The sequence below is a fragment of the Onychostoma macrolepis genome, chromosome 08 (assembly GCF_012432095.1).
Source record: "Onychostoma macrolepis isolate SWU-2019 chromosome 08, ASM1243209v1, whole genome shotgun sequence".
Taxonomy (NCBI): Eukaryota; Metazoa; Chordata; class Actinopteri; order Cypriniformes; family Cyprinidae; genus Onychostoma; species Onychostoma macrolepis.
The window spans coordinates 18,176,806-18,288,893 of NC_081162.1; the positions used below are offsets into that span (position 1 = coordinate 18,176,806).

Below are 112,088 nucleotides of genomic sequence, written 5' to 3' on the forward strand. Positions count from 1 at the left end.
TATATAAGTTTTGGAAACCTTTTCATGAAGAGCAATATTTTCTTGTAGATTATTTAGGAACAATGCATGCGCATTATCCACCACTAGAAAACAACATTTGTTACTCTATAAAACACAACTGTCTCTCATCTGAACTGTAACTTCAACATTCCTTTCCCTTAACAGGATGGATGGTAATGTTAGAATTCACAGGCATGTACACGATCGTGACACCGGAGATAGACAGTCAGGAATATATCCTCACGCTGGTGTTGACGAAAGCTTTGATGATTTCGATCCCTTGAATGAGCCAAGTGAAATGACTGAGATATGAGCCCCAGACATGGCAGTTTTGATACCCAAATCATTTCAGATTCTATACGGTGTACACTGTCACAGAAACATAGTGAAACTTTCTTATCCTAAACTCACAAGGTTATGTCAATAGTAATATATTATGTTCTTCAGTGGCTCAGGCTTTATTTTCTCAGGTGGTCAAATAAGTCAATGCCACTTGGGTCCGAGGGACATCTTGTGACTTCCCCCTCCCTCCTGTCTATCTCTCTGGTTGGCCTCTCAGTGTGTTTTGGCCTATATATTCAGCCATGAAAACAGCACCAAAGATTACGCAAAGTTCAGAGTGAGGCTCCGGAGGAAAGAAGCACATGATGAAATGCCAAGTTATGTTGAAAACAAGCCACGTGATAGAGGAGGGGCAGAGGGTACTCTGGGTTAACAGAGTGGGGCCTTCGCAAAAGGGTCCAAATGGTATTCTAACTCTCCATTGGGTAGGAATGCATAACATAGTCAATAACAGCAGCACACACATGTACATCTCAAAGAGGGTGGGATCTGATTGGTGAGGTTCTGTGGGTGTGTTAGAAAGAGTAATGTCTGGTTGTTCTGTATGAAAGAACTAATCTGCATTTGAATGTATAGTGCAAGAACACATATGACATTTTTGTTGGGGAGGAAAAGTGAGGAAAGTAAGAAAGAGAGGTGTTTGTATGATGACAGTGGAGTGTGAAAGTGAGAGTGTGTGTGTGTTTGGAGAGGGAGAGAAAGACAGACGAGTGTGTGTGTGCTTGGACCGATCTCTTTGGGAATTCTGTAGTCCTCTTCTGTTACATCAAGGGTGTGTAGATTTTCCGAGGAGTCAGCTAGTACATACACACGATGAATATTCACACTTCTGCTGTAGCACCTAAACGTTTCCTGGAATCAAAATCAATGTGGCAGGAAAGCATGAACAACTTATGAGATGACAGACATCAGAAACTGACAGCAGAATACACCTGAATGTGATTAAATCCACACTACCTGCTTAACCTGAGAGTGTGGATTACATGGTATTACAGTCTGGGTGAACCAAAACAAGGCATACATAATTAGCCAAGGTTTGGCTAATTAAAGAAATTAATACATGAAACTAATAAAGTTGAAAAGTTTAGTAACAAAAACGTCATAGTGGAGGAAAGCATGCATTTCCTCTTTCCTCTTGAATGAAGAATTTTGTCCAGCCCTAAAATATTTTTCTGATTAAGCAATGTGTCCCGGGCCCCTATTGCGCAAGTGTACTTTTTTCAGTTTCTCCTAGAAATCTCCTAGAAATTGGAAATCCTCCATGCACCAAACAACAAACCCAGAAGTGGAACAGATGGAAAAAAATATTTGCATGCCTGAGAGAGTCAGAATAGCTTGAGTTTACAAAATAACAAAACAGTGACGTAAAAAAAAAAAACTTAAAATTAGGATCACACTTTTTAGATAAAGCAGCCAATTCATTATATTTAAATAGGCTACATATAGCTTATAGATAGGCCCATGTACGCCATATATCTAGATATGTACTAAATGTCCTTAGATATGTATACATATTTTGTAGGCTACACTTATCTAAGGATGTTTCTATCATAAAACTCGTTTGTTCGTCCCCCCCCCCCGCATGGCTACATGGGTTTGAGCAAAGATTTATTTTAGTTTTAACGTCCCAGTATTATAGTAGTCCAGTATTCGAATCCCAAGATAGACAACCTTATGCAACATTCACCCGCATTGAATCAGCTCGAAGGTGCCAATGCTTGATCACAGCGCGCGCGCTCGCGTGTGTTTTCATCTCGTTCTGCACGTATCCTCCACTCGAGAAGCATGAGGTCAAAGCCCCGCCCACTGACGCGCAGTTTCCGCTCTCATTCCAGTTCTGGTACATTCCGAAAGAACAAAACCGTATCGTTATTGCGGTTCTTGCAGATCCAGATCATTACACGTAACACACGGCCAGGCGTTTTGTTTTGCTGCTGAAAACGAAAGAAAACGCCTGCTATGGCGCGGATCTGTTGATTAGTGCCGCAGGAATGTAACTGGGCAGCAAGCAGTGTTGTGATTAATCTGATGCAACTCACTACTTAACCATGACATTTGTAACCCTTTCCAACGACCGACTATATTTAGAGATTAATATATTTATTGTGTGTATGCATACATGTGCACATTTGCTAAAGTAGCTAAGTTATTTAGTTTGTATTACGTGTTGGTTACATGGATTGTGTTTAAACCTTTTTTATTTTCATGTAGCAATGCTCTGTAAATTGAATCACTCTTTTAAATCGGTTCTTTGAATCAGTCAATCACACTCGCAAATTGATTCCTTTATGGACATTAATTAATGTAACCTATGGTACATACTGTATACGGCCGTCGATTATGATTATTTTTAATATTTCATTAAAAAAATAAGTAGCTTAAACGCTGGAAGCTTGTAGCTTGTAATATAAATAGCCTACTTTCTCTGAACAATAGCTTTCAGTTTTGCAGCAGCTTCAATTTGAGTAGATTACATTTGTGCATCAAAACACTTAAAGTGCATATCAACTTTGTAAAACCCTTTTCGGCAACAAAGCTTTTTGAATTGGCTTGAATCTGTAAGATCTTAACTTGGCTTTGGAAATGGGCTTTAACGAGCATATAACATGACCTTGTTGCAGCGTTCAACGTCGGTGTTGCATGACGCTAAAACACGCCCTCTCATTATAATGCAGAGACTACTGGAAAAATCCGGAATTGCGGACTGATTGAAGATTGCGACATAGAGAGGTGATGTTGAAGTCAAGGGTGCAGCTCGATTAACAGTTAACGACTTCATCATCCAGATAAACTGGGGCTGAAGGATTATTTCCTCTAAACGTGTAACTCAGCACTTATTCAGTATGTCGGCTGGTAGACAACAGAGCAGAGATCACTATAAACTCATTACACATTAGCTGATTAGTCGCAATTTTTAAACCTTTAATTAATTTTTAATACGCTAAAGAAAGAACACTTATAAAAGAGCCTTGTCCAAAAACGAAAACCCATTGCATAATCAAATTGTGGACCTAGTTTAATAAAATTAGTGATAGGAGCTCAAGGTAATGCAACATTTCATCATCCAGCTCTGTGTTATGATATGCTTTTATCGCCACCTAGTGGACAGAGACTAGAATCAGTAGGCTTAAAGAGCACAATTATTGAGATGGTCCTCCCTGCAGAACACAAGATCCAGGGGGCGAGGTTGGATCCAGATCCAACTACTCCCAACTTACATACCCGTCTCCACCCCCTGCTCCCTAAACCCACCCATCTCCACCCCTAAACCTACCCGTCTCCACCCCCTAGATGTGGATCCAACCCTGCCCCCTGGATCTTTGCTCTGCAGTGAGGGGCTACTGCAATTATTTCTGTCAGCCCTTTCACTGTAATCTAATTTAATTGCGAAGATTATGAGAAGGCTGAGACAAAACCAGAAAAGACAGTAAGCTAGAGCAACAGGATTGTTTTTCATTTACGACACAGATAAGCAAAAAAATCCACATGACATACCAGGTTGTGAAAGAAAATAGCAGGGATGATGTACTGAATGATGTCTCAAATGTTTATAGAAGTCAGACATTAAGTCCTACCGCGTCATCGAGTTTTTAGTTAAAATTAGTGATGATGAGAACATGACCAGTAACCAAGAACAGAACCAGTGACATACAGACAAGAGGAAGTGGTTTTAATATCTCAACGACATACATAAATAGTCAAATATAATCTGTATGTTAAAGATTATAACAGTTCGACAGAACAAAAGGAATGTCTCAGGACAAATTTGGAAAAACAAAAATAATCGATAATACTGATTTCTATTAAAAATACTCTCCATATGCCTACACATGAGAATATAGAGAGATGTACATGTCTCTCCCTAAATAGAATATTACAGTACTTTAAAAGCGTATAAAAATAAAGTCTTTGAAAGTTTGGTTTCTGTTTCATCTGCTTTAAAATTGTAAATTTGCATGGTTCTGATCTGTCTGGAATGGAAAGGTCCGCTCTCTTTTTCAGTGGCACATCCGTGCTGTCATCTCTTTCTGTTAAGAGAAATAAACACTGTGTCAGTGCGACACACCATCACAAAACCACAAACTTCAGCCATCATCACGGATGTTCAGTCAGCTACCACAAGCTTTGTTTCAAATAAAAAACAACCTGCCTCTTAAATTATAATCGTTTCTTATCATTCATGCAATTAAACATGTTGTTTTAAAATGTGAAATACACGAAGATCATATACTTTACAGATGGAAACACACTATGCAAACAGCCACGAGCTCCTGATGTCAGTAACAGGATCTGCGGGTGACACCTGATCCCACGGCACCAATTCAACTGTGACTACTGAGATAATGAACTGCTGCGTCTATAGACGAAGGCTTTTTCTGCATTAGGAGCTCAGACGCTCATTAACTGCCTGTGAGAAAATGATAGAGGCTGGAAAATCAAAACCGCTGACTCATCCTTTCCTAGTGTGGCCCTACCAATTAGCAAAGCCATTATAAAATGGGCTTGTTAGATACTAATCAAGACATGACGCATTAGTGCTTGTTTCTGTATCAGTCGCTCTTTGTTTCTCGCTTTCTGCTCTCATTAAGTTACGGACAATCACTCTGACATGTTTTAAAACCACGCACACATACAGAGACACATGCACATATAATATAATATAATAATATTTGTCTATTGCTATCTTTTAGAAATATGCTTACCAGAGGTTCCAGCTCTTTGTGGTCTATGAGGCTGAATTCAGTAACAAAGTTATAGAAATGTTTGTAACAGGTGTTCACGTGGGCCTCTGCTCCCATCTGGCTCACACGGTCAAAGTGGTGGATGTAGACATGGACAAAGACTCGGAACAAACGAGACAAGATTTTCTTTGCTACCTGCATGAAGGTCTTAGGGAATGGCGTACCTAAAAAGAAACACATGAACATGAATAACATACATGTTTCAATGTGAAAACAATCAAAAGAATGAGAACTAAAACACAAAATCTTTTTTTTATTTTTGTATGGTAGCATACAAAATTATATACGCTTACATTTAAATGTTTGGAGTCATTAAGAATTTTTTTGAAGAAATTAATACTTATTTAATTAAATTAATACTTATTTTCAGCAAGGGCAGAGTAGAATTGTTTAAAAGTGAGAGTATTGACATTCATAATGTTACAAAAGATTTCTTTTTTTTAAAATAAATTCTGTTCTTTTGAAATTTCTATTCATCAAAGAATCCTATCACGAAATCTATCACGATTTCCACAAAAATAATAAATATTTCTTGAGCACCGAATCCGCGTATTAGAATGATCAAACTGGAAGATATTTATAAATATATTTATATAGAACAATTATTTTAAATTGTCATAATATTTCACATCTTACGACCATAAACTTTTGAACGGTAGTCTAGGTTGAAGTGCAAGTGAGTTTATGAGGGTTAATAATTTTTTCATTGTGACTTCACATCCTTATCAGGTCCTAACATATGAAACTACACAAACAAGGTATTTGTAGATAAAAGACAGAACTGAGACGACATGTTAAGCCTGCTGATATCATCAGAGGAAACAAGTGCCTCATATCTCTGGATGGGAGGAAACTCTTTATAGATCTCCTTTCTCATCCGCACGTCCATCTGGGACACGTGCTACGATGGATTATAAATCGCAGAATCGTATTTCAACAAGCGCCGTTTATTAATAGAGTCCTGCGATCTGACCTGTTTGCAGACAACCATGTCCTTATACATGGCAGATTCTCTGACTGTCTCGTTGCATTCTAAGAATCTGTTGCATTAGCAGACTTGGCTAGGTCTATTTATATCCCACTGTAAATTGTATGACCCAATTTGAAAGGCACCACAGATGTCAGATGGCAGGTTGAGGATAATGAGACAAAGCCTGGGAAGTCAAACATTACACTTGACCATCCCAGGTTTTCTGCATATTTGACTATCTATACCTTGAATTGGAGTTCATTTATCATCTTAAATGCTCCTGCCAATGGTCAACAAGTTACTTTTTATATGGTGACCTACATGATGGCCATTTTGAGACATCCATGCTATACTAGAAGTGTCTTTAAATGTCTGCATAGCTCATTCTGATGACCTACAGAGGTTTAGGTTTGGAGGACTAAAAGAGAATAAATACATCAGTGTCAAAACGTCCACCATTAAGCCATTAATGACTTTTTCATTTCATACTGTGTGTTCACTAAAAATTATTTGAATCAGTTATAACTATAAGTTAGTTATGAGAAAAAATCTTGAATAATACTTTAATATTTTGCTATCTGAGCAATATAATTAATCTATTTTAAGTGTGACTTTGGTGATCAAATACATTTTCAGCTATTAATTAATTAATTAATTAATTCACTCACTCCTTATTATACTCTTAAAAAAATAAAGTTCCAAAAGGAGGGGTTTGTATTGATGCAATTGAAGAAGCATTTTCTAAAAACATTTATTAAAAGAATTATTCTTCACTAGTGTGAAGAATATTTCAATAACCTGAAGAACGATCTTACGCAATGGGTTCTGTGGATGTTAAAGGTTCTTCAATGAACCATTGATGCCAATAAAGAGCCTTTATTTTGAAGAGTATAAGCAAACTAACTCAAACCTTATCCCTTATCTACAGTGAAGTAAACAGTAAGTTATGGATATTCTTGCATTTAAAGAATTTGGCCTTTAAACTTGATTAACAACTAAAAACATATCCATCAAATCAAGAAAATGTTGGTGTAAATCCAAATGTTTTGTTTGGATCATTAGGTCCTTACCAACATTAGTGGGGAAGATCTGCTCATTGTTGATCTGGACCTCAATCCAGTCCATTAGCAGGCTCATGTATTTGGGTGCCGAGAGAGCAGTGGGCTTCTTGTACTTTTGCTCATCCTGCCAGCGGTACTCGTACTTCGGCCCACCGGACATAACGGGCAGGTCTGGTCTGTGCAGGAGTCGCTGATGGTGCCGTAGATGAGGTTGATGCGGTTAAAGAAGTCCACCACGTGAACGGCCACCCAGTCATTGAGGTCTTCGCCGTGCGGCAGCTGCACGGCCTGCTTCAGGTCCAGACCGGCGTTTAGGGACGCCTGTGCTTTCTTGTGCAACTCAAAGCGCTGCGTTCCAGGCTCAAACTTGCGCTTGGGCCGGAATGTTCTGTCCTTGTTGAAGACTTGTTTTAGGGCCATGGACATGGTTGCTGGGGGACGGGATGGTTGTGTAATGTGTCTAAAATGAGCCTTTTGATAGCCTGAAATGAGAAATTAAAGGACAGATAAACAAGGACAATATTGTGTGGAGGCCTTTCAGTATCACCGATTGAGGAAGGACGGATGCTGAATGAGAAAAAGGGAGAGAAAATAAAACTAGGTCAAACCTTGTCTCCTCCAGGTTTCCCAGACCTTTTGGAAGAGGATTTCATTTTATAAGATGAGGACATATTATTTACAATACAACAATATTATTTAGTGCTTAGCAAGATGAAAACATTAACTAAAGAGGACTTTATTCTCTAATATGTCTAGGTTCAGAGATGGGACCCCTGGTAGACAAAACATTAAAAGAGTGCTTGAGATTTTCTGATTTTCTTCTGGTTGTGACACTGAAATAACTTCATACTTTTCGACCAACATTTCATTCTTGCACATGCATTTTCTCAAACTCAAGGATTAATTCCAATCTGCTTCGCTTCAACATAAGCGGTAAAATGGTACATGTACTGAGAAGCAGAAAACTGATTTTCTCAGTTTAAACAGCTGAACAAACAATATATCATATATGTTAAAAACTGGTCACTGAACAGGTAGTATACAGAGGTATTATATTTAGAATATTAGGGGAATTACTGAGTAATTTCCTGTTGGGCACCATGGGTGGCATTTACTGGCCAGAGCAGGGGGATTCCACCAACTTCTATAATATTTACAGAATATTTATTAATAACAGAGAACACATCTATTCCAAAAGTAGGCCTATGCATTTAAAATTTAAACTTTTAAATAATTGATTTACCCATTTTTAAGTTAAATATACGTTATACATGTACATACAATGAATAGCTATTTAAATGATTTTTTTAAAATATTGTAAACATGCAAATACGTACATGTTTGTAAATGAATGGATGCCAGTAGCATACATCAAAAGCGAAACAACATGTTGCGCGAGACGCTCGTCTGTCTACACGGTAATTCCGTATGACGATGTCGTTTTTAACGGCGTGATCAGGACTGATAATCACACAGATTTAACTTTCAAGGAAACATATAGGTGCGATAACAAAATAACCTTTGTAAAATCGCGAACTGAATACCCAGAACGTACAAAATAACGATGTTGTTACGCAAATGTGTTCGTAGCGTACAGTGAAGTTGAAGCAAACTTACCGAGCGAGCGCCTTTCTTGTTCCGCTTTGATGTGAACCGCCTTTTTACGCCGCCCTCTATTTTGTTCGTTATTCAAGAACGTTCTTGGTTATTGTAATTACATTGTATTTGCAATTGTTATAGAGTTAAAAGGAACGTGGCCTTCCTACTGTAACAATTATTAAGTCCACACTTTCTAAGGAAACCACAAGCCCCTCCCTGCTGAGCAAAGTACACTTCCTCTATCGAAACATCAGTGGAGCCTCTCCGGTCTGCCACTGAACATGAAGGAAGTGTATTGGATACACTATGGTGACAAACTAACATCAAAACATTGAATTCATCGGAGATATTTATTGCAAAAAAAAAAAACGCAGTCTTTTAAATTCACATTAAACTGAAGTATTAGCTGGCAGACTTAATATTTCTTCACTTGAGTTTATTTTAGAAAGTTTATTTTACATACCTTAAAATCATACCATAAATACTACTACCACTACTAATTATTATTAAATAAATACTTAAAATAAAATAAATAAACACTGTCGTTGGCCAGAAAAAGATGCACAGGTTATGGTGTAAGTTGTAAGGAATGTCATCAAGCAGCTGAATTATAAATCAATAATAAATATAATAAATAGCACAAATATAATTGGTAATTAAAATCAAATCGTTTTGGCTGATAAATATAGTAATTAATAATAAATTTGACATTTAAAACAATTGTGACAACCTGCCCTAGAGTATAACATTTATAAAAATAAACCTGTTCTAAAAACATTTACCTTACATACTGTAGTTTCCTCTTGAGTGTGGCTTTATCTGTGGTCTCCTCTATATATTTGTATAATTTTTTACAAATGTCAATTATTTTTTTATGTTCAAGTGGAAAGGTTATGCGATAGTCAGCTCCAGTGCATGTTTAACATGAATTGTTTTACTGTATGTGCAGTTTATTGCAAGTTTAAAAAACTCAAGTTTCACAAAATGAATACATGCCAAATGTTCAAGAACATATATTGTCAGAAGGAATACTGAAAATTGCAGAAAACTTACAATCAAATTATTCAACAGAGAACAAGACCATGAAGTTTGAGTAAGTATTTCTTTTCATCTCGTTAATGGATGACAGAGAAATGTCAATAACTGAAATATTTGCAGGAAGAAAAGCATTTCCTGGCACATTTAAATAGTAAATAGGCACTGAATAGTATTATGAGCACTGATAATAGCAGGCCAATAATTTAAAAAAAGGTGACTTGCATTACTCAGTAAATAGTTTGATAGACAAAATATTAAAGTTACTTAATTTTGAAACTGTTCTTCACATGTTTTCATTCTGTCCTGGCTCAAAACACACAGGTCAAAGGGACCCACTGGGAAAAAAAAATCTGTACAAAAACGGAAAAGGTTCTGGTAATTTTCTGGCAGCACATTAACCATTAAGTTTGCAGACATTTCCTTTAACCAAAAACACACCACAATGCAATGCTAAATTCAAATTGCATAATAGATTTGCACTTCTGATCAATTAGGGGGGGTTCCATTCTCTGTTTTCATGTATTCTGGAATCTTTTTGCAAATGGAGTAATTGAAAGTTCTCATCTTCTCCTCCACTTTGACAAAGCCTGGCCGTTCTTCATGCCTGAAGAAGACGAGAGTCAGATGTCAATCAGAGGTTCACACACAAGCAAACAGTCAAGTATTACAATGTTAATGCATTAGATTATATTTACTTGTATGTCCAGCACTCCTTCATCAGTTCATACATGATCTCAGGACATCCAACAGGGCAATCCATACGATTCCCACTATCAATAAAACTCATGACCTCTGGGCCTTTCATTTTCTGCATAAGGAAAAGTAAATAGATGAAAAGTCACATGTGCAACTCATTGAAGTTGGTTTTAAGGACCGTGACAGTGTAAATATTTACCTTATAAGGCTTTCCTCCATAGGAGAAGGCCTCCCACATCGTAATGCCAAAGCTCCAAACGTCACTTTTGCTGGAGAACTTATGAAATTGAATGCACTCTGGTGCGTACCACTTCAGAGGCCATTTACCTCCTGTACGGGCCTACACACATACAAAACCACACTCTGAACAAATATTCGCTTTTTACCTTTTTATTACACCATCAATCAGTAGCATCTGGCTATTTAGTTATATCTCTGTATTGGGCCACTGATGGTCATGTGATTAGTCATGTGATTAACAAGGAACTAATCCAATTTTAAGTATATCTGACAGTGCAACATACTGTAGAAGATTTAATTAAATGTATAGAGAGAATTTAATTTCTCCAAGACTACAATGTGTCCCATTGAAGTACAAAGATGCACAATGTACTAAATGATATTAATTATAATTAAAGTGTAATTCCAAGTGTACACCTGAGAGCAGCCCACCTTGTAATAGTTGTCATCTGCACCTAGTGCCTTGGAGAGGCCAAAGTCGCTGATCTTGGCATATTGCTGGTTGACTAATAGTACATTACGGGCTGCAAGGTCTCTGTGCACAAAGTTCCTTCCTTCTAAATACTTCATCCCCATTGAGACTTGATGCATCAACATCACAATGTTTTCCATAGTGACCTGGTCCCTGAAAGGAGAAAAAAGAAAAAGTGTAATTTGATGTTATATTGATCAACTTGGGAATATTCTGATTTAGTCAGAACAATGTTTTTAATAACGACTCTATAATTCTAATAATGAATATAGAGATTTCAACCTTTAACACAAGTTGGAACAGAAATCACTATTAAATCACTGCAATCACAGCTAATGTTACTAAAATATATTTTATAACCATATATACCTTAGACTGCATAGCATATGTGACCCTGGACCACAAAACCAGTCTTAAGTCGCTGGGGTATATTTGTAGCAATAGCCAAAAATACATTGTATGGGTCAAAATGATCAATTTTTATTTTATGCCAAAAATCATCAGGATATTAAGTAAAGATCATGTTCCATGAAGATATTTTGTAAATTTCTTACCATAAATATATCAACACTTAATTTTTGATTAGTAATATGCATTGCTAAGAACTTAATTTGGACAATTTTAAAGGCGGTTTTCTCAATATTTTGATGTTTTTGCACCCTCAGATTCCAGATATTCATATAGTTGTATCTCGGCCAAATATTGTCCGATCCTAACAAACCATACATCAATGGAAAGCTTATTTATTCCGAAAAATTGACACTTAAGACTGGTTTTGTGGTTCAGGGTCACATATAGGTTCTAATGTAAAATATAGACTATATGTAGAAAAGAAATTCATATATTATTTGACTATATACAAAAGTTATAAATATTTTTATTCTGATTTACTCACTTCTTGCCAGAGAGAAACTTGTTGAGTGGGCCAGCGGGGGCCATTTCCATCACCAACATGAGCGCTTCAGCCTCACAGAGTCCAATCATACGCACAATGAACGGATCACTCAGCTGATGCATAATATGGGCCTCTCGCATCATTTCATCCTTTACTGATTTTTCATTCTCATTCTTCAACACTTTAATCGCCACATCAATCTGTTTGCTACACAACAGAAGGAAACATGTGCTTATTAAGTAAACTTAAAATCTTACAACACAAATTCTTCCACTCTTTGTAGTCACCTTTCCATTTTGAATACACCTTTCTTGACACAACCGAAGTTGCCTGAACCAAGCTCCACCTCGTCGACCATGAGCTTGTCTCTCTTGATGAACAGGGTCTTCTTCTTGCATTCATTTGGATCATCATAAGGACTGGTGAATGCATCATGGTCCATAGGCAACGATGGACGTGGAGACTCAGCTCCTGAAGGCTTGGGCACTGGGGAGCATCACAGCAGATGTTACATACATGAAGTTAGTAGTGTGCTAATTAACTTTTAAAAGTGCTAACTACTGCTAATATTGAAAACATTATTTGTTATAACTAACAAGTAAACATAAATATCCTTTTGGTAGCTGTAGTGCCTTTGCAGAAACACGTTTGCAACATATATGTTTTAAGCACACAGTGGTTAAAAATTCACATTTGAGCTACGATTGTGGAAAATTCTCTTAACGTGATGTTAACCACCGACCTTATTTTATTCATAAATTGAAAACCCATATAAATTCCAGCAGAAACACATGGTTAATGCAAATTCTCTTCTTCAAGACCACAAACTGCACAGCTCTACAGAAAAGTCAAGCAATTTATTTTTGTTGTTCTTTGTGCAAAAATATGTGGTCTGATTCCAGAGAGTTTAGCAGTAATAGCCAAAACTTTATGCATTTATCACTAAGACAGCTCAGAGACTCCGAGAGTTGGACTGTTTTTGTTTTAAACATATTTCAAGTAGACATAAATTTCTAGGGCATATTTGTTGATTTTATCACTGCTGTTAGACGGTTTCAATTTTCAAATGTTGTACCGATACAAACGTACCCATAGGGGGCGGTGTGTATCCATTGCCTCTCGGCCTCCTCTGAAACACACAAACAGAGACCCCTAACGATTAAACAAACGCACAATATTATTAGATGTCATAAAAAAATTGATGTTCTTTCAGACAGACTTACCGGTCCATTCGTAAGAACTAAAAGTGAAGAAGAGAAAAGAGAAGAAAAATATGATCTTAGCCATTTTTACTCACAAATAGCTAGTTATTTCAATGAAATCGTACCATGTCAAGCCCCAAGATTGAATGTTCAGAAATTTGTAGTGTGTATACAGAAATTTGTAGTTTTTACATTAAATGTTTTTAACATTAAAGTTTATACCTGATACTGCATTGCTTTGGTTGACACACGGTTCTCTCAGTACAGTAACGAGACCATCAGGCTTCATCTTTAAATACTCCACCAGCTGCCCTCCATAGGAATATAATTATGACAAAAAAACATCAACGACAACTACAATAATAAAAATCACACAACGACTTTGTAAAATCTTTATATATCTAGATACATTTTGACATGGTCGTAAATTATTATTGTATTCGTCTATCTATTGGATGTTTTTGCTTGCTTTGCAGATCAGTATGACTTTTATTCATTCACAGGATATGAATTCTTGATACCAACAATTCAGCTTTCACTGGTTAAAATGCTTATTCTTGATATCAAGAATATAATTTTTTACTAGTTGAAATTTAATTCCTGATATCAAGAATTCGATTTCTGCGCGTGCTGACGTCATTGTTGATATCAAAAATTAATATTTTTATTAGTGGAAATGTAATTGCTGATATCAAAAAATTGCCATTGTTACTAGTGGAAATCCAATTCCTGATATCAAGAATTAGCATTTTAACTATAGTGAAAATTGAATTGTTGATCAAGAATTCATATCCTGTGAACGAATCAAAGTCAAAACAGCTTGCCATAGATCAGATCTTAAGCTATTATACTAAAACAAAGTTTCAATATTTTAAAACAACTTAATATGCACGTTTTTTTCTTGTGCAATACTTTAAATTATTATTTAATTTAATAATTATGTGGTGCCAAACACCACAGACAGCATGTACAAATAAAAAAAATAATTATGTAACTTTTTGCACAAAACTATATATACTCTTTTTGGAACTAAATATAATAAATTAAAATACATAAATGTTAAAGCTCATTTTGTAAAAGCAATTACATTCTAGCGGCGTTGTGTGAAGGCTATTTTTACCCCTCAGTCTTTTTTTACTCCTTAATAAAGTGGAATATGAGATGACTGACTCTTTGATGGGTGAAGCATACCTGCCACACAGTGTCAAATTTAGTTCCCTCTGGCATTGCGTATTTCCCCGATTTGTCGTGCAATATCTGATAATGGTATACTGTTTTTCCGTATGTCACTGACAGCGCGAACGTGCCAAAATCTTCTCTCTCTCGGACTCTGGAAAACAAAACAAATTACAAGATCACAGGTCAGCTATTTGTTTACCGGGTCCGGTGATGTGCCATCTGAGTTATAGGAGTAACATGAATATGTCATCTCGACCAATCCTGCTGTGTGTCTTTCTGAATTTCCTATTTTGCAGAGAAAGCTTTTTGAGGTAATGTAGATGAGCGAATACAGCATCTACAGCCAAAATAATTTTGTAATCATCCGCTTTTCCTTCATTTTACTCATTACATCACCAAAATACCCAACTCTGTCTCTGCTACAAACAATATTGTTCATCAGATTTGCCTCTAAAAGCAGCCCATGTGTCATCATGACATTTCTACGCTGGCCGAGAGAGCTCAACGCACTGCAAATAGAAAAACCACCTGCAAATTAAGAAAAGAACTTCATCGATTTGACAACACACGCGCTGCCAATGCTCGCAACACAACCAAATAAAGAAACGCACTGCAAATAGAAAAAAACAACTGCAAATTAAGAAAACGACTTTGTCACTTTGATAACACACGCGCTGCAAATGCTCACAACACAACCAAACAAAGAAACACACTGCAAATTCTCACAACACAACAAACAAAGAAACGCGCTGCAAATAAAATTCTTTATTTGGTAAAAATCTATATTTAGTTGTGAGCATTTGCAGTGCGTTTCTTTATTTGTGACCCTGGACCACAAAACCAGTCTTAAGTGTCAGTTTTTGGAAATTGAGATATATACATCAACTGAAAGCTGAATAAATAAGCTTTCCATTGATGTATGTTAGTTTGTTAGGATCGGACAATATTTGGCCGAGATACAACTATTTGAATATCTGGAATCTGAGGGTGCAAAAAAATCTAAATATTGAGAAAACTGCCTTTAAAGTTGTCCAAATGAAGTTCTTAGCAATGCATATTACTAATCAAAAATGAAGTTTTGATATATTTACGCTAAGAAATTTACAAAATATCTTTATGGAACATGATCTTTACTTAATATCCTAATGATTTTTGGCATAAAAGAAAAATCGATAATTTTGACCCATACAATGTATTTTTGGATATTGCTACAAATATACCCCAGCGACTTAAGGAAGGTTTTGTGGTCCAGGGTCACATTTGTTTGTGTTGTGAGTATTTGCAGCACCTGCTGTCAAACTGATGAAGATGTTTTCTTGATTTGCTGGTGCTTTTTCTATTTGCATGTGTTTTCTGAAGTTGCAGCGCGTTGAGCTGTCTCGGCCACCGTACATTTCCACCCTAACGCTGCAGGAAAACTTCAGACTGACTCGAGCTCTTCACTTACAGGAACTTTCCATCAGGCTGAGATCCTGAGTACAGTCGTCTCTCACCCTCCTGGCGAGGGATCTTGCCGTGGAACCAGGGCATTTTCTCATGCGCTGTGGTGGCAATCAGTTTCTCTAGCTGTGGGGCCTGGCTAATGATGGCTTGTTCCATGGCTTCCCCCTAAAACAGATAACATAATATTTCATTTTTTTGATCTCTTATTAAAAATGGTCAAAAATGTCCTCAATGTTGGAGACTGACAATAAAAATGCATATTTTGTAAAGAAAAAATGGTGCAAACGCATTTAAATAAGAGGTACAGACCATAATGGTGTGATCTGCAAAAGACTTTAATGTGTACGCAAGACTATTTTTTCTAATGTCTCAATGCAAACATAACTTTAAGGGATCCATTGTACAGTTAACTATAAAAATGAAAAGCATGAATTCTAAAGAATAATTGACATAATAATTGTTGAAAAATTGTGCAAATGTAAGAATGTATGTTAGTACACTTTTCATTTTAAAGTTAGAAGAACTTAAATGTTGCCACTTAAAATATGATTAATTGGACAGCCCACCTAAAAAAAATAAGATTCTGTCATCATGTACTCACCAAAACCTGAATGACTTACTTTCCTCTGTGGAACATTAAATAAGATTTTCAGATTTTATTTTTGTTTTTTTGTCTAAGTCAGTGTTAACCAAAACTATTTCACATCTTTCCTGCTTCGTCTGTTTGTAACGACATGAGTAAATGATGGCAGAATTTTCATTTTTGGTTTAACTATCCCTTTAATGCAAGTATAACCCTATATAATTTATGCAGATCAGAACATTTTTCAGGTTTACATCACTATAAAATGATTTTGTGCTGTGTTGAACTACTTTCTCAAGTCCCCAATTATATATTTTGCTTAAAGCATACAAAACGGCAGTTACTAGGTTGGAAAAAGGTGATATGGAACCGTAAATCCTAGAACTATTTCATAGCCACACTGTTATTGAATATTAATCCAAACCTTGCTTGTTAACCAATCAGAATCAAATCTGTTTTGAACCTCTTACCTCCAGGTGCCAAGTCTGCCGCACATATTCCCTGAGCATATTTTCCCTCAGGCTGTCAAAGACGCCCGTCTTGATTTGCGTCTCAGCCGATCGCAGGCAGGGTTTTCTCAAGGTGCACATGAGCCCATCGGGGTCTTTGCTGTAGTACTCACAGAGCTCAGCAGGTCCGCAGTGAGGCTTCCCACCTGCGATGCAGTATGTGCCGTTGAGCTGTTTTTCAATGGAGTAATGGTAGAACTCCAGGTTCCAGACCAGGGACAGGACGTAGCCGCCCAAGCTGCGGAGGCACTGGCGCAAGAGGAAGATGCCGTCTCCCATGCCGGCCAGCTTCAGGTGCTCCTCGGCCTCCGAGCGACTGATGCTGCCATAGAAGAACGGGAGGTCCGCGGCAGGGTCGGACATGATGGAGGCGACGAGGGGTCGAAGACTAGATCAGAAGCTGTGGAAAATGATGTTTGAGAGAGAAAGAGAGAAAACCAGAGAGAGCGAGAGAGATTGAAGTGACTGATAACTTCAGCAAAATGGGGCAAACTGTTGTGAGCATGTGTTTTTGCTGATGTGGGATGTGGGAGGATGTTTCCCGTCTGAAAGCATCTCTCCCTCTTTTCTCAGTTTCCCTCTTTATATCTCAAACATGGACATTTTTGTCTTTTGACGGCCCTGTGTGATCAAAAAATTGGTATATGTAGAGGTATATAGAGTTAATAAGAGAACATGTAAAAGTTGGTGTGGTTGGCGCTTTAGCGCTTTGCAACCAGCAAAGTCTCGCATTCGGATCGAATCACCACAACAGGAAACTCAAGACATATCCTTCCCCGCCCCCGCCAGCTCTTATATGACAACCCTCCACCCTGCGCAGGTGCTGATGCTTCAAAAATGTTCCTAAGCTTGTCAACAGACTCATGCTTTGCTGAAACACTCTCTGGGACTGAAAGAAAATCAAGCAGATAATTAAAAATGCTGTACTTGCAGATATCAAAAAGGCACAAAGATGTGGACCATGAAACACGCGTTTGTAACGGACTTCCTCATGATGAACATTTTCCAGTGACTGAATGCTAGCGATGTGTAGGAAAGTATAGGAGGTCAGTGATGAAACATATAAGCATCATGTTTTCACCAGAAAGTGAAAACTGCACGAAAACAAAACAAAAAAATCCCTACTGCTTTTCTCAACGCCTCACACTTTAGATTCCATCGTTTTATGCAAATGTTCTGACAGTGTCTTCTAGACACAATGGCACATGGCCTGAGGTGGCATCGCATGGAGTGACAACATGTGGAAGACCCTAGACAGGCAGCTTTGATTTAAACCACAGCTTCCTGGACACAGAGCTGCCCACACTTACAGGGATGACAACGGTTGAAGACACAGAGAAAGACCCACAGCCACACATGTACACACACACACATTCAAGCCTTGTCTTAAACCACCACAGGCCACAGCAAAGACACTGGGGGACAGTGCACTGTCTGAGAGGAAACATGAGACTCATGAGGCAATTTGATCCTTTCCATTTTACATTTGGAACTTAATGTAGGTGTGATGTTGCAATTTTTTACCATTATTATTTATGTAACCCTTGACTATAACACAACATGAAGGATCTATAAAATCTGCTCAAAAATAACAAATTTCATAAATTATGGGTTATTAGATAACTGATGGTGATTGTATTTAACATTATTTTAGCTATATAAATTACATTTTAACACACACACATAAATGTATATATATATATATATATATATACACACATGTGACCCTGGACCACAAAACCAGTCATAAGTGTCAATTTTTCGAAATTGGGATTTATGCATCATCTATATCTCCATTGATATATGGTTTGTTAGGATTGGACTATATTTGGCCAAGATACAACTATTTGAAAATCTGGAATCTGAGGATGCAAAAAAATCTAAATACTGAGAAAATCGCCTTTAAAATTGTCCAAATGAAGTTCTTAGCAATGCATATTACTAATCAAAAATGAAGTTTTGATTTGTTTACGGTAGGAAATTTACAAAATATCTTCATGGAACATGATCTTTACTTAATGTCCTAATGATTTTTGGCATAAAAGAAAAATCTATAATTTTGACTTATACAATGTATTTTTTGGCTATCGCTATAAATATATCCAAAACTTTTGTTTTTTTTGTCCAGGGTCACATATATATATTACGTATTAGGCTTCAGCCTTCGATCCTAAAGGATAAGCAGTTTTGGATAAATGGATATTATTTAAATATTGCATTAATAAACATTAAATATGTGCATATTTAGAAATTATATACATATAGATTATATTTAAATTCAAACAATTTAAATGTATATATTTATATTTATATTAATAATATAATCATTTTGGGAAAGTAGAGGTAGTACTTAGGTCTACTAGTTTGAATTTGTATTTTCAGCCTTCAAAGATGTCTCCTCAAGATAGATGTGTCAATGTTAAGCGGAAATTGTAATGGAATTTAATAATTTGTATGTCTAAACATTATTTTCCGGTGTGAAAGATGAGTGACGATATTGTGGCCGAGCCTCATCGAAACATCTTCTCTTCCGTAATGGCGGAAATTTTATCATTGCGAACAAAAAGTCTCATGCATTCAGAAGCAAGCAATCATCTGAGATGGGTGTTTGCTGTCTATTTAATCTATAAAAGGAGCTTTGAAATTGAGCGGCTTTGAAAACTATTCAAGACATAAATAAGATCAAGGTGTTCAGGCATACGCTCGTTTTTAAGGTTGTTTAGAAGTACTTCTAATTTTGGAGATTTTGGAGATGAATTTAAAGCTAAGAAACCTAAGTTGGTACAGCTCATTTGATTGAGTTCACTAAAATGCCCCAATAATTGTTTCATCATTTTTACAGATTTTCCATGTTCTGAACACAAGAATCTGAACTATGCTACTTAATGAGCCCTAAAATATTCACAGAGTTTATGTCCATAGACCCAAACTCAACTGCCATGAATGGAAAATAACTTTGTTCAAACAGGCAAAATAGCCTACAATGGAAACGAAAACCTTCTTTTTCCTATACCTAAAAGGCTATTTGACCCCCGCCCTTATCAAGACTGCTCACTTAGTTGTTTTCTTTTTTTTTATTACTCTTTTTCTTGTCCAACTTTGCATGATTTTGTGCCCATATTTAGATGGTCTCACAGGACCACTGAAATATCACGGGCATTCAGGCAGTGAAACGGTCTGGATTCTCGCCACCAAACAGAGCAGTGAAACCTTTGAGTTACTTGTGATTCAGTGTTCCACATAGTGCATACTGATGCTTTATGGTAAAATAATGAATTCTGGAAAACACTGATTTCAATCAAGCAGAATTAAAAGAAGTGTCACCTGTTTGTGCTATGTTATTAAAGTAATGGGACTCAAAATATTGAATTGCCAAAAATACACGTACAATCTTTTAAAATCATTTACCTGTTAATTTAGAATGTACTTAATGTACTTAAAAATTACAATTGCACATTTGGTTCAAGCCAATTAACAGCATCTGAAACTTTGCAGATCTTCTGCACCTGTTCTGCAGTTCAATAAATATTTTATCTTTGTGCTATCTTTTGTGCTGCTCTGCGGTGCTAGTGATGCTATTTTATGTTTGCAGAGACACATATAAACCTTCCGACTGCATATTATGTACAATTCATATACATTTGCATAATAAAACAAACTTAAAAAGCATAAACTGACTAAATGCATAATATTTTTGAACATGGCTACAATTTGGATCCATGCTGGCAATCATAAACTCATGAAAAATCCCATTAAACAATCATTTATTGATAATAATTCTACCTGTGAAAAAAGTTACAATTCTTTGCAGTGCTTAAAATTATAATAAATAAACTTCAAGATAAGGTTTGAAATTTGCACACTTGACTTTCCGCGTTAAGAACATGCTTTACAACACAGCACATCTGCTCAGACAGCCCTCAAAAGTGTTGCTTAACATTCATACATATATGCCAGCAAGATGTTACAAATTAGGCTGATATCTACAATCTTAATTTAATGTAATGGTTATGTGTCTGTATGGTATTTGACCTCTGCTGAACATTCATTTGCTAATATCACTCCTCATTTGCACGTTACATGTCTGACATTTTGATCGACCTTGAAAGGTTGTGAATTTGCCTCAGGATAAGATAAGAACAGACGGTTCTTGGCAGACAGAGCCAAAAAAAGCTAGAATAATCTTATTAAACACTCACCGTGGCCTGTAGCTGAAATCCAGGAAGAGAGGGATAGAAAGAAAAAGAGAGAGAGTGAGAAAAAAAGAGTGGATGAACTGGTGAAGGAGTTATAACAAATGTATTTAGTCTGCCGAAGTGATGAAGCTCTCTGATCTGGCTTGTACGCTAGATGGTTTCTATGCTTGCCAAGTTGTGTGTGTGTGTGTGTGTGTGTGTGTGTGAGCTTGAGAGAAAACGTGTGCGCTTATGTGTGAGTATGGGTCTCTGTGTGTTTCTATGCACACAGGTGAACTGTGTGGGCTGCTCGACTCACTCAAATTTGCATTCTCTTCAGGCTTCTCAGAAACTGTAACTTACTTTCTCACCCAAGTCTTGGGATGTAACCGCTGAATGTTTTGAAACGCTGTGCTGCAGACTAATGCCTAAAACAGTTACAAAAAATTGCTTCATATATTTTGCATTCAGTTGGTTTAGGGACCCATTAAAGCATTTGGGACATATATTTGGAGCAATGCACAGTGAAAACTCTCTTGAACAAATATCATTATATGGTTTTATTATCACACGCAGAAAAAGAATAAAATAAATCTTTAACTTGGAAAACATCAAAGCAAGAGTCAGAACTTAATTTACCTCATGCTCTGTTGAGTCTGTTTTAGTGTATTTATGTTTGGGTTCCCAAAGACCCCTAATGTCTAAAGTGTGTAATAATAATAATAATTTTCAAATTACTTTCTCCCATTTTAAATGCTTTTTTGGACCTAATAAAAACATTTGACTGATTAAAATTATTGAGGTTTCAATTCTTTTTTCCCCCTCCATAAAGTAGACATGCACTTTTTGAAAGAAATGTAGGCCTAACTGATCCAGTATACACTGTAAAACAAGATTTTTAAGTTGTAAATAAAACAAATATTATTTTAGTATTTCAGTGAAAATTATTTCAAAGTAAATTGTACTTTTTTTTTTTTTTTTACTGTAATAATTCTGCTTCTGTTTGGGGTCAATTTGGCCACAGCAAAAATGTAATGTATAAATTTATAATAAAACAAATAAAAATGCTGCACTACAAACTATGATCAAAGAATCTTATGTGAATATACATTGCATTTATTGATGTCTTTACCTAGACTAGAGACCTCAAACAGAACCCTTTTGAAGTTAAAATTGTGTTTATAATAGCTCTCAAAAGATTAAGAAATGTCATGAAGTATCAACCTGATACTTCTATGTTATGTTGTTTTAGATTAAAAGAGCCTCGTTTCTTAGACACAAACCCGACAAGAACTTTTTTTTGTTTTAATTCACGCCTGTTCTTCATTTCAATGTGAAGGTAAAGGAATCACGTTTTCCTCTGAGGGTTCGTAACTGTTGACGACAGCGCATCTGGTATCCGGCTCTGTTTAGGGGGGTATCCGATATCCAACAGGTGATCGAGGCGGCCCCCTCTGAGCACGAGTTCATCAAAGCGAATGTAACGGTGCGACGCACAGAGCGCGATTGTTTTTTGCGGTGGCTCCTCCCTGCGTTCACAGTCCGTCTTCCTGCAAACGAGCGCTGTGCAGAAAGCGCTGTAGCATGGGGAAGTCGGATTCATTTGAAAGAATCGATTCGTTCGGACGGTTCGTTTCAAATTAAGCTGTTCAAAAAGATTCGAACTGTTCCAAGAAATGTTACGTTTGTTCTGAAATGCTCCTGTTTACTACGAAGTGTTCGAATGTTTTAGAGATAGGCGTCGAGTGTGTATTTGTGGGTAAGAGCAGGAAGTGTTTGTTGTAACACCATAAGTTTAACAACTAGAAATGATCTAGGTTACAAGGAGAAATTACTAATATAGATTTCTCCTGACATTTCTTTTGAGCCCTGATAGTAAAAACGTCCTTTATTACAACAGGATTTCAGGACAAAAAAATAAACAAACAAACAAACAAAAACATTCTGAGGTAAGAAAGTAGCATACCTATTCATTATTGGATCATAAATTAACTAATGATTATTCTAATGAATAAGGAATGAATATGAATTCATTTGCTAGTAAATATTAGAACTGGTATTATCTGAATCAACAGGTTTTCTTGTTTAATTGGATTTATGCACCAAAGACACGCCCATTTTTCTACAACCTCGCAGCTTTGGTGTTTATGCGTTACCTGTCAAGCAAGAGCAAGCTGTCATCTTTCCAAACGACGAAACGCGACGTTCTCACGCGTCGTTGTTTTCCTCTGCTTTTCTCTTTTCGGACGTGTAGGCCGTTGCTGACAAGTAGTAGCCTAAACATTCAAACTCACTTAAACCGCGTCGAATTCAGAGTAACGTTAGCCTACTTACCGCGCAAAATGACTGACATGTAGAACGCCCCTCAAAAGGCCTTCTGAATTGCCAAACCAAGAAGCTCAACTCCACTTTTAGGCTATTTTCCTGTTACAGACCAGTGTCACAATGATGATATCTCAAGATAGTTATTTCAATTATAGGCTATCTTTAATTGAGTAGACTTATTTCTGCTTTTATTTCCATAAAAATCGCTTGCTGCACTTTTAATGTATTTATAGATTTGATTTGTTGTTCATTTCTCCTAGTTTTATTGCTTTTATTTTAACTTAAAAACGAAGTGGGTTTGAAATTATGAAGGATAATAACTATGTTGCGAACTATTGAGACCAGCGTGAGACGCGTCTCTCTTACCGCGTGCGAATCGGCTCAATCGAATCCCTAAAAAGAACCTGTTCAAAAGAACGATTCGTTTGCGAATCAGACATCACCAAATCGCAGTCCGAACTCAGTTCCTCTCTCCAGCGGCAAGACTGAAGGAAGCAGAGAAACCACGCAGCACCAGAGCACAGTCCACCGGCTCATCTCAGTATGTGGCAGAGAACTACCCGGTGTTGAAGGAGGACGACAGACCAGACGGAGGTCGGCAAGTCTCAGGGTCGTCAAATTGCACGCTCCTGGACAATTAAACGGTAAGGTCGTTGTCAAACGACTTTGTTCATTTAAACTTATATTATGGCAGTGCAAATGAATGCATTGCAAACGTGCATGGTTATCATTCTCATTTTTAATACATATGCAAGTCCATTCTGCTGTCAGTTTGTTACATGCAGTTATATGAAACTAAAATGATGAAGGCAGCAGCGCTGTCAGACCAGCTGGTGATCACTCTAGCAGAAAGCAGAAATATCTCTCTTTGTCTGTGGGGTTCAGAGTCGAAGCCTTTGCCAAGAGTCTCCGAGGAACGCGTCCAGTTCCCTAGGCTACTTAATAAATTATCCGCTCTTGTAATATTTCCATTAATGCCTGATTACAGCTGCTATCAAATGGAATGACTGGTAGACAAAAAATGAAGAGTTACAGAGCAACAATCTCCCCCATGAAATATATAGTTATTATACAAGCATAATACTGCACTATTTGGCTTTTCGAGACACAGCCAATTGAAAGTTGGATAAATTATGTAGTTTGAATGCGTAAGTTGGCAACGAGGACGCCCAGGAGACCTGCTCCCTGTCAGGTAGAGCAGTGGTTCCCAACTCTGTTCCTGGAGGCCCCCCAACAATACACATTTTGGACGTCTCCCTAATCAAACGCACCTGATTCAACTCATCAGTTTGTTAGTGGAGGCTCCAAGAGTTGAAATGGGTGTGTCAGATGAGACATCCAAAATGCGTGCTGTTGGGGGCCCTCCAGGAACAGGTTTGGGAACCGCTGAGGCAGAGCGAGCGCTTCTCCTGGAACTCCATGCCTGTCTGTGCACATCTACCTGTGATGGAGAGAGCTTGGGTTAGCTGCTGGAAACTACAAGTCTTAGGCCTATATTTAGACTTTGATATCAGACATAGCCTTATGTTTGTTATTTAGGAAGGTAACTTGCAGAGCATCTTGATTTGCGGAGAACTTTTTATGCAAAGTAACTACAAGAACTGCTCCATGGTTCCAATGCTTATGGGGAAAAAATAAATAAATAAATAAAAATCCAGGGCTTGAAATTGGAATGGAAATTAAGTTTTTAGTGAGTATAAATATTTTAAATATAGCTATTTCATTTGTTTGAAATTTGTATTTTGAATGATGGCTTTTGAAAATGCTTATCCGTGTAATAATAATGAATAACTGGAAAAATTATGAAAAAGTCATGGAAATTCATGGGTCTAATGGTATGGGAACTTGATCTGCTGTTCTTCCAGCAGCTGCCAAATGATTTGGTTAAATCTTTGTGTTGTCTCTAGTTGATCCATTAAACCAGGGGTTTTCAAACTGAAAAAACCCTAAATCAATAAGTTAATAATAAGTTAAAATAAATAAATAAATAATACATTAAAATGTACAAACAGTAAAGTACTAGGTAACACTTTATTTTAAGGTGTCCTTGTTACACATTACATGTACTTACTATTATAATAACAATAAATTATGCATAATTACATGACAGTAACCCTAATCCTAACCTAACCATATAGTAAGTACATGTAGTTAATTAATATTACTCAGTACTTAAATAATTACACTGTAACAAGGACACCTTAAAGGTGCCATAGAATGCATTGATACAATATTTTAAATTGTTCTCTGATATCTACATAGAAGGTATGTGGCTTAGGTAAGGGCAAAAATTCTCCAGAAACAGTTTTACATGTCCATTTACAACCCTAGGATTTCTCCCTAGAATGAAACGGTCTGTTATTGGCTTATTTGGAAGGGTCATGAATAATAATGTTGAGCTCTGCTCTGATTGGCTGTTTCACAGTGCGGCTGATTTCAGTAGCTTACAGGAAGAAAACACAGGGAAAATATATATTTCAATACTTTCTCGTGCAGTTATATCGTCGGGTAATTATACTGTAAATAAAATGCGGGCATCAGGGAGCCGCTATTAATATGGTGGGCATTGAAACTGCATTCAAATGCACGATCGCTTTTTAGTTTCACTTTCACTTTGGAGATTCGCAATCGCACAAACTCTGTTTATACTATGGAGCGGTAGTACTTACCACACATTTTACAAGATCAGATGCTTGTCAGTGGTGCTCAAGATCTGTAAATAATTCGCCATCATCCTCAGTCATCTCTCCTTACTCTGTTTATGTGGTAAGTGAAATCTTATATACTGTAACAGGCTACAGCTAGCAAGCAGCTAACCATGTCCCTTTAGTGGCTCGCGTTATTTTATTAGAATGCGTTATTTGCTTTCCGTGCCTTTCTGAATACAGACACAAACCCATCCCTGCACTTCACATCCCCTGCACAGCCTGAAACATAACATTTATTTCCATGGTCTGCCATTTTCGCTGTTGTCCTCGCTTGTTTCTTCACAATACCTGCAGAACTTCTGATGATTCGGCTGGCGGCTGGCCTAGAACATGGGCGGGTATATGTTATGCAAATGTTTGGGGCATAACTATTAGTGATCCCGACTGTTACGTCACAGTCGGTGTTATGTTCTGATTCGCCTATTTTTCAGTGGTCTTTTTTATTCACGAGATTTACATAAGAAGGAGGAAACTATGGTGTTTGAGGCTCACGGTATGTCATTTCCATGTACAGAACTGTTATTATTCAACTATGCCAAGGTAAATACAGTTTTCCATTATATGGCACCTTTAAAGTAATGTGTAACCAAGTACTATAGTGAGTAAAAAACTAAAATAATGTAATAGAAACGTATGTATTTGTAATATACTATTCACATGAAAATACATGAAAATATAGCTACCTTTTGAATTTTAGGATGAGGGTCCCTCACACACAAGGATGATCATATTTGGGGGTCCGTGGCATCTGAAAGATTGAAAAGCCCTGCACTAAACTACCACCCTCTGCTGGTGAACACCGTGAACATCATAAGAAAACTGAAGAGGCTCATTGTTTAGGTCGTTAAATAAACAATGTATTGTTTTTTCAAGAGAAAACAAAGTGGGTTTATAGGGTTGGTGCAGTAAGCTCTGTCTGGTTCAGGGGTGTGTGGTTTGCGAGCTGGCTGAAATGTTCATGCTCCACAGCCGGTCGTGAATAGCTCTCACATTATGGTCTCCGTTGATGGATTCAGAGTTCATTACCGGTTGTTACATAAGTCACTTCTGCTGACAGTGCATCGGTGATCATTATCTTAATTCCCTTGTTTGTGCTTTGTTTATTTGAAGGAGCGAGCGGAAAATGAATTGAGAAGTGTGATACACCAACTTTTGTTTTTTGGGGTCTTTCCCAGTTTGAATCCTCTGGTTTGTGTAAATCAAGTCTTGTTGTGAGTGGGTAAGACAGTGTTTGTGGAGGCCAGTGGTCTGTGGCTCTTTCATACTGTTACAGTGCAGTGTCAAGCTTAAGTGAGGAGACTTTCTGCTCTTATGTCATCCAAATGGAGATGAAGAGAGACTGCCTAGTTTCCAGAGAGGATTGAGACCCAAGATTTCTCCATTGCAGAGAGGGCTTTACATTCAGTCTGTCATATGGGTTTAATTATCAGAGTTTTACTCGTGCCTGATGGCTCCGTGTCTCCGCCGGTGTAGTCTGACAGCACAAAATGCTTCTTGCCGTCTCAGATCACATATATTCTCGTACCTCATGTCTGCGCTAACAGTTTACAAGGCCCTTCCTGAAATTTCATGTCATATTTAGTATATGTCGACACGCCATCTGTAGCTCGCAGATGCTTCTCGTTCTTGATTTACCCCCAAGAGCAGCCAATTATGAAGTTCAACTCCTTCAAGGCCGCAGCTGAATTTTTTGGAGAAGATGTTGCTCTACGAGGTCATGTCTTCCTGTGGCCTCTGTGGCTTGAGCTCCTTCTCCTGCTTTGTGGGCTGGTGTTTTTATCACAAAACAGGCCGCAGATGGACAAGTGAATCATTCACGTGGAACGTTTAGTCGTTTCCCTTTATTTACACAATTTGTGTTTTATTGTTTTACATTTATAATGGGAACTGAATGATTCTGATTCCTCCTAGTGTTTTTGGTTGCATTAATGTCACCATTAATGAATTATTTAATTGGCCGTGACTATATATTAAAGGAGTTACCAACAAATTACTTTGTTTATTTATTTATTTTGAACCAGCTCATTAGAATCATTTGTATGTATATATGATATGTTTACTCATTATTACTCAGTATTGGTGATGCAGCATGGCTGAATAGTGCAGAAAAAAGTATTTTAGTATAATATTTTGTTGAATGCTTACAGAATGTGAGTAATATTAACCCTAAAAATAAAAAACAACCTAAACATTCTCAGCTCCCAATCCTAATTACAACATAACGGTGGACTTTTAGGTTGAACAAGCCTCAAAGCCACGTAGTTCGTGACACACAAATGAAGAACATAGAGGACCAAATCTTGGACCTTCTTTGCCAAGATTTAGATAAGACAATGTTTTAATGAAAACCACCGATCTCGGTCTAGTAACTTCACAATAGAACAAGTCTCTAACAAGAGGTAATGCAAGTAAAGAGGCTTTTGCCAAGCAGGAAATAACGGTAAAAAGCCTGAAGGTTTAAAAGTGTGTGGAGAGCACAGGGGCATGTAGTCCATCACTATTTGTAAGGGACAAAGACCTCTTAGTGTTTTAAGATTACTTGCTGCACTTAAGCTGTTTCAATGCAGCCCATAGGAAATGAGGGGAACTTAAAACCAGCATCAGCCTCTGAGGCCACTTTTGGGTCCTGACCCATTTGTTGCTGCTATTTTTTTTTTCAATGAAAACAGAGAGTGTTTGATTTTTAATGGAGGAGAATGTAGAATATTGTCAGGCAGTTTAAAATGGCTTATTTTGTGGCAACAGAAATCTTGGATGAGTTTTGTAAAGTGGTTTCAAATAACGTTCCAAAACAGTTTTTCCGTAGAAATTAGACAAAACTCCCTCACACACAGACACACACTACTTTGGCCATTGTCTTTTTTTGTGGTACTAGTCAGGAATAGTTATCCTTGATGGACAAATGAGTGCACAAGCTCTATATTCTCTATATATTCTTTCTCTCACCCTTTCCCAAATTGTCTCCCTTTCCGTCTCCTTTAACCACTCTAAACTTTTTCTCTTTTTTTCTTGAGTTTGAGTTCATGGGGTTTTTTTTTTCATCAGGAGGCAACTTGTATTCTTATGTTGCCAAATCATTTCCCATCTGTTCTTGATTACCTTTGTCTGCACTTGGTTTCTCTTCACCCATCAGAGCTTGTATGGCATCTCTTTCTACCTCTTCCCAGAAAGCATGGAGTGAGGATTATATAGAGAAGGAAAGGAAAGAAAAAAAAAAGGAAGGCGAGAAGGGGGTAGGATAGCTTTTGTTGATGTCGATGTTGATCATACTATGCTTGCAGTATGCAGTGTGTATACTGGGCAAAATAGGCAATTTATTATTTTTGCATGATGTTTGAATGAAAGTGAAAGACACATGAAAGTGCAATATACAATCAAATCACATTGCCAGAAATATGCTGTCCCACAATGCATTGCACTTAACCTATAATTTTCAATGGGATGAATGTATTGCAAATCATTTAAACTGTGATCGCTTTACTTAACCAGTGTGATGGAGGCAATATCAGCCACTTTTTGTACAATAATATATTTTCTTTACTTTTATGTGATTATTTCACACATTTCTATAGAAAATTGCAAAATATCCAGTTTTCTGAGATGACAACTATTTTGTGTGTGCACTTGCACATCAAAAACTATAAGCAGACTACAGTATGTACAATAGTAAGCTTTACCAGAGGTGCACATAAGTTTTTTAATCTGGTTCTCATGGGAGCACATGGAGATTTGGTTTGATGCTTATACTGCACATAGTGTGACCCATTAAATATAACTATACAAAATTAAATAATTATTAATCGTAATAATAGCATTCTTGTACATTATTTAGTTTTTAAATAAAATAATAAACAAAATAAGGCCATGTTCACACTTGGCGTTTTTTTTGAAGCCACCAGCGTCTGTTTTACATTATAATCCTATGGAGTAAACTGTGTTTTCAAAAACGTCCTGAGCGCTTTTTAAAACGCCACCGGCAGTGTCTTTTTCTGCAGCTCAGAGCGTCTTTTCAGGTTGAAAAAAATTCAACTTTTCTGAAAAAAAACACCCTACGTCAAGCACCTTTTTGACAGATGACCAATGACAAACGAGTGGCGAGTCGTTTCCACAACAACAAGAAAAAAGGAGAAGATAGTTTTGGAGTTGTATGAAACCGTGCATCATCCAACTGGAGCTCCTGGACTAAATTGTTGGAAGCACTATACAGTTTCCTTCCCCGTATAATGTCGTGCTCCCACAAATGTTGTGAACCGACATTACCCTCCCCGTTGACTTCAAAAGCCAACGTTAACGTCCAAAGCCGACATTTCTGCAGCACACAGCACTAGGCTACAGTTGCAGCTGTTGTTATAGCAACAAAAGACGCCCTCGGCTGCTATTTGTAACCAAAACACTGCCAGCTTTTTATTAACATTTTGAAAAATCAGCAAGATTTTATTTTGGCGGGTTGATGGCAAGAAAGTATATGCACTGCTGGTTTTAGCGCTGAAGCGCATCAGTGAATGAAATGTCACAGTTTTGCACTTTGCTCTGATTTATGATTTATGCTTTCAGTTCGAATGGACATCTTATACAGTATTACAGTTAATTGTTCTAAAACGGTGATGGTGCATTAACAGCTGTCAGCCATGTCAGTACTCAAATGAGCAGTATGAACTTATTTACCCAGTGCATATTTTTATTTTGGTCGTGCATGCGCACCTGCACATCACTTATGTGCAGCCCAGTGATTTACGAAGCCGAACACAACCTATGGCTAGCTCTCTCTCTCATTGTGTCCCATTAGAAACAGTGGTGCCACACAAGTCCCTCTTGTGGTATTTCTCAAATTAGGACATTTTGTTTTATAGCCTGCCCCAGACGTCAGCTTGCCCTCCTGACCTTACAATGCTTTCCTTTCTTTTGCACTCTTCCGGTGAAGGACAGAGTGAAAAGAAACAGCAGCCCCCAGGTTAGAAAGCGTTTTTTCCCTTTCCACTTGAATGTGAAAGGAGGAATGATTGATTAGCTCTAGCAACAGGATGCAAACAACAGCCTCCCAAGTTAATATGTTTGACTGATCAGAGAGGAACCTTTTAGCCAAGAAACTCGCTGTTCTTTTGCATCTAACCTGTTTGTCTTTCAATAGGGAGGCTCTTCATATTTATGATCCCCGGTTGAACACATCTTAGAACTGCCCGTCCTCCCCCTCCAACCCCGAGAGGCGAAGCGTCAGGATCCACATAGAAGTGAAGCCACCATGGCTCCAGAATTCTGTGCGTCACTTTGGTGAGCGTGGGGCCGTCAGAGGGCAGAAGACATGTTGGGACAGAGGGCTGGGCACCGCATTGAAGCTTGCTGTAGTAACCATGGAAACGGTGTGGAGGAGTTTGGCCTGCGTTGGCATCATCGCCATGGTTGCCAGTGGAGTGGCAGAGAGTTGGAGTCCTGAGGAGTTTGCTCAGTCTCAAGGTGAGATTCCTGATTGTTTTGTAGTAATGAATTTTAACTAAATGGTGTGAAAAATAAGTGTTAATTTCATTTTAGCAATCATTTGCTACCATTAAACTGCATTAAAGCGGGCAGCTGCCATCCTGCTTCTTGTATACACTAGCATTCAAAAAGTTTTGAAAGAAGTCTTTCATGCACACCAAAGTTGCATTTATTTGATCAAAAATGCAGTAAAAAAAATAATAATGTGAAATATTATTGCAATTTAAAATAGCTGTTTTCTTTTCTAATATATTTTTAAATGTCATTTATTCCTGTGTTGGCAAAGCTGAATTTTTCTAAATATTTGTCACATGAACCTTTAAAAGTCAATTTAATATTCTTAATATTCTCAATTTCTCAAAGACTAAATCAAACGTCCTTTACAAAAAAAACGAGGTAAAAATGAGGATGGACGATTTTGAAGTTAGAGGAGAAAATCAGATGGCGTTCACTTAAATAGTATATAAATACTAGTATACACTTAAAAAGTATATAATTTAGAATTTATTTTGGAAAATGACAGATTGTTTCACTAGATAAGACCCTTATCCCTCAGCTAGGATTGCGTAGAGCCTCTTGAAGCTGCATTTAAACTGCAATTTGGACCTTCAAACTTTTGGCCAGCATTGAAGTCCACTATATGGAAAAAAAAAATTAAAGTGCCCCTATTATGGATTTTTGAAAATGAGCTTTCATGCAGTGTGTAACACAGCTCTAAGTTAATGAAAACATCCTGCAAAGTTTTAAATTTGAAAGTGCACCGTGTATACAGTTATTGTCTCTCAAAAGAAAGAGTCGACTCTGAATCATTGAAACGAGTCGTTTTTAAAACGAAAGCCGTTTCATGTTGAAATCAAAATGAAACATTAGCATATTGCTCACCCACTTGTTGCCACTAGATGCCGCTTTTGGAGCATTAAAAATAGCTGTTTCCCCGGTAACGGGTGTACACAAAGCAGCACTGCTCATAATCACAAACACTGCTTTAAATGAAATCGACCAATCACCACAGATTAGCGTCACGCAAAGGAGGGGTTTGGAAAAACGAATCGTTGAGTGAATTGTTTGGGAGTCGTTGAGCAAATAAGGTAAAAATAAATGCATATTATAAGAAAATGAAAGTGTTTTTTGACCGTGCATGCATGTCAACCTGTTGTTGGGGACTTCCAAAACCAAAATATGAACCTTTCATTACCCATAATAGGGATACTTTAATTTCTTTTTGACTGAAGAAAGAAAGACATGAACATCTTGGATGACATGGGGATGAGTAAATTATCAGGAAATATTCATTCTGGAAGTGAACTAATCCTTTAACATAATTAGCAATATCTCATAATTAGCGAAACGGACTGTTTTTTCAATTTGACTAATAAAGAGTAATTATTACTTTAGTCAGACTGAAATGAAATCAACTTTTAAAGTGCATGTAAATACATTTCTTGTTGCAGTAGAAGTTACCTGAGAAACTTTCCGTACGTTTCACGTTGCACAATGGATGCAGCAATGGCAGATCATCAAAGCGTAAAACAGAATGAATTGTTAGCCTCAAGCCTCGAACAGTAACAAACCATTTAGACAACCAGGAACAGATGCACTGCGACGTCAGTTAGCCATCACAAAAGCCAGCCAGACTCGATGACCCATCTTTCCATGAAACCGACCACTGTCTCATTTCATACAATTAGTGACCCAGTTATCGCTCTGACGAGAGTCACATGAGGCACCCAACTTTAAAATGTACATTCCTGCAACATACTAATCTTGTTAAGGCATTTCAAATATATAAGATTTAAAGAGATACAAAGGTTACATAATAAAAACATGCTCAAGCATGTGGATTTGACTTTATTGTGTCGTCTGGTCCAGTTCAGGACAAGCGTGTGAGCGTGTCTGGCTGAGTTTCTGTGTGTTTATTCAAAAGGCGGATGGGACAAATATGCACACCAGCCGTAGTTGCTGTTAAACGTCATTTTTTGGCCTATGAATAACTTAATAATGCATTTTTCCCTCTCATAACTAGGGTTACATCATGTAGCGTACAGTTATTAAAGCAGAGCACTGAGTTTATGTGTAATCTCGCCACATGCAGTGACTGGTCACCACAGGCATGTATTTAAATCTCGTAGTCCAAATAGCAGTGTGGCAGACAGTACACAAACAGGATATGGATGGGTTTTGAGTCGCTGACAGGGCCTCCGTTCAAGAAAGACTGACTTCTCAGCCTGGCATGGGGAAGAGTTTTCTCCTCCACAAGTCTGGGCGCACTCGCTGACTTGATGCAGCTGTTGCACATCTGGGAAAGGTGGAGAGACTTCTCTCTCTCTTTTTCTCCGGCCTGGTTTCCACAGGAAAACTTCGGTTTAAAAAAAGGGGGGGTTCACTTTAGTTTCCCGCACGCTCCTAATTAAAGGTTGTTCTCTTTAACCTTCTAAAATAAACTTTCAAACCCTGGGCGGCTCCCGACGGTGGTTTATTTGAATCAAAAGTGAAGTCTTTATTCTTTTAATGGGGCTCTGTCCGTGGCGAGGGAGTTTATGGGGAAGTAACGCAGGCGTCCTCCTCCTCTCGGGTTCCTTGTTGAGATTAAAGACACATCAAAGGCTCCGGAGGATCGGTGCACCCTGTAGGTGTAAGAGAAGGGAGTACCCTTCCATCAATTGTGGGCCTTATGTTTATTTAAGATAGCGCCAGTTGATGGCGGTCAGAGGGCTGGGCGTGTTGTACAGTTTGAGCTCTGCTTTCATGCTTTGACATAAGACCCAGCTGTGCCCCTGTTATTGAAACTGTCTGGATTCAAGTTATAGAGAGAGATGCTAGATTACCTTTAGGCCTGCATAGGCCAATTTGCAGAAACTTTTATCCAGAGTGACTACAGACTGTAGTACAGTTTTAGTGGATGTATGCCCCATCTAGAAAAACTTGAGGCCAAATGTGTTACTTAAAATCCTTCAAACTAGCTGAGTTTCTATCACTGTATATTTATGAGAATTTTGGAAGATCACGTAAAAATTCTGAATAGAATCACTGAGTTACAATTTTAAAAATGTGCATAAATAATGTCAGATTTATCCTAGCATGTGAATATGTTATGTTGTTGTTTTATGCTTAATAATAATTAAAATAAATAAGATGTTGTAATTTGGCTTAGGCTCTTTCTTTATGCCTTGCAAGTGTTTTATTAGTTTATTAGTTTGTTATTACTTTTATGCCTGAATATCTGTGTCCTGCTTTCAGTTTAAACATCTTTGTTTATAATAGGAGCAATCTAGTTTTTTCATGCCATGTAGCTTACTTGTAGACCCACTGTCACACATGCCAGTAACAAATAAGTAACAAAATAAATCATGTCTTATGGTGTAAATTGTAAGAAGTAACATATTGTTTTGCATGTTCAATCCTAAAAGTAATCCTGAACTTTTCATTTAACAGTCTTTTTATTTCCAAACCACTCCGCCACTGATTGCTTTTACAACTGATTGTCATTTTTAAACCCAGACAGCATTTACTGTTAGGGTGTATAAGGCTAGAAGTGAGCTTAAATTTAATCAAAAGGATGGAACTCTTCTGTTGGTCTGATGATGGTCTTGAGTCTGCACATATTTTAAAAAGCCAATGGAAACACATGTGGGGCTCAGAAGCAGCAGCTATTTCAGTAATTAGATAGTCTTATTAAGTGGCCCAGTCTGAGTAACTGCTGTGAGGAGAGAACGATGTGATCTTTTATATTTTCAGCACTTGGTTTGAGCCTTCATTCCCTCCTTATGGAGGGCTTAATGAAATGGACCGTATTCTCTAAGGTTACTTGTCCTTCTCTTGCCATTGTACACAATGCCAAATTTAATATAAGTCATATGGTGCGTCTGCTGATGTATTTCAACAGCTTTGAGAGATTATGGAAAGTAGTAAGTCTAGCTGAATCAAGGTCACGCACAAGTCTCATCTTCATGCCTCTGGACCCAAACAAAAGAGACATTGCTGTCGCCCTTCTCACAGTGTTTGAACTGGCAAGATGGAGTAAACAAACCAATGGAACAAACCTTGTTTCGCATTAAGGACACTGATCCTGGTGTACTTCTTCACATCTGAATGTATAAAAGGGTTTGGTTTGGTTTCAGGATGTTTGTCTCTTTGGCAATCTCCGCCCCTTGGGTGCAGTTTTTCAAATGCCGAATTTGGACAATTAATCTCCAGGCCCGCTGTCGGGAACAGGAAATATACAATTTCAGGATTTCCATAGCAACAGGCAGCCCTTGGCCTTTGGGCTGCTAACTTGCTTTTCTTCTCTGTGGTCTACTCAATGGTTTCACTGTGAACTCTTTTGTTCGCCAATTGACACGGTCAGAGTACATAACTGCAACTGAATAAAATCCTTGTTAGTAACCAGAGACTCTTTACATGGACCCCAGCTGATCCATGGGACAGCAATCTGCTTGAAATAGTTTGTTTACGGATGTATTGTTGGTTTGAGTTAACAGTTCTCACTTGTTTGGCTCCTAAAAATACATTTAGTATTTTTTTATGGTCTTGGAGTGATACTGACAGCTAGAAGCGTAATTTCCTTTATATGCCTCATCCCTTGCATCTTAATTTAAAACTTTTTTCAGTGTTCATTAAAAGTGTCTTATACTTTTCCTCTTTACTCCCACAGATTTCCAATTTGCAGAATTCCTCAGATTTCTTTCCCCTAAAATCGGTGCAGAAAATGTGGAAAGAGTGTGCAGATTCCATTTAGGCCTGGTCATGTGACCTCAGTATGGTGGCCCCTGTAAAGTGATCCAATTCAAGTAAAATTAAATTTGTTAGGATACTGGTATGATTTTGATGTCATTATTTATGTAGCCAAATGTGCATTTATATTCCAATTTTTTTAAATATTATATAATATACTTTAATTTTATGGTATATTATAATTTTATAATATCCACTACTGTTCAAAAGTTTAGGGTTAATATATATTTTTTTCAGGATCATGTGACACTTAAAGCTGAAGTAATGGCTGCTGATAATTCAGCTTCCCCATCACTGGAATAAACTACATTTTAAATTGTATTACAATAGTAAACAGTTACTTAAATATATTGTATTTTCGAATACTGTAAAATTGTATTTTTGAACAAATAATGCAGTCTCGGTGAGCAATAGATTTCTTCAAAAACAATAAAATATCATACTCCAAACTTTAGAATTGTAACGTATAAAACTTTTATTCTTTTTTTAATAAGAATGATTTCAGTGCATGTTTAATTGTTTATTGCGTAAGCTGTATAAACTCAACTCAACTTCCATTCTTCAATCTAAAGGACATTTTTTGTGTTTCCACAGCTGAGTTTCTGTCCAGCTTGGGCCAGTATGAGATCGCCATCCCAGTGCGTGTGGGGCCGCATGGGGAAACGCTATCGGAAGAGGAGACCTCTCACAGGAATGGCCGACACCGGCGTAGCACGGAAACGCAGAGCGTTCCAGAGCCACAGCTGTACTATCAGCTCTCCACGTCGAGCGCTGACCTTTTGCTCAACCTCACGCTGCAGGGAGGACTGCTCTCGCGACAGTTCCGTGTGGAATACTGGAAGAGGGGCCGCTTGGCTTGGAGTCACCCATACTTGCCCAACTGCCACTATGTGGGTCACCTACAGCACCAGCCTCACTCAAGTTCTGTGGCTCTTAGCAACTGTAATGGCCTGGTAAGCTCCATTAGAATTTTGAAGCAAACGGTGCTGTGTCTCACGGCACAATGATGTTCTAATTACTGTGCACCTAACCTATGTCTGCTCTCAAATGACACCAAATGCAAAAGTCTGCAAAATGGGCTGCACCTATAGCCTTAAAGGGATAGTTCATCCAGAAAATGAAAATTCTCTCATTAATTACTTAATTAATTGACCCATTAATTGACCCTGCATAGACAGAAATGCAACTGACTCATTCAAGGCCCAGAAAGGTAGTAAGGACATCAGTGGTTCTCTTCTGTGTCAGTCTTCATTGCGCGTTCACTGTGTCAGTCTTACTGACCTCAAACTTTTGAACGGATGTTGACTTTACATAGAAAAGATAAGCATTTTTTTTTACCAATATGCATATTGTTTTTGTCTTGTTACTAGACTTTTTAAACACTTTTGAAGTATTTTAACTTTCAAAAGTATTTTATTTTGTTTATGGATTTGCTAACTTTCATTGTAAGTATCTCACGGTAACACAGGTTTTTGCTTATATTAAAGAAAAGGAGGGACAAGTGAAAATTATTGTAATTTTTTGCTGTAAAGCCCAGAATATTCCTTTAAATGGCTTTAGCACTTTGTTAGACATTTCCATCACATGAGGCTCAGATGATATCCGTAATGCCGTATGCTAAAGTAATGATGTATTATACAATGTAATCTCTTTCTTTTTACACTTGAGTGAGTTGTCGTGACGCCCTTGTAGATCTGAAATGGGCAGCTGTTGCTAAAGTCTGTCTCACCCAGCTGGTGTAAAGCTCAACTCTAAACACAGGTGTTTTGGAGCCTAATGATGGATTTAGTTTCAAGTGGCATGCTGTGGCCTGCTCATTACTTGCCGGAGCTGGTAATACACCTGCGTAAACAGATCACAAAGTCAAGACCAATGCTTGTTTATCCAGACCCTTTGAGTACAGTGTTAAGTCTCTCTGATAAATGCCATTGGACATCCTGGAAGCAGTATTGGGTGATTCATCTACCTGGCATCACAGGTGCTAATACATGACCGGCCTGGTCGATAATTCATCCATTTTTAATTGTGTGTGCACCAACACAAGTAAATACAATGGAGGATTAAGCTTGCTCATGAAGGCGGTAAGAAACTTCCAGATTAATTATTGGTGATCAGAGTAGCATGACTAAATTCATCAGGGAATGCTCAGTGTGTCCACAAGAGCATCACTAAGCACATTACAGGATTATGTGGACTTGAAAAGTGTGACTGAAAGAGATGAAGAGAGGAAACAATGAAACATGCTAAGATCCTTTGGCCATCCTCCATGAGTTCCCATTTCATCCAGGATTATTAGCCCAGTGCAAGCTCATTATTTTAGAGGGGAGACTAATGATGGGATGATTTGATCTTGTCAGGGACTTCGGTGTATCTAGCGTGTAAAATCAGATTGCCCAGGGAGGCCAACAGTTTTGTTTTTTCACATGCAAACAAAAGCATGTCATACATTTCAATGACATACCCTTCATGCTAATCTGAAGCGCAAATTTATGGTTTCTTGTTTTTTTCAGCAAGGGGTCATTGTAGCTGGAGGTGAGGAGTACCTTATCGAACCCCTGGTTTCTGCAAAAAACTTCACTAATGAGGATGGCAGAGAAGGGCGCCCCCATGTGGTGTACAAACGGTCATCTCTAAGATACCAAAACATGGACCAGTCCTGTGGAGTCATCGGTAAGAACTAAAAACGCCATGAAGACCAAAAAGACCTTTTAACATCAACTGACAACAGAAAATTGTGTTCGCCAGCCCATTTCATGGGGTCTTTCAGTATGTATGGTATCCTGTTTTATTCCTAACATTAAAAGTCACGTTGTAATGGAAGTACCGACAGATCTTTTCATTCATATTGTGACTTACATCCGAGTGAAATGGATTATTAAAAAATGCTGGGCAGGAACTTGGTTCTATGTATCAGTTGTTGATTGAATGGAGGCAAATCGCTTATCAAAAGCTTATAGTCGATTTTAAGAAAGGGGCGGGGTTTAAGCAGACTAAAATGATTGGAGAAGTCTGGCATGCATCACCAGAGAAAAGTCTGCCATTTCAGATGCTCAAGGAATTTATTTAGGAAAAAGATAGGGTGAATTTACATTTCATGCTGACTCTAAGGAACTTATTTGGGACACTGCCTGGTTTATAGGTAAACTTAACATAATTACCTTATTGAAAGTAATCAATCCAAAGTCAGCTCATTTTTAATTTGAAGATGTGCTAGAAGGACTTTGGGAAAAATAGCATTAACTTCTGAATTAAAGACACTTTTTTCGTCACAAGATTTTATAATTTTTTTTTTTTAAATGTAGCTACAGAGTTTTGCTCATTAGCCGCTTTTCCACCAAAATTACCCTGGAACAATTTGTCCCAGGAACTTTTTTCCCCCCAGACCTGTTGCTGTCCATTGCAGTCTAAAGTATCATGAAGATTAGGCAAATAGTCTGGTTACGTAAGTCTGCACGCGTTTCTCACGTAGACTGTAAAAAAGGTTTCTCAATACCAAGTATGCAAATTTCAGACTTGCATCCTCAGTAGTTTGGACTTCGCAAGTTCAACTCGGGAGTGTGAACTCCCGGGAACGGGACGTCGCAAGTCCTGTTATAAAAAAAGAAAGTCTGGTAATTCTGCAAATGGAACAGCAACGTATTTGATAACATCAGTCAGCTTGCCTTGGCTACTGCAATTTCCCTCTTTGTACTTACAATAAGACGAAATATGATATCAAACACCACTGCCTATTTTCATTTAAACATATTAATAGCTGCAGAAATGTAGTTAAGGAAACGTACATACTGTACATTACAATTGTGGCCATTTCTCTTTAGATGAAAAGCCTGGTAAAAGCTATGGATGGTGGCAGAGAACAATAAAACCCTCACCCAACCAGATGGGACGGGGCCAGTTACCACTGAAGCGTTCTGTCAGCCGAGAGCGCTACGTCGAAACCCTGGTGGTGGCCGACAAGATGATGGTCAGCTATCACGGCCGTCGCGATATCGAGCAGTATATTCTGGCTGTCATGAATATTGTAAGCTTCAAGTCTCCTTGTTTTTGTTTGAATGCTTAAAAGAATAGTTCACACAAAAATCTTGTCATGTCTTTTGAAAACCATGACCTTTTTATTTATTTATTTTATAGCAGAATGTCCAAGCTGCTATTTTCTGTACAATGAACGTGAAAGGTGACCATGTAAAGAAAATGTTAGATTTCAGATTTTGATCTGTTCCCCACAAAGCTATCATATGGGTTCAGGTACTTTCAAGATGATTTTTTGGTCCTTATTGGGTGTTTGACTGCCTCTGGTTTCCATTTGCTTGCATTTTATGGAAGAAAGCTCTTCGGACATTCTGCTAAACTCTTTGCCGGTTACTTGAGATCCTTACAAAGACCTAAAATGAACAGCCTGCAATGATGTCCCACAGACTAAGTGAATCTTCAGAGATGTTTGACCTATCCAGGTCATTTGTATTGGCTCAGAGAATAATGATTAAATGAAAACCAGTTGTCTAAGTAACTGTCTTCTGTCACCCTGAGGATCCATATTTCTCTCTCCAATTTATAATCCCCATGGGCGATTTGTGGCATTGTTACAAATAGTTTCACACCTGTGGAATGTGTTTAATGAAGGGATTACCTCACCTCGCGGCCCCAGCGCAGCAGTTAGCACTGGTTTTATAGTAGACTGTAAAATGTCCATCTTTACAGTAAACAGCAGGATTAGAAAGGTCTAAAAACAGACAATTGGCTCGTTTTTAAGACTGGTTTTTTCTTGTTTCCCTGGAGGTCAGGTTGCCAAACTGTTCCAGGATTCTAGCCTGGGGAATGCAGTGAACATCGTTGTGACGAGGCTTATTCTACTGATGGAAGACCAGGTACTCTTATTGAAGCACGTTTGCCTAAAGGACTGGTACATTTATTACATTTGCCTGATCACAATATTTGTGTGCTTTAAATTCCTGTCATGCATTAGCATTCAAATAGGGACATTTTAAGTGAACATAGAAATGCCACAACATGCTTCTGTTTCTGGTCCAATGGTGTGTTATATGAAATATAAATGCCTCTGTTGTGCATTGCATTTGTGAAAAATATAAAAAATTGTTTAACAAGCATTGTGAATGCAAGCACTCTGGCTACACTTTGTTTTAAAAGGGCCATATGATGTGATTTCATGTTTTCCTTTGTCTTTGGAGTGTTACAAGCTGTTTGTGCATATATAAGATCTGTAAAGTTGCAAAGATTAAAGGAATACTCCACCCCAAAATGAAAATGTTGTCATTAATTACTTACCCCCATGTCGTTCCAAACCTGTAAAAGCTTTGTTCGTCTTCGGAACACAATTTAAGATATTTTAGATGAAAACCGGGAGGCTTGTGACTGTCCCATTAACTGCCAAGTAAATTACACTGTCAAGGTCCAGAAAAGTATGAAAAACATCGTCAGAATACTCCATCTGCCATCAGTGGTTTAACTGTAACGTTATGAAGCGACGAGAATACTTTTTGTATGGAAATAAAACAAAAATAACGACTTTATTCAACAATTCGGCACCGTAACATCACCGTAGCGCCATTTTGGAGAGTATCGCTGCACGCAAAATTCGTACGCTCTTCCATGTCAGCCGTGACATAAGGATACGTTTTCTACGTGGATTTACACTTTGATTTGAACGCAAACAGCGTATCCCTATGTCACGGCTGACACGGAAGAGCTACAATGTTGCTAATGGCGCTACGGTGATGCTACGGTGACGTTACGGTGCCGAATTGTTGAATAAAGTTGTTATTTTTTGTTTTATTTCCGTACAAAAAGTATTCTTGTCGCTTCATAACGTTATGATTGAACCACTGATGGCAGATGGAGTATTCTGACGATGTTTTTCATACTTTTCTGGACCTTGACAGTGTAATTTACTTGGCAGTCAATGGGACAGTCAAAAGCCTCCCGGTTTTCATCTAAAATATATTATATTTTATTATTATATTTGTGTTCCGAAGACAAACAAAGCTTTTACAGGTTTGGAACGACATGGTGGTAAGTGATTAATGACAAAATTTTCATTTTGGGATGGAGTATCCCTTTAAAGTCTCAAACCCAAAGAGATATTCTTTATAAAAGTTAAGACTCTGCCATGCCCTCCTAAAACGGCTCATTTAAACACGCCCCCACATGTCTGCATCATGGTGTGTGAAGATTTGCATAACACCGCCCAAACGTATATGCAATGAAAGAAGGTGTAACTTTTATTCTTTCTGTAGTATTGTTGTTGTCGCCGCCATGTCGTGGAGACGCTGTGTGTTTCGTTGTGAAAGCGAAAGTACTTTGTGTACCAAATGAGTACACAACTAGAAATCAGTGGTTAAGTTGTATTTACAACACTGTTCCAGAACAGTACAACGCAGATATTCGAGTGTGTGCAGCGCATTTTACAAAGGACTGTTTCCTAATCCTGGGAGAGAGTAGCCTACAATGTGAACACTATGAATGGCTGTGAACACTATAAAGTGGGGCAATTCCAACGTCGCAAGGACAGTCTGGTGCTTCTGACTCACAGCCTGTAAGTATGTTTCGATATTTAAAGAATTTGCTACTGACTATTCAAACACGAGTTTTGAGCAGTGTAGAGTAGTGCTTGTTTGGCGTTTCTACGATCACAAATGCAGACATAGTGTTATGTTTAGGCGGCGTGGTGCAACGTGTAAAAAGACCATATGAGTCATTATAATCAGTAATTATGTCCTCACTGAGTGCAACAAATGCCTCGTTTATAGTGGGTTTTATTGTTTTAGTCTCATCGCGCCGGGACACGGCATTACAACATGGTAAGGGGCGTAACATTTCCGTCACTCAAAATCGGCGCGTTTCAGAAAGGCGGAGCATAGAGGAGCAACAATAATGTACAGTTTGTGGAAAATAAAGTGTTTTTTGAACCTCGAACCACATAAACACATTGCATTACACCAAATACACAAAATAATGTTCTTTTTAGCAACATATGACCCCTTTAATATAAAATATATAAATATATATTATTTTTAAATTTTAACGATTTACGATAGAAATATGCACTATTGTTAAAAAGTTTGGGGTCAGTAAGTTTTGAAAAAAAATTATTCAGCAAGATGCATTAAATTGAACGAAAATGACAGATTTCTAATGTAAGTAAGTACAGTTCTTTTGAACTTTTTTATCAAAGAGTCCTGAAATGTATCACAGTTTCCACAAAAATATTAAGCAGCACAACATGTAATACTAATATTTGACAATGTCACTGTTTTACTGTATTTTTGATAAAATAAATGCAACCTTGGTGAGTATAAGAACATAAAAAAGAACATTTAAAAACCTTACAGACCCCAACTTTTAACAGTAGTGTACATTATTATTCCATATGTATTTCATTATTTATTTATATTTTATTAATATATAATGTGTTAATTAATATATTAATTTATTATGATTGTTGTTACATTTTATTAAAGTTCACTACATTTTATATTTTAAATATTTAAAAATATATTTGAAATATTGTTATTCATGCTAGCCCAGTGCAGTAATTAAAAACTTTGTAAAGTCCCGAATGAAACATGCACTTTATTGTATAATTCCAAGAATATATGCATTAAGCTTGCTAGAAACATAAGCAAACAAAAAAGTCATTAAATTATTTATTGCAATTATTTATACATAAATTATTAATCAGACAGAATTTCATGATTGTTACACTCCAACACATACACATACAAGCCTTAGTCTGGCTTATTTCACCTGTCAAAGAATTCCTTGTTTGTGTATTTACAGGCAAAAGCCTCCTAGTCCGAGGCAGTTGAGACAGTCCACACAAGTCTGGACTGTTTGCTACCCGGCTCTGCTGGGTGTGTCCAGAGAGCCTGCCATGACTGCTCTTATTGTTGATCGTGACCTCTCATTTTGCCACAGTCATGAATGTACAGGCGCCTAAAAACGTGTAAAAAATCAAGCAAAATCAAAGGGAAAGCCAAACTGTACTGCTACTGTTCTTGCCGCCTGCTTCTAAATGCAATCAATCTGCCTCTGTCGTGCATTCAGGCTTCCACCTCTGTCCTGAGCGGGGCGTGACGACACCACATGAGCGAGTTGGCTCGCTCCGCGGGATCTCTGGAACATGCCGACAGAGTCGGGACCTCAAACAGGCTCCTACAGACGACACAGGGCAGGGAAAGGATAGGAGTGGGGTTTTGCGGTGTATTTAATGAAGCATTAATGATCCCAAATCGCAGACAGCTAAAAATAAATCCCCCTGTAATTTGTTCCGCATAATGTCATTTGACAAATGATGGGAGACCGGTCATTAGGGGCAGTATTAGCCGTGTTGAGATAACCACTGTGTGGCGTGCTGAGGTTGCGTGGAACCAAACATGGTTCTTTTCCAGATGAGAACACCCCGCCACCCCCTGTGGTAGAGGAAACCTGGAAAGTTAGGACTCTGAGCCCTGGATTGTGGGATGATACATTTATAGACTATGCCAGTGTGTGCATTCCTAGGTTACGAGTGCAATGGTGCTGTGGCCGTCTTGGGTGCTGGGTACCAGGCAGAGTGGAAGGGAAACACTGTCTGTCTTTTTGTACATGCTAGTAGTGTATTTACAGCCCTGATCAACTGTAAACTTGTCAATAATGCAGAGTTCATGTTTTTTGAACGTTTAATACTAAATTTGTTGCATTTACTGTTATAAAGCTGCTTGCTTTATGTATTGCTACACTATTGACAATGGACTGTCTTTCCTTGCAAAATATTTGGTAGACATTTTTGATAATTTGATCTCACCTTAAGGTTTAGACAATATACAGCCATATGCATACCGTACCAATGGCAAACTGAAGGAGCGTTCTAGGAAACCTTTTTGAAAACAGTCATTATTTGTGCAATTTTGTTTTGCACAGAATTGAAATACTTCAGCTGAAAAGAACCACCATTTTGTCAAGTGTTATATAAAAAGAAGTCCAATATCAACCTAGTTGGGAAACCGTTTTTAGGGTCTTACTGTACTACAAATACATATGAGCATGCACATACGTTTAACTCATCAAATTATACACAGAGAGTACGATGTATATGTAATAAATCTGGATGTACTGTCTGGTCCAAGTTTATCTGATCCAACTTTTTCCTTTCTTCTCTTGCCAGCCCACACTAGAGGTAAACCATCATGCAGGGAAGTCTTTAGACAGTTTCTGCAAGTGGCAAAAGTCCATTCTGCACAGGAACGGACATGGAAATGCCATCCCTGACAATGGAATCGCTCACCATGATACAGCAGTCCTCATCACCAGGTCAGCATGCAGATAATTAGAGAGAAAGTTTGACTATTTCAGTATATACTTTTAAAATCTTTTTCAAAACACATTAACATCTGTCTAAAATTTTGTAGCACTCCATTGGTTCTACAAGGCAACAGGTCATAATTTTAAAATGGCTTTAAAGTACTTGAAGCATGTGTTTGGAAGAACAAGCGATTTATGGTAAATCATGCTATAGGTTTAATCTACACAATGATGAGTTGGGTTGAATTCCTGTGGCTCAGAGTTGAGTGTGAGAGATGACATGTGAAGTATGAGAAAGAAATAGAGGTTGAGAGCAAAAGAGAGAGGCAGAGAGAAAGAGAAAGTGTGGGAAGTGTTGAGTCGTTATATTGGAGGTTATATCAGAGGGTATGTCTGCTGGATGCATCAAGCATTTCCTTTCATTGTCTTCACTCTCTTATCGGGACAGTGTCCAGTCTGTGAACTGTCTCACAGCTCTAGTATCTGTGTGTGTGTGTGTGTGTGTGTGTCTGTAGAAAAACCCAAGCTGTTCATTCACCCAAACATTAAAAAAACCCATAATTATTTATGTGGTGTGTTTTCAGGTATGACATCTGCATCTACAAGAACAAACCCTGTGGAACACTTGGTAAGACATCTATCTAGCCATTCAACCAATCCGTCCATCCTACCATTCCATCCATTCTACCAATTTATCTAATCTATACATCCTACCATTCCAAAAATCTATCCAATCCATCCATCCTACCAATCAATTTTACCAATTATTCCAATCAATCCATCCTACCAATCCATCAATCTATCTATTCTACCAATCCATCCATCCTACCAATCAATCCATTCTTCCAATCCATCCAGTAATCCAATCCATCCATTCTACCAATCCATAAATCCATCTACTCTACCAATCCATCCCTCTTGCCAATCCATCTATCCAACCATTTTACCAGTTCTTCCAATCCATCCATTCTACCAATCCACCCAGTCATCCAATCTATCCATTCTACTAATCCAATCAATCATCCAATCCATCCATTCTATCAATCCAAACAATCATCCCATCTATCCATCCATCCATCCCATCCATCCAATCCATCCATCCATCCTTAATTGTGTTATCTATCTGCATGCATTAAATATTTGTTTATTCATGTCTGAATTCTCATTTCTTCTCTGTTCATAACAAAGCTAACCGAAGGTTTATTGGTACTGTATAGTTTTTACTTTGATATTATTGATTAGTTTGTAGAGACTAATTAATTAATTAACTAACTAATCAGCAATACTGTAGTAGTATTTGCTGTGTTTACTGTAGGATATATGTGTATCTGCATATCCACCTTATTTTTCAATGCAGAAGTAAGCTATTTCTTCTGAATGTGTGGGACTTCCAATTGATTAGGCGCTACAGCTAAACAACTATTATTGCAATAATAAATCAAAATAATATGATAACAATTACTAATTTGCAATTTCAGTCAACATAACAATCTTTTTGTACAGCTAAAATAACTGATAGCTGCTGACACCATAAGCCGAATTAAAAAGACCCAGCCCACTCTTACGATAAGAATAAGGTGGATAGTATTGTAGCATATATGTGTATGTGTGTGTCCATGTCAATGTGCCTGTGTGCACACGTGTGTCCGTATCAGGTCTGGCACCTGTTGGCGGTATGTGTGAGCCAGAGAGAAGCTGTAGCATCAATGAAGACATTGGTCTGGCAACTGCTTTCACCATTGCACACGAGATAGGACACACGTGAGTCTCTTCCAATTCCTCTACTGCCTTCCTTGCTTCTTATGTTCCACTGTTCCTGCATGTTTTCTGTCTGAATTTTGTTGATTGATGTTGCTCACGTTAGGTCAAGAGGGAACTGCAGGGGGTTTGTGAATTAATGAAAAACTAATAATAAATTAAATTATAAAAATGTAAAATGAAAATAAATTCCAAAATGTGAAATAAAAGAAATGCTTACAAAAAATATTAAATATTTCATTTTTTACCTGCATTTCATGTGACCAATAATTAATGTCGGAGAACTGTGAACATGCAAATGTTTTGTTAAATTATTGAAATATTAACTTAAAAACTCAGAAGGCGATAAGTAGTTTAGATAAAAGGGGTTCAGCTGACAAAAAAGTTTGGGAATCCCTGATGTACCTAAACCTAACTTGTTAACAAAATTGTCAGTACACAGTATATTCCAAAAGCTTTTGAAGCTCTACTATAAGTCAGCATTACATCAGCTTTCTAAAATTCCAGTTTTACTTACGTGTGTCATCAGGGCACACCCTCTCAACTCTGACCCTTGACATTTGACCTCTACTCTACCAAAACAAACTTGGCTTAAATTCAAGGATGAACTCTAAAGCAATTGGAGCCTTTTAAATACAAATAATGCTCATTATCAACAACTGCACTAATATTTTTCTCTCAGTCTTGTGATATTTATATCTTGTTAGTGGAACAAGTGACGACAGACTATGATGGCTCCAGTCGCTTTGTTCTGGGCTTTTCATTTGTGGTTTTTTTGCACTCCAAGATGTTGAAGTATTGTTTTACTTGGTGGCCCAGCATTCCATTCACTTTCTGCAGCTTAATCATGCATATGAATTTATGGGCACGCCTGGCTGATATCGAGCTTCGGAATACTTCCATGAAAAGCAATTCTTTTGTCATTTCTGCTACTTTAGTAGTTGAAAAGCATTTTTTCTTCTATCATTGTACGGATCTGAGCTCTGTTTGTACTTGGTCACTCAGTATACTGTTGCTTTGGCAACACTCATGGGCCTTGGAGCTGTTTTCATAGGTGGTGAAGTCATTAGTGGTCTGGTCCTAATGGTTCATCCAGGTACCTTTGAACTGATGGCCATATGACGCTGCGCACTGGGGCTGTCTAGACAAGGGGGCATATGTTTAACTGTGTGTAGGATTACATAAATTTGTGTGAGGTGCTGATAGGTTTGGGTGTGTACTGTATGTTCACATTCTGTAACCAGGACCATGGGATTCCATTTGAATAATTCCATAAAATCATTCATCTCTCTCTTTCAGGTTTGGGATGAATCATGATGGTGTTGGCAATGCATGTGGGGTGCGCAGTCAGGAGACCGCTAAACTCATGGCTGCCCACATCACCATGAAGACTAACCCCTTCGTCTGGTCTGCCTGCAGCCGCGATTACATCACCACCTTCCTCGAGTGCGTCTGCTGCCTCAGTCTGAGATCTGTATTTTCACTGAGACGTACTAGATTTAGTGTGAAATATTGACCGTATCATTATTGAATTTTAGGATCATAAATTTCCAAAGAATTGGATTATAAACATAATTGATGTGAATGTCTTTTTAAAGTCATACAACACGATCGTCTAAGTATGTATTTAAGAGGCATTTGTTACATGAGGTACATGAGTAATGATAGACCAATATACAGGCTAATTAATAATTGGCCTGAAAATCTTCGGACAGTTAGTTCACATTTTCTATTCTCAGATATTTTAGTGAATTTTTGTTGTACTTCTTGATCAAATTTTATTTATTTTCATTTTATATACACTACAGTAAATACTTTTTTGTCATATGCAAATGCAAACATATGCAAATTAGTTTGCATATGTTTCAAGTTTCTTGAGCACCAAATCAGCATATTAGCATGATTTCTGAAGGATCATGTTACACTAATGCCGAGTTCACACTGCACGATTTTAGCCCGATTTTTCACTCGCCGACAGGTTTTGATAAATCGCCGACAAATGCCCGATATCGGAGGCAAATCGGAGCTCGTTCACGCGAGTGACAATCGCGCAGTGTGAATTACCAAAGACGCGATCTGAGAGAATTGCCGACACGTCGCCGACGCCCGTGAAATATTTGGCATGCTAAATATCTGGAGCTGTCGGCGATTCACAATCACGCTGTGTGCAATGATTTCTGACTGAAAACTACATCACGATGACCTTCAGCCAATGAGAGACAAAGATACAGACCATATCAGTATTTTAATATGTACAATTATATCATACAGAAACAAGCACAAACGCTTGACCAGCCGCAACATCAGCATAACAGTTACTGCAAAATTATTATTTACCAGAACACAATCCCTGTTCCCTGCATCTCCCTCCTGCATAATCTGTTTTTGTTTTTGTAGCTGGAAATCAGTGCACAGACAATTTGCAGGCTATATTTTTTAGCTTGCTTGAGAACAACGGGCTGACGCACGCAGGTTCTCGCGTTATTTCCTTATCACTTCTCGTGTGTGTTTTGTTGTGAAACGTAGTTTGCGGATCAGACAGAGTTGTCGGCGATTCTTCCTATTGTGAAATCGTGCAATGTGAAAGCCCCTGTCGCCAATCCATCGTGCAATGTGAACACAGCAGCGACTGAATGCTTCCCCAGATAGTCACGCAGTGTGAAAACAACAGCGATCCGACGAGTTTGAAAATCGTGCAGTGTGAACTCGGCATAAGACTGAAGTAATGGCTGCTGAAAATTCAGCTTTGCCATCACAGGAATAAATAAAACTTGAAATTATATTAAAATAGTATGAAAATAGTTAGTGGCACTTTTGCGTAAATTCCTTTGCAATGGTGATTAAAATATGTTTCTAATCATTAAGGCCAATTCACTCCACAACAAACGTAAACAAGAGTTAACACACTGATCCAAAAAAACCCCACAACTGTTGGAATTTAGTGTTTGTTGGCATCAGGGCAGCATGAACTAGCCTTTACACTTCCATCACTTCTCACACACCCATTCTGTTTTCTTTCTGACTGTTTCTCAGCTCTGGCATGGGTTCCTGCCTCAACAACGTTCCCCCCAAGCAGGAATTTGTTTACCCCACCACAGCCCCTGGCCAAGCCTATGATGCAGACGAGCAGTGCCGCTTTCAGTACGGAGTGAAGTCTCGTCAGTGTAAATACGGGGTACTTGCATCACTCAGTGTAATCGACAACAGTTCTTCACCCAAGAAAGAAAATACCATCATCCATTCATCGTCATCTCTTTAAAATGCAGATCACCATGATTTTTGACAATGGCACCATGGGAATACCATGTTTTTTTTCTGATGTACCATTCAAAAGTTTGGGGTCAGTGAGATTAAACTTTCTATTCATCAAAGAATCATGCAAAATGTATCAGTTTTATTTTAATGTATTTATATATATATATATATATATATATATATATATATATATATATATATATGTTATTTTAAATTGTAACAATATTTCACAATATTACTGTTTTTACTGTATTTTTATCAAATAAATGGAGCCTTAGAGAGCATAAGTGACATTTTTCAAAAAGATTAAAAAATCCAAAACCCAAACTTTAGAATGGTAGTGTACATCACCCTACATGAACAGCATTGTGCTTTAGACATTAAAACATAGATGTTCGATGTTTATATTATCAGTAATAAAAGAATACAATAGTCATACTATGCATATGCAATATATTGTCTTCAAAAAAGGCATAAGATAACTTTTTGTGCTGAAGTCATGATTTGCTAGAACATTTACTTTTTATTTTTTGGTGAGATATTCAAATAATATGTTTAAAATATTTATTTTTTATGTCTGTAAAATTAAGTATTTTTTGCATATTGACAATTGTAAAAATATCTCATTTAGAAGTATATAACCATCACACCATAACACAGTAAGACATCTATGCTCAAGTAGAGCCTTTGTACAGATGAATTGTGGGTTATGGTCCTATCCAGGTTGCCTTTATATCCCCACAGTAAATCATTTAGCACTCTCTCTCTCTCTCTCTCTTTCTGCAAATCTGCACCAGATGGTAGTTCTACCTTTCGCTGGCTGTAACATTCCATCTTTTTGCTCCCCCCAAGACTTCAGACCACTGGCATTCTGCCACTTTTTTCCAAACCACAAGTTGGTCAAAAGTTTGCTTCTCTTTGGTTTGCGGCTCTATTCTCTGCCAGCCAAGGCTGACCCTTACACCTCCACAGACCCACAATGGAGCTCAGCGCTCAGTCTGTAAAGTGTGCTATACCTGCTCTTGTTGAGTCAAGCTTTAGGTTTTAACTGCTTTATGGGATACCAATGCAGGAAACTGAACATATGGAGGAGGATAACACACTAGTTCAGCTCTCACTGTAACTATGTAGTCTAATAAAGCAGGAAGTTATTAGGTTGGTCTGCAGTGCAGTGTGTTCTTTACATCCGATCTGAGGACATCTGACATACATCATGAGATGTGGCAGAAACAAAAACGTACCATGGTATAACTGCTAAAACATGCTAAAAACACTCAGAACATCTTAGCAACCACACAGCCACGTCAGAGGATATTGTTTGGTGCAGGAATGTCCAACTTCTACTCTTTCCACACATTTCTTCAGTCTCATGAGTGTCTCTTAATGTCTGTTTTTCCATACATTATCTGGAGTTTTGTTTAGTGGCTTGTGTGTATGTGTGTTTTCAGGAAGTGTGCAGTGAGCTTTGGTGCATGAGTAAAGGGAATCGCTGCATCACCAGTAGCATCCCAGCAGCCGAGGGCACCATATGTCAGACCAGCACCATCGAAAAAGGGGTAAGCACAGGGAATTCTTGGAACAGGCCAGGAAGAACACAGCACAGCTATGTTAAGGCTCAGGAAACATTTTTTTGGCTTGATAGGTAGATCATGTTTTGTAATGAAATAGTTTGAATGTAAAGGTAAGTAGTAATGCACTTTGGCAAAAAAAAAAGTGAGTGATGCTTTTAAATTCAGTTTAATATATATAATAAAATAAGTTCACCATATACTGGCAGATAGTTTTTGGGTTGCCAGATACCACATATTTTATGCTGATTAATGCTGTTTTTTTATTTTTTTATTAGTGGTGCTACAAAAGAGTGTGTGTGCCATATGGAACACGTCCGGAAGGGGTAGATGGTGGGTGGGGACACTGGTCGCCATGGGAGGAGTGTAGTCGCACCTGTGGGGGCGGAGTCTCGTCCTCTATTCGCCATTGTGACAGCCCCAGGTGAGTCAGGGTCATGTGATTGATTAACACTGTTTGATTGGACAGATCATTGGCAGTATTAGTCAACGACAATGGTAATATGCTACATTGTGTGAATGGTAGTGTTCATAATGGTGAACTGAACTGAATACTGAACTGTATGCTACCTAAATAGTAAAGGAAAAAATCTACATTGTCACATTTCCTCATCATGTTGTAAAATAAAAATTCTGTCATCATTTACTCACCCTCTGCTTGTTCCAAAACCTGCAGGAGCTTTTTAAGATATTTTGAAGAATGTTGGCAACCAAACAAGTTGATAATATCAATTAGGTCAATGTATGGAAGACACAGTACGGAAAAAATATTATGAAAGTCATTGGACAGAAGCCTATCCCTAACATAAGAAAGAAAATCATGCAGGTTTGGAGCAACTTGGAGGGTAAGTAAATGATGACAGAATTTTCATTTTGGCTGAATAGTCCCTTTAAAGCATCTAAAAAATTTGACTGATATATCAAAAATATCAAAAAATAGATGCAAGAAATTGGGGTTGACATTACTTATGGTTCATTTATCACAACGAAAATAGAATATTAAGTCAAGCATGTTGCAATGTTGGATACAGTATTTTGTGCAGTGTAGTTGGGCATCCAAGTATTTTATGAATACAGATAATGTATATACTATAAAATTGTTCAGAAGTTTGGGGTCAGTTGGATTTAACCCTAACCCTCACAAAAGATTTACATTTCAAATAACTGTTTTCATTATTGTTTTTTGAGCACCAAATCAGCATATTAGAATTGTTTCATGCGACACTAAAGACTGGAGCAATGGCTGCTTTGCCAGCACAGGAATAAAATACATTTTACATAGTTATTTTAATCTATAATATTTTGTAGTTATTTGAAACTTCACAATATTACTGTTTTTCTGTATTTTTGATCAAATAAATGTGCTTTGGTGAGCATAAGAAGCTTCTTTCAAAAACATGAAAAAAATCTTACCAACCCAAAAGTTGTGAACATTGTTTTTTTATTTTGTAGTGTATACGAGTGATTTGATGATTTATAATATTGTTACGCTCAGCCCGTTGTACTCAGTGAACCTAGTTTGATGACATGCCAGGGAAAATTGGAAAAACTAACAGATCGACACAAAGACAGAAGATGTCTGGCTGAAGTGAACTTGAGCAGAATGATTGTGTAATTGAGAGTTACATTGAAATTACACTCAGATGTGTCTGATGCCTGTCCTTGTGTGGATCCAGGCCAACAGTTGGAGGAAAATATTGTCTGGGAGAGAGGAAGCGTTTCAGATCCTGCAACATTGATGTGAGTTTGATACCCATACATCACTTACTGACTCCGTTTGTGTTTGTCTGTCTGTCTGTCTGTATTTCTGTATGAAGTATTTCTTCAAATACTTGCAAATGTACACATATCCCACTTAGAACTTTGGTTTGTTTGTGGATGGATTCTGTTCTAAATTAGATGACATGACTGAAAATTTGTGTGTGGATTAGGAGTGCCCGGACGGATCTCAGGATTTTCGGGAGATTCAGTGCTCGGACTTTGACAGTGTTCCCTTCCGGGGGAAATTCTACACCTGGAAGCCATACAGGGGTGGTAAGTACACAGCCCTTTATACCATCTGTTCTGAGCAACACTGGTTGTGTCACTTTGATTTGTGTCACTTCGATTATTCTGAACTGCTACAGTTCTGCGTTAAATGCACTGTAAGTCTCTTTGGATAAAAGCGCCTACCAAATGAACAATATAAGGATGTGAAATATATCAACACCACATTGGTATTGCTCTACAAATGTGACATTTTAATGTTACTGCATCTTTCTGAGAAGTAAAATAGGTCACTAAATTATATTCAAATGTTATTCATGGAACCATACATTATTTCTATTTCGTGTACATTTTGTTAAACACAACAGAATTAAATGTTTACACACTGCCCATATGATATTTATTCTTTTTGTAATACTTTACAATACAGTCCCATTAGTTAACGTTAGTTAAAGGGGTCATTGGATGCAAAATTCACTTTACAAGATGTTTGAACATAAATGTGTGTTGGAAGTGTGTGTATACATCCATCCTATAATGATAAAAATCCACTCAGTGTTTTTTTTTAAATCCCTATTTTAAAATCCCCTTTTTCAAATCAGGCTGTTCTGAGATTCCTGTCAGAATGACGTAGTTCTGTACAGGCCGCTCCTACGATAGTTGATTGACAAGACCGTCTTACCTTAGACCCGCCCTGAGTGAGCTGTCATCCGTCCGCCATTGAGTCGACTCCGGTGCAGGAGAAGACAAGAATGTCTCTGATTAAGCGATTGAAGTGTTCTGTTGTTGGATGTAATAATGAACATAGCAGTTGTCAGTTACTCCCGACAACTGAGCCGCTGAAGACGCAGAGGATTAAGGTTACTTTCGTTTTGATGGGAATGCGCTGATCAACAATCTGCCTAAATGTGTCTATGTTTGCGTGAATCATTCGTGATCCAGCTTCATCTACAGAAGAAGTGAGTATAAGGTTTTTTTAATTTTTTATGAATCTTTGCAAATCGCCTTTCCTAATAATGTGCTCGTTAGCCAGTTTCGTGGCTTAAGTTTAAAGTCTGCTCGTCACTCCACGGAAGAGAGGTGCGGGGTCAGCAGAGCTCATTAGCATTTAAAGCAACATGGACTAAAAAACGGCTTGCTGAAAACATAGCTGATTTTGACAGGGTAAAAAATGTGTTTTTTACACTACCATTGAGAAACTTTAACCAAAGTATGTTATAGACTTTTCAAAAAGACCCTAAAGAATCATATCAACTTGTGGAAAATGGGCATCTGATGACCCCTTTAATGCATTAATGCACAATACATTTGTTATATTATTTATTCATCGTTGTTAACATTGTTAACAACATGTTTATATTATTCCAGTGGCTCCAGGTTGTATGACATTTATTAAATGATTGTAATATAAGAAAGATTTCCTGCAGTTGAGTCTGTTTTAAAATTAAAAGTAGTTTTCCACTGTACATATTTTTGGTGTAATTTGAAACATATTATTATTATACATGTTAAGGGGAGACTTTTTTGTAATCATTCTCACAAAATGTAGATTGAGATCTAATGTTGGATTCAAAATATAAATACTTATATCATAAGGGTGCATCCCTTGAACTAATGGAAATGTTTGTGCTAAGAACTGAACAGAATCACATGATCTCTTAGTTACCTACCTATATCTTTCCTGATTATGGGGATGTTTAGAGAGCTCAGTTGTTGTTGTTTAAGACTGTTTAGGGCTTTGGAAGGTGGTTTAGATATTAGGACTGGACCACCATGCTCCAAAGAACCAATCTCTGCACTGGCACAGGTCCAGGACAGATGTGAGAGAGAGATAATGAGAGAAAAAGAAACTGCAGATAACAGTCTGGCATCCATATGCCGGGCTGCAGACTGCCAACTTCCCAGAATCCCCGGTTTAAAGTCCTGCTTTTGATGAGTGTGAAGCTGGACGTCAAGGACATAACTGCCTTTAATCTGCCCCTCCAATAACATAATGGCTTACAGAGAGAAGCCCACTGCAGGCTACAAGTGCTGCTTTCATCAAGTCAGCTGATTTTACAATGGAAATCCCTTGCAGCTGTTAAAATAAGTGTCAGACTGCTGTTTTACCCTGCTGTAGGGTAAGGTAGCATATAGACCTTAGACCTGTAATCTCTCTGTGTCCACACTGTCATCTTCCATGTGATTTTCTTTTCATTTCTAGCATTGATTTCTTTGTTTTTTCTGTCTGTGGGACTTTCGTATTGTTTGTATAATGTATATCGCCTGCTATATTTTAAGAACAGTATGCAGTAAACATTTCACATAGTAGTATACTGTGCTTTTGTCTCATGACCTTGCTTTATTACGTTTAATTAGTATTTGACTTAATTTGTTGTCTTTCTCTATCATGAATAATTTTTCATTTTTATTGTTAGTCAATTAGTTTGTTTTATTTTATCTATATTTTTAATAATATACTTACGTTCTGCAAGTGAACGTCACTTTATTGTGCCATCCCAAAGAGGCACAAAATCACTTTCACAGACTTTTAAATTAAATGTTCCCTCCTGGTGGAATGATGCCCAACTCAATCCGAGCAGCATCTTCAAGAATCAGCTAAAAACACATCTCTTCCATCTTTATTTGACTCTCTAGCTCTCTCTAACTAACACTAGCTTTTCTAATGTTTTTGTATTCTATCTATTTGTTTTCTTTTTATTTATTATACAATTAACAAAAGCAAAAAAAGGCCTCTACTACTAGCTTGCTCTATTCTTTTCCTATTCTATCTGTTTTCTTTTTATTTATTATATAATTTAAAAAACAAACAAACCTTGCTATGTGTACTTCGTTAAGCTAACTGAGATCATTAATATTGGAATAATGAAATAATTAGTATTTTTTACCTAATTTTGTGTAAAAAAAAAAAACAAATGTTACAAAAAAATTTTAAAGTCTCACCAAGGCTGCATTTATTTGATCAAAAATACAGTGATATTGTGAAATACTGTTGCAATTTAATATAACTGTTTTCTATGTTAATATATTTTAAAATGTATTTCATTCCAGGCAAACCTGAAGTTTCAGCAGCCATTACTTTAGTTTCACATGATCCTTCAGAAATCAATCTAATATCCTTATTCAGCCCGATCTCATGGAAGTGCGTATCAACAGCACGAGTTTGTTTCAATTTTGTGTACTATTTATACGCGGAAATTGACTCTGGCGTGCATGTGATACGCAATGGGTAGGTTTAGGGGTGTAGGGTAGATGCGTGTCATAAGTACGTGAAAACTGCGTATCATATGCATGCCAACAAATTGCGTATCATATGCACGTGCGTATAATATGCACACCAAAGTCAATTTCTGCATATGAATAGCACGCCAAATACAAACTGAAAATCAATCTATTGATAAGAATTTTTATGAGACCAGGCTCCCTGATCTGGTGCTCAAGAAACATTTATTATTAACAGTTGTGCTGCTTAATGCTTTTGTGTAAACCATGTTACCTTTTTTTCCAGGAATCTTTGAGAAAAGAATTGATTCTTTGAGAAAGTTCCAAAGAACAGCATTTATTTGAAATATAAATCATTTGCAACATTATAAATGTCTTCATTGTCATTTTTGATCAATTTAATGCATACATGCTAAATAAAAGTATTAATTTCTTTAAAAATCAACAACAAAATCATATTGACCCTGAACTTTTGGTAGACGAATAGTCTGATTATTCAAATAATGAGAGTAAGACGTTCGCTACATATTTTACCATGATTTATAGTTTCTCTAATTATTATCATAATCATAGGGTTCTGTTTGCATGAGCTCCAACTTATTGCCTTAATCGCATTTATAAGGGTGCTTGTGAATGTAGCCTGTATGTCACGTGTTTAAGTTCCTGTTTGTCCTTATTTGGTTTGTTTCCTGTTCTAATTATTAGTTAATCATCGTTCAGTCTGTTCACCTGAGTTTATTTATCATCTCGTTTGCCCCTTTGGTTTCCCTGACTTAATAAGCCTTCAGTTTCTGTAAGTTCTTTGTCTCGGTTTAATGTTGATGCTACTTCGTTCTCCTGGTTATTCGCCTGTCCTTTGTTGTGGAAATTATCTTTACTGCAACCACGTTCCGTGACACTGTACTGTAATTTTTTTTTTTCTCAAACTTAAAGTAAGTGTTCGTGCTGCCTTAACATGTTACGTTTTGTGAACTTAAATTGTGAATATGTCTTAACTTAGGATAAAGTTGACTGGACTTTATAAAACAAGTGCAATAAACATAATTTAAGTTGAATCATTTGAATTTTATTTTTCTACTAAAACAAGTTCAGTTCATCAACAATGATGCTGTATGAAGCATACAGTGATGTACTGCATAAACAATAAAAATGCATAAAATACAGAGCAGTCTGTTTGAAGTAATGAGTCCAGAAAAGATTAAAATCACGCTTCATCACTTTTGCTGAAATTCAGGTCAAGCGCGTTACATTATTCAATTCGTCATGTTCTAGTTGTACACTCTCTCACCAGAAACTCCTGAAACCCATACACTCCAGTGAAGCCTTCTTTTAACCACCTCAAAAATATACCTATGCCTTTCCAGGGCCAAGCCTCATGGGATGTGCAGTTTCCATCGTAAGCCTGCTTCAGTATATGTTTTCACAGGCACCCAGGACCTTATCAAATTAGTCCAACACTAACAGAAAATTGGCCAGCAGCTCAAAAAACTGCCCCCTTTAGGTTTATAAAACACATTTAGTGGAAGAGTTATTATTTAATGTCAAGACTGTGGTAGATGGGATCCTGCTGATAAGGCAAGTGGGTCTTAGGCAGCCAAAGTGAGATTATGCAGAGTTTTAACACCACCGCTGCCAGGTACAGGCAAGGGGAATGGGTTCAGACCCACCAGCTTGTCAAGCGTAATATAAAGGAGGCCTAGAGTAGGAACAAAATCACGTACTGGTACCAGTCTGAGTGGGATTAGGAGACAACTCCTTGTTCTCTGTCACATGACTAATAAAGAGTATAGTGTGTGAGTTCTGCACTTTTAAACACTACATTAAAGTACAGTATGTTCCTCTTTTGTTCTTTCGCACTCTCTTTACCACCTTTCATGTTTTTTTTAGTCTTGTACTTTTTAAATGTTAGTCAAATTCAAAACTATATTTTTCAAATTGACTAGACCTGTTGCTGTAATGACTAGATAACAAAACGAAAAATAGAACAACTGTATAGTTAGGCTGGTTCAGGTTGACCTGACCCCATTTCTTGGGTGGCATTTATATAAGATACATCCTTGCTTTCAAAAACAACTGGACAGAGCATGACGGAAGTGTTCGTAGAATTAACTCTGTAGTTCATAGAATTTTTGGCTTGATGCTGTTTCCTAAGCAAAATTTTTTAGTTTTTTTATCATGCAAATTATTAAAAAATTATTTTAATTATTTTAAGTACCGCCACTCAAAATATCAATATTAAAAATGCATATCTGTAATAAAACATCTAATATAGATAAACAAAATCAATTTAATCTAGATAAACTAGCTGGCCTAAGAAATTTTTGGATGACTAGAATACTAGTTGTGTATGTAGGTACAGTTCCATTCAAAAGTTTGAGCTCAGTAAGATGCATTAAATTGAGCAAATGTGACTGTAAACATATTTATAATGTTGCAATTTTTTTGCAAACAAATGCAATACAACTTTTCCAAATAAATGCTGTTTTTGAAAGAATCCTGATTTTAAAAAATGTATCATGGTTTCCACAAAAATATTAAGCAGCACTTAAACTGTTTTCAACATAGTAATCAGAAATGTTTCTTGAGCACCAAATCAGCATATTAGAATGATTTCTACAGGATAACATGAGTAATAGTTGCTGAAAATTCAGCTTTGCATCACAGTAATACACTAATAACAAACCAAATATCTTTAATAACATATCAAAAAGCTGTGAAAGTTGCCAAGTCCAGCTATTTTTCTGAGATAATTTTCAAAAACACCAACAGTCCTAGGACTTTATTTAATATCTTGAATTCTGTTTTTAATCCAACGGGCAACATCTGTCTTGCAGAGTCTTCAACTTTGTGTGAAGATTTTTTTAGATTTTTTGTGGAAAAAATAGAAGCAATCAGACAATCCATCATTTCTTCTACTGATGACCCTTCAGATCTTTTGATTCCTACTAGGTTTTTTAATTCATTTGAGCTGATTGCTATGCAGGGTTTAATGGATTCAGTCGTCAAACTGAAGCCTACTACGTCTGCTCTTGATATTGTTCCTACACACTTTTTTAAACTGATTTTTGATAATGTTGGGGCCTGGATTCTAGCTATTGTAAATAAGAGCCTTCTTTCTGGGGTTGTTCCAGATTATTGTAAACATGCAATGGTGAAACCTTAGTTGAAAAAGCCTAATCTGGATGCAACTGTTTTATCACATTTTAGGCCAATCTCAAATTTACCTTTTATTGCAAAAATTTTAGAGAGAGCAGTGTTGTTACAGTTACAGGAAACAAATAATACTCTTGAAAAATTACAGTCTGGATTTAGGAAAAGTCATAGTACTGAGTCTGCTCTTTTAAGAGTATTAAATGACATTTTGCTACTTGTTGACTCTGGGAACTCAGTAATTTTAATGCTTTTAGATTTGAGTGCAGCATTCAATACAGTTGATCATGGCATTCTTTTATCCCGCCTTGAAAAGTGTGTGGGCATCCAAGAAAGTGCCCTGAGCTGGTTCAGTTCTTATCTTAGTAACAGAACTTTTTCTGTAGGTATTGGTCACGCTGTTTCATCTGTAGCTCCTCTTACCTCCGGTGTTCCTCAAGGCTCTATTTTGGCTCCCATCTTGTTTTCACTGTACATGCTTCCATTAGGTTCAATTTTTAGGAAGCATGGAGTGTCCTTTCATTTATCATTCAGCATGTTTAGCTGATGTAAGATATTGGATGTCCAAAAATTTTTTTGCATTTAAATGAAGGTAAGACGGAAGCAATTGTCTTTGGACCATCTGTGGGTAAAGGAAAGCCTTTGTTTGTTTTTAAGTCCTTAAATGGTCTGGCACCTTTTTATTTGTCAGAACTTGTTAATGTGAATAGGTCTGCCAGATGCTTGCGATCATATCAAAGATCAAGACTGAAGTTGAAAGGTGACCGTGCGTTTGCAGTTGCAGTTGCCTAGGCTATGGAATAGTCTTCCCTTATCTGTGAGATCTGCATCTTCTGTATGTGATTTTAAATCTAAGTTACAGTCGCATCTTTTTACTCTTGCATTTAATTCATTATAATTCTTGTCTCAGTTTAACTTATATTTAGTGTATCACTTTTATAATTATTCTTTTTTTATTTTACCTTTCTTCCTTTGTACAGCACAGTGGTCAACTCTTGTTGTGTGTATTTGTGCTTTATAAGTAAGTTTATTTCTGTTTTTACTGTATTTTTGATTAAGTAAATGCAGCCTTGATGGGCTTAACAGATTCTTATGAAAGGACCCCAAACTTTTGATTGATACTTTTGATTTCAGACAGGCTTCCATCCATTCCATCAGTCTCCTCTTACTCTCCTTTTCTCACCCATCATGTGCGTTGCTTGATTTCTTCTTTGTCTCTCAGGGAATGTGCTGGGAGAGGCTGTTTTTCCCTCCATCGTGCTTTATTCTTTGTTCCTTAAATTTGTAGGGCTGTTACAGAGAAGACAGGGGAATAAAGCAAGTGTGTGTGTGTGTGGGTGTGCGTTTCAGCTGCTTTATCTATAAGCAAACCATCTAAAATGTGCCCGGACCCCCCTCCCCTTCTGCTACTAAAGGATGTAACAGCAGTGGAAGAATAAACTAACTTACATAAACCCCACAAGCTCATTAAAATACCACATGCAGCCATGGAGCTCTACAGAGTGCTGGCGGCCGTCCCACAGAGTTAGTATAGTTATAAAGCTCTGTTTGGCTGCATGAAATACGCCGTTCACGTGTCTCCATTGTTGGAGGCGCATTAAAGTGTGGAGCGAATTTGCCAACAGTTTGTTTTCAAGTTTGTTTTGCCGTTGTGTAATGTTGTAAAGTTAACAATGCATAACACATGAGGAGTCAGTTCTGTACAAGCAACGAGAGCATAATGGCTCTAGCATTAGCGTGTGTCATATTCAATTTCTGTCCCATATACCACATGTACACTTAGTAGCTTTGTAGATTTTATGATGTCCCGTGAGGATATGTCAGTCAGTTTAGGTTGATGTTTAGCATAACTGGCTTCCTTTGTCTTGTTGCATGTTTATTTTGAGACTTGTCTTACTGAGTAGTATATAACATGTTATATAACATGTTTCTGACTAAATGGCTCTTAAATGTTGAGGTGTGATGTTTTGCACGTTTTGGCTGCAGGTGGAGTAAAGTCATGTTCTCTGAACTGCCTGGCGGAGGGCTATAACTTCTACACTGAGCGCGCTCCAGCTGTGGTGGACGGGACACCTTGCAGGGACGACTCTCTGGACGTTTGTGTTAATGGCGAGTGTAAGGTGAGACAGTTACACACTCTTTTCTTCAAGTATACATATCTGAGAGGTTTTACATGGCAGTTCTCGTACAATATGCTTTTCCAGTTTTTGTTTGTGGCTTTGAACGTCTGCCAGAGCAAGAGACAGAACAGAAGAGAAAAATCCTTCTTGACACATAGATCCACCAATCTCTTAACACATTTTATAGCAATATGGAGCATCCTGGATTTAATTAGAGCTTTGAACTGTTAAGACTCCATTGCTCCTCACCACATTTTTCACTAACTGTTAAGGATGCTTTAATGCTAAAGCTTTATAGACATCAAGAGTTCAGTATCATTTGGTTGGTGTGAAAGCGATTTTATATAACTTCAGGGCTCAACAATAAGGATAGGCTGCTGTTGTGCCATTTGGCCGAACAGTCACTTGCCTTTTAGGGCCAGTGTTGTGTTACTTCTGAAAATTTCACATTCACTGCTTTTTTATTTTTTTTTAAACTTTTGCAAACTTAAACATTGCAAAACTTTTCATATTTTTCTGAATTGTCACCAAAGAAATGTTGTCCAGCTTTTGCAAAAGTTAGTTAGAAAAATGGGTCCTTTATATTAGGTGGCCTTAACTACTGTGTACTTACATTTAAATTAATAATTTGGTACAATGCACTTATTGTGTACATACATGTTTTTACATTGTACTTATATTTTTAAAAATACCTTTATGTAAGTACATCTGTAATTAATTTCTGTAATTACATTTATAATTACACTGTTGACCCATCCCTTACACCTTAACCCACCCTTAAACCTACCCATACCACCAAACCTGCCCCTAACCCACCGCAATAGCAGAAAAAGTGTTTTGCAATACAATATGACCACATATTTTTTGATGCAAGTACGTAGTAGTTAAGGCCACCTAATATAAAGTGTGACCGAAAAATGATTTTTTTTAAACATCAGCAAAAATTGTTAAACTACAAAGTCAGTTATCAGTCAGTTATGTTTTACATCATATGCCATTGTTTTACAGTTGCATTATAGCTGTATAATTTCCAGATTGTTGTATATTTTTATATTATAAAGGGGAAAAAGTGATTAACAACAACTACAACAACAATAATAATGTATAAACCTATCGATTCCTGTGTGCACATCTTTTCTTTTTTTTTTAGGTGGCAAAAAGGGGCGGTTAAAAATGTCTTTGAATCATTCATTCAAGTGATTCTTTCAAAAACACTGATTCATCAAATTTTGAAACAAGTAAATCTTAAGTGAGTCATTGAATCATTCATTCATAAATTCCATTAGATTTTGTTTAGTTGTCAAATATTTTTTCTTCAGAATGGTGAGAGAACTACAACCTCTATTTAAAAAAGTCTCAATTTATCCAGAATAGTGCAGCTCTGTTTGTACACAAACAGCTCTTAATTAAGCCCAGTTTTTATGTAGCCTGCTGCTTTTTGTTCATGGTATTCAGCAGCAACTCAGTGTTTTGCAAAAAGAGACACAGAATAAATTTGTTTGATATCTAAATGTTTGACTTTTTTAACCACATTGGAATCAAAACTGGGGATAGATAAGAATCAGAATCGATATTCGGAATCAGAATCAGAATTGATAAACTTCAAACGATAAGTAGTTGGTTATCGTTTGAATTTTATCAGTTCCAATTCCGATTCCTAATATACCACCACTACTGCTAATTATTATTATACACAAGAATGATCATATTTATTTATATTTTTCATTAAATGTTACATTTTTAGTTTTCACAAATAATAATAATTATTATGAATAAATGGATGAATGAATTAATAAAAAAATACATCTTTTGTGGTGGCACATCCACCGCATCTAAACGCAAGTGCTGTTCTGTGTCATGTTTTGGCAGAAAATAGAAAGTGACAAAAATGTGTGTAAAACATTGAAGTTGACTCATCCGAATCATTAGCTAGTTACTGTGGTAAACAGCTGACGTTAGTGGAAGAGAGACCAGCTGGAGAGAGCTGGAACTGAACTCTGGTTTGATGCAAACAATCAAACAAAGTGTGAAAATGTCTTAAAATATGTTGCTCGTTAGCATGTTTCATAATGTAAACTGTAGTGTACTTTATTTTCTGTTTTGTTTGGTTGTACTGCACAGGACAGGCTGCATGTGCGCCTTTGGAGCGAGTTGGGCTGGTTTATCTTTGCGTTGTTGTCTAGACCAGTGGTTGTTTTTATCAACAGTTCAGCTCAGTCCAGCCCTGTTCTGCTCTGCTCTGAATGCAGCAAGAACTCGATGACCCCCCCCAGATCCATCTGTCCTCAGTACACGCAGCTGAACATGATCACAGCGACTTCTCCCTCCCTCCCCGCCGTCAGCTCTCACCCTTTCTCCATTTCTTTCCTTCCCTGCTCGCTTTCCTCTCTTCCTCCATCTCCTTCCCTCACTCGTTTTCTCTGCTTTCTTATTTATGGTGCATATAAAAACCGAAGAACAGCAGGGGGAGAAATCAAAGTAGTGTTTGCAGCCTCATGGTGGCTTAGCTTCCAAACAATAAGGGTTTGATTATGAAAGCAAGAGCTTTGAAGCACAAGGCATTAAAAACAGCCTGTATAACCATGCGTCCCAAAGCTTGGCTCTGTTTGGTCCAGCAGAGGACATGCCCGACCTGCTCCGAGCGGCCACTGACTTACCATTGTTGTTGTGAGGAAATAGGTCACACATTTGCAGGTTATGGAATCTAGGCCAGGTCAACAAGAGCCTTTGGAGCTTTAGTGGGATTTTTGTGAAGTTACACAGGCCTGGATTTGGAAAGTCTCAGGTCTGCCGGTTACTGAGTTCATTTTGTGAGTTACCTTTTACATACTGACAGCAGAGACTCTTCGGTTTCTACATTAATGATCTGGATTTTGTGCAGATTTAGCCCCTTTGTAGAAACTTGCAGTTGCTTTGCGCAATGTTAATGTTAGTCAAAATGGATTGTGATCTCTAAAATCCTGGGATTGCTCTCGAGATTATACGTCAAACCTTGATGTTTCTATTAGGGCTGTTAAAAGTAACGTCAATATATGTGATAAGTTAAATATGTTAAAACCATCAGAGCCCTTGACTTAGTTTTCTCTGAGGGACAGAAAAAAAGAAACTTAGAAGAGTCAGAATCAAAAAGAGCTTTACTGCCAACTGCTTGCACACAGTTTTTCTTGGTAATGAAGTTTCTAGTGCACACATAAATGCAACAAGACACAAAATAATAAAATTAAATAATAAAACATGAAAAAATATAAAGACACAGTTTAAGTCAGAATAGACATATTTACTGATTATGAACATTTTACAGTATTATGGATAATAATAAGAATGAATAGGAGTGAATTTTGAAGAATGTACTGATTTTTTCCCCCTATGTAATCCATGCAATCAATGATTAGAGACTGAAGCTTTCAATGCTAAAGCATGACATGTTTTTGGGTCTGGAGTCATAGTGCAGATTTTTTTAATTATTACACAGCTGTCTAAAGGTTGTTCTGTCATTTTTAGTTTAAGCAGGAAATATTATTGCAGAGCACATGGGTTCATGTATGCTATGTCGAATATTTTGCACTTTTCCTGATATGTTATTTGACTGTCAATGATGTGAAGTTGATCATTTTCATATTAAACATAATTTATTAAACAGAGCATGAAAAATAGTTCCATAAAAGTGTTCATGTCTATAGAGATATGCCTAATTACTGAGTATACAACATTCAAGAAAGGCATCCTTTGTAAGTAGAGTATGTTTTTTTATGTATTTGAAGTTTTGCAAGAAAGATATGTGACCCGTTCTGGCAAAATGAGTCGGAAGTCGCAACGTTCCATTTTAAGATAATGTGGAAAAACAATGAAAAAATCGATTTTTATTTTTTTAGCTAATTTCAAAGAACAGACATTCAAAAATAATCTCCCAAAGTTTCGTAGTCCAGATAATTGAGTAAAGGTATTTAAATGACTATTAAAGTTGACAAAGTTTTACTAAATTCGCTGGAAATGAACTCCTCTCGTCACTTCTGAGCATTTCCCTATATTCCGGGTATCCCCTGAAACGTCACGATCTCTGCTCTCCAAATATGGTGTTAAACGTTGTATAAAACCAGTCAAAAAGCTTAGAAATGTACACAAACGGTGACATAAACGCTGATCATTTGTCAATGGGAAGCCCCGTTTCGACTGGCACGCGATTGGTCCAGCCATCCTCCTGTCAGACTAGCAGCGCTCTGTGTAAACAAGCTAGCAGATCTCCTCAGAAAGATGGTTAAATACTGTGTAGTGTAGTATAGTGTAGTGTAGTATACTGTGTGTAGTTCTGTTTATTAATTTGAGAAATGTTGCTGTCAAAAGAGAGCAAAGTCGCCAAAGCGTTAAACTCACTCATTCACTCTCTCACTCAACCACTCTCTCACACGCTTTCTCTCTGTGACTGCGTGTACGCGCGAGGTGACAGTCAAGGATGCAGACACACACACACACACACACACACACTGACACCCTCTCTCTCAAGCAAAAATGTAGCACCTCTGTTCAATCTTTCTGATTTTAGTAAATCTTTGTAAAAGTGCCTTTTAAAATATTTATTCAAATAAATACTTTCAAATAATTTGAGCTTCAGCCTGGTTTAATAGCATTTATATATATATACAAATGTCTTTGGTAAAATTAAGCTGTAAAATAAATAGTTTATCCCTTTAAATGCAATGGATTTTGGAAATGGAAAGATATCAACAAAAAACGGGCAAAAAACTTTAAAAGCGATTTTCTCAGGTTTTCAATTGGAAAAAGAGGGAAGACAACCATAATTCAAATGGGTATATATTTAAAATCATTCAAGGTATGAGTTTGACTAGGATGTCATTTTAAAGTTTATGATCTCCTCTTTCCATTGATACCAAAATCTTAAATTAAAGTCAAGGCAAAATATTAACAAAGCAAAAACAGTGTTTTTAAATGAATAAAAATGTACTGTAAAAAGACCTTTAAAACAGTATAATTACATGAGATCAGCTAAATCCACGACATAAATGTAATAAAACTGTACGTAATATTACATGTAAGTGATTATAATTATTATAAAGATTATAATTTAAATTTGCACAGACATTGCATGTATTTAGTGTAATATCTGATAATTTTACATTCCTTTTTGCTGGTAAATATTGTGACCTTTGCCTTGACCTCTGACCCCTCTAAATGTGCATATGTATCTGCAGCACGTGGGCTGTGACCGGATCCTGGGCTCGGATGTTCGGGAAGATCGCTGCCGCATTTGTGGAGGAGATGGAAGCAGCTGCCAGGTCATCGAGGGGGTCTTCAATGACTCCTTATCTGAAGGAGGTACTAAGTGTGTGCACTACAGCTTGAACTGGAACAATTTGTGACAATACGTGCAAAAGAAACATTGCTGAAATACCATTTATCTCACTGAGGACCTGGGCGTTAAAAAGTTTCCACAGACAGTTCCATTTCAGACTTGTGTCTTGTGGAATGATGTTTTTGGTGTTAAAATGCAAGCCCTCGATGGGATAGATTCAGTAAAACAGCATGTCTCTTGACAGAGGTAGAGTGTCTATTGCTGTGGATTTACAGTTGGTGTTAAAATATGATCCTCTAATGCTGAACTAAAGCTTATTTCAGCAGAGTTGGGTGCTAAAATATTATTCCTCTCAGGTTTAAGTAGAGCGAAAATAATTTATTTCTGGGCCAACATACAGATTAAAGCACAATTCCTTCATTGATGATTTAGTTTAACATTAAGGAATCGTTTTAACACCAACTGTAAATCCTCAGAAATAAAAACTAGCTTTTACTCTGAATCAGTTTTGCTCGTTTGTTGACGTCATTTCAGATCACATAAATCAAAAGTCAAAAGCTTTTAGCTGTTGTTTTAGTCACAGCATGACTCATTCAGTCTGAATCACTCATTCTAGAATTCCTTTCTATCCATCAGGAATTGATAATAGCAAGTTCCACCCTATATTTTGTATTTTTCATTAATTACGTTTCAATCAGAAATATGTCACAATATATTGTTCTGAACAGCAATTCATGTCGACTTTAGTATCACTGTTACCACCCATAGAAAAGGGATGGTTGTGTACATTTTTCAGTGATCGTGGCAGCAGAAATTGTTTAAACTTCCTGAGAAGGAACACTTCGTTGTCTGTATTTCTAAGCATGAATTGTGATCAGCACTAATTTTGCAGTGGCGATCACATCATTACTTGATTTTCAGGGGTTAAAACGATGCAGACAGCATGTGCAAATAAATAACGCTATCATGAGGCACGCATTTATTTTAAGTGAATTTCCCCTAAGTGTCCTTGAGAAGATGGATAATATAATTTTTTTCTGTTAATGGTTAAGTGAAGCCTGCAAATGCACACGTGAGACTGCTATTTCTCTTGTTAACTGAAGTAACACAAGCCTGGTGCCTGAATTAAGTAGCCCCCCCACCCCACCCAAACCTCAGAAATGTGTGTGTGTGACATGCTTTGAGGTACTGGGAGCAGCCTTGGCAAGTTCCTCTGGTATCTGGGGGAGTATTTTGAGGCCTGGCTCAAACCCAGAAGTCCAAGTGAACTGGATTGTCCAGGACATAAGAGAGACTGTTGCTCCTTCCCTTCAGTGGCGCACACCGACCTCTTTAAAGCCCCTGATAATTCTGCTTTCCTGTTCTCCACTTAGCGCTTTCTCAGCCTGTGTCCAGAGAGTTGTCAGTAAACACGCTTCTCAATTAGCTGTTGAAGTCACAAGCTGGAAAATGTTAAAATCAGCTTGCACTGAGACTGAGACAGGACTGTAGTTAATTGGGTGAAAAGGTGGAAACGATTCTAGAGGTTTCTTCTACTATAATTAATTCAGTGCATTTCACTATATAAAAAACCCCCCCACAAATGTGTTGCAAGTTGTTTTAATATTTCAAGCCCTCCACCCTCTCTAAAAAAATAATCTAATCGCTTTGCGGTATGTTTTGACACTGAACAGGCACGAGAAGTCATTGAGTCATGTTGTCAAGAACAAAATAAAAATCAGCTCACCATAAAAGAAAAGGAAAGATGGAGATGGAGGCCAAAAGCAGTTAAATGGCACAGTTCAAAACCAAATTAGTTTACAGTAACAGACAAGTAAAGCATTGTTTTTATAGCACCTTTTAAAATGGTGTTTACAAAGTACAGTAGGGAGAAATAAAATCTACAAACTAAGAATGAAATACACAGAAACAGAGAAAGAAAAATAGCAAAATAAAATGTAAGGAGGAAGATAATTAATTCAAACTAAGGAGAAAAAATGCCTACCGTAAAGACAGTAATATTGTGAACCATTATTATAATTTTGAATAAGTGTTTTCTATTTTATTATATTTTAAAAAGTGTAATTTACAGTGAGGAAAATAAGTATTTGAACACCCTGCTATTTTGCAAGTTCTCCCACTTAGAAATCATGGAGGGTCTGAAATTGTCATCGAGGTGCATGTCCACTGTGAGAGACATAATCTAAAAAAAAATCCAGAAATCACAATGTATGATTTTTAACTATTTATTTGTATGATACAGCTGCAAATAAGTATTTGAACACCTGAGAAAATCAATGTTAATATTTGGTACAGTAGCCTTTGTTTGCAATTACAGAGGTCAAACGCTTTCCTGTAGTTTTTCACCAGGTTTGCACACACTGCAGGAGGGATTTTGGCCCACCTCCACACAGATCTTCTCTAGATCAGTCAGGTTTCTGGCCTGTCGCTGAGAAACACGGAGTTTGAGCTCCTCCAAAGATTCTCTATTGGGTTTAGGTCTGAGACTGGCTAGGCCACGCCAGAACCTTGATATGCTTCTTACAGAGCCACTCCTTGGTTATCCTGGCTGTGTGCTTGGTCATTGTCATGCTGGAAGACCCAGCCTCGACCCATCTTCAATGCTCTAACTGAGGGAAGGAGGTTGTTCCCCAAAATCTCGCAATACATGGCCCCGGTCATCCTCTCCTTAATACAGTGCAGTCGCCCTGTCCCATGTGCAGAAAAACACCCCAAAGCATGATGCTACCACCCCATGCTTCACAGTAGGGATGGTGTTCTTGGGATGGTACTCATCATTCTTCTTCCTCCAAACACGTTTAGTGGAATTATGACCAAAAGTTCTATTTTGGTCTCATCTGACCACATTACTTTCTCCCATGACTCCTCTGGATCATCCAAATGGTCATTGGCAAACTTAAGTCGGGCCTGGACATGTGCTGGTTTAAGCAGGGGAACCTTCCGTGCCATGCATGATTTCAAACCATGACGTCTTAGTGTATTACCAACAGTAACCTTGGAAGCGGTGGTCCCAGCTCTTTTCAGGTCATTGACCAGCTCCTCCCGTGTAGTTCTGGGCTGATTTCTCACCTTTCTTAGGATCATTGAGACCCCACGAGGTGAGATCTTGCATGGAGCCCCAGTCCGAGGGAGATTGACAGTCATGTTTAGCTTCTTCCATTTTCTAATGATTGCTCCAACAGTGGACCTTTTTTCACCAAGCTGCTTGGCAATTTCCCCGTAGCCCTTTCCAGCCTTGTGAAGGTGTACAATTTTGTCTCTAGTGTCTTTGGACAGCTCTTTGGTCTTGGCCATGTTAGTAGTTGGATTCTTACTGATTGTATGGGGTGGACAGGTGTCTTTATGCAGCTAACGACCTCAAACAGGTGCATCTAATTTAGGATAATAAATGGAGTGGAGGTGGACATTTTAAAGGCAGACTAACAGGTCTTTGAGGGTCAGAATTCTAGCTGATAGACAGGTGTTCAAATACTTATTTGCAGCTGTATCATACAAATAAATAGTTAAAAAATCATACATTGTGATTTCTGGATTTTTTTTTTTAGATTATGTCTCTCACAGTGGACATGCACCTACGATGACAATTTCAGACCCCTCCATGATTTCTAAGTGGGAGAACTTGCAAAATAGCAGGGTGTTCAAATACTTATTTTCCTCACTGTATATCTGTTATGACAAAGCGTCGTTAATTCAGTCTTCAGTGTCACATGATCATTCAGAAATCATTCTAATGTGCTAATTTGGTGCTCAAGAAAAAAGAAAGTTTTAATCACATTTTTTTGTAGCAATATGAAAGTTTTTACTGTCACTATTGTTTTTTTCCACATTTTTTTTCCCAGCATATCAGAACATGTGCTTTCTCCACCAGGCCATATCTATGTTTACAATTTTATTCTTAAAAAAGGTAAGGAACCCAGAGTAATATACAGTAAGGGGGCTCAAAATTCCTGTTGATGGCCCTCTTCAGACTTTAGATGTGTTCAAAGAAGCTATTTAATCACTTTATGGAAACTCAAACAATGTTTCTAAGTGTTTGTGTGGTGAACATCGTGCTTCAGGTCAGATATGTGTTGGACAGCTGCCTTGTTGTTGAGGGGTGCACAGGGACTCCAGCCGTTCTGAAAAGGCGTTTCATAATTACCTGCTCACATGCAAGGCCCAAGTCATAAACGCTGGGATACAGGATCTCAGCCATGCAGAATTCCTTCCGATGGTTTGTTCTGAAACAGACACACTTCAGTTAGGATGAGGATTTAGTGAGAGACGGGAGTGATCTGGAAAATTATCACAGTTTCCACAAAAATATGAAGCAGCACAACTGTTTTCAACATTGAAAATAATGTAAAATAATAAGCACAAAACCAGCATATCAGAATAATGTGAGTAATGGCTGTTGAAAAGTCAGCTTTGCCATCAAAGGAATACTGAACAGGTAAATGACACTGAAGTGTAGATTGAGTGGAAGGGTTGTGATGCTGTTTTGTGAAGTAGCAGCAGTTCAGATGTGGGTGGTGTTGTTGAATGGCAGGCTGTTGGCTCAGTGCTGGACTGAGGGTTATTCTCAGCTGCAGGAAGCTCTAGTGGGCCACTCCCTGGGCGGGCGGCAGGACAACATTGACCGCAGTGGCTAGCCGAGGCCGAGATGATTGGCTATTCTTGGCTCCGGTTGTATTTTTGAGTTCAGGGTTCTTGCGGGTACAAACACAATTTAAACACAAAGAAACACAGTTTATTTAAAAATGTGGTCAATGAATGAGATGCTTCCAGGCATTGTGCTCCACAAAATGCCAACTGACTGACCAATCCACACAAATGACCACTAATGGTTCATGTCTGCCCGCTTCTTTCTCTCTGTGTATGTGTGTATATGTTGAGTACTCTGTGCTTCTTATTCAGAACAGAATCCATTTATTTAAAAATACAATTATGCTTAATATTTTTGATTCCGTAAAGCAGTCGAATATGCATGCATACATATGACTAGTTCAATTCCTGAAATTATTGACTCTTGAACTCATTTTGTTTAGTGAATCAAAAACACTTATGAATCTGATTCGAAAGAAAATGATTGTGTTTAACAAATGAATGAATGAAATACTTACTTTTTTATTTTTTTATTATTTTATAGTAGGCCTATATATTTTATGTATTTGAAGTTTTAATATGTTTATATAATTATTTGTATGCATTTAAACCACCTTTGTGCCAAATCTTTTGCAATATTTATTATGCCAGCAGCCATATCACCCTGTAGCCCAAGACTGGTTGCCCACTGAAGTTAAGCAGGATTGAGCCTGATCAGTACCTGGATTGGAGACCTCCTGGGAAAACTAGGTTGCTGTTGGAAGAGGTGTTAGTGAGGCCAGCGGGGGGTGCTCACCCTGTGGTCTGGGTGGGTCCTAGCGCCCCAGTATAGTGACGTGGACATTATACTGGAAAAATATGAGGCGTTAAACCGAGGACCTGACTCTCATTAAAAATCCCAGAATATCTTTTGAAATGAGTAGGGGTGTAACCCTGGCATCCTGGCCAAATTTGCCCATTGACCTCTGACCATCATGGCCTCCTAATCATCCCCATATACTGATTGGCTTCATCACTGTCTCCTCTCTACCAATAAGCTGGTGTGTGGTGGGAGTTCTGGCGCAATATGGCTGCAGTTGCATCATCCAAGTAGATGCTGCACACTGGTGGTGGATGAGGAGATACCCCCCCTTACTATGTAAAGCGCTTTGAGTGCCTAGAAAAGCACCATATAAATGTAACAAATTATTATTATTATTATTATATCAGTTCTGCTTAAATCAGATTTTGGCAGCTGATTGTTGAGAATGCAATACAAATATTTCTTCCACATAAATAGTACAAGAATTGTTAATGGAATCATTAATCAGAAACAGAATCAATTTCTACCCTTTGTTGATGGCTTAATTCTGTGACTGTTCACAACAAAATCTCTGTCAGTGGCAGGACTGGATTGAAAAATTAGTTTAGCTCTTTTCTTTTTTTTACTCTTTGGTCAGAAGCTGGAGTTGTTTGCAGGCCTGTGGTGGAATCTGGCCTTAAACACATTGTGTGTTGGGCAGCAGAACTGAGGGACGTTGCCCAGGAATTCAGTCGGAATCTCAAGCCTCTGCATATCCCATCACAGTCGCTCTCAGTGAAGCACCACTAACTGCATTGTTCTCTTGCTGTGAATAAATGTATGTGTGTCTGTGTGTGTGTGTGTGTGTTCTCTCTTAGGTTATGAGGAGGTGGTCAGAATCCCCAAAGGATCTGTATTCATACACATCCAAGAGCTCAACGTCTCTCACAATTACTTGGGTGAGACACAATTTTTCATGGTTTGACTCAAATATGAACCTCTCATGGGAAGCAGAACTAATACACTGTTGGAGTTAGTGGATTCTGTAAAAAGCTTCCCAGCTGAATTGTAAGCAAAGATCTGAGAGGGCTTTAGGTGCCTCATGGCTCAGCTAAGATGACTTGCGGCCTTTTCACATTTAAATTAAATTGTTTATCCCAAGTTATCTTGTTCAGCATTTTACATTGTTCATACTTCACCCTGGGCTATTAATTAAACCTGGTTAGTCAGGTTTCAAAATTTTACAATGTACATTTGTAACCCCCCTGGTAATAACTGCACTTAATGTTTACAGTCACTATTCAGTGTTTTAACTCAAACTGAAGTGTTTTGTGATTGTACAAAGCACATATGATTATGGAAAAAATATGAAATGGGAGGACAAATTATCAATCAATCAGTGTTTATTTATAAAGCACTCCAAGGTTGACCAATGTTCTGTACAATATAGTAATAACTTCAGAAAAATACACAGCGTTGTAAAAAAAAGAAAAGAAAAAAGTACTATAAAAAAAGACAGATCACATTGATCTGGCCAGAGAGAATAAATGTCTTTAGAGCAAATTGGAAGGCTGAGCAATTATATTTTAATGCTTTTGCATTTGCTTTTTATTTTCATATAATATTATTTCTATCACCACTTTTGCATTTGCTTGCAAAAGTACTGTGTTCCCCCAAGAAACTGCATTAGCTTTTAAAAGCATATAATTATATTTTTCCTGCCATCTCATATTATCTACATCACAAGTTTTGCATTGGATCACAAAGTTCTCAGGGGAATGCAAACGTTTTGAGAGTGAATGTCGAAGTTTTAATAGCGAATACAAAACTGTTGATGGAATTATTTAAGATGGGAGGAAAAACTATATTTCTATGCTTTTGCAAGTGAAGCAAAGTTTCTTGAGGAACACCATACTTTTCATCCCATTTCATATTTTGCAATAGCCCTTAGGGGCCCCATATCTTCATGACTGGATGCATTCTAACAACAAATTATGTACCTTGGCACCACAATTGGGGCATAACATTGTGTTTTGAGGCCCGTTAATCATTAACTCTTTCCATGCCATAGTGTTGAAGAGTAAAGGGGATCAGTACTTCATCAACGGCAAGCTGACCATCGACACACCAAGACGCTTCGATATCGCAGGAACCACCTTCCACTACCGACGACCAGCCAATGAACCGGAGACCCTGGAGGCACTGGGACCCACCAACATGACCCTGATCGTCATGGTAACTCAAGAGATGCTGGGTGGTCTGTTCAAGCAGGATATTTATGCACTGCTGGTGTTGGTACAGATGCCTCAGAATTTAGACAGCTGCAGTGTATTTGCAGTGTGGGTCAAGTGTAATGTTCTGTGTAAATGTTATTCAAAGCTGAAGTGTGTAATATTTTTGATATTTTTCATAAATACTTTTCTTCTATCCCAGTTTGATATGCTGAGAAAGCAATGAGTAAGCTATTTGTAGGTTAATTGAAACCCAAAAAGTGTTTTTTTTTTTTTTTTTTTTTTTTGAGCATCTCAATCAACTGACACAGCAGCAGTATTGTGAGTTTAGACTATCAGTTTGTCTTAGCAATAGAAGATGGGTAGTTTTTGCAAAATCTGTTGGAAAACAATATTTATTTGATTTCATTACAATCTATCAAACTTTGAGGGCCGGATCAATCAGTTCAGTCTGCTGTTGTGTTGCAGGTGTTGGTCCGTGAGGAAAATCCTGGGATCCTTTACCGTTTTAACCCGCCTGTCAACAGAGATCCCCTGAGCAGTTACGCCTGGCATTATACATCCTGGTCCCGCTGCTCTGCGCTGTGTGCAGGAGGTGACTGTCTGTTTACTGATTCACATAATGCAATCATTCACACGTGAAAGTGGCATTGCAAGGTTTTCCTCAAAGAAACGGTGTGGAGTACACATTCACAGTGACTACTAAATGCATAAGAAACTCAAGCTGTCCAACACAGTTCACACAAACAATGTAAATTTCCCATGTCTGATTGTTAAGATGTGTGTGAACCATTTGAAAGCCTGGGAATAAAACAATTACTTGGACTGTATATACCAAGAACACCAGCTTTGATGTCACTTCCTGTCCTCAAGCTCTTTCCCATTATTATTGCATTCAAGCTTTGTGAGTTAATGGCCTGTATTTATCTTGCTGATAAGAAACTATTAGCTATGACTCAGAACTAATTTGCTGTTGAAAACATAGACTCTGCTCCAGAATCTAGTGAGCTGCCTAGTTATCACTTACCCCCATGTCGTTCCAAACCCGTAAAAGCTTCGTTCGTCTTCGGAACACAAATGAAGATATTTTTGATGCATTCTGACAGCTCTCTGACCCTCCCATAGACAGCAATGTAATTAACACGATCAACGTCCAGAAACGTAGCAAGGAGATCGGTAAAATAATCCATGTGACATCAGGGGTTCAGCTGTAATTTTATGAAGCTACGAGAATACTTTTTGTACGCAAAAGCTCTAATATAAACATACACTACTGGAAGCAGCGCAACCAAGAGAAAAGCTATGAAATGAAGAGAATAGACTATTGGAAATAATTGAATACACATTCATGGAAAAAAATATATTAAAACTAAGTCAGTGATTCTGAAAGTGTTTAAGCCAGCAGAGAAGGCTTTGCTGGCCCTGACGGCCCACCACTGTTTGATATTGGTCACCAGTTCAGTGTTTCCATTTCAGTTAGGATGCTGCCTTAGTAGGCAGATATCTATTTAGGCGGTAAGCAGCGAAGCAGATCTTTAGATTTTAGAACAGAGCCATAGAGTTCAACAAAACTGGCACAACAGATCACACCATAATAACTTCACAGTAATTGTGTATTTACACAAAGACAAGAATGTAACAGCACTGACATCAAAGCTTCATGTTTGTATGATTAGGGTTTATAGTAATCTACTGTGATTGATATACTGAAAACTATTCTCTGTGTCACAGGGGTTCAAGTCCAGCAGGTAGTGTGCAAGAAACAAGCCGATCTCTCTGTGGTGTACAACCACTTCTGTGACAAGAAGAACAAGCCCAAAGACAAGAAAAGACCCTGCAACTTGGAGCCCTGCCCTCCAACGTGGGTGTTCTGAATGTGTTTGTGTGTGTGGCATTAACATCCATCCCGATCATATATACTCCATGCTAAATATAGGTGCAAATGGTATGCATATGGAAACACATGGTGATTAGATCATGCAAACCACTTTCAGAAATGGTCAGGGACGCACGTGGCCACATCAGATTTGTAGAAAATTCTAATGTGTCCTGATGCTTTTCAGACATCATCGAAGGACCACCGATTAGCCAGTCAGTGCAATTGACTATACTATCCAAATCACTGTAGCAAACATTCACATAAGCTAATAAATATTTATAATATTTTTGTTTATTTATTATATTTTGTTATATCTTTTTCATTTTAATCGCAAATAATTTTTCATTATTTACATTTTTGTGTTCTTTTATCATTGTTTTTAAAACATTTAAATAGTACACTTTTTCATTACAAATTTGTTTCTTTCCAGGTTTATTTATTTATTCCCCCAATTTTCACAAGTCTTAGACTTTTGTGCTGAATGTGCACAAGACTCAACAACATGATGTCTCTGGTATACCTGATCAACATCATGTGAAATGCTATCAATGCCTGATATTTTCTGGTATCTGTGTGTCTGTCAGGTGGTGGACAGGAGACTGGTCAGATTGCAGTCGGAGCTGTAACGGAGGAGTGCGTACGCGGGAAGTGCTGTGTAAGAGAAAGATCTCGGCTACGGAGGAGAAAGTCCTGGATGACACGGCCTGCCCCCCACCACGGCCTTCCATCACTGAACCCTGCAACAACCACACCTGCCCACCAGAATGGCATGCCCTGGACTGGTCTGAGGTAGAGGAACATCTGGGTCCAGTTGCATAAACTTAGCCTATGTTTTAAGAACTAGTCTGACCAACTAGCAGTCAGCCAAGGGCTCTTATTTTTCAGGTTCAATTAGAACAGTAGTCTAGTAAAATCTTACTTCGATATTTGGTGTAATTTGGTATTGTCTCTTAATCTGTTGTCACGTATCTCTTACAGTGTACTCCTAGCTGTGGTCCGGGTTACAGGTACAGAGTGATTTTGTGCAGAAGTGGAGAGAACGGTGAAACGTTGCCAGAGTCAGAGTGCCTGAAACAAAGCCGTCCGACCACCAGGGTGCGCTGCAACATACAACGTTGTCCACCACCTCAGTGGGTTACAGGACCCTGGGGAGAGGTGAGAACTCATTTAAAACTGTGAGATTGACACTTTGTGATTTCATCACATGCACTTACCATCAACATCTGACATAAGTGTTTAATGTGTAAACAAAATTAATTTGAATTAACTTGAATAGCTGTGCATGGCAAGAATATTCTCATGAGACCCAGCAAAAAAAGCCATTTTTAAATCAGAAATATTGTGTTTGGTGCACAAGGAAATATTTATTTTTTTATTCTAATATTACTTCTACTATCTACTATTTTATTTATTAAATGAAAATAAGTTAATAGGCTTGAATTGTGATGTCAGACATATAAAATAAGGGCAGGAAACAAAATAAAATGTTCAGAAATAAATTGCTGAGTCCAGATATGTGAGGTTATACTTGCTCCTGTCCTGTTTGACGTGTGTTTTGTGTGTGTTCCAGTGCTCGGCTAGGTGTGGTATGGGTCAGGAGATTCGTTTAGTGCAGTGTCTGTCACACACTGGCCAGCTATCCAATGAATGCCCTGAGACACATCGTCCTGCCTCCATGCAACAGTGCAAGAGCAAGTGTGACAACAGTGGCCCTACAGATAACCCTGAAGGTTAGAGGTCAAAGGGCAAGCAGACACACTTTGCATCCCAATTTCCATACTATCTGTCCTGTATAATATTATAATTAATGCTTTCCAAATCATAACATGTTGAACAGCATACTGAAGCTTTTTTGAAAAATTGCCCAAAATCCTTTGCTCTTTTAGCTTCTGACGCAATTTTATGACAGTATTATGTTGCAGTACTCACATGCTGCAGTGATTGCATCATCACTGTGTTCAGGGCTTGAAATGAACTTTTTCACTCACCAGCCAATTTGGCTACAAAACTTTTAAGTTACTGGCCATTCATAACTTCTACTAGCCAAAAAAAAAAAAAAAAGCAGAAATAAACCAACAGCTTAAAGGTGCAGTGTCTAATATTTAGGAAGATCTATTGACAGAAATGCAATACAATATACAAAACTATGTTTTCAGAGGTGTATAAAGACCTTACATAATGAACCGTTATGTTTTTATTAACTTAGAATGAGCAATTTATATCTACACACACCGCGGGTCCCCTTACATGGAAGTCGCCACCATGTTTGTACAGTAGCCCCTAAAGGACAAACAGAGCGCGTTTTGTCACTATGTTGTTCTTGCAAATAAAACACTGACACAATGATGAACATGTAGCAATAATATTCGCAGTAACATATCGATTTATTGAATAACTAAGTAAATATAATTCCTTAATTTACCTTGGTAATAAATTAATAAACCTCATTGCCGGCTACTCTCTGCTGTCTCAGACTACGACATCTTAGCCCTGTATCGGCCACCACAGTTTCTCTAAAGGGAGGGGTAAGCGGGGGACTGGTTGTGATAAAGTGGGCATTACAAATCACTTTAACATTGTGTCGGTACATCATAAATAGAACGAGGCATCAGTTCATAATCGGGGATTTGTCGTGTCGCGACGCATCCAGTGTAGACAGCATCACTGATCATAATGGGTTCTAGGTCGTTTTTCAACTCTTCGTTATTGCTTCAATGCAAAAAAAATCCAGCACGTCCACCATGCCGTTATTTGTTGGGTATGTTCAAGTAAGCTAGTTATGCGCAGATGCTTCTCAATTAGGCTGTATTTAATATATCATGATGACTCACAAGTTCAATATTTGCACTAAATCTGCAGAGATTTGGCTTACACGAACATAATTTACGAAAAGTAATCCGTCAAATTGGTTAGTGATTAGACAACGTTACCCGCCACAGCTGATTTTTACCTGCATTTGGCGGGTTGGCGGGTGTCAATTTCAAACCCTGACTGCATTAATCTATACTGTATGCATTTGAGTAATTTTTGTCTGCCAACCTGAAAGTTAGCTTCACACTTGTTCCCTTGACAAAAGCAATGTAGGACTTTTCAATTGCAATGCATATGTCGAAAATGTGTTACATGCTTGAAGACCCTGGAATATCTGAAAACATTGTGTGTTTTTAGGATTTTTTTTTGTACTGATTGCATTTTTTCTGTGTCCTGCAGAGTGTAAAGATGTGAACACAGTGGCATACTGCCCCCTGGTGCTCAGGTTCAAATTTTGCAGCCGTGCATACTTCAGACAGATGTGCTGCAAAACCTGCCAAGGACACTGACCTCCCTCTCTCTCTCTCACACACTCTCTATGTCTCTCTCTCTCTTGCCCTCATTTTCTTCCCTCTCCGCCCTCCCGTCTTCTTGCATGGCCAAAACCGCCCATGCTCAGCATTCCGCTGGAGGAGTGCTGTTAACCACTGGCTGACTGACATCATCGTGAGAGAAAGCGTGGAAGAAATGAGAGTGAGAGAGAGACGTGAAAAGAAAGAGAGAAAGAAAGTCTGTGCTGCTCTCTTTCTCTCCCTCCGACCAGCTGCTTTGGCACTGCTGCTGTGAATACCAGTCTGCCCAAAAGACATCTGTCAGTGTTTCTTTTGCTCTTCCATGAGGTGCTTTCGCCCATCACTGTCATACAGAGAAGTGTTTGCGTGAATTATCACAGCTGTACTGCTAAATCTCAGTGAATAATGGTCATCTATTATTGTAATGTGATAAAAGAAGCATTTATAGACCAGTCGTCTTTAGTCTCAAAGGTGCACTCAGTAATTTTTTTTTTTGTGTGTGTGTAGCGCTGGTCGTTTTTGACTTATACTGACACCTAGTGTTTTGGATGAATCGTTAGAATTAGTTAAAATGAGTAGTGTTTAGCTGGTCATGTGATCATGGGAGACCCACCTCATGTAAAATAAAACAACCCTTGTTAGGCTAGGATGTTAAACATATTTTCAAAAGTACTTTTTACTTTGCATATGTGTACAATTTTAGTTTTGAAAAACATTATTGAGTGCATCTTTAAAGGGATAATTCACCCAAAAATGAAAATTCTGTTATTATTTACTCACTCTCATGTTTGTCATACAAACCTGTATGACTTTCTTTACTCTCTAGAATACAAAAGAAGAACCATATGTCCATACAATAAAAGACATCTTTCATCTATTTTTGTGTTCCTCAAAAAAAAAAAAAAAAAACAGTCATAATTGTTTAGAACAACATGAAAGAGAGTAATTTATGCATTTTAATTTATGGGTGAACTATCCCTTTAAGGGCCTTTTTCACTTACAAGAATTTACAATGCAACCAACATTTAACTATTTTTAAATGATTTACAACGACACGAGTAAAGGTGCGGTCACATTTACCTCTGTCTTGAGAATTTTCATGGTGAAATCCAGTCATTTCAACAGGAATTTCACTTAAGGGGGAAATTTTCCCTACGCAGATTTTGCAATGAATTTTGCAAGTTGCGAAATCACTATGTTGAGCTGTTTGTTTTGAACGGAACTTGTATGTGAGCTGCGCATTGTACATTGCTACACCATGCCAAGCAATGGACCTTTTGCAAAGAAATATTTGCCGAAAATTCAATAATGTGACCGCACCATAATGCTTCATGATACAGATTAATGCTGCAGTTGAGTAGGAACATTTACTAGCAGTGACTTGTTGACACTGAACAATTAAATCGCTGTCTGTGTGAACTGCCCTTTAGAGACACTCCAGATCACTCAGATATCATAAGCTCTCATTCGGTGTGGTTGGTGCTGAGATACTGTATCTTTTAATCTGACGGCCTTGTGGCTATTTGCAGGTGCTGTGCCGTTTTCTTGCCATCCGGTCCCATAATGCTTACACTAATTAATCATAAGATATTGTGCATCAGTCAAACCTGGATGAACAATGAACTGTTTAGCAAACAGAGGGAATCGAGAGGTAAGGTCAGTTTAGCTTCCGTGCACAACATAAAAGTAGATAAAAAGGCCAATGGAAGCTGTTGTTGAACCATGTGGTGCTTACATTGTTATTTTCAGACACTTTTTACCTAATATAACATACTGTACTTTCAATGCACCACAAGTCTGCATACAGCAATTGTGGTGACCGTGCAGAATCGTGACCCATGTAACCTTCTAGTTTCTGGGCTGTTTCCATTTTATCAGGTCAGGAACAAATTTTCATACTATCACCTTTTGATAGCAATAGTTTGGCCAAAAATGAAAATTCTGCCATAATCTACTTGACCTTAGGTTGTTCAAAACCTTTGTTTTTCTTCTGTGCAAAACAAAATGATAATCAGCATAGTGTCCAAGCTGCTTTATTCCATACAGTGATAGTGGTTGATGATTCACACGGTTGAAATTTTAAAAAGCAATTCTATTCAAATTACTCTAAAGCCATAATGTAGGTAAAATACCAGAATGTAAGTCATTGTTTGTAGTGACAATCCAAAACCAACAGCATTTGATTATGCACTTTGAGAGTAAATGGGAAGAATTAGGGTGGAAGTAATATTTTTGCTAATTTTATTTTTGGTCTGTTCCTCACAAAAGAATACATGTTGCTTATAAGGGTTTGGAACAGCATAATGGTGATTAAATGACAGAATTGTCATTTTTAGGTGAACTCTTCCAACATTCAGTGTTTTCATAACATATTGATTGGAATCCCTTTCAGGACTTACAGTTTCCTTTTACCCATTTCTAACCCAAATATCAACATTCAGCTCAAATTTGCCAATTTATTAGTGTCAGTCACCATTAGAGAGCCATAATAGACCTTCTCCCCATCCTGGGTCCTGGCAGCACACGTCGAATGTTTGATTTGAAGAGGAGATCTTGAAGAGGTGGCCTCCGTTTAAGGACTGGTGGCTAATCTGTGGTGCTACAGTATGGTGCTATGTCTTTATTTGTCGTAATCTCAAGATTCAAGTTATTTTTATATTGTAGGGATTGTTTTGCTAAAGGTCATGCATTTGGTAAGGAAAAAAATATATAAGCAAGATTCTATGAAAACTAGAATTATCGTTAAAGTCTCTCTGTAGAGACACTAACTTTGTAATCATTCTTTGGTACAATTATTATGTGAAAGATGAAAATGCTGTTTTGCTTTTGATGGTAAGCTTTTTATCTTTAAATTTTGCAGTGTGGTCCTACATTTGCAATAACTGTAGATTCACTTTGGAGTTGCAGTCACACTTGTTTATTTGGACTTTGTTTAATGTTGATTTTCACATGCTACTCAGTAATATGCTGTACTGTCAAGTGCTTGTGATGTAGTTTATGTCCTCCGAATTGTATGTAGACCAGTTGAAATGAATTTGAAATGCTGAATAAAAAGATGCATTGTGTACAAATAATATCCAATGTATTGTTTTGTCTTTTATATATACATTTCGCACTCTTTTTTTTTTTTAACAAAGATTGACATTGAAGATTACAGTTTTTGCACACTGTCATATGTCTGTCACATCAAAACCTCTGACTTCTAGACTCGTCTTTTTGTCATATGTGTGTTTACACTGTACGTCCACTGCACTGTATTTTATTGCTATATTGAATATAAAAGTAAACTTCCTGCATACTGTTGTTCAAGATTTAGTGCTAATAGCAGCTGTGTGTTTGTGCATATAACATTTTACTTATTTATTTTACTAAAATCATTTACAAATTAACATTTATGTACAATTTCTACTGCAGGGATCCAGAATAAGGCACCTGGAGAAACATCTTTAGAGGACGACAAAGGCAAAACATTAGAAATGGCATGTATTGGTAGGCTAACAATAAACAACTAAAATTGTATTTTGGGGCCTGGGGCCCTACTGATCAGCTGGTATGCACTCAGAGGCCCTAATGGCCAGCTTTTGTTTGTCATTTTAGCCCATCTGAATGAATCAATCTGATCCCTCAAACCAGGTTTGTTTTTGTATTCAGAACTGAATGAAGAAGTTCAAACGTGAGTGAGGGTGTGTTCAGTTCTGATGTTTTGCAGGATGACTATATCATTTCTGCATCTCTTGCAGTTTGTTGTCATCCATTCAACAGGAGGGGCTACATCCTGTGTCACACACCTCAGAGTAACGGCTAACCTGGAGCCTGTGACACATTATTGGTTTTGCGTGATCGTGATCTAGGTGAGTTAGACCAATTGTAGGTCCTCTGCACTTTGTAGGCATATGTGGCTATAGAGCGTGCAACTTCTTTTTGTCTCACCTAAGGGTTGTGGGAGTTTGAGGAAGTGATCTGTGCTCAGTGCTTGTAACAAACTGCTTCCCTTCACTAAACTTTTGCTCTTGTGCTGTAGAGTCTGCCGGTCATGGCAGGGTGCTGAGAATCATTTGGACTGTCACACTCAACTAAGGAAGAACCATAAACGAGGAACCCAGAGCACCGGCATAATGGTAAAGTGCTTAGTATTATTGAAACTAGACGTTTAATTAATGAGTTCTTTTAACTTTTATGACTTATTTTGAATCACATCTAATCTGACTGTAAACTATATAACTATTTGTTGCTCCTAAAAGGCCCCTTGTTGATTAAACTCAAGTCATTTTATTCCTGTATATGCCTGTAAGTAAGTTTATATAGGGTTATAATTTCCTCATTATACGCATTACACAACAGTAGTTGCTAATTTTGAAAAGTTTCCTCCTCTGTAAATTCAAATGCTTAAAGGGTTCATAAAGGATGTGTGAAACTAAAAAGGAAGCTCAAAGAACCATATAAAAAGCATCATATAAAAGACACAGGATTTGAACTCAAACAACTCCTTAAATGGAAGCTGATTAGCCTCTGTCATTAGTCTTGGTTTAGCATCTGAGTGCACTTGATATCCACCAAAGCCTGATGCTGTCAAAGTGGTGAAATGTTCACACGTTTCCTTTGGTGAGGTGCTACTGAGGGCTTTCATGATGTCAGGGCAAGGCAGAGAGGTAGCTGAAAGCAATTTGAGGCTGGGGTGGTGCTTCTGTAGGAAGTGAGCGTTTGACTTTGTGTGGCGAGAGGTTTACAGAAAGGATTTTTCGCAACAGCACCCCAGAGGTAGGGGAAGTGGGGAAGTATGTCAGAGGGGACTTGCGGTTCTTATTGGTACTTTTTCACCACTTCTACAGCTTTCTGAAGCTTGTCTCTTTCTCAACCTGTACTAAAAGATCCAGCAACTTACACGGATCAGATAATGGATGCAAAGTTGACAGGAACCACATTATTTTAGGGATAGTTTACCCAAAAAAAAAAAAGGAAATTCTGTCATTATTCATTCACTTTCATGTTGTTCCAAACCTGTATGACTTTTTTTCTTCAGTGGAACACAAAAGAAGGTATTGAAAGAATGTTATAACTGTTTTTGACCATAAAATCAAAGTCAGTGAGGTCCAAAACAACCTAAAACCCTGTTGACTTCCATTATACGGATTAGCTATTTCAAAATGTTTAACTTCTGAATGAATCACAATGCTTTGCGTTAGCCATTTTTGGAATGTGAAGATTAGTAGGCATTTTCCACCGGTCAAGCATTTTCCACTATTACCTTGGCTATTACTATCTAGTTCCAGTGGCAAAGAGGAACATCAGTGAAGTCAAACTGTTTTTGACTTTGAAATGAAAGTCAGTAGGCTCCAAAACAACCTCAAACCCCACTTTTATTGTATGGACAAAAACAAACCACTGAGACATTTTTCAAAATATCTTCCTCTTTTGTGTTCCCGAAGAAGAAAGTCATACAGGTTTGGATGCTTTAATTAAGGTTTATTCTCTTCAAATGTCCATATATATTTAAGATTTAGCAGAGAAGTAGATGTTTATTTAACCTCAAGTGTTGTCTGCGAGTTTTATGAAGCAACAAAAGGCTTTGCCAAAGTTCTGTCAGCTGTGTTCGAAATCACAGTCTATGAATAAGTATTTCTTGTTTATTTACCTCGTGACCCTTAAAAAAGTATCGAGGGGTGAGAACCAGAAGGGCGTAAGTGACATTTCGCCAACTTTACAGGAGAGCCAAAACAAAAAATTTACCATAGTTTGATCTGACTTTGTGTACTGATTTCAATTGTTTATCATAATAATTTGTACACTCATAGATGACAGTACTTTTGCCAGTAGAAAGAGCTCATTAAGAGCTTTCATTTGATATATGTATATATATATATATATATATATATATATATATATATATCTCCATTTCACCAAAAATGTCACTTACGCCCTTCTGGTTCTCACCCCTTGGTATGTACAATGTAGTATGAATATGTGAGTATCAATGTAATCCAAACATACTACATCCGTAATGTTCTCATTTTCATGTGACCTATCAGCATCAGTGGTGTTGCTTCATTACCATTCACAAATCCTCTCCCATGGCCTCATGGGATTTTTCAGAATCACCATCCCAGCCGCGAAATTGCCAATTACATCATGAAAGCCCTCAGTAGCATCTTACGAAAGAAAACATGTGACCGTTTAACCAAAGCATCAGGCTTTGATGAATAACACGTGTACTATACTAATAAAGGCATCATGGGATAAAAAAAAAAAAGAAAAATCCCTCCTTCAGGATCTTTTCACCTTCTGGTTTATGAATACTGTGAGTTTGGACATAATACTAATTTCACATATTGCCCACTTTATAGTAGGGAAATGGGATTGTTTGTAATCAGCCTCCATCTTTACTTTCTATCATATTAGACATTTACATCAGCACAAATGTCAGTGAATCATTGTCTGATTCATTAATGTCTGTCTGTCTCGTCAAGTGGTGAATTGTGTTATCATTTCCTCTTCCCTTAATTTCATAAGAGCATTTCAGTTATTTCAATATCTTTAATTTCTGAATGATTCACAATGCTTTCATTAGCCAATTATGGAATGTGAAGATCAGATGAATGTGTTTTCGACTCATCAAGCATTTTCCTTTTTTTTTTTGTTTTGCTAGTACTAGTAGTAAAGAGGAACATTAGTGATGTACAATGAGTAACAAATATTTAGTCGTCATTCTGTAGATTTACACATCTTTGGTCACGCATTGGCAGCACATTATGAACATTATGTAGCCTGTAATATCTCAGTACCTCTTTCAGCGAATGAGAAATGTATCTTCAGAAAATCCAGTGTCAATCAAACAACAGTTAATTCATTTATAATCTTATGAGTCTATACCTCTGTTGTAGCTCACATTGGTACTATGACCACCCTCCATGTGTGATGTTTGAGCTGCGGTTGAAACGAAGGCTAGGAATTCAGACCACAAACCCAGAAAAGGGTTTACAGCTTCTTAACGGTGCAACACATCAAAAGAAAAGAAGCCTTAAGGAGCTTATTTAGAAAAACATCTGGTTTACCTCAAATTTAAATGCAAAAATGTAAATTTAGAGTGCTTTCTGTGTAATAAAAATGTGTTGAATTGTGCATTTCGTCCCGATTACATATAAATACAAGCAGACAGCAGTGTTATTATGCTTAGTTATAGGTTATTTTGCAAAGAAAGCCACAACCTTTAATTGTACATAGGATATCATACATCAAAATGTGACACAGACACACAGCTGGTATATAACTTCCTTACATCTGCTGCCTGTTGCTTGGAAACTATCTGTGGTTTCCTGTCCTATTAACCACAGACAACCACCTTAGTTCAATCACCTAGTTATTTAGACTGGACCAGTTCCAAAGTATGGTAATTTGAGAACCTAGATAACAACCTACCTACAACCAGCATTGACTATAGCTTACCGTTACCTATACCTCAGTAGAGTCATCATCCCCATTTAAACAGACGTGTACTATTTATTTGTAATGTTGTGAGATTTGTGTACTCCTTCCATTGTACTTTATTTTGACTTGTATAAGAGGAAACCTTATACATATTGTACTTCAAAAGTCATCTTGTAAAGGATTTAACTATGCTTGTCATGTAATGCCGAACATCTTAAACCATTTTAAAATCTGAAGATTAACACATTCTCTTTTTTCCCCACCAGCGCACAACATTGCAACATTTTTAGAAACATGTTTTCGATTTTGTATTTGTGAAGATCATGTTTCCTTTTAAAACAAGTAACCTACATATAGGTATACATAGATGAGCATCTCGGTTCAGCTTTTAGCTTCTCTCCTTCTCTATCTGCAATCACCAGTGGTTAGAAATAGTGGTAAATACTTCAGTTACAGGGAAGATTGAAAGAGGAACTGGATGCTGTAAGTCTCTGTTTGGACCGTGACTAAGTTTTCCAAAGGCAGAATCTTTCACTTGCTTTGATATCAGTGCAGTATGTCACTTTTACAACCTTTGCTATTTGTACGGGATATATATTTAGAAGTAAAAGGGTGACATACTGCCTATGTAATCAGAAAAGTTTCCATCCTTTTAAACAAACTGTTGTTTCCTGTTGGGTTTACTATAGTTTAATGCCACTAATGCATTGCGATACATTGAAATGCTCTGGCTAAGATATACCCTAAGCCTCCACAAAAGTCAAAAAGCCTCTTCAAAAGTCAGCCTGGCTACATTCTTGTGTGGGACGCCCACTTTTAACAATTTAATTCATGATGGATAAAATCCATCCCTATATATATTTTCAGTTTGTTTATGTAAGTAAAATGGATTGTGGATTTCATTCCATATTAGATTTAGACTCCTTGATTTCAGCATCAAGACACCATATAATCTCTTCTGACTTCCTGTAGACCTGTTCAGTTTCTAGTAATAAAGAAAGCATGGGTTCCTTGAAGAATTTTCAGTAGGTATTTAGAAATATTCTAGTGCTGTCAAATGATTAATCGCGATTAATCGCACCCAAAAGTTTTTGTTTACATAATATATGAGTGTGTACTGTGTATATTTATTATGTATAATATAAATACAAATGCATGCATGTATATATTTAAGAAAAATATGTTGTTTACATATTAAATATATTTACATATATATATATATATATATATAATATAAAGTATAATAATATAAATATGTAAATGTCTGAACATGTAATTAAAAAATATATGTACTGTATTATATATACATAATAAATAAACACAGTACACATACATATATTATGCAAAAAATCTTTTATTTTGGATGTGATTAATCGCGATTAATCGTTTGACAGCACTAAAATATTCATTTAGAATTTATGATTAAAATAAGTCATTTGCTACAGTCATGGCCAAAAATATCGACACCCTTGGTAAATATGATCAAAGAAGGCTGTGAAAATTAATCTGCATTGTTAATCCTTTTGATCTTTTATTAAAAAAATTCACAAAAATCTAACCTTTCATTGGATAATAAGAATTTAAAATGGGGGGGGGGATATCATTATGAAATAAATGTTTTTCTCAAATACATGTTGGACACAACTATTGGCACCCCTAGAAATTCTTATGAGTAAAATATCTCTGCAGTATATTCCCATTCATATTCACAATTTTGAGCACTCCAGGGTGATTATGAACATGAAATTATCCAGCCATGGCTTCCTGTTTCACAGAAATATAAATAGGAGGGAAAACAAAGCCCAAATTCCCTTAATCATCCATCACAATGAGAAAAACCAAAGAATATATTTCTGATGTGCAGCAAAAGATAATTGAGCTTCACAAATTAGTGAAGTGGCTTTAAGAAAAGAGCTAGAGCAGTGAAAATTCCCATTTCCACCATCAGGGCAATAATTAAAGTTTTCCAATCAACATAAAATGTTACGAAATCGCCTGGAAGAGGACGTGTAATGCACGGTGAGAAGGAGAGTTTGAGTGGCTAAAGACTCTCCAAGGACCACAGCTGGAGAATTGCAGAAAATAGTTGAGTCTTGGGGTCAGAAAACCTTTAAAAAAATTGTCAAACAGCACCTACATCACCACATGTTGTTTGGGAGGGTTTCAAGAAAAATTCTCCTAGCTCATCCAAAAACAAACTCCAGCATATTCAGTTATCAGACACGACTGGAGCTTCAAATGGGACTGGCTTCTATGGTCAGATGAAACAAAAAAAATGAGCTTTTTAGCAGCAAACACTCAAGATGGGTTTGGTGAACACAGGGATAAAAAGTACCCCATGTGTACAATGAAATATACTGTTGTATTTTTGATGTTGTGGGCCTATATTTCTGCTGGAGGTCCTGGACATCTTGTTTAGACACATGGCATCATGGATTCTATCAAATACCAACAGATAAAAAATCAATAAGTGACTGACTCGGTTAGAAATCTTATAATGGACCATGTTTGGATCTTCCAACCGTACAATAATCCTAAAACAACACAAAAATGGGTCACTGAGCACAAAACCAAGCTTCTGCTATGGCCATTCCAGTCCTCTGACCTGAACCCTATAGAAAATGAGTGGCGTGAACAGAAGAGAAGAAGCACCAACATGGAGCTGGGAATCTAAAGGGTCTGGAGTGATTCTGGATGAAGGAATGGTCTCTGATCTCTTGTCAGGTGTTCTCTAACCTCATCAGCCATTATAGGAGAACATTTAGAGCTGTTAAACTAGCAAATGGAGGTTTCAAAAATTATTGAATAAAAGGGTGCCATTAATTGTGGCCAATGTGTATTAGAGAAAAACATTTATTTCATAATGATATATCCCCCCATTTTAAATTCTTATTATCCAATGAAAGGTTAGATTTTTGTGAATTTTTTAAATAAAAGATCAAAAGGATTAAAAATGCAGATTCATTTTCACAGCCTTCTTTGATCATATTTACCAAGGGTGCCAATATTTTTGGCCATGACTGTATATAAGCACTACTGCTATTTCCTACATAACATAAACTCAAATCTTTGTTGTAAAATTCCTACGAATGAACGTTGTGACTCTATTCTCTCTCTCTTTCTATCATCTGTCCTTCAGGGCAGCAAGTATCACTGGCAGAGCCAGAATGTCAAGCAGAGTGGGGTTGATGACATGGTGCTTCTCTCCAAGATCACTGAAGATGCCATCGTGGAAAATCTCAAAAAGAGATACATGGACGACTACATCTTTGTATCCTTGATATCAAAGGGATTTAAACAACACTGTTTGTGTTGTTGCTGTAACTGTTTTTAAGGCTTCGAAGTTTTTTCTTCCTCTTTTGCTTACGTGCATCTCAATAATTAGCACACACTCACTTCCTGATTTTACATGTCGCTTAGCAGCCACTCTTTGGTTGTTACATGAAAACAACACATGACTACTGTTTTAATTACATTTTATGATCTTTTTTTAACGTGTTGAACTGAAAAACAGAGTTGGGTTTAATTTAACTGGGTTGTTCATATGTCCTTAACTGTGATTTGAAGACTTATATAGGGCCTGTATTGATATCGGTGAATCCCTTCAAACAGATGCCGTACTTCACTGACCGTGAGATTGAGCTCTACCAGGGAGCTGTAGGTCAAATACATCAAACACTTACTGTCATTACAGTAAGCATTAGAATTTACCATGATAATAGGATGTCAGATTCACAGCTATCTTATTTTTTCTTCAGGCCCAATATGAGAACCCGCCACATATTTACGCTCTGACAGACAACATGTACAGGAACATGATGATTGACAGCGAAAATCAATGTGTCATCATAAGGTTTGTGGTGCTCGCATGATACATGCCGCCTGTTTCAACACGGATTCAAACCAAAGCCCACTTTCACATGCAGGCCACACCTCCAGATCAAACCGCTGGAGAAGAAATATCAGGGAATTCACATGACTCGTTTCTGGTTTAACATTCAAATAAATCCGTCTTTGTATACATTTCCAGTTCTGAGAAAGCGGTCTGTGACATTTCACTGTCTAACAGATCAAGACGAAAGTTGTGCAATCCACTGCATTTTCAAGCCACTTCAGCCGTTTTGCAGAGATCCACATTTCAGTATAGGTGTCATTCACTGATATCATTTTTTACTCTCTTTGGTCCCATTGTCACTGTTGGCAGTTCCTTCCCTTGTTTGTCACACCCACAAAAGTCTTTGCAGCAGTGGTCACCATTCTTAGTATAGTTTCCTTCCTGATTTACACAGGCAGTGGAGAAGAGCTTTCAAATGTTGTTTCTTAATAGCTCTCTGAAACTAAAGGCTGCTTGGAACCTTGCTGCCAAGCTGAACACAAGTTTGTATAAAAGTTACTCTTTAGGTACCTTCCAAAGGGCCAAACCATCACATTTAATGAACTAGAACAAATCAAGCGAGGTTTAGGCACGACCAAGCTAAATTTAATAACAAAAATGACTATCTCTCAGTAGAACCAAATAAAAAAGTTGATTTAATTTAGTTCCTTCAAGCATGCCATTTTTATAATTTCAACCAACCATTGATATACAACCAGGATATTATAGACACTGAAGTGTGTATCTGATTGACCAAATAGGGGCATCTTAGTGTCGCAAGATGTGTCCTGATGCTTTCCTACTTCCATTTTTTGGGTCTCAACCAATGAGGGTGAGAATAGTCATATGTAGACGTACAAATGAATTCAGCTTACGACTACTACAATTTCTTTTTTAAAAAGAATTAAAAAGAGGTTTAAAAGCCGCTACCCACAACTTCCTGTGACAGTGACGTCACCTTTTAAAAGCATGTTTGTGTGTGTGTGTGTGTGCGTGAGAATGTGAATTCAAACAGCACTGATGTGCAGATGATGAATCACGTTCAGGGCCGCTAAGTGCTAAGCAGAACTGTATTGTTGTGCCCCCTCCCTCAAATATCATGGAAAAAAGCGGCTATTATAGGGGTCAAAATAGAACTTTAATAAAATATAAAAGTAAATAAATTACAATTGTAGATGTTACCTATGGCTATGATTTTATTAATACAGTTGTCTGATTGATTTTATTGTCTCATTCATGTTGAATCAGAGAGATTTAACAGAAGGGAGTTGTGTTCTTCTCTTCTATATGTTTGTGTTCAGTGGGGAAAGTGGAGCAGGAAAAACAGTTGCTGCTAAATACATTATGGGCTACATCTCTAAAGTATCAGGAGGAGGAACTAAAGTACAGGTAACAACTGTGTTTGAAATACCTTTTTACCGTTTTAGAAGCAAATGGCAGTTCTAAAACATATGCTGTGTTGTTTTTGTTGTTCAGCATGTGAAGGAAATTATCCTGCAGTCAAACCCTCTGCTGGAAGCCTTTGGCAATGCGAAGACAGTCCGCAACAACAATTCAAGTCGCTTTGTGCGTTTCACACTCACATATATGCAGCTTAGTTTTATGAATTTACAACACGTAAACCTGTGTACCATTACTGTGAGTAATGCTAGCTCGATTGACAGGGCAAATACTTTGAGATCCAGTTTAGTCGAGGAGGAGAGCCAGACGGAGGGAAGATCTCCAACTTCCTGCTGGAAAAATCAAGAGTCGTGAGCCAGAATGAAAATGAAAGGAACTTTCACATCTTCTATCAGGTACAAAAATCTTCTAATTATAGGAATGTTTTTTTTGTTTAGACATTGTCTTAAATGTCAAATATTTTAATTAAGTCACTGAGATCTCAGGAAATTTATTTATTTATTTATTTTTTCAAATCCACATCAGTCACCATCAAAAATAAATGTTATATGTAACATTATTTAAATAATGATTTAATGTATTTATTATTTAAATATATTAAATATTTAATGAAAATATGTTATTTTTCCCAGAGCTGCATCTGGAAAATTCATAGAATCAAAAGACTGATCACACTAAATTTTCAGATAATACTAATGGGTAGCATGAATAGCTATTGGAATAACCAGCTTTCTCTCTTTTTTTTTAAGCTAATAGATGGTTGCACTCCTCAGCAGAAGGAAGAATTGGGAATTATGACCCCAGATTACTACTACTATCTGAACCAGTCCGGAACATACAAGGTGGATGGAACTAATGACAGCAAGGACTTCCAAGAAACCATGGTATATATTTTCTTCAATATTATCATGCCAGATTATGTGTGTCTCCTCTCAAACACTTTGAGAACAGTTCAGTTTTGGCTACTAAGACCTTTGTTAACCCTGATTTTTGATGTCTACAGGAAGCCATGCAGGTGATCGGCATACCGGAGGTTTTTCAGAGGCAGGCGCTGCAGATCGTAGCTGGCATCTTACACCTGGGCGCCGTCAATTTCATTGAGGCAGGAAACTATGCGCAGGTGGAGAGCACGGACTGTAAGTGATATGTAGATGGAGTTTGGCCATTTGCTGTTCTGAGTAATAATAGTGAGTGATTATTTTTATCTTTGGAAATGTTCTGTTACACTTTGCATTGACATCTTTTACCCTTGTTTCAACCCAGTACTGGCATTCCCTGCATACCTGCTGGGAATCGACCAAAACCGTCTACAGGAGAAGCTCACCAGCAGGAAAATGGACTCCAAATGGGGTGGTAAATCTGAAACCATCGATGTGACTCTGAACAGAGAACAAGCGAACTACACGCGTGACGCTCTCTCCAAAGCACTCTACGCCCGTTTGTTTGACTACCTGGTTGAGGTTAGTGAACGGCGTATGAACACCCAATAACCCTTGGTTGAGGGAAAAAGGTCATTTTTTACCTTTCTCTGTCTGAGCAGGCAATAAATAAAGCCATACAGAAACCCATTGAGGAGCTCAGTGTTGGTGTTCTGGATATTTATGGATTTGAAATTTTCCAGGTGAATATCCTCTCCTTTATATCCTATCCTCTGATTGTTATTGCATATTATAAATAGGCAATTTTAACCTTCTAATCATTAATCAGCCAATTAGGTATATTTGTCATTTTAATTAACAATTCAAAAGCCTGGGGGCATTAAGAGTTTTGAAATATTAAAAAAATACTACTTCAATTCAGCAAGAATGCATCAAGTGATGGTAAAGACATTGATGTTACAAAATATTTCTATTGCAAATAAATGCTGTTCTTTCAATTCATCAAAGAATCTTGATAAAAAAAAATTGTCATGGTTTTTCTGTAAAAATAATAAGCAGCAACTGTTTTCAATAACTGTTTTAAAATATATTAAAATAAATTATTTTAATGTTATTTCAAAATTGTACCGTAAAACTGTTTTACTGTATTTCTGAACAAATAAATACAGCCTTGGTTAATAACATGGAAAAAAAATCTTAATGACCCCAAACTTTTGAACGTTAGACATATTTTGTGTTTTTAATGATTATTTTCAAATGTGAAGGTTTGTAAGTAGCATCCTGTGAAAAATTAAAGTAAATTTAAATTTAATTCTATTATTAATAACAATTATCTTTTTTTTTTTTCTCTAGAGGAATGGTTTTGAGCAGTTCTGTATCAACTTTGTGAATGAAAAGTTGCAGCAGATCTTTATTGAGCTGACACTGAAAGCAGAACAGGTACAACAAACAATTCTTTCAATATACTTTTCACTAGTATCTCTCTTGATGTGTATAAAGTCTCAATCGGACTTGTTGCTCTTTACATCCCACAGGAAGAGTATGTACAGGAGGGCATCAAATGGACACCCATAGAATACTTTAACAACAAAATTGTGTGTGACTTAATAGAAAATAAACTGGTAAGCATGTAGAGAGACTGTACTATATGAATGAATAGCACAATTAATAATTAATACAAATTTGTCAACTGTAACCCTGTTCCCCCTCAATCCCAGAATCCTCCCGGCATCATGAGCGTGCTGGATGATGTGTGTGCTACCATGCACGCCAAAGGAGATGGAGCTGATATGACTCTGCTTCAGAAGCTACAGGCTGCGGTGGGGACACACGAGCACTTCAACAACTGGAACTCTGGTTTCATCATTCACCACTACGCTGGCAAGGTGTGTTACGACTTTTGACCTTCAGTGCTTACCAACCTCAAACTTTTGAACAGTAGTGCATATGCTGTATCACTCCTAAATTGCTTCTTATTACCTACTTCTTTGATTCAGGTGTCGTATGATATCAGCGGTTTCTGTGAGCGAAACAGAGACGTGCTTTTCCCTGACCTCATAGAACTGATGCAAAGCAGCCAATTGTAAGTGCTAATTCTCTCTTTCTCTCTCGTCATAAGAATTGTTTATATTCAGAGGTTGTTTTAGGTTTGGTAAAGGGTAGATAACTTAATATAACAGGAAGCCAGGAACAACAGAACAAAGACAGATGAGTGTAATCAATTTTCCCTGAAATACTGGTTTTCTACTCCTGGAAAGCACTAGCAAATTGGCATAACCCCTTTTTTCCATAATCTCAATCAACATGTTCCAAACATCCAAAAATATTTATCTCTCTGGCATTGCAGTGACTTCATCCGGAGCCTCTTCCCAGAAAACCTCAACACGGATAAGAAAGGTAGACCGACCACTGCTAGCTCAAAGATCAAAGTAAGACCAATACCTTTAATAAACTCTTACTCTTCTGAGGATCAGCACACTTGTCACATTTCCTTTATCTGGAGTCACTCTTTGACTGTCTGGTCCACAGAGACAAGCCAACGAGTTGGTTAGCACACTGATGAAGTGCACACCGCACTACATCCGCTGCATCAAACCCAACGAGACCAAAAGGCCCAAAGACTGGGAGGAGAGCAGGTGAGTCGTGTTGATTCAAATAAGACTCCAGATATTTTGCAAGGATGGTGTAAATGAACTACAACATGTGGTATCCATAAATTTCACTTTTATGTTCCCAGAGTGAAACATCAAGTGGAATATCTGGGCTTGAGGGAAAATATTAGGGTACGACGTGCCGGCTTTGCTTATCGTAGAATCTTCAAGAAGTTTTTACAGAGGTAAGAGCAAGCCTGAATAAATATGTTGGTCATAAAACATGTTGAAAATGTGTTTACACAGGTATTTTAGTAGCATTGCAGTCCAATGCTTGAATTAGCTCTGGGGTTTTCCAGTTAAGTGAATTAACCTCAGGCGAGGGAGCTCAAATAAATTAGTCTCTGGTGTTAATCTCTGCGGAAATATTGCTGATGTGTTAATCTACAGCGTCACGGCTTTAGCTATCATTTTTATGCTGATGACATCCAAATCTACACGTCATGCAGGCCTTCCCTATCCACCCAAATCGACAAAATTTCTGTTTGCGTGCAGGATATTAAAACTTGGCTTAACTCTAATTTTCTGAAACTAAATATGGAAAAAACCGAGATCATCATCATTGGTACTCCTGCACTTACCACCAAAGTTCCCGCTGACTTTACTTGTGATATTACTGGCACTCTAATCACTCCATCTAGTATCGTCAGAAATCTCGGTGTTATGTTTGACCCATCTCTTTCATTTCAGTATCATATTAACTCTCTCTCTAAATTGGCATTTTTTTCACTTACGACGAATTGTCCAGCTCCGTCCTTTCATAAGTACCAAAGATGCAGAAACTCTCATTCACGCTTTTGTCTCATCTCGTCTCGATTACTGTAATGCCCTCTTCATTGGCTTGCCAGCTACCACTATTGCTAGATTACAGTATATTCAAAACTCAGCCGCTCGTATTCTCACTGCACCAAGCGTTCAGCCCACATCACCCCTATTCTAGCTGATCTGCACTGGCTACCAGTGGCCTATCGCATCAAGTTTAAAATTATCCTGCTTACTTTTAAAGCCTTGAATGGTCTGGCTCCTTACTATCTCTGCAATCTGCTCCACCCCTATTCTCCACCACGTTCATTGCGGTCCTCTGATTCTCGCCTTCTCACCATCCCTCGATATCGCCTCTCTTCCATGGGGGGCAGATCGTTCAGTGTTGTTGCCCCTAAATTATGGAACTCTCTACCCAGATCACTCTGTCTTGCCAATAGCCTGTCTGAATTTAAATCGCTGCTCAAAACTCACTTGTTTTCAGAATGTTATCTTTCTTAGTTAACCTCTGTTTACTTTGTTTTATGTTGTATATTACTCTTTGGATTTCTGATGTTGTTTTCTTTCTGTTTATTGTTCGATGTTTTCCTCCCATTTCTGATGTTTATTGTAAAGTGTCCTTGAGCTCTGGAAAGGCGCTATATAAATAAAACTTATTATTATTATTATTTATCTTGACCTCTCAGGAGTGCTCATTTTAGGGGTGATTTCCCAGGCGTGTTAATCTCAGCACTAACTGAAACACGCTTGTGTTTTGCTAGGTACGCCATTCTAACAGCAGAGACGTGGCCATGTTGGCGAGGCCCTGAACAGCAGGGCGTTTTGCACCTCTTGCGTTCTGTTAACATGGACACGGATCAGTACCAAATGGGTCGCAACAAAGTCTTCGTCAAGAATCCAGAGTCGGTGAGGCTCAAAAAGTCACAAAAATAATAAATAAGACCTAGGACTCCTAAAAGAAGGCCATTAATAAACTGTTGGTCAAATCCAGACTTTCCCTTAAGTAACTTTTCTTGTTTCGACTCGCATTTCTTTTAACTGTAGCTATTTTTGCTGGAGGAGATGCGAGAGAGGAAGTTTGACACGTTCGCCAGAACCATCCAGAAGGCGTGGAGGAAATACATCGCTAGGAGGAAATATGAACAGATGCGTGAGGAGGGTGAGTGCAAGTTTACAAGAGTACAAAACCTGGAGACTTCCTACAAAGGTAGCATCCTAACAGTCATAGAACTTCATAAGTGACTGATTTGAAGCAGTCTACATAGGCAGCAACTCACAAACATTTCAAAAGACTTTGCTGTTAGCATTTTGGCTAAGCTAATGGCAGTATCCTCTAATAAGCATAAAAATACACTGCATATACAAATATTGGGTACAATAATCTATTTTCAAATACCCAACTATTTTAGGTGATAATTTTAGATGATTTAGTTTTAAAATAAATAGATATGGTAGCATATGGTAGCCTATACCCTGTAGAGAAAACTCTGTATGTGAGGTAGTTATTCTGTCTCTTTATGTCATTTTCAGCCTCTGATATACTGTATAACTTTAAAGAACGACGTAGGAATAGTATAAACAGGAACTTTGTCGGCGATTACCTTGGAATGGAAGAGAGACCTGAACTCCGGCAGTTCATGGCCAAGAGGGAGCGAGTCGACTTTGCAGACTCGGTCAGCAAGTTTGACCGTAGGTTCAAGGTGAGAAACTAATAAGCAAAATTATGTGTACAGTTAAAAGTTTGGGGTTGGTGAACTTTTTTAATGTTTCTGAAAAAAAGAAAACTTGATTTGATTATTATCAATGTTTAAAACATTGCTTAGTATTTTTGTGGAAACAGTGATTCATTTTTCAGGATTCTTTTGTAAACTTTAAAAGAATAGCAATTATTTCAAATAAGGGCATAAATAAGCTATAATTATTTCCCACTGTTTTCTTTAGTCTATAAAGAGGGATCTAATACTGACACCGAAATCCATCTACCTAATCGGTCGGGAAAAGATAAAGAAAGGACCAGAGAAAGGCCAGATAAAGGAAGTTCTGAAAAGAAAGCTGGACATAGGAAGTGTCCGTTCAATCTCTTTGAGGTGAGTTGCTGCCTCATACACCCATTTTACAGGTAAAAAGTGTATGCTGGTGACATATGAATAAATATGTATTTTTAAGAAACATATGTATGATTGTGACCACAAGCAAAAGGGTAGATTCTTAGTCTAAGAATACAGTGGCTTTTTTTTTGTAGCAATAACACGTTGCGTATTCAACAGGGAGCGGCTATGAAGATGATTTATAAATGTGTAAATATTTAACTTGTAAAAATCTCAATTGCATATCCCAAAAGGCATTACACATTTAGCAACAATCAGCTAGATGTACACCTGCTTTCAAAATTATTGTCTGTTATTTATACTCTGTATTTTGCTCTCTGGGCCTGAGCAAATGTGATAAAGCTGTTCATTTATACTGTGTCTGCTTCATACACAATAATGCTTACGTGCAGATTTATTGCTGTGTGACACAAACAAGCTGCCAGACCACCACTGCTGCTGCAGCAGAAGAGCTTATACGGAAGTTCTGCGGGGTCAAACTATTTGCAAAGTGCAAAAGGGAAATTAGCAAACAGGAAATGAGTTCATATTTAAGGCAGCTCAGTTCTTGTTTTCTACCTTATATGTCAAGTCTGAGAGAGAATGAAAGTGGTTTTGAACAAGAAGGAGAGGGATGGTGATTGCCTACTCCTTATGATGATGATTAATAATGATATATCAAAGACGCATGAAGATAATGTGAAAATCAATTACACATTAGTCAATAATAACATTTTCTGCGCTTTGATATTTCATCAGTCGTGCCCTCTCTCATCTCCTCTCCTCTTTTGTCCTTTATTGCTCATTATTCTTCTTCTTCTTCAGTGTGTAAGTTTGAGCTGTGCTCACAAGTGATGAGAAAATGACATTTGTTTGATTTGATTTATATATAAATTTGCTGCTAGGTCTTCCTTGACATGGTTTCTTCATAATCACACCCAGAACTCTTTATATCTTTTATACTTGGTGAATGGTATCTATTAATAAAAAGAAAAGTTCATAGGAACACAATTCTGTTTTGGTAGCGATGTAGGCTTACAGATGGGGTATATGGGATTTTAAAAATGTTTTTGAAAAAATCTCTTATACTATATTGATTAAAAATACAGTAAAAACAGTAATATGGAAAATTTAAATACTACAATTTAAAAGAACTGTTTTCTATTTTAATTTTATTTTTTTTAAACTGTAATTTCATCCTGTGGTTATTACTCCAGTCTTCAGTGTCACATTATTCCAGTATCCTGATTAATGCTCATGAAACATTTCTTATATTTGTCAATGTTGAAAACATTTGTGCTGCTTAATATTCTTGCAATATTCTTGAAACTATGATACATTTTCAGGATTATATATGTTTTATAATGTTTTTACTGTTTAAATGGAAATATTAATTTTTTTGAGAAACACTGACCAAGACCACTCTAGAAATGCCCTCAAAAACACTGAACGAATGCTGGGATTATAAGTTATATTGAAATTTATTCAGGAAAAGTAATTTTTTGTCTTCTTTAATTTCCTTCCAGCACAAGGCAAGATGACTTCTTCATTCTTCATGAGAATGAGTATGACAGTCTTTTGGAGTCTACATTTAAGACTGAGTTCCTCAGTTTGCTTTGCAAGCGTTACGAGGAGCAGACCCGAAGCAAACTCTCTCTGTCCTTCAGCGACAGGTGCTGATAACTCTCTATCTCTCATTCATAGCATTAGACTCATTCCAGTGCAGAACCTGAATGAATACTAATGTTTTGTGCAGGCTGGAGTTCAGAGTGAAGAAGGAGGGCTGGGGAGGAGGTGGCATGCGTGTGGTGGTTTTCCAGAGGGGACAGACTGATTTAGCTGTCATCAAACCTGGAGGAAAGACCCTCACTATCTCTATAGGAGATGGACTACCAAAGACATCCAGTACGTGAGATGGATAGATGAATGAAGAGCGTCAGCAGTGACAGAAAACTGTACATTGAGCTTCACTGCATGTACTTTTTGTTTTTCTCCAGAGCCAACCAGGAAAGGCATGCTACAGAGTCACGGAGGAAGAAACCAGCCACAGCACAGAGGTAGAAAAATTCTTAATTTAGTTCAAATTCTGAGCTGGAACTGCTGTGTTGAACCATGTGGATACATTTTTATTCTCTCTATATTTATTGAAACCCTCCATATGATATGATTTTTAACAGGCCATCAGAACGGGGCAGCACAGTTTGCCCGGGCTGGTGCTCAACAGCACCATCAGCCGCAGCAGCAGAGGGAAGCGACGTACTCCATGCCGATGAGGAACCCTCCACCCAGCAATCCTCTTCCTAAACTGGGATCGCAGAAGAATCAAAGAGGCTCCAGGCCAGCCCAGAATCAGTCCAAAAACCTCGACTTCCTCAATGTGCCTGATCAGGGAATGTCAGGGTAAGAGAACACTGATAGAAAACATCTCAAATCCAGGTTTGTAAATACTAAACAGTCTAAAACTTTCCAGAATGCAGCGGAAAAGGAGCATCAACCAACGGCCTCCACCGGCCCCCTCTAGCCGTCCCAAACCTCAGCCCCGACCACAGGGCCCTCGCTGCAGAGCGCTTTACCAGTATTTTGGCCAAGATGTGGATGAAATTAGCTTTGATGTCAATGACATCATAGACCTTATCAATGAAGGTGTGACTTGTTGTGAATTCGATTTAATTGGCTGTTGAATTGTTTCTAATGTTCCTCTGGGTTTCCTGTAGATCCGTCAGGGTGGTGGCGGGGGCGGATTCATGGGAAGGAGGGTCTCTTTCCTGGGAACTATGTGGAGAAGATCTGATCTCTGCATGTCAACGAGGTCACACTGATGAACCTGCACCTCTAACCTCCACTAGATCATGGAATTTCTTAGGCTCTGGGAATTTTCCCTCAAGTCAAGTATTTTTGCAGACTTTAATGACATTTTTTGTATTTAGTTTTTTAAATAGACAAATTTGTTATTACAGTTTTGAGGCTAAGAGAGAGCATACACTGTTTACAAAGACTCTGCACTGTCCACAAATGACCACTTGATTGCGCTGTTGTGCAGGTTGAAAGATTTTCAAAAACTTTCTTTTTTCAAAGAGAAGAACAATCACAGCTTTTTCCTTACTCTGTCTAATTTCCTGAAAACTATATGTAAAAAATAAGAAAATATGCATCAGTTTTTTATGCTTTTTTTATCCTTTTTCTGTGTAAAATCTTCAATCATAAAAAGTATAAATTGATGTCTGATACTAACAGTATTAAAGAGAGCTTTGTTTAACAGATCTCAGTGCTGTACTATATTAAAATTTAAATGACATCCTGTAAAGAAATATGTATGCATGTGTGTATATATATATGTATATATATATATATATATATATATATATATATTTCCTAATGTTTTAGCCACAAATGTGATTATACTCTTAAAAATAAGGAATATGTCAATTAGGATTTTGAATGAAAAGACTGATCAAGCTTTGTTGAATGGGGAATTTGATCAAGTTTGCATCTGGAAGTATGTAGTTATTACCTCTCGAAGCAGTGAAAACTTGGAGCCAAGAATATTGGAAATTAGAGCCAAGCCTAAATAACTTTACAATGGAAATGCCTTTTTCCTTGTTATCTTTCCGTCTAATTTCTGTGGTATATGCATTTGATGTGATATTTGGATTGGATTTGCAGTTGAATAGAGGTTATTAGCCCCTGGCACAAAAGGTGAATGACAGAAAAGTGTGTTCTTTGCAGGTAAGTGTATGGGAGGACTGGTTGAGCAGGTGAGTTCAGACTGAAAGTTTTCTCCCTGACAGGTGCACAGAGACGCTACAACAAGAAACATTATGAGAGTCAGTCCTCATTTTCCATGCTAAACATTTATGCAAAAACCAGCATGTTGCCGAGTGTAAAAAAACAAATACAGATTTAAGCCTGGACATTTGCATGTGATCCTCATGTTAATGAGCGGTGACATATGTTCCTCTGGGTTAAAAATAGATATTTTCTTTTAGGATATTTGTACAGGATACAATGTACAGGCCAACATAAATTTTACTATGGTAACCAGTAACCAAAATACCTGTTACTGCTTTAAAATGTTTACTATTGAATCTCCTTGAACAGCTTGATTTTACACAAGTCATGTTTCTTTTCTTATTGAATATCAGATGACAGTAGAAAAAATGACCTTTGCATGCTTGTTTTTAATCAGATTTATCAAATCTTGGTTTCTGTTTGTTTTAATTAAATTAAATCATATTTATTTGTATAGCCCTTTTTAACAATACATAACCTATTGTTCCAAAGCAGCCGGGAGAAAACAGAGCCTCACAAACCTCCAGTGAACAAGCCAAAGGTGACAGTCGCATGGAAAAACCGAATGAGGGAGAAACCTTGGGGAAAACCAGGCCCAACAGAGGGAGCTACACTGCCTAAGTATTTAACTAATATTTAAACTATAGTCATATTTATTAACACACAGTTGTCAATTGACTAAATGGAATCCAACCTCATAGAATTTAGAATTTATTTATATATTGCAACTTGATGGGGTGTGGAGAAAATAAATAAAAACGAAGGAAAAAACTGCCTCTGTAAGTGAAAGAAATAGTATAGTACTTTAAATTTGCAATACATTGTATTTTTTAAAAAGTAACAAGTGTTGGCAAGTAAACAGAGCAAGTACGATTACCAACCATGGTAACCCTTTGTAAGGGAGGTGCTGTTTGAGGCCGCCTTTTTCACTTTAACGAAGTTTAATTTAGGTGAAGGCATTGAATACTGAAACTGTAAACATTTTGCGGTTAATGAGCTGAACGGGCGTCAAATAGTCGACAGGTGAGGTGCAGGTAAACTTGACCTCAGCTCGTTAAACTTGTGCTGCTGCTCGTACCGGAGGCGGGCGCGTGCCAGCCGTTCTCAGGTCCGTCCACATAGTGAGCTGACAGCTTCACTATACAACGGCACAATGAGGAATGCTACCGTTCGCTCGGTTTCACCTGCACTCTCCAGGTGATGTCACAACGCGAGACCCGAGTAACAGGATCGGGGACATTTCTCCCCTACTTAAACCGGACAAACGGAGCGCGCAGCTGTGGATGCGTTTTGGAGAGGTAAGCGATAGTTTATTGCTTTTTATCTAAATGTCTGATCGTTTGGTTTTATCTATTTGAGAGAGTTCACCTATAAAATAAGCATGTTAGTCATTGCGTTTCGGTTATTGTAGTGTTTGTTTGCTTTCTCTGTATGTCTGTGCTGTGCTCCCCTACCAATTAATTAATTATCCGGAGGATTTGCTTTTCCCGGGTGAATGATCCGTGCTCTGCGGAATAATGATATGTACAAGACCACAGATCCAGTGGTTAAATGTGGCTGCAGGATCTTGTTGGTTTTAAGATATTGTTCAGATACAGCTACATCCTGTTTAAATAAGTGTTGATTTAAAACGACAGCCATATCGTTATACACTGTAAAGCAGTAAAATTCAAATCAACAAAGAGATAAATTGTAAATGACTGTAGCATATGACATATCTGTAACTGAAAACTTTGTGAGTTCAGAAAAGGTCACCTGGTGTTTAATATGGCAACAATTAGGCTACTGCGGGTTGTAGGGTCATCGGAAGTAATTTTACTACACTTTCGTGCAAAACCTGCTTAGGCGAGAGAAACCGGTCAGCCTCAGTTTATAGAACGGATTTTGAATTATCCAAAAGAGTCGAATCTTTTGATCTGTTCACTAAAAAGATTCACTTTTTGTGATATGAACGAGTCACTGAATCACTCGTTCGTTAGAAAGCAGTTTCGACCGAGTTCAACATAGGACCTGGGGCCTGTTTCTTAAAACAAGTTTACCATATAAGCCAGGTTTATTTCAGTTAGTCTGACTTATTGCCAGTTGATTTGGTTCAAAATAAGTCAGACAAACTGAAATAAGCCTGGTTTATTTGGTAAACTTGTTTTATGGAACAGGCCCCAGTTCACACTGAATTCATTTTTGCACTAAAGAACAAGACAGTAAATGGCAGTGAATAAAAAATGTAAGGTGGTGAGATGCATTTTTTTTAGTGCTGTGAAACGATTAATCGCGATTTATCACATCCAAAATAAAAGTTTGTTTTTACATAATATATGGGTGTGTACTGCCTATATTTATTTAGTATATAAATAGACACACACATGCATGTATATATTTAAGAAAATGTTTATTTATAATATAAATTATATATAAATTTATATTTTTTAAATATATACATGTATGTGATTGCATTTATACATAATAAATAAACACAGTACACACACATCTATTATGTAAACACAAACTTTTATTTTGGACGCGATTAACCATTTGACCGCCCTAGACTTGGACTCATCGTAACTTGTGCAATGCATTTTTAGAATGCTTTGTTGTGAGAGGCTGCAAAAAGTTGAGATATGGAACGAAACCGTTTAAGGGGTTGTTCACACAAAACCTGTTTTTGCATTCCACAGTACTGCTTTTCTATGTGATTGTACATAAACATTATATGTAAATGTATGTGTTTGACCATTGCATTCTCATATTTTTCAATAGCTTACTGAGTTATAAAGTTGAACTTTGTGGGGTTTTTTTTGCTGTATTTTGCTTTCTGGTTTTTCACGTTTTTAAACGCAAAAACATATTTAGTGTGAATATCCTCTAACGGGCCCATTCACCTAGAACGTGACTGCATCGAAAAGCTTATTTTAACAAAACATACTTCATTTTGAGCGCTGCATTTTTAGAATGCTGTCATGCACAAAATTCTGCGAAAGACACGAGCACAATGGTCAAACATTAGAATAGGTGTCCATTTACCACACGTTTATATTAAAAACCAGCAGAAAACAGTGCAGTGGAATACAAAACGCATTCTTTGTGAATGTCCCCTTATCCTTTAATAAAACTTGCATGCCTACAAATCTACTAGAGCCTCCAGAAAGGCACAGATCTACCTTTTGTTCAGTAACTCCATTCTGTCACAATAGAGTCTAGAACACTCCTCCCTGTAAAGACAACAAGCTTTAGCACCATGGCAAGTGTTTTGTTCTTTAACACACAGATGTAAGCCACAGAATTTTTGACGTGTCATTACAGTGATTTATAAAACACACTCTCTCTCTTTCTCTCAGGGATCCTGTCATTCCCATCCTTTGAGAAAATGGCAGGTGTGTTTGCCTACGAGAGCTCTGAAGTTGACTGGTGTGAGGACAACTATAAACATTCAGAGAATGTTGTGGAATATTTCAACACGGTATGAACATAACAGATGAGCTGCAAATCCCTTTCACACTCTAGTCACTGTGAATCATTCTCAATTCAGTCATTAACACTAGAGGAATTCTATTCAAGACATTGTTAAATGTTAACTACACTAATTGCTAACTCCATACGATAAAGTGCCATGGTTTCATCCAGAAACTACACCCACACTAATGACACATCTACAGTGACTCAGGCACAATGTTACACCTATCCATGTGCTCAACAGAGATTGAATCTAGTACAGCTCAGCCCAATCAGGTTTTATTTGTGATCCTACACTAGTTACAACTACTACAAAATGTGTAGAAGTCAAAAACCACATTTAGAGGCAGCATCATGGGATAGGATTTGAGTTTGTGTGTCTGCCTGATTCACTAATATATATATAATATGTTTATTGCCCCTTTCAGATGAGCAGTTTTATATTCTTTGTGATCTCACCCGTAATGCTTTACCTGCTACACCCATATGCCAAGGAAAGAAACCTGGCTGTGCACCTGGTCTGGATCATGATGGTCTTTGTAGGTAAGTGTGACTGTTTAATCTGTAAGGGGTTGAGGCATTAACAATCCAGCAGAGGGCAGTATTGTTCAATAGCCAGGTCAGATTTATAGCCAGCAAATTGAAATCCACTGATTCATTATATTTAATTCAAATAAATGAATGAATGTCAGCTTGAGTTTTTGTATGTTAGTGGCAAAATGAGCCAACAAGTGTGTATATACAAGCTACAAGGCTAGTAACTTTCACAAAATGGGTTTACATGCAAATAAATAGACTAGAAATGAAAAGAAAACAAATAAAAAGTATTATAAATCAGCATTATAAGTAATAATAAAAAATAATCATTAAAAAAAATTCTCCTGTATTTGTCAAAAGGGTTATGCAGTCAGACATACACACACTAAATAAGCTGAAAATGTAGATAAATGTTTCAAAGCAAAGACATGTGAAAATCATGTTTTGCTTAAACCACTTATGCTGTTGTATCAATAAATCAGCTTTTATGGTATTTACATGACCTTACACATGTCAACTTATTAAACTCAACTTTAATTGTATTCACATCCCTTCTGACCTCTCTTCAGGTATCTTCTCCATGTATTTTCACATGACTCTGAGTTTTATGGGCCAGATACTGGATGAGCTGTCAATCCTGTGGGTATTGGCTCTTGGCTACTCCCTGTGGTTCCCGCGCAGACACTTCCCCTCTTTTATTAAGGACAGGTAGCAAATTCTGTACCGTGTATACAGTCTGTTTCTATGTAATGGCATGAACTTGTCTTCCTTCTCTAAAACAAACTGCGTCTTCGGTTCTGTAAAAATAGGGGCAATTAAAGGATCTGTTTACAGTCCTTAGTTTGTGTAACAGTAACCCTGTTGAAATTGCAGCATGATATTCTGATCTCACTGTGGGAGAGATGGTTTCCACAGCTTTCTCAGTGGGGTCCAATCAGCCTTAAATTAATATTTCAATGGTTGATATCTAGATTAAATGTAAAGTTTTAAACTTGATGTCTACTGTTAAAATGTTGGGGGTGGTCAGTATTTTTTAAATGCAATTAATAGTTCATTATATTTAGAAACATTTGTTTATTTATTTATTTTAAATAAAAAAATGAATCCCTGTTTCCAAAATATTAACCAGCAACTGTTTTCATTATTGAAAACATTGTTTATTGAGCAGCAAATCAGCATTTTAGAATGATTTCTGAAGGATCATGTGATACTGAAGACGGAGTAATGATGCACAAAAATTCAGTTTTGCCATCACAGGAATAAATATATATTTAAATAAAAAAGTTATTTGAAATTGTAACAATATTTCACAGTATTACAGTTTTTACTGTATTTTTGATCAAATAAATGCAGCCTCGGTGAGCATAAGAGACTTGGCTGTCAATGGAGAAAGATCTGTTTCAGCCCAGACTTTCTTCAGTTTAAAGTTAGATCTATCCTTCTGTGTTTTGTTCTTTTTCAGGAAATCCTTCTCTCATATGGTCCTGATCATCACTGTCATAAGCACTCTTTCCTCTTTTGTCAAACCTACAGCCAATGCCTACGCTCTCAACTGCTTCGCCATCCATATCGTCTACTCTCTGATTGTGGAATTAAGGAGGTAAAGTGTGCATTCATTGCTTCAAGCTTTTTCAGATGTTGCTTTCGTTACTGTTTATCCACTTTAAGACTATAAAGGCTACTATACAAGATCTGTTTTTATTACTTGTTTTTCTATCTTGCTTGTTTTCACTCTCATTCAATATGGATCTATTTCTCAACAGTTGCACAGATGAGAGAGTGCTGCGTCTGGCCTGGGCGTCCATTGGCCTGTGGGTTCTGGCTGTCTCCTGCTGGATTAGCGATCGCTTTGGCTGCAGCTTCTGGCAGAAACTGGACTTCTGTTATCTGCACGGTATCTGGTGAGTGAGCCATGATATCCCGCTGTATGTTGAGCACATTTTAACCCTAAAGCCTACAAAATCATATTTGATAAATAGACACACACACACACAGTGTATATATTCAATATAAAAGTGTATATATATATACACCCACACATGTTAAAATGTATCAATACCACAGGCTTTTAAGAAATGTTTGTCATCTCTCAGTGCATTGCATTATGTTTTGCCCCCACATTAAAAACTACAGAGCTTATACAACTAAGCATTTAAACATCAGCTTAATAAGACATTATTGGGAGATATGGAGTGAAAACTGACATTTAAATGCATTTAAGTAGACTGCTATACATGTATAAAGATCTAATCATACTTTTTTGGCCATGTAAATCTCAGCAACTGCACCAAATTCCAAATTTTTGGGCATCAGAATAAAACTGAGATGTTTTTTTTTCTTCTCTACTGTGAGCTTCGTATTCTCTATATCATACTATATGAGTTTTTTTTTTTTTTTTTTTTGCTTGTTTCGTTTAAAGGTTCAATAAACTGTTCAATTAAAAAAAGGGACTTTTTTAAATTGTTTTATCAGGTTTTACAGGGTTAAACCTCATTTTCCAGACTTTTGGACTGTCATGTTTATCCAGATACTGTTTTTCTCTACCCATCTGTTCAGGCACATTCTGATTGTGGTGGCCACCGCTTATGCTAGTACATTGGTCGCTTACATGGACGCTAGTCTGGAGATCCCTTATTCCCTACCCGACCTGCAGTACTGGCCACTGAATAACTGGTCCATTGGGCTTCCTTACATAGTCCTCAAAGGCACCACAAAGACACAGAAAAGATGCTAGCATGCACGACAAGATGAACAGATGCAACCTCATATTTGGTGCTCGGTGTAACGCTGATTTAGGACCATGATTCTAGATCAGACACTGTACGTTATGTGAACTCTGAAGAGAAACTTGTTATATGAAACAAATGCTGTGCTGAAATTGTTGCAGTTTCTGGAACTTTCTTCATATTTCTCACAGAACCTGGAACTGTAGTGCGTGTGTGTGTGTGTGTGTGTGTGTGTGTGAGTGAATGTTTCTATGCAAGTGACTTGCTGTTGTTATGTGAAAATGAATATTTGCACTGTTGTGACAAGATTGAATGTATGTACAAAACATTCTGCATTTTACTTGATTTACTTTATATGAATCAGAGGCTTTTTAACTGAGAATTTTTATAAGCAACTGGGTGAAATTCACGGGTGAAACTTGAATACTAATTGTAAAAGAAAATGTCAATGTTCGATTCATAGTCTGTTCAGAGGAAGAAAATCATGCTGCCTGTCACTTTCTGAAATGATTTTCTCACAGCAAATGGTGAAAACGTTTGTTTACAAATGTAATAACTGGGATTATGTTCATTTTGGTGTGGCACTTTTAAATCTTGTTATTTTACTGTGTTTCGTTAAAAAACTTTTGTGAAAACTTATATTGTGTTATTCGTTAAAACTTCTAACCTCCACCTCGGTGTGAAATTGTGGATATTGATGATGGTGTACCGTTCAATGACATCACTCTGGAAAATACTTATGTGACATGAAATAATGATATGTGTATTATTTTTATATAAACTATGATTGCTGGGACATTCATTTGATGTGATTTATTTATTTATTTATTTATTTAACCACCACGAGATACACACCAAAATAATAGTCAAAAACTAGCAAGAACCTAAATTTATGATGCTGCTGCTTGTTCAATTCAAGTTTATTTGTATAGCGCTTTTTACGATACAATCGTTGCAAAGCAGCTTTACAGGAAATTAAGTTTCTACTATATATATGCATACATATACACATACACACAGAAGAAACCCAATATATTTAAGTTATGACAGACTTAACTTGGTAATTATGTGTTGTCTGAGGGTTGGCATCCTCCGTGGTCCTCTGAGGTGTTGCCATCATCTCTTCTCAGGTGTTTGGTCATCTCGGATCTTTTTAAGGGTTGGATCCAGACTGACGCTTCAGTAATTCCTAGTTACCACAGGATGTTAATCCCGTGGCAGAATCAGAGAAACAGATAGAGACATAATTAGCGTAGCTGCTGTTCTATTCAAGCAAAAATGATTTGTTCAACCCAATCTAAAGAATTATAATGTACATTTGATCAGATATAAATGCAGTATAAGAGTATAAGATGCATTATGTGAATGCTTGGCTAAAGAGATGTGTATTTAATCTAGATTTAAACAGAGAGAATGTGTCTGAACCCCGAACGTTATCAGGAAGGCTATTCCAGAGTTTGGGAGCCAAATGTGAAAAAGCTCTACCTCCTTTAGTGGACTTTGCTATCCTAGGTACTAGCAAAAGTCCAGAATTTTGCGACCTTAGTGAGCGGGTTGGATTGTAGCGTGGTAGAAGACTAGTTAGGTACGCAGGAGATAAACCATTTAGGGCCTTATAGGCAAGTAATAATATTTTGTAATTGATCCGGAACTTAATAGGTAGCCAG

At 37.4% G+C, this 112,088-nt stretch overlaps 5 protein-coding genes across 9 annotated transcripts; 3 read left to right on the forward strand and 2 right to left on the reverse strand.

The window, feature by feature from the left end:
* Positions 1–3,991: 3,991 nt before the first annotated feature.
* mob3a (MOB kinase activator 3A) lies at positions 3,992–8,714 on the reverse strand. Its single transcript, XM_058784777.1, is given in 5 exon segments — positions 3,992–4,370; positions 5,046–5,248; positions 7,125–7,277; positions 7,280–7,597; positions 8,453–8,714. Coding segments are annotated over 5 exon segments (735 nt in total). The 5' UTR covers positions 8,484–8,714; the 3' UTR covers positions 3,992–4,340.
* A 903-nt stretch (positions 8,715–9,617) lies between these two features.
* LOC131545513 (tyrosine-protein kinase ZAP-70) lies at positions 9,618–23,432 on the reverse strand. Of its 2 annotated transcripts, none has more exons than XM_058784399.1 (13): positions 23,303–23,432; positions 16,933–17,371; positions 15,884–16,044; positions 14,449–14,587; positions 13,480–13,564; positions 13,279–13,295; positions 13,145–13,184; positions 12,343–12,541; positions 12,056–12,262; positions 11,121–11,313; positions 10,648–10,788; positions 10,448–10,560; positions 9,618–10,356 (listed from the first exon to the last, which is right to left on the reverse strand). In XM_058784399.1, the coding sequence occupies exons 2-13, from the start codon at positions 17,332–17,334 to the stop codon at positions 10,239–10,241; spliced, it is 1,815 nt and encodes a 604-aa protein (XP_058640382.1). In that variant the 5' UTR covers positions 17,335–17,371; positions 23,303–23,432; the 3' UTR covers positions 9,618–10,238. The 2 variants fall into 2 exon arrangements, with proteins under 2 accessions (XP_058640382.1, XP_058640381.1); XM_058784398.1 differs by lacking the exon at positions 23,303–23,432 and adding an exon at positions 21,171–21,437.
* Positions 23,433–23,956: 524 nt separating this feature from the next.
* On the forward strand, positions 23,957–83,920 carry adamts10 (ADAM metallopeptidase with thrombospondin type 1 motif, 10). 4 transcript variants are annotated; one of them, XM_058784393.1, is made up of 25 exons: positions 23,957–24,115; positions 31,308–31,630; positions 36,977–37,335; positions 38,893–39,052; positions 40,201–40,403; positions 41,164–41,247; positions 45,543–45,688; positions 46,264–46,307; positions 47,335–47,440; positions 48,737–48,883; positions 50,471–50,612; positions 52,141–52,248; positions 52,539–52,684; positions 53,937–54,000; positions 54,192–54,294; positions 62,605–62,738; positions 67,946–68,069; positions 74,290–74,370; positions 75,483–75,646; positions 76,111–76,237; positions 77,374–77,503; positions 78,106–78,310; positions 78,500–78,676; positions 79,092–79,251; positions 80,732–83,920. In XM_058784393.1, the coding sequence occupies exons 2-25, from the start codon at positions 31,528–31,530 to the stop codon at positions 80,839–80,841; spliced, it is 3,327 nt and encodes a 1,108-aa protein (XP_058640376.1). In that variant the 5' UTR covers positions 23,957–24,115; positions 31,308–31,527; the 3' UTR covers positions 80,842–83,920. The 4 variants fall into 4 exon arrangements, with proteins under 4 accessions (XP_058640376.1, XP_058640378.1, XP_058640377.1 ...); XM_058784394.1 differs by lacking the exon at positions 23,957–24,115 and adding an exon at positions 31,042–31,130; XM_058784395.1 differs by lacking the exon at positions 48,737–48,883.
* A 748-nt stretch (positions 83,921–84,668) lies between these two features.
* myo1f (myosin IF) lies at positions 84,669–103,175 on the forward strand. The gene is made up of 29 exons (XM_058785542.1): positions 84,669–84,695; positions 84,866–84,962; positions 91,406–91,537; positions 91,834–91,923; positions 92,025–92,119; positions 93,442–93,529; positions 93,617–93,706; positions 93,805–93,936; positions 94,291–94,425; positions 94,545–94,677; positions 94,805–95,001; positions 95,082–95,162; positions 95,773–95,859; positions 95,955–96,041; positions 96,138–96,305; positions 96,417–96,502; positions 96,767–96,848; positions 96,949–97,055; positions 97,157–97,255; positions 98,594–98,738; positions 98,877–98,991; positions 99,363–99,532; positions 99,774–99,919; positions 101,446–101,592; positions 101,676–101,824; positions 101,917–101,976; positions 102,097–102,319; positions 102,390–102,562; positions 102,634–103,175. The coding sequence occupies exons 2-29, from the start codon at positions 84,960–84,962 to the stop codon at positions 102,708–102,710; spliced, it is 3,297 nt and encodes a 1,098-aa protein (XP_058641525.1). The 5' UTR covers positions 84,669–84,695; positions 84,866–84,959; the 3' UTR covers positions 102,711–103,175.
* A 1,513-nt stretch (positions 103,176–104,688) lies between these two features.
* On the forward strand, positions 104,689–111,212 carry acer1 (alkaline ceramidase 1). The gene is made up of 7 exons (XM_058785126.1): positions 104,689–105,006; positions 107,044–107,165; positions 107,587–107,701; positions 108,265–108,403; positions 109,158–109,295; positions 109,459–109,596; positions 110,252–111,212. The coding sequence occupies exons 2-7, from the start codon at positions 107,073–107,075 to the stop codon at positions 110,427–110,429; spliced, it is 801 nt and encodes a 266-aa protein (XP_058641109.1). The 5' UTR covers positions 104,689–105,006; positions 107,044–107,072; the 3' UTR covers positions 110,430–111,212.
* Positions 111,213–112,088: the final 876 nt, after the last annotated feature.

Coding starts and splice junctions, on each gene's coding strand:
- acer1 (XM_058785126.1), top strand. CDS start 107,073: ATGGCAGGTGTGTTTGCCTACGAGAGCTCTGAAGTTGACTGGTGTGAG. Junction 107,702..108,264: donor GATCATGATGGTCTTTGTAG/GTAAGTGTGACT, acceptor ACCTCTCTTCAG/GTATCTTCTCCATGTATTTT. Junction 109,296..109,458: donor CTGATTGTGGAATTAAGGAG/GTAAAGTGTGCA, acceptor ATTTCTCAACAG/TTGCACAGATGAGAGAGTGC.
- adamts10 (XM_058784393.1), top strand. CDS start 31,528: ATGGAAACGGTGTGGAGGAGTTTGGCCTGCGTTGGCATCATCGCCATG. Junction 41,248..45,542: donor TTCTACTGATGGAAGACCAG/GTACTCTTATTG, acceptor TTCTCTTGCCAG/CCCACACTAGAGGTAAACCA. Junction 77,504..78,105: donor TTGGAGCCCTGCCCTCCAAC/GTGGGTGTTCTG, acceptor TGTGTCTGTCAG/GTGGTGGACAGGAGACTGGT.
- myo1f (XM_058785542.1), top strand. Junction 94,426..94,544: donor AGGACTTCCAAGAAACCATG/GTATATATTTTC, acceptor TGATGTCTACAG/GAAGCCATGCAGGTGATCGG. Junction 95,002..95,081: donor TGTTTGACTACCTGGTTGAG/GTTAGTGAACGG, acceptor CTGTCTGAGCAG/GCAATAAATAAAGCCATACA.
- LOC131545513 (XM_058784399.1), bottom strand. CDS start 17,334: ATGTCCGACCCTGCCGCGGACCTCCCGTTCTTCTATGGCAGCATCAGT. Junction 10,789..11,120: donor CAGATGACAACTATTACAAG/GTGGGCTGCTCT, acceptor GTATGTGTGTAG/GCCCGTACAGGAGGTAAATG. Junction 10,357..10,447: donor AAGGAGTGCTGGACATACAA/GTAAATATAATC, acceptor CGTCTTCTTCAG/GCATGAAGAACGGCCAGGCT.